General features: G+C 57.2%; 5 protein-coding genes and 1 long non-coding RNA gene across 9 annotated transcripts; 4 read left to right on the top strand and 2 right to left on the bottom strand.

The window, feature by feature from the left end:
- The first annotated feature begins 349 nt into the window (after positions 1–349).
- MFSD4A (major facilitator superfamily domain containing 4A) lies at positions 350–19,767 on the top strand. Of its 3 annotated transcripts, none has more exons than XM_068660323.1 (10): positions 350–528; positions 6,823–7,021; positions 7,153–7,392; positions 11,746–11,914; positions 13,563–13,678; positions 14,709–14,882; positions 16,753–16,900; positions 17,566–17,636; positions 17,853–17,973; positions 18,631–19,767. In XM_068660323.1, exons 1-10 carry the CDS (start codon positions 365–367, stop codon positions 18,693–18,695), a joined length of 1,467 nt encoding a protein of 488 aa, XP_068516424.1. In that variant the 5' UTR covers positions 350–364; the 3' UTR covers positions 18,696–19,767. The 3 variants fall into 3 exon arrangements, with proteins under 3 accessions (XP_068516424.1, XP_068516427.1, XP_068516425.1); XM_068660326.1 differs by lacking the exon at positions 350–528 and adding an exon at positions 670–1,120; XM_068660324.1 differs by lacking the exon at positions 350–528 and adding an exon at positions 3,357–5,437.
- Positions 19,768–23,677: 3,910 nt separating this feature from the next.
- ELK4 (ETS transcription factor ELK4) lies at positions 23,678–42,463 on the bottom strand. 2 transcript variants are annotated; one of them, XM_068660339.1, is made up of 6 exons: positions 42,210–42,463; positions 34,827–35,032; positions 33,897–34,112; positions 31,586–32,509; positions 30,288–30,404; positions 23,678–28,998 (listed from the first exon to the last, which is right to left on the bottom strand). In XM_068660339.1, exons 3-6 carry the CDS (start codon positions 34,101–34,103, stop codon positions 28,900–28,902), a joined length of 1,347 nt encoding a protein of 448 aa, XP_068516440.1. In that variant the 5' UTR covers positions 34,104–34,112; positions 34,827–35,032; positions 42,210–42,463; the 3' UTR covers positions 23,678–28,899. The 2 variants fall into 2 exon arrangements, with proteins under 2 accessions (XP_068516440.1, XP_068516439.1); XM_068660338.1 differs by lacking the exon at positions 34,827–35,032.
- A 10,623-nt stretch (positions 42,464–53,086) lies between these two features.
- On the top strand, positions 53,087–60,374 carry PTPN7 (protein tyrosine phosphatase non-receptor type 7). The gene is made up of 10 exons (XM_068660345.1): positions 53,087–53,245; positions 54,727–54,955; positions 55,076–55,259; positions 55,624–55,708; positions 56,037–56,113; positions 56,926–57,063; positions 57,627–57,737; positions 58,175–58,332; positions 58,845–58,958; positions 59,453–60,374. Exons 2-10 carry the CDS (start codon positions 54,825–54,827, stop codon positions 59,544–59,546), a joined length of 1,092 nt encoding a protein of 363 aa, XP_068516446.1. The 5' UTR covers positions 53,087–53,245; positions 54,727–54,824; the 3' UTR covers positions 59,547–60,374.
- Positions 60,375–64,489: 4,115 nt separating this feature from the next.
- Positions 64,490–76,794, top strand: ARL8A (ARF like GTPase 8A). Its single transcript, XM_068660358.1, has 7 exons — positions 64,490–64,844; positions 71,191–71,271; positions 71,801–71,874; positions 73,398–73,491; positions 74,197–74,264; positions 74,870–74,940; positions 75,062–76,794. Exons 1-7 carry the CDS (start codon positions 64,722–64,724, stop codon positions 75,109–75,111), a joined length of 561 nt encoding a protein of 186 aa, XP_068516459.1. The 5' UTR covers positions 64,490–64,721; the 3' UTR covers positions 75,112–76,794.
- GPR37L1 (G protein-coupled receptor 37 like 1) lies at positions 76,602–82,868 on the bottom strand. The gene is made up of 2 exons (XM_068660327.1): positions 82,094–82,868; positions 76,602–79,722 (listed from the first exon to the last, which is right to left on the bottom strand). The coding sequence occupies exons 1-2, from the start codon at positions 82,718–82,720 to the stop codon at positions 78,907–78,909; spliced, it is 1,443 nt and encodes a 480-aa protein (XP_068516428.1). The 5' UTR covers positions 82,721–82,868; the 3' UTR covers positions 76,602–78,906.
- A 510-nt stretch (positions 82,869–83,378) lies between these two features.
- LOC137844199 (uncharacterized) lies at positions 83,379–85,448 on the top strand. The gene is made up of 2 exons (XR_011089844.1): positions 83,379–84,133; positions 84,438–85,448. It is a non-coding gene; the product is annotated as an uncharacterized lncRNA (long non-coding RNA).
- The last annotated feature ends 25,444 nt before the right edge of the window (positions 85,449–110,892 follow it).

The raw sequence follows: 110,892 nt of genomic DNA, 5'->3' as shown, positions 1-110,892 counted from the left end.
GGCAATCGGGGCTTCACCTCCCACCTGCCCCCTGCCACTGCCCACGGTTTGTTCATTTGTTTGCTGTGCTGGTGGGAGAGGGCCGGATCCTGCCCTCCTTTCACCAGGAAGGCTCCTGCGGATGCCACAGATGGGGAAGAATTAGGACTCAGATGCAATTTGGATTAGCTAAACATTAAGCTATGTCCAGGTGGAAGGCAGCACCCAGGGCCCCGGAGCAGCATTCCTGAGGTCAGGGGATGGGGGAGCAGCCAGGGGGGGTCCCCAGCTCGGGGTGGCACCGAAGGGGCTCAGGGCTGCAGCCAGCCCTCTGCCCTGGCTCGGCTCCAGCGATTCCGGTTTGCCTGGAAAGAGCATTCTAAAAATGGCCAGTCTTCCCCTAAAAGTAGGTGAAATATTTATAAACCCAGCCTCTAGAGGAGACCTTTTGCGTAAGCATCAGCCGCTCCGGCTTCCAAACGCACGCGCTCCCCAAAAGCCAGCGCGCTTGGAGAAGGGGCAGAGGCGACTCGGATCGCGCTGGCCGCGGTGACAAGAGGGTGGCCGAGGGACAGAGGGTGACAGGGGCAGGGGGGACAGCGGGTGACAGCTCCGGGGGCCGGGACGTGGGCTGAGCGCCGAGGGATGCTCTGAGACGCGGCCACCGGGGGGCTCCGGGGGGACCCCGCTGCGCGCTGCTCGCCCGCGGGAGGCTCCGCCCGGCCCCGGGAGGAGGAGGAGGAGGACGACGAGGAGGAGGAAGGAGGAGGAGGAGGAGGAGGAGAGGGAGGAGGCGGCGCCCGACGGGGCTCGGCGGGCTCCGGAGGCAGAGCCGCGAAGGAGGAGCGGGGCCGGGCGGCGCTGGAGCCGCATCGCCGCGGGCCGCCCCGCGCCGCCGCCCCCCCCCCAGGATGTGGTGGGACGAGCGGGTGTCGGCGAGGTTCCGCAGGAACCTGCAGCCCACCCTCACCTACTGGAGCGTTTTCTTCAGCTTCGGCCTCTGCATCGCCTTCCTGGGGCCCACGCTGCTGGACCTGCGCTGCCAGACGCAGAGCTCGCTCTCGCAGATCACCTGGGTCTTCTTCTCGCAGCAGTTCTGCCTCCTGCTCGGCAGCTGCCTCGGAGGGGTCTTCAAGAGGACGTAAGGAGCCGGGAGCCCCCCCCCTCCCTCCCCTCCGCAGCAGCCCCGGGCTAGGGGCGGCCAGCGCCGGGCCCCCCGCGCCCTTCCCCAGGGCTCGCACGGCTCAGCCGGGGCGCGGAGCCCGGCGGCCCCCCTGGAAAATGGGGCTGGGTGCCGGGTGCTGGGTGCCGAGGGGCAGCTGGGGGTATGGGAGGGAGGGAGGGGACCAAGGGAGGGCTGGGGGTGTGGGCTGGGGGCTGCTCGGGGTCCTGCTTGCCCACCCGTTCCCTGCCACCCGCTGCCCGTGCCCCCGAGCTCGGGACAGGGGCAGCCGCGGCACGAAGTTACAGTGAGAACTTCCTGGAGGATGTTTCCCTTACCCGAATCGCTTATCACAAAGATAACATCGAGGGCCTGTTTTAATAACCCCGGGTCAGGAGCTGAGGCACTGCCAGCCCCCTGGCCGCGGGGGCACGGCGCGATGCCAGGGGATGAGGGCAGCAGCGGGCATCAGCGAGGTGCAGCTGAGCAGGGACTCACGCCAAGCTTCTGCCCAGGATGTGTTTAACATAAGTAATGTGCAAAGCTCAACCCTGAAGGGTGCCAAACGGGCACTACATCAGAGGCTTGATGACAGCTCCGCTCTCCGGAGGCTTAGCTGGTTATTTACCTTGCCGCTCATTCTCCAGGTGGTGGGGTAACGTTTCACCTCCGCGTGTGTCTCCAGACACAGGTCACCTGGATAAATTTAATATGTATAGAAAAGAATCTCGCATGAGACCTTCGCTTCCATCGAAAGCCTGTTTAAAAATGTCTTGTTAAACTCTTTTCTCATGACAAGTGGGGAGCGTTGGCTGAGTTCGGTGCCATCAGAGCACCTGTGAAGTCACCATCATGGTGCGGGAGCTGTCCCAGCCGCCGTGCCCAGGCAGAGCCCAGAGGCTTCGTGGAGCAGCCCGGGCTGTGCTAGGAGAGGAGCACGATGTGGGGGGACGGGGACGGTGTGTGGGGACCTCGCCCTGGGTCTGACACAGACCTGAGGCTGCCGGGGGTGGGCAGGCAGCGCTCTGTCAGCCCCGCTCTGCTTCGAGAGTGTTTGAAGCAGTGGCGGAGGAAAAAGCAGAATTGTTTCCTGTCATCAGCTTCCTACCCAAAACCTCCTGCCCCTGGCCAGCACCTCGTAAAAACCAGCTTGAGGTTTCGTGGTTGGAGGCTCCTGAACTTTTAACTCTGCAGCAGCAAGTTGGGGAGGACAGCACGCGCGCTGCTCGCTGGGGCTGCGCACCAGGACGCGCTCGGGGCTCCTTGAGCAAGGGGCTTTGCCGTGCCCACGAGCTCTGGCAGGAGGGCATTTCGGGTGCTTGTGGCTTGTGAACACACCAGGGTTACTCCGAGCAGTGCAGTGGTTTGATGCGTGGGTTTGGACAAGCAAACGTGTGCGGGCTCTGAGCTCCGCTCTCCTTCCCGTGCTGCCCTGCCGTGCGCTCCTGCTCCATGGGCTGGAGGACTGAGTGATCCCAGGGCAGGCAGGAGCACTGGGGTGGGTTTTGCTGGCTGGGAGAGGGTCCCAGAGCCTCACCTGGCAGCAGTGCGGCTGAGCCATGGTCTAGCTCACAATTAATTTCTCATGTTGAGGGACAGAGGCTTGCTTTTGGTTAAAATCCTGTTGGTCTGAGCCCTCTGCTCTGAACGACAAATGCGTGCAAGAAAGCAGCGTTGTGGCTGGGTTTAGTGGCAGAAGGGGGCAGGTGGCACCTGAATGAGGCTCTGGTTCCTCTCCGCAGAGAAGCTGCTGAACACAGGGTCGTGGTCTCTGCTCTCCTGGCCCTGCTGGAGTCCTGGAGCGCTGCGAGGACAGAGCGTAACGATGGCACCATTCACAGAATCACAGAATTTTCTAGGTTGGAAGAGACCTCAAGATCATCGAGTCCAACCTCTGACCTAAAACTAACAGTCCCCACTAAACCATATCCCTAAGCTCTACATCTAAACGTCTTTTGAAGACTTCCAGGGATGGTGACTCCACCACCTCCCTGGGCAGCCCGTTCCAATGCCTCACAACCCTTTCAGTAAAGAAATTCTTCCTAACATCTAACCTAAAACTCCCCTGGCGTAACTTTAGCCCATTCCCCCTCGTCCTGTCACCAGGCACATGGGAGAACAGGCCAAAAAATTCCCTCCACAAAAAATTCCCTCCACAACTCGCTGCGAGCTGGGATTGCCAGGACCAGCTCCAAAACTCCCTCTCCTGCTAGACTTCAAAGAAGAAAGTTTGTCATCACGAGCAGTGCACAGATGTAGCTGTTGCTTCCAGTGCTTGCAGTGGGGCTTTGGCTGTGCCCTGCGGCCCCTTGGCTGGCCGGGGAGCATGGAGCAGCCTCCTGCCTCTCTGCCGTGCACGTTGGGCTCACAGCATGGGCTCTGCTCTCTGCTAGGTTGTGCCTGGGGATCGCTGGGCTCTAACTGCAGCTCTGGCTCAGAAGAATTCAACTTTTTTTTTGTGAGGTACAGTGAAATTGTTTTCTCACATAGGTGGGAATAAGGTTTGGGGGTCCTGGTAGAGGTGCCGTGACCAACACAGCCTTGGGAGCAGCTGATGCCCTTCGTGAGGAGCTCTGTGCACCCACGGGTGAAGAACACCGAAGGCTTTTCTCTCCTGGCCTTCACCTTTTCCTTTTCAAGCCATTTTTACTGGGTTTCATGCTTGCATTGTAAAGCTAAAGCTGTGCTCGCTCTGTGCTGCTGTGCCACGTGTGCTTGGGACAGAAGCAGCAGGTAACCGAGCACCTGTACCCCAGCTGGCTTTTTGTCATGCTGAAACTGCCTTTGTGAAAACCGAGCGTTTTTTGCTCTTGCTCCCAGTGTCAGGTCAGCCTGAGCTGACCCCACTGGCACGAGCAGAGGAGAGGAGGGGGCTGGTGTGGCTGTTGCTGCATTGAGACCTTGTGCAGGCTCTGCCTGAAGTCGTGATCCCCATCAGGACCAGGAGGGTTATGAGATGGGACCCTCTGACCCTGCTTTCTTTCCCCTGATCCCCAGGTGCCCGCTCACACCACAGAGCGTCCTCTGGGAGCAGTGGCCCCGTCCCCTCCCTGCCCTTCAGATGCCCGTCCTCTGAAGGTTTCTGCTCAGACACGTGGCTGGTGCGTGCAGGACGGTTCTCATGGGGAAGGAGAGCAAAGCCTTTTGTTGCTGGGAGAGCACGGAGCATGGTGGCGAGCACGGGCTCCTCGGGGGAGGCTCCTCCACCCCGGCCAGTGCTTCCCGATGGAGACCGGGGTACCTGAAGGCAGGAGGGGGATAATCCATGCCCTCTCCTTCCTCCGTGTCCTCACTTTGTCCTCTTAGAGCTTTGGGGTTTTAATGATCGGTTTTGCCAAATGGAATTAACCTGATTATCGTTTTTCTTCTTGATGTGAGGGACTTAGAAAATGCTTTCTGAGGTAGGGAAAAACATCCTGCAGGTTGGAGAGCGCCCACTGCGACAGGAGCCGTGAGCTGGGGCTCGTGTATGCTGCAAGGGGGGGAGAGGGCGAGCTTTGCTGGCAGTGGTGGAGCGCGGTGCTACATCCCCTGCAGCAGGTCAGCCCGAACCTGCTGGTGCCAGGCTGCAGATCTTCCCCCAAGGGTTGTGATGGAGCCGGGATGCGCGCTGGGTGCTCCAGGAACACAAGAGGCCAGAAGGAACATGAAGCCCCACTTTCGCAGCCTGTATTTGGACTGAAAATCAAGATTAAGCGAGCTTTTGCCCATGGCACCCGAGGACACGGGGACTGGTTCGTGATGGGCAGGGCAGCCACGGCACTGCATTAACGTCAGGGTGGCTCATGAAGCCCTCTGGAAGGGCACGTTGGCTTCACATCAGCAAGGCACGGGGTTCAGACCCGCTCTGAAAAGCTGCTCCCGAAAAGGTTTGTCTCTGAAGGCATCCCCAGCTGGCTGCATGGTGCCTGGCCAGTGTCCCTCAAGTACCCCTGGGTGATGTGGTGTGAGAAGAGGGCAATTCCTTGGTCTCACCACTGATGCCAGAGCCAGAGAAGGAGTGGGGGGCTGTGTGCTGCCCTGGGCTGTGAGCTGCTGCTGTCTGGGGGCAGGCACGATGCTGTGATTAACACCGTACGGCTGCAGGCAGGAATTTCTGCTCTTTGGGGAGTGGCGAGGTTGTCTGCGCAGTGCTTTTTAAGAATGGATTATTTGCAATTAATGTTTAACTCCAGTAATGAACGTGCTCCCCAGCCAGGCAAACGCAGTGCTGGGGCTGCAGAAGAGAGGAGGCGTTTGGGGAGGTCTCGGTGCGCCTTCCTCCATCGCTCCCAGCCTCGGATTCACCAGCTGCTGGTACCTCTGCTGCTCGCCCTCCTGCTGTACCCTGCGGAGCGCTGCCTCCTCTCTCCAGGCTCGAAGCTGCTTCTCGCTCACGTGCTCGCTGTTTTTTTCCTGCCTTGGCTGTGCACACCTCGCTTTGCTCCCTCCCTCCCCCAGAAATCCCCTGCTGGATCCCCGTGTTGCTGCCCGAGGAAGATGGGGAGTCACAGCTTTCCAAAACGTTGGCTCGCCCAGCGTGGTCTCGCTGATGGGTGCGTGAGGTTGGGCTGGGTGAGGTGGGCTCACCGAGCCTCCGGCACCACCCAGCTTGTGCCACCAGGCCTGAGGATAAGGGACAACTGCTCTTGGGCTGTTTTCCTCCTGACGCTGCTGAAGTGCAGGACGTAGGAAGACAGATTACTGAGCGTCTGCAGGTGAGTGAGGGCCACGCAGAAGCACGGGTGTGATGTGTCTGAGGCTGAGCCGTCCTGGACGAGCAGCCAGGGCAGAAGGACGGGCACCGTGGTGCCCAGCTGGCTCTCGTGGCAGCTCTGCCTTGTGCCTCCCCCATGCCTTCTCCTGCCTCTTTGAGCAGAGCGTGAAGTGGCTGCAGCAAGCAGATGGCCTGGGGGAGCGAGCTGGGGGCGTTTCACCTGCTGCAGACCCCAGCTGCCACTGCACCGGGCTTGGGGCAGGGCGTGGGAGCCCAGGCTGGGAGGGACGAGCTATTTACTCGCTGCTGTGACTCTGGAGTCCCATCTTTCTGCTAGCCTCAGTCGTTCCAGTGCTTCGCTGTCTGGTCCCCGTTTCCTTCCTTCCTTCCTGCCTTTGGACTTGGCAGCTCCGGAGCAGCGCGGTGCCAGCCTGGGCGCCGTTCTCTGGCTGGCGCTGGGCTCGCGGTGCAATGCACCAGCCTCCTGCACCGTGCCCGTCCCTGGGGCTTCTCCCGTGGCACGAGCGGGACAGAAAGCAGCCACCTGCAGAGGGAACGGCCGCGGTCCTGAGTTCGGCTGTGGTCCTGAGCTCTGCCCTGCTGTGCTGGGGGACGGGCGATGCTGCCAGAGCAGAGCGCAGGGTGCAGCATGGTGGATCCATGCCATTAACAAGGGAAGGTTCTTGGGTCGTCCGCCTTGAAATGTGCAGAAAAGGTTTGAAGGGATGGTTGCTCTTCTTGGAAGCTGCCCAGAAGATCTGCCTCTGGGGGGCATCACGCTCCAGGCAGGAGATGCTGTGCCCTGGGCTGGTTACGGCTGGATGTGGGGGCACAGAGGAGCAGGGTATCCCCCTGCCAGCCTGTGGGGACATCACCTGAGAATGTCATTGCCACCAACTGATTGGGGCTGAAAACACAAGGCGGTGCCGTGTTGTGGATGCTGCTCAAGGCACTAATTCTCTCCTGTCCCCGTTCCCTCCCTCAGGTTGGCTCAGTCGCTGTTTGCGCTCTTTGCCTCGTCCCTCGCCATCTCCCTGGTCTTCGCCATCATCCCCTTGTGCCACAATGTGGTGGTCCTGGCTGTGGTCATGGCCGTGGCGGGCCTGGCCATGGGCTGCATCGACACCATCTCCAACATGCAGCTGGTGAAGATCTACCAGAAGGACTCGGCCATCTTCCTGCAGGTGAGCGTGGAGCCTGCGTCCCCCCCCCAGGCTGTGCTTCCTCCCCCGAGGAAGAGGAGAGAGGAGCTCAGCCAGGCTCTGCACGGAGGGCCGTAGCCACCAGCTCCACTTGCGTGCCTCACCTCTTGCAGGCCCTTCATTTCTTCGTGGGTTTTGGAGCGCTGCTGAGCCCGCTGATCGCTGACCCCTTCCTCTCGGACACCAACTGCATCCTCTCGAACGCCACGGCCAACGCCTCCAGCAACCTCCCTCACATCCGCAAGTCGCTGGTCCCGCACCACCCGGGCAACCTGTCCCACTACGACCTGCCGATGAAAGGCATGGTGGTCACCCGCGTCTCCTACGCCTTCTGGATCATGGCCCTCATCAATGTGAGTGCTGCGGGGGCTGTTGGTGTGCCGCAGACCATGCCGGTGGTTGGGGGTTCCCCTTGGGTGGTGCCAGCGATGGAGGAGGCGAGTGGGTGGTTGTGGTCAGCGGGTGCCTTGTCTGCTCTCCTTGGAAGCTGCTTGTACCTCCAGCATCCGCGTATCCAGGAGTTAAAGCAGCTCGTGATGCTCAGAGCCACAAAATCTTCCCGTTGTCAGGCTGGGGTCGGGGCTGGTGGTGTGAGGAAGGCACGGCAGCCTCTGTATTTGTAGGAAAATGCCCACCAAAGGACGGGGTTACTGGGGCAGTGGCTTTAGTTTTTAGAGGAAGGCACAGTGGCTGCTCACTGCCCCCAGCTGTGCAGGTTTGCATTTTGGCAGAAGGGTGATGGTTAAAGATGTGCTCTCCCCACTCCAGGCTGCCGAGCAGCCCTGGATCCTCCACTGCTTCATCGGTGCTAGGCAAAGGGCACAGGTTCTGTCTGCTCGTGGTCTGCCCATTAGATGATAAACTAAAACCCCAGTGCACCTATTCCAGCGGTGCTCATCGCTGATGTGAGCAGAGCAGTCAGCCCAAATACCTGGGCGGGTGCTGAAATGAGTTCCTCTGCAGAAGTACCGAGGACGATGTCCTCTGCCTAGGAGAAGGCTGTTGTAATTACCTCTGACTCTGTGTATGCCATGGGAAATGTGCTTTTAATTACACTGGAGCATTATCTATTTTGCCAGTCTATCTTGGGCAAGCTAATTTAGTTTCAAAGGCAGCGCTTAATATCTGCCTTGAATGCAGCACACATCCGACGCCCGGAGCACTGACGGGAGGGCGGTCATCAGAGCCTCTTCCCACCACTGGCCCCTGGACATTTTGCTGCTGTTGCCGCCCGTGGGAGCAGGATGAGACCCCGGGCTGAGTCCCTCTGCACCCAGCAGCTGGTGTGGGCAGGCCACGAGCTGGGTTTGAGCATCGCTGCAAGTTCAAGCGCTGTCGGTGCGGGTTGTGTGCGCACGCAGCGAGCAGGACCCCTGGGGAGGCAGCAGGATGCTGCTGGGCTCCTGAGGATTAGGTAACGAAGACAAGGGGAGCTGGGGAGTCAGACACGTGTGTCTCCTTACCAAGCAGGGCCATTATTGTCTTCTCCAAAGCCTCGCAGAGGGAGCTGCCTTGATTCCTTATTTAAATGGGGTAACCCAGCCCGCTGGCTGGAGGTAGTGCAGGTAGCTGCACTCCAGAACCGACCCTTTAAGGTGTAAATGTCAGAGAAAGGAGATGGAACTGAAAACCCCAGGGAAGGGGATGAAATGAGTAAGCTGTAGAAATGGAAACCAGAACCAGCAACTTTTTTTTTTTTTTAATGGTCAAAACCCCAATTCCGTGCCAGTTCTGAGGGCTGCGTGTATTCTGACAGGACAGCTGAAATGATTCATTTCGATTTCTTGCTTTGTTTAAAGTTGAAATGTCTCAATTTGGCTTTGGCATGAACACAAAGTGTAAAGCCAATGGAATAGTTGGTTCAATGTTCTTGAAGCAAAATGTTTTTGCTTTGGTAGAATTAAATGGTTCAGCATTATCAAAATGAAGTGCTTGGATGACTCACAGCCAAAATTTTTCATTCTAAGAGAAAATTTTGGCTTTTTATCTCGATTTGGAACAAAAACACATTTTAAAATTCAGTTTCCCACAGAACGGAAATTTCATCATCCTGCCCGTTCCAAGGGGCTGGAAATCAGGAAAATGTTCCTCCGAGAGGGACGTGTTTGTCCGGAAGGTGGTTTCCCAGGGGAAGTGCAGGGCGCTCCATTGTGCTTAGGTTGCTTAAAAGTAGCTTGGACACGATGGCAGGGAACAACCCCATGCTCCTGGTGGGAGGGGGGGAGACTGAAATAGAAACTGGAGGGCAGGATCCTGGAGTTATACTCACGCTTAACGAGTTGTTGCATCACGCGGTTGAGTTTATAATGACAGTTAAAAACTGCACGGGGCTGGGGGTGACGTCCCCAGCAGGTCAGAGCTGGGGCTGGAGAGGTGGCTACAGGCAGTGGGGCTCTCCCTGGGTATTTTGCCTTCCACCCCGTGCAGGCTCCCAGCTCGATGTTCCCATGTTCCCTCTGTGACCTGGGCTCATCCTCGCTGCTCCACCTCCCTCCAGCTGGTGCACACGGAGCTGCAGGAGCTGGTGGTGTGGAAGGGACGGTCCTCGAGCTGTCCTGGGGCACGGGGTAGGCTGCACCTGCGGTGTGGGTCTGTTCCTTTGCCGGTTGAAGTGTGCCCTGGCAGGGCTCCGCTGTTTGCCTCTGTTTGCTCCTCTCCACCTGCCTGTGGAACAAGCAAAGTGCTTTTGCGGACGCCCCGTCCCCTGCGCGCACCCTGGATTGATGGCTGGGCTCTCCCGCGGGGCTGCTGGTCACGGGTGACCGTCCCCAGCTGCCCTGCCAGCAGGCTGATGTGTGGGACACAGCCCTGGCTCGGGATGGGGCCCTGGAAACCTGCTTGCTCCCGAGCTTTCCTTTCCTTTCCTTTCTTCCCTGAGCTCATTTTGGCATGGTGGTGGGCAAGGGCTGCGCTTGATGGCAAGCGAGAGTCCAGGTTTGGGGCATTTCCTACCAGGAACAGCCAGCGCTGGTGAGCCATCAGCAACCAGTTCCTGTCTTGATGGAGCTGGGACTTGCGCACCCAAGGCACTGCCAGTTTTGAGGTGGTACTGCCTGGATAAAGAGGAAGGGGACCTGCTTACTTTGGGGTTGCAGGAGCAGGGCCATGCCTGTGGTCCCACTGGGAACCTGCATAGGCACTGAGCACTCCTTAAGTGCCCGGAGCTGTTATCTATCTGGCCAGTCCCTCTGTGTGGTGTGTTTTGTTTTTGTTTTTTTTTGCAAAATCTGCAGTTTAGAAGAATAAAAATCTGGTCCTGACCTCCGGAAGGATTAGAACTATCAAGCAAATGCGTTTTTCTTCCATGGGACCGAACTAACTGTTCCTATTCCCATTGTTCCCAGAACAATGAAGTCCTCATAAATGAATTCATGCAAGAGAGGCGGGTGTGGGGGGGAATTCTCCATACATTTAAATAGTGCCACGAGCCAACAAAAGGCAGGAAATTTGGAGCTAGAGCTCACACTTGCTCACAGACATGTAGAAAACAAGAGCTCAATGGCTGGAGAGTGAGCTGTCACTTAGGATTTCCTGGCTTTCTCCCCCAGTGCGTTGCAGAATAAACACTGCTTGGTTGCAGCAGGAGGAGGAGAAGGGAGGGCTGGCCAGGGGCAGACCCAGCTTCATTTACTTCCCTCTATTTTCTCTCCCCCCCCCCTCCTAAAAAAAAAGATCCAAGTCCCTCTGGGCTTGCAGGCACCATCAAGTCGTGGCTGTGTGCAGGATGCAGGCTCGTCCCTGGGCACAAGGCAGTGAGGGAGCGTGGTGCTGGGGGGTCCTGATGCTGCTGTGTGATGGATCCAGCGGGCAGGTGCAAGCCTGAGGTCCCCCTCTTTTGTCCCCACATGTGCCAGCGCTGGGCAGAAAGCCCTGACTGCAGGGAAAGGTGCTGGTGGGTCCCCAGCACCCATGCAGTGGGGACCCTGGTGTGTGGGCGACTCTTAGGCAGCTGTGGCCAAGAGGGCAGGGGCTGGAGGAGCAGCGTGGTTGCTCTTGGTCCCAGGTCCCTCAGCAGAGGCTGTGCTGAGGGGTTTGTTTGGGGCTGCTGGGCTGCAGCAGGGCCGTGCCTGTTGGCCTGCGAATCACGAGCTCGTCTCTTACGAGATGCTGAGCAACCCCTGCTAATGGCTGGACAAAGCAGGTCGTGGAGCAGCTTGTGCATTCCTCACAAAGCGTTTCAGCCAAAGGTCTCCCGTTCAAACTGCTCGGCTCTCCACAAGGAAAAAAAAAAAAAAGCTACTTTATTATTATTCTTTTTGCAGAAGTAGACGCATGCTTGGAAACCAGAACGTTTTGGTTTCAAAGGGTTGGTACAGGCTTCAGGAGATGTGTATCGGGTGCCTTCTGGTCTAGTGCTCCTGTCCCCCAACCCAGGTGAATGGTCCCAGCCCTACCAGGACCCCCGCACCCAGATTGTCTGGATTGAGAATCTTCTCAGATTGATGCCTTTTTTTTTTTTTTTTAGTGTGTTTCACTAACAAGCCTCAGTCCTTCCTGCAGTGGCTCCTTACCCCTTTGCCAGCTTCTGCCCTTGCCCTGAGGTCAGAGCAGCACGAGGTTGCTCTCAGAGGGAGATTAACTCACCAATATCTATTGTAGGTGCTGAATCCAGCTTCCTAAAAGTCCCTCGTGAGCGGGGAACTGGCCTGTGCTCTGTGTGGGATGTGTGCAGTGCTTACCTGCCCCTCTCTGCTCCCCCTCCACAGCTGCCAGTCCCCATCGCGGTGTTCTTCTTGCTCTACAAGGAGCGGATGGTGCCGTGCTTCAACAGCAGCAGCCATCCGCTGCTGTCAGCAGATGAGCTGGCGATGGAAACACGACCTACGGTGAAGGACGATCTCGCTACCTCCGTGCAGAGACCCCACGCAGCAGGAGGTGAGCTGGAGGCACCTCTCTTAACGGGTCTGGGGGAAGGGTGGTGAGCTGGGGGGAGGAAAAAAAGAAAAAAGATGAATTTCAGAATGTCTCCATTGAGTTTAACAAGTGAGCTTAATTGCTATTGTCTAAGGAGAAAACTTTCCAAAACATACAAGTGAGTGTAATCCAAAAGTACCCAAACAATCCCATTTCGTGCCCAATTGCCCTCAGATTTTTTGGGACCATAACCCCTGACCAGAGGTTAGTATGCTGTCACTGGGATGCCAGGCTGCTTTCCTGCAAGCTCCCCGAAATTAATCCTGGGCTCTCAAGGTTTTTTTAAGCACACGTGAAAGTCGTGCCCCTTTGTTTCCTTCTGGTTTGCAGTCAGGTTTTGAGCTGGCTCCTCTGACGGTTCAGAATAAAAGTGGCGATCATTCTGCAGAAAGCTGATTTTTTTTTTTTTAAGAACTGAAAGGAATAAGGATAGTGCCCTTTTTTGAGGCGAAAAGTTAAATTCCAGCAATAGTTTGAACTTGTGACTACACCCCGTTTTGTGGACAATAGTAGCATTGTTCTTTGCTACCCAAGAGAAACATATCAAAGTCAATTCTCCAGCTAGTGAATCTCGGAAGTAATCACGTTTTAGGGTTATGAGAGGAGCATTGTTACAGAAGAGATGGCTTTACCTTAACAATTAAATTTTAGGGAAAACTTGGAAGCAGATGCAGTTAGAGATGTGGTGAGGTGCTGCAGAGAATGGTTCATAACTGTGCCTAGCGGTGTGGGTTCTCTGGTGTCTAGTAAGGCTGTGTTCATCTAATAGCATTTCCCTTAGCTGAGACACTGAGGGCTTCTTTCCTCAGCCCAGCTGCCCGTTTTCATACAACTGGAGCCTCACGGTCATCAAATCTCCATCCTTCTCTTAAACGCCTTTGGGATGAATCCTTAGAGGAGCTGGGAGGCTATTTGGCTGACTACTGTGATCTTTGGCAGGCACGTCTGTGCTGGCAAAATCCCTCCTTCCCCATAGAAGCAGTGAGAATTTCATCTTTGCCCGTGCAGGAGCAATCATCTCACCTGCTCCGGGCTCCGAGTGCAGTGAGGTTAAGGCTGGTGCTTTGGTTAAGTTGGTTAAGGCTCGAGCACATTCTTGTTCTGCTGTCGACTCAGAGGAAGCGACACCAGCTTGTGTGTTTATCACCCTCTTTCCCAGAGCTGGCTTGTTTGGTTAAATATTGTTTAGCTGGAGAATGTGAGCTGTCCTGGGCAGGGCTCGGCCATGTGGCTGTGAGGGACGCTGAACACGAGTGCTGGGGCTGAATGGGCTTGTTTCTTTTGACTGTACGAGTGGGGCCAGCAAAGTGGAGCTCAGGAATGGGAAGAAGAGCCTAAGCAGCTCCTGAGAGATAAGCAGCAAGTATCTTGGAGAGCTAGGATCCCGGTCTGTGGATAGCAGCCTCAAAGCATGTCTTCCTTCTGAAGTTTTCTAGGTAGGTACAGAAAGCCGTGCTGGCAGAGGTCAGCAGTGTTCCACGTTGTTCACAGTCCTCTCCGTGTCTCTGTCCTGCAGCTGAGCACAAAACAAATCCCCATTGCGGGCTGGCAACCACCCAGCCCCAGGGGGACGTTCCAGCTAAGTTTGCTTTGCATTGTTTTTCACCAGGTCATGATGACTTATTTAGCTGCTGCCAAAGCAAAAACTTCAGAGGGGCTTCTTACACCTACTTCGCAGTCCACATCACTGGGGCTCTTGTTCTCTTCATGACTGATGGGATTGTGGTGAGTTCAGCTGATAGAGGGCTCTTGTCTGACCAAAGCTACATGGCTTTCTTCCTTCCAAATCACTTAAAACAGCCCAAACCTAGAGACAACCACATGTCCCTCATGTGCAGCAGGCTGGACCTGAGGGTCTGCCTGTGCAGCAGTCTGGCTCCCAGGGTAGCTCATTAAAAGCTAATCAGTCTGGCTGATACCTGCCCTGCTTCTTGGGAGGGTTGTGTGATTTCTCTAAGGCTCTGCGGTGCTGCAGCTGGATGGCTACCGCTGCTAACCTGGCCAGTTTAGAGCTGGAGGTGTGGCGTTGTCTGCTTGTGAGCAGTGGAAGTCTTCTCATTTCAGCCAGGGCGCAAGCACAGCTTTGTTTTATGTCCTAAGAAACGGTGGTTCTTTGTTTGACGGGTCTCCTGAGCCCACAAAATCCAAGAGGAGAGCATGCATGGGGTCCCTGTAGCGGCCTGCCGGCATGTCCCTCACCAGCGCAGGCACAGCGGGTTTGCTGTACGTAGCACTTCTGTCCAGAGGAGGAAGACTCACTCTCGGCTGGCTGTTGTTCCTTTTCTTTCAACAGTTTTGTCTCAGTCCACTCAGGGTAAAAACGCTGCTGGGTCTCACTGAGGTGTGAAACAGGAGTGGGGTTACACGAAGCAGCTGTCAGACGCTGGAACTTTTTAGGGCCTCCATCTTCAAGGCTGAGTCTGGGTTCTTACGAGGAGAGGTGTTAAGAATGTGCAGGTCCAAGACAGCCTTTAGGGAAGAAAGCATCTGTATAGATAAGAGCTTAGTAAGTATTTTACCTAGCAGAGCTGTTAAGTCTTGCCCTTTTAGGAGCACTTAAGCCCTGTGTTCTCCTCCTGGTGGAAGCTTGTCTCCAGCTGCCAACTCTTAGGAACGAGGTTCACTGAGGTTCGATAGCAAATCCATAGGTGGGCTCCTGCACGGTCACAAGTGTGAATACTTGAGGGACAGGATGAAGCTGCAAAGCCTGTAAATCACCACGTCGATGTGACATGCTGTTTTGTTTTTCCCACAGGGAGAGTACTCGGGCTTCATTTACAGCTATGCCGTGGAAGAGCCTCTCTCTGTGGTCCATAAAGTGGCTGGCTACTTGCCCAGCCTCTTCTGGGGATTCATCACACTGGGCAGACTCATTTCTATTCCCGTGTCCTACCGAATGAAGCCAGCGACTATGGTCTTCATCAATGTGGTAAGGCTATTTTTACCATGCCTCTGCTCTGCTTGCCTCCAAGGTGCTCCTTTTGGTTTTGGTGTGCGGAGCTGCAGCGATTCTCAGGGCATACCTCGGCCAGATTTGCACCAGGCAGTCTGCCTAGCACACACGAGCTGCGTTCATCTTCCTCTGCAACCCTCTCTGTGTTTGCAGCTGATAGATATAGGAGGTAGCTAGGACTTACAACTTGATTGTACTGCTTTTTCTTGAGCTTGCTCCTCAGTTGATCTAATGCCAGATTTCTGAGAGCACCTAGTAAAGTGTCTGCCAACTTTATTTACTTTGCACAGTATCTTCTCTGGCATCTACACGGAAATTAATGCTTGTGTTAGCCATGGGAAAGGGAAGGAAGTAAATCCACTAGTTCAGTAAATTCTCTGCTTAGACTGTAGCAGCTATGAAATAAATCAAGTTAAGGTTAGTTTGCTTAAATTAAAATATATTCATTTGAAAAAAGGGGAAGGAAGCCTGTAAAGGATATATAACAAAGATGTATAGAAGGATGTGATAGACAACAGCGCAGGTTCCATTTCCCCATCATGTTATTGTTTTGTGTTTGTTTTTTTTTTTAAAGATGGCAATTAATTTACAATTTATTTAAACCAGAATTTATTTTCATAGCAAGTCTTACAGTAATATTGTGAGGTGGTGAGAGAAGAGGGGTGACAGTACACATGGGGATGTTTTGAAGGCCAAGGTCTGTTGCAGACAGGCCACAGGTGAGGAAGCTTGCTTGGCACCTTGTGGCTGGTCACTTTAAAACCGAATTTTAGATACCAACGGCTGCAGCCAAATGAATTGCAATTATTTTAAAAATGAGTATAATTACTTCCTATTTCAGAACACAGTCACTAGTTACATGGGAGCAGGGAAAGCTCAGCCCCAGCAGCTCTAGATCAGATAGCTGGTGTGAGCAGTCCTATGTATCTGCTTAATTACTTTACTTTTCTTAATTGCATGACTGCTCTATTAAACCCAAGGACAGGATTTAGTTCTTTAGCAGCTGCTCATATTTGCAGAGAGGAGGGAAGAGCATCCAACCCTTAACAGAAGCCTTCTCACTTCCCTTTAAAGGCAGCAGTAGTAGTATCATCCAAGGACAAAAATTGGCTTGAGTAACACTCGATGCTGTGCTTGCTGGTAAGTGCTGCTCTGTGTAGTACGACAGAGCAGCTCTTGGCAGTCGTTCCAGCATTATAGCAAACTGCAGTTTGAATTCATTTTCTTTAGAATCCAAATTGCTCTTGTGTATATGTGCACACACCCCTAATTAGGGCCTGAACGATTAAGAAACATAACTTGAGTTGGTATTGCAGAGCTCCCTCTGCTGACTCTTTGCCATGGCTAACTGCATCTTGGATGGTTTTGCTATTACTTGTACACTTAAAGCAAGCCAGAAGTGAGGGCAAGTTTGTTTAAATTTATTTGGCTCTTTGGCTCTGCTTGTGAGGGGTAGGGTTGTGAACAGTTATTGAGAGTGAGCGAATGTTTTAGCCTGCTGAGTAAGACTTAATTAATGATTGAAACATATTTATATTACGGAGGTAGCAGTGCTGTTGTATTTAAAGCCAAAGAAGTATTTTTCAAGACATGATCTTAACTCTCTACCTAATGAAGTCAAGACAGATAAATTACATATATTCAGTTTTAAGTCCCATTAGAAAAAGAACCAAATTCTGCACTGTAAAGATGGATGGATTTTAATTTGACTTGTTACTTCATTATTTTTTTTTTTAGACTGTAAAAATGTAGTTGATGTTGTATTCTGCTGGGGAAAAAGAGAAAAGCTAGAGTTACTGTAACTCAGTATTTACCTTCCTGCTGACTCTGTGTTTGTTGTCCACAGGTTGGAGTCCTGATAACCTTCCTCCTGCTCCTGATTTTCTCCTACAGTGTTGTCTTCTTGTTTGTGGGAACAGCATCTCTGGGTCTGTTTCTCAGCAGCACTTTCCCCAGCATGCTTGCCTACACTGAGGACATCCTGCAGTACAAAGGTAAGCAGGGATTTGGGCACGCCTGGCAGACTCTGAAAGTAGGCAGGTGTTCAAGGCTAGAGCTCAGACACCATCACACCTAGCAAATCCCCTTCCCTCTTCAGGGATGCTTAGGAGGACTGGAAGAAAGATCTGCTACTAAATACAATTTTCATTCGAGCTTGTAATTGGAAAACCTGACTGCACAAATCCCAGATTCACTGTGCTAATAACTTCTACAGGCAGGGATCCAGACTGGTGCTTAGTTTCCTGCAGCTTTAGAGCTCTCAGGGACTGACGAGGGTTTCTGTTCTGACAGCATCATCCAGGTTATCAGTGAACTGAAAATCCTGGTTTGGCCAGCTTTTATAGGAGGTCTCTGCCAAGCTTAGTCTCTGGGACAGCGATACAGAAAAATGAGGTTTTTTCAGCAAGAAGCAGCAGCACCTCTGCTGACAGAGACAAGTTACAGAACAGGAGATGGTTTTTGCCTTAAACTTTTACCTTTCTGTACTACCCACATTTTAGAAGAGTGATTCTCAACATGAGATGGAAACATCCATCGAGTGTTTGTAAATCTTGTACAGAGAGGTCCGTGAAGGAGCAGTTTAAAGAAGTTACCAGCCTGGTCCTGGTGGCTGAATCATCTGTTCTCTGGCAGTATCTCTTGCACTGTTTCTTTGCAGGCTGTGCCACGACTGTGCTAGTGACTGGAGCTGGAATTGGAGAGATGGTACTGCAGTTACTGGTGGGATCGGTAAGTGTTGGCAAAGGAAAAAGACAGGGCATGCCAAAAACTGAGTGGAACTTTTAAATAGAAACCTTAGTCTCAGTTTTGGACAGTAGCTGTGGGGAAAAGCACTGGTTTACATTTGAGTTATCGAAACGTAAAGCTCTCACTAATTGCTAATTAGGTATTTGAGTGCTATGATGACACGTCTGTTCCTTTTTCTTTTTTCCCCTCCAATTGCAGATTATCCATGATCAGGGCAGCTACAGTTTCCTGGTCTGTGGAATGATCTTTGGAGGCTTGGCCTTTACCTTCTACGCTTTCCTCTTGTTTTTCCACAGGATGTACCCCAAGCCCCCGTCAGGTAAGAAAGCGCCAGCACTAAGCCCAGCTTTATAATGAGAGGAAGAGTGGCATATGCATCAATACATAACCAGGGTGCAGCACTTCAGCAAAATGCAAGGAAATGTTTATTTTACTGCTGCTTCCTGCCCCTTCTTCCTGCTTTGACTTGCCCACAAAGCCTTGGCAGCCACAGCTCAGAATTTGCTTTCTTTTCTGTTGGAGAAGCAAGGGAAAAAACTAGGAATGGTCTGTGGATATCACAGAGGAAGCTTAAACCAAATCGGCTGCCAGCTGTACTAGCACTGCATGCTATGGCTGAGCTAGCAGGAGTAAGCCCTGCTAGCACAGGCTTCCCAAGGCTGTTTCTTGGCTAAAATCCAGGGAACGATTGGGTCTGCCCTCCAAAACAGCTGTCAGGCTCGTGAGAAAAGGCTCACCGATGAAAGATTTTTCTTACCTGTTGCGCCAGTCTATGCACACTCTTTTTCTTTTCAAGCACCTCTTACAGAAGGGGCACTGTGTGACAGGCGAGGAACTTGTTCAGGTTACTGGAGATTGAGGCCTTTCTTCTGTGACCAGCAAAGCAAAAACCTAGTGGGGTGGGTGATAGAAGAGCAACATCCAGGCCGAGACCTCATGCATGTTCACTTAAATGTGTCTAATGTCAATTTTGCAGATATGGATGCTGCCTCACCTGACAAACCAGCAGTAATGGATGACACTGGACAGTATCAGCGCTAAAGCAGTGGCCGTGCCCTAGACAAGCAATAAAACAGCACACAATTAAGCAGTACTATTAAGGATGATTTCACACTTAATGACTAAATCACGCAAGTTTTCTGCAATCAAAAGCACATTAGTTTGGGTAAGTCAGAATCAAGAAAACGTCCTAAAACACCATGGGAAGCTAAGCACAAGTTGCCCGTACCACATGTACCAAAAAGACTATAAACATCAGACTTACCCTGTACCTGAAAGGCTGCAGCAGTAGGGGAGGGATGATGGAGAACAATTAGTCCTGCAAATGAGCTTTCCTTACCGATTCAGGATGAAAGGTGGAGGCGAACACTTTGTTCCATGTGTAAGACTTTGAAATTCTTCTGGCTTAAGTCATTGACCTCGACGTTTTTGTTTCTTTTTTTCGGTCTGTAAAGTACAGGAACCCTTACAATTTACAGCACAATACTGGTTTTGAACTATTTTTTGGTGCAACACAGGAGTGTATGTGATCTCCGTGAATACTTCCAAATGGGAAAAATTATGCTATTGGTAGAACCCACCAAGTGCACAGTGGTAGCAGGCTCTATCTATATTTGCACAGTTGATTCTTGTATATTACACAGTATCAGATGTTCACTAAGACAGTGTCTTATTCAGCATGCTAGGGCCTCTTGATTATTAAAATCATTAGCTTTTCTTTTTTAGAGACAAGAATGAGTTGTGATGTTTTGTTTTGCTTTAAGTCATTATGTTAGCTGCTACAGTTGCAGTGTCTTTTAGGGCAGTTTTATTTCTAGCTTCCAGTTGAAGCTTAAACAGAGGTATTTTGGAGCCAGCCTCCAGCTGCTTAATCTGTGCAATACTTATTATAACAGGACAGGTGCCTTCTGTAAGGTACTCTTATAACCCACGCATGGCCTATTACAAGCTACGAAGAAAGGACTGGCTTTAGAATGTAAAGCTCCATGCATCTATTTCTTCAGTGAGTGATTGGACATGTACTTTTTGCTTTAACTGCTGTATGTGGATGTACATATGTACGTGTGTATATAAAGCAGTGTTTAATTAAAGGTGATTGATTGCTAGATTCTCAGCACGACTGGACTCAGGTAACTTAAGCCCTTTGTGGCCAAGACTATCAGCTACTCTATTCAACAGTTCCGACTCTCAAATTTAGATTGAATCTAACAGCTGGTAAATAGAATTTCTGTTTTCCCAAGCAGTAGCCCTTACCTTCCCTAAAATATCTTCACATGTGGCTTCTGTAGAAATCCTCTCAGAGTGTAGTCTTGTTGAGCTACTGCTGTATACATAAACCTGAACGTGCTCTAGGTCAAAGCATGAAGGAGGATAAACACAGTTGAAGTTGGGGCTTTACTCATCCCTACCCTCCAGGAGCCCTCCTGCCTCACATCCAGTGCAGCGCATGCTGTAATTCTTCTCTAGAGCCACAGGATGCCACTGTTACGCTCCTGGAGACAGCTGGGATGAAAAGTAAGTGGTGTACTGCAAAACCCAATCACAGCAAAAATAAATAAATAAGTCTGGTATTAATAGAGACCCTCCCACTATGACAGCATTCTCTCCATGTCTGTACAGAGGAAATGAGCATGAAACAATAAACTGAGGGAGGTTATTTAGAAAGACATCTATGCTGATTACATTTATATCATAACAGGTGCTGTCAGCTATTTAAAAAAAAACAAAACACGTTTTATGATGTCCTTGTAGACGGACAATACCTAGCAAAATGCAATTTCCAGAACAGTATTTCTTTTGATAGAAGTGTACTTGGTAATTCAGATTTCCACTTTGCTGGAAATGGAGAGGATATGGAAAGGAGCTATTCACTGAGGGGAATGGTACCTGCTCTGGCACAAAAACTGCATGGCACCACAAAGCCAGCAGCAGCGCCGTCTCTGTCTCCATTCGAGCAAGCCTGTGCTTCTGCCAACAAGACAGGTTAGCTCGAGGTCTGATGAACTCCCTCACTATCACAGAGCAAGCCGCCCTGCAGCTGCCACTTTCAATTTCCTCCACTGAAAGAAACAGTCAAAAGATCAGGAACTTTGTTAAAAATATTTATTTAAAAAAATACAATTGTTTTGCATGTCTGGTTGCACATAACTATTAACATATGATTGACTTGAATAATTTGCTACAATGCTTTTTTAAAGCCAGCTTGCATTATACAAAGCAAATCCCTCTGTCAGTTCTTACATAAAATAGTTTTCTTTAACTATTCCCACCCCATTTTTAAAAAAAGATTGCAATACATTGATTTTTTTTTTTTTTTTGCACAAAAATTGAAGCAATAGAAAAGTCACCTGATTTCTCAGGAAAGACCTTCATTATGTTTGAATAAAAACTGCCAATACGCCACTCTCGAAAAGTAGTATTAGTTACTTTGAAGTGTCAATACAGTGCACGTCCTCCAAAGTAAGTTTTGCATCATAGAACTTTGCCCTCCAAATTCTAAAGTCAAACCTGAAATGTGTTCAAATAACTGCATATCTGCGATAATCAAGTTGATCGGAGTTTTTTTCAATATGATATCAACATGCTGAAGGTCTTCCTAATATGTTATCTTGGAAGGTTAAATAAAAGCAAATTTAGTTAACACTGAACAATTACTGAAAACTTTGGCTATTTATGTACTTGCATTACATACCAGCATTTTTTTAAAACACAATGGCATTAAGATACTCTTATAAGTTTTTTTTTTCTTTTTTTTTCTTTTCAAAAAAAAGTTCAACTGAGAAGCTACTCTCTCACAGGCAAGTTTACCCAACTGTAAGAAGAGCACCAAAGCGGTGTAAGATTACAGCTGGCTCTAAAAGTCCCTGTCTAGAGTAAGTCTCCACTTTAGGAAGCCAGCAGATGTTTGCTAGAACACAACTTGCTTTGTCTCTCGACTCGGTACTATATATGCATATTAAATGCAATTCTGTTCTGGAAAGAGTAACTGAAAATGTTATTTGCTGACTTCAATACCATTTTTACTTAAAGTAAAGTAAAATCAAATCAATTTCAGAGTTAACGAGTTAACTTACATGATTGTCTCCATAGCCTGCCCCAAGCAGAAATGTCAGAGCTGCTGTAGTATCGAAAATACTGCAGAAATCATCTTGCTGATTTAAAGAGAATCCAGATTAACCTAAAAACTCACTTGAGGAGTAACACTAAAGGCATCAGAAAATCACTTTCCAAAACAGATGTGCACTTTAAACAGAATGACAACTGTCACATACCACCACAGCTGATTGGGTTGCTGAAGTTCTCAAAAATTTAGCTCAACCTTCCCTCCCTGGCTCTCTCTGAGCCACGGACAAAAAGCCGCAAGGACCAGATTCTCAGCTGGTGTAAGTTAGAGCAGTTCTGATGAAGCCAAGGCGTCTTTCCCAATTTACAAGCTGCTGGCATACGACTCAAATCTGCCATCAGCTCACCCAGCAGTTCTCACATTCTCAAGACAAAGTCTTGTGCTGGTGAACTGCCCCTACTCAGAGCCATTTCAGTCTCAGATTAATTCCAGCTGTCCTAACATACATTAGAGGAGACGACCACTATCCTTACCATACATGTCATTTAAATTTTCCCGTTTATGCATCTCTATTATTAAGAATATACTTCTCAGCTATAAAAACAGAGGGGTTTGGGAGAGATAAGCATTAAATGTGCTACTGTACTTATCACAAAACACTGTGACGTACATAAGGCCATCTGGTAACACTGCAACAGAATACAAACAAGATTTTCAAAGGGAGTTTTAGAATACATTTTTTTTTTTAAACTACAATGAATAATCTCAACCCTGTTCACAGAGAATTAACGTTAAAACTAGTACATCATATATATAAAACTCTGTGCAACTGAACAACAGCAGAACAAAAAGTCAACACAATTCTATAAAGCAATTTCAAAGCCTGAAGATTTAAGACATGCTAGCCAAAAAAAACCACAATGCATCTCAAGGAGCCTAGAGCAAACCCAGGTATTGTAAACCCCCCCCCCCCAGCACACAGCACACACTAGGAACCATGCAGAAGCCATCCTCGAAGCCTTCCTGTGTTTAAAAAAAAATAGAGAAAGAAGGAAAACAAAACAAAACAGCTTCCAGTTATTAGTACAGCACTGCTGCATGTACTGCCCAAGGACCGAAACGGGCTCCAAACACAGCTTTCCAACCTCTTGGACTGCACTGCTTACAGTTCTTTCGGTGTCTCCACTAAAAGACCCCCGTTTTCCAAGGGTTACTAATTATACTGTAATCCTCTCACCCTGCCAAAATCCCTACTTTGAGATGAAAACCTTCTGCAATGCATGGTCTCAACAGAGAAGTGTTTTAGGGGAAAAAAAAGCCCAAATTGTCATTCCATGAATATAAAATTATTCAAAGATACAGTTAAGACACTTTTATAGAAGACGTGGCATACAGCAATGTCAAAGATGCATTTAAAAATAACCTTTGGCAAATACTTAGCCCACACCATGGTAAAATTGATTTGAGTTCTTAAAAAAAAAAAAAAAGGAAAGGAAAGAAAAAGCCCTCAAAAGCCTCAACAGCATGTGCAAAACATTTAAAAGTGGCAACTGCATAGTGCAGTATTTGCTCTGAGTGTACACTGTAAGCATCGTTGACACTAATCTGAAAGCCAGATCACACAACGAACACACATCCTCTCGGGCAGTGACTGTGTGCACATGTACATTCAGAAGATGAGAGCTATTCCAGTCTCAGTTAACGCACACAGAAAGCAAGTCTTCAGCTGTAGAAGTGTGCTTTTTAATCAGATGCCTGGAATAGCTCCACAAAGTCTTCACCAACATTCTTTGGAAGGGGAGGGTAAACAGAAATCAATGCTAGTCAGTTCTACTGTTTTCTATAGAATAATTTATACGAAGCTGACATCTCGCTATCTGAAAAGGGAAATACATTAGCTTACACATCCAAGCAGAAATATTGGGCCCTGCCCAGTTCTCTTACCTTACAGGTCACTTGATTTTTATTTTTTTAAAAAAGTATGCTTATGGTCAGAAAAGCTGCATCCTCCAAAAAGAATCAACTTTCTGCAGTGAACATATCCTCCCTTAATTTTGATTGCTCTTTGTACAAAAGCAAGGATAACATACCCCAGTCCCAAATCTGCCAGACACCCAAAACCAACGCTCAGCCTTTCTGCTTTAGGCGGTACCAAGACAGGCAGAAGGTCTGATGATGATACTCAACACAAAGTAGAAATATGGCAGCACTGCCATTCCTGTGGCTTTGTAGTTCCTATATTACATCCTTATGACTAAAAGCGGGCTACAGAGAAAAGATTTGGTTCTATTTTCAGTAATATTTCTGTCCAGAACCAGCTCTACAAAGGGGTCCTACAGAGTCAATGAAATGCCATGAACATGGAATGCCACGTTCACAGATGTCAATCCAAGAAAGTCTATTGCAGTAATAGCCCTGAAGAATTGTGTAAAAACAACTGTCGCTGCATTTCACCTTTTAATCTTCACCTGACAGCCTCTGATTTCAGGAGATCAACTCCAGGATGTCACGTATTAACCACCACTTCTAGATGGCAATAGCCAAAGGCTTCCACATTAAGCAGATTTCCTAACGCTGTTCAGGCTAAACAGCAGCCATTGCCAATTACTGTTTAATTAAATTCAAATCAAACCATAAAAATTCCTGTTTAGGCAAGACATACTATACCTCATTAAAGCACCCCAAATAGCTTCTAAGCAACACGATTACAATTTTCATGTACTTTCAACTTAGCTGCTGAGTGGGAGATCCCGTGGTGCTCGGGCTGTCTGCCTGCAATACCATGCTCTGTCATTTTTAAGACAAAATAAACTCTCCAGACCTAGGACCCGAGAGGCCAGAAGGTAGGTAATATTTCTTACACAGGAGAACTAAGGAACAAAACAGAACAAAATCGTTATGGACACCCAAAACTCAAACATCAAGTTTTAAAATACCTGTCAAATTTGACAATGTTCCTTAACTACTGATGTAGTTTATTTCATAGCTGACAATACCAAGATAGCCTCTTGATACAACACTGAGATGTGTCTTGTAAACAAATATGCGTTAAAAATGGAAGAGGTTAAATTGTATAGTAAAAGTTGAGTACATACAAAAAACGCTATAAAACAGTAGCAAAAAGTAACTAAAAGATAAATGAATAAACCATGGGTAGCCAACAGATTGTCAGCACTGTAGGTTCCAAACTCAGCACTAGAATAATGCTACCGAAGTGGACCAGAACTCTGCTTGTGCTCACCTGAGAAACTGCATCGATGCGCTAGGCTAGCTCTTTTATCCGGTCTCGACCTGCAGAAGCTCTCGCATGGAAGTTGAAGTCATGAGGGAATCTGACATTAAACAGGTCTGCACGTTGAAAAGCTTGTGAAGGAAGATATGCACATAAGCAGCCTTCACTGCGGTTAAAATGAACACCATAAAAACCAAGAAGAATTTATTTGCTGGGTATCTGAGGTTTGAAAACATTTTAGAGGGAGAAACTACCCCAAACAAACTACTGAACAGCCAAAGCCTTTCATATTTTAATTCCCACTCCATTACACCAAAGATGCATGGGATACTGAAGTCTTAGGACACTCTACATAAATACAACAAATTCTCCAATTTGAGGAATTTCATCACTTCCTGACCTATTGCAAAACGCAATGTGAATGTGCCAAAGACAGTGCATAGGAATTACATTCAGCTGTCACTGCTGAAGACCAAGCAATTTCTGAAACAAGGTTCTAGACTTAAGCTGATAAGAAAAAAAAAACCATCTTCCATCGCCCTCATTGCTAGGATCACATTCTCTGAAAATGGGTAAGACGGAACAGGGACGGTTCTCTAAATGTAGGCTGGTATTAAGACGTTTCTGCTTTCCACGGATTGTCTCTGCTAGCAGCACACGTTGCTAGTGGCATCCTGACGGTTCAGGATCTCAACAAAAGACAGACGTAGCACAGACAGCACCAGCAGTGCAAGCTTTGCAACTCTGCAGTACTATTATACAGCAGCAACGACATTTAAAAGAGATTTCCAGAAGTGAGACAGATGTTCAGCTTCCATGCTCATCCAGCCTAATTCTACCACCACCTATGAATTAACCAATGCAAATACTACCAAGCATTCGACGATACCACAGGTACTTCAGCAACATGAATTGTAACGTAATAAAATGTTTCTGTAATGCTGCACTATTTTAAAAATCAACACGGCACTATACCCATACTACAGACTGCTAACGTGATAATTAAAAGAGAGCCTATATTAACCCCCACCTTCCCTCCACTAAACCCAAGTGGCAAACTGCCCCCGCAGTGAGCCAGCAGAGTACCAGCAGTTTACACAACCAAGCTCCGAGGACACTGTGCTGTCAGGAATGTGATCCAAAAAAGCTGGCAGTTATACACTTATTAGTAAATGTCCGTTTAATGAGGCAGCATATATACAAGACACTATTATCTTAAATGACCTGAAAGTTTTAACGGGGAAAACATGAGCGAACTCCTCTCCCACCTCGCCTAGTCTTGCTTTTCCAACTACCTCCTGAGGTTATAATCCTACGTGGGACCTTTATTTTCCAAGGCAGGTGCCCAAGCAAAAGCAGTCACCTTCTCATGTCACCCGTCAGGAAGTTGGACTTCACCGGCTCGAAGCCAACACGTTCAGACTGTGTTTCACACTCTCTGAAGAAGGCATTCCTGAAGGTGAACGCGTATTTCAGCGACCAGCTGTGGCAGTGCAAGCTTGTGCAGCTACTTGGAGAAGAGCACGAAACCAGGCCAAGCAAAACTGACAAGCTACATTAGCATTTGGTTCTCTTGCATACCTATGCTGAAAGTGATACAGTTTACAGAAAAATAAGTGCACGTGTGCACATACACAACTTTTAAACAAAAACTTGGCTTTTCTCCATAGGGGACAAGGAAAGGGAAGCAATTAAATTGCAAGTCTTTAGTGCTCATTAGTTATTTTTAAACTCTAATCCTAGTCGGCAATGTTGCTCTCAAATCCACACACACAGTGGGCATAAAATTGGCCAACCTAAAACAACCATTAAAAGTGCTGCTATTTATATATAGCTATATATATATTCTAGAGCAAACTCAGAAGCGATCATGCAAACCAGAAAATTCCACATGCCTGCTCTTAACTATGATTTGCAGGTTTCTTTCTGCATTTAAAAAACAAAACAAAAAAAAAAGTCAATATTGCACATTGTCATTTTAAGAGCCACTGGCACAGGAACTTGATCCTGCATCTGCTGCTGTGTCAAACGCGAAGCAGTGTCGTGCCTCTGACGTGACGGCCGGGAAGACAGTTGGCTACGTGAGCTCGCGCCCCGCTATCTGCACCCCAAGATAGGCACACTCTTTTCTCCCACCTCCCACCAGGCAGAGGACTTTCTGGAGGAACAATGCCCAAAAAGCAACTCCATTACACCCACCCATGGCTAGGGTGCCCTACCGGGAACATACTAAGTGGTTTACATCATTTCAATGCTAGAATATACAGAGAGAAAATCACTGCAGTAAATTAAGTCTCGGGTATTGTCATACGTACGCTTTAAAGTGAATTCAGAGTCCACAAAAGTGGCAAAAGGAAAACTCTGGGAAGGCAGAGCTCAGCATTCACCCAGCAGACAGGTGCACTAGAGCAGGAAGCACGCTGCCAGCTCCTCTTGCTGTAAAGGTAACTCTTTCTCTGCTCATCAAAACCTCAGAGACGGGCAGTGAGGATACCGAAGGAAAGAGACGGTCTCCATCTGTTTTCTAGTGGGTATTTTATCCTTACGTCACCAACTCACCACGCGTATGTAAGTAGCAAACCGAAGTTGCTGCCTGACAGCAGAGACCCGAAGTGGAAGGGCCCAGAGCTCGGTGCCAGCAGACCAAGACATCCAACCTCTGAGGGGCCGTGCGAGGAGAGTCCCGCTTCTGTCATTCCTCAGTTCTCTTAAAAGGCCTCCTGAGGTTTAAAAATCTAATTACAAATTTCATTTCGTCAGTGTTTCGAATGGCTCTGGAAACTGATCCTGTATTCATCCACACACACGGCCACCAAGGAAAGAAAAGCAAGCACAAATTTACAGTAAGGTTGATACGCCACGGTACCTCCCGCAACTAGCTGTGCGCACTAAGCCTAACGTTTTGGGGGTCTGAGTGCTTCCTCGTATAAAAAAAAAGCTATAGATGTAAAGCAAAACTCGAGATAAGAGCTGGGAGAAGGGGAGCTTCTCCACTTCACCTGTGGGAAAAGAGCAGTAACGTTAACGCTCAGACGTTAGTGTTCCCACCCACGGCTTGGGTCTGAAAATCCCGCATCAGGCAGCAACCTCACGGAACAGATACACCCTCAAACCTCACGGAAATCCAGCACGCTGCTAAGCTAGCAGCGAGATTACAGGCTTTAGAACAGGTCTCTGGCACAAGAAATGTTTGGACTTCAGCATTCAAACTTTCTGAGAACTGAGAGGAACGAATCCCACCATTCGTTTGTCCCCAGGCCTTGCCTCCTCACCGAAGGGAGGGCCGGGAAGCATCCGGAAGGCAGCCAGACCACTTCTCCGAGAGGCTGGGCTGTCTGTGTACAATGCCATTCACAAATTGTTCATATCTGAGTAACACAATCATCGAGTATTCCTTGAAAATTTCTCCCTGCAAAGAGACAAGACGTTTGTACAGCAGATAAGACGCGGGCTGTTTTGTTGCTGCAGAAGTTATCAGGCCCCAAGGCAAAGCCGAGTGCGCACACACCCCTTTCCCGAGCATTTCCTGGAATGCCAGCTTCGATCGCAGTTAGATTTCTTCTTGCCAAGCACAGGAAGCAGAAGAACAGAGGTTTTCCAAGAGTCACAGAGAAAAGACTTCTCTGATACCATTTACTGCCATCAGTGCAGACTCAGTTACTGCATCACCAACTGAAACTCCCTTTAACCATGGTGAAGTCTTCCAAACCAAGGAGGGAAGAGAAGAGACCGGAGCTTCAGCTCCTATTAAGGCGTTTGCATATACATTCCCAATCTGGGTCTTCAAAAAACAGGAATTTTGCAAAAAAGGCATTTTATCTGGGAATGGCAAAAACTATGACTTGATAATCTCTGTGGAATTATAAATTGCTCGTTTAAAAAACATGGTTAAATATAAGTGTCATATCTTTCCCTTGCTTGCCAATACGTCCTTTCCATGAGTTCATGTGCTATGTCTTCTGCAGATCAGGGGAAAATGGGCCAGGGGTAGAGGGTCCATCCAGTCCAGACAGAGTAAATGGGCCATGACTGTTCAGCACTGATGGAAACTGAGAGACAAAACAAAAATGAATAAGGAAGAGGCTATTTTAACTTACTGTTCCTCTCCTATCTCTGCATACAGAAGCTCCCCCAGAAACAAACTAACAAAACCTCGCAAATAATCTTCTTTCTTCCCCAAGTAATTGACTTTTAAAATGCTCCTGCAGCACAGATCGCTGGATTTGTGCAACTGCAACCAGCGTCAGCAGACAGCCCCAGTCTGAAGCCTCTGCGCTGAGCGCTGCCTATCTCCTAAACTAATAAGGTCACAAGACAGGGACTTCGTAGAGGTTGTTGAGAAACCACGTCCTACATTGTTCCTCAATTAATTACCAGCTATTTATAGAGGAAAAGGTCCAACGCATTTTCAGACCTAGCTGTTTATTGCCTATTCTGACAGTACACATAAGGTACTTCCTTCATCTCCATGGAGATGACAGATATAAACCCAAAAGACAAGCACTTAAATTTCACCCCCTGCCTAAGCAGACTCAGGCAACAGATAGAGGTGCTCCAGTTCCTAAGTGGAACGTGGAGGAAAATCAAAGGTAATTACAGCTAAAGACTTCATTTTCTTAATTTAGAGGGCATTTTTAAAAAATTATATAAATAAAAATATTTACCAAAAACAATGAAGCTGAGAATTTCCAAACAATAAAAGATAGCAGAATAATACAGAGCGTACAGAAAATGTGCTACATACTGCCAGAGATCACACACAGAGCCTCCCTTCTTACCAGTGCTGAGATTTAATTAATGTCCTTCAAAGGAAGAGGCTGTTAACAAACTATTAAAAGAACCACGAGAGAATAGCAAAATTCCACTTCCAGGAAACTCTTAACCCGTGAAGTTATGAGGAGGCAAGTTTTACAGGAAAGGCAGACTTAAAAAACATTATTTAACTACAGCAGACTGCTATTAATTTAGACCATTTCTGAAACAACAACATTTACAATATACTTAAACAAAACAGGGTAAACATCCACGAAGATTAAACTTGCTCTCAAAAGCTAACATGGGAATAGAAACCAAAGATGTCCATTTTGTTTCCACTGGCTACAAAATCATTCCTTGAATTCAAGGAAGCTGTCAAGCGACTTTTTAGTACTTAAAACTTGGAATAACTAAGCAGCCAAAGTATGAACTATTCCCTGAAATGCTCACTTGCCTTATTAAGCAGCAAGTATCACTGCCCAAACTTGCCATCGGATTTTTGGGGTAACAGATCCCCGCAGGTCTTCTGAAGAAGGTGGCTTTGGTTAAGCGTAGGTCAAACAGAGAGACTGGCTGAACTTACCTGAAAGAGTGTGTTAGCACCTTGCAACCTTGCAGGACTGAGAGGAGCAACCGGGCTTAGGGTACTCCAGAAATGGATACTGGAGAGCAAGGGACTTGGGGTCAGCAAGATGGGAGTCTGCAAAACACATGGAGACAAGTCAGTTGTTTGAAACCTGCACTGAGTAATAGATAGCAGATGGAAAGCTCGCCACAATAATGAGCTCCTACAGCTGCGGAGGGCTGGATCCAAATTTCAGAAACTCCCCTTCTCTCCTTCCGCTTCCTCCCACCTTCTCCTCCTCCTCCCTTCAAACCCCACAACAGCAGCAGTCATCGGCTCTCCCTCCCCTTTCTAAACAATTGGCCCTCTTCTCCCAGCAGCTGCCAAATCCTGCGCACAGCAAATTGGCCTCTCCTGCAATTCAGTACACAGCACCTGCAAGGACTTGGGAAAACTCAGCCCATGAATTCAATGTGAGCAGGCAGTGGGCATACACATGGTCTGGGTGACACTGGTGACGTAAGCCACAACAAAAGAAATTCACATCCAGCTTCTGAATGCTCTGGATGTTGCAGGTTCACCAGCCAAGCACTTCGAGGGGCGCCAGAAGAGCAGCTACGCTTGATTTCCCCCCCCCCGCCTTCAGCCAGTTCAGTTTTCTATCAGCGGTTTCCCTGCAGTTTCACTCCAATTTATTACAGGAAGGAGATTAAATATATACAGAACAATATAACAGCAGAGTTGGATTCGGTTCTCTTCCAAATTTTCCAGGAGGAATGAAAGCTTTCCTTTCCCACTCAGTGGTAACAGCCAAATTCTGCAGCCATTCTTGTCACCATTAACTCCTATCACTCTGGTCTGAAGTTAAAGGCTGCTCAAGTGAATCAAGTGAAAGCACTCGGCTAAACAAACACCCCAGTGGTTAGCTTTTTTAAAACATTTTCAGAATCAGCCTGAAGAGCAGGGTTTAGGGTTTTTGAAATGATTCAGTGTCACTTTGGGAAGATTTACAAAGGATCTTACAGGTGCTGGGTTTTGCCTTCCCCATGCTAACGCTGTACAGATGTGTTCAGCTGGCTTGCTACTTGGACACACTTTGGAGTGGAAGATAATGGAGATTATGAATAAAATTTCTGTTTTATAAGAAAATGGAAGTAATGTCATGGGCTTCAGAGCTCCCAAACACCATCTACAGGCTTTTAACATTTCATTTGCCCTCCTTTATTGTTTAAAAATATAACCACTACTCTTTAAACAAAAACAAAAACAAAAAAAAGGAAAAAAAAAAAAAGAGGTGGTGGGGGTAATTAAGTTACCTGAGAGAAAAGTGCTGGAGTAAGAGAAGCAGTGGGGAGAGAAGGGCTCAGTATTCCCAACGGACTTGGATCACTGCCTGTAATGACGAGAGTAGGAGCCAACTCCAGCCCTTTGGGTTTTTTAGATCTGGAGAGATGATTGGCAAATTCCTTCTCCAGCACAGATGAATCCTGCTCTTTGGGCTCTGGGGATTGATGCTGAAGGCTCTGAGCCTGCTCCAGCTGCTGCGAAGCCACCGACTCTATGTCCGTGTCAATGTCCAGGTCAGGATTAGAGCTCAGGGGGGGTGACGGGGGCGTGGAAGGAACTTGCAGAGTGGGAGAAACTGAGGATACGGGCGGAGTTGGGGTGAAGCTGGTGGTTAAGTTTGGCAAAGGTGCTGGAGCTTCAGGGACAGTTAACTTGGGTAGGACGAGAGTCTCCAAGGTCTGGAGAGTTTCTTCTGATCCCATGGAGAGGGAAGATGCAGCCGAAGGGGCAGAAACGGTGGAAGTGGCAGAAACCGTTGAAGTGGTAGCGACCAGGGGGACCGAGGACGGCTTTTTGGAGGGCATGGTTACAAACTTGATGACAGACGGTGTCGGATCCTGAGCGGGTTTCTTCTCTGTCAGTTTCTCGGCTGGATTCTCAATCTTGATGGACCTGAAGAGTTTTACACTGGAAGAGTTCAGGGAGTTCAGCGTGAAAGAGGAGTACAAGCCTGAGTGGATATAGTCATTGCGGCTGGAGGACTTAGCACATGACTGAGACTTCTCCTTCCCACAGTTTTCCACATCCTTTGGAGCACTGCTAACTTCCGCAAAACCAGTCATTTCAGGGTCTCCTTCTATACGGCCCACGACAAGTGGATCCATATTTAAAATCTCCGGATAAGAAACAAACTTGTATACAAACTTCTTACCGTTCACTTTTTTAATGATATTCTGTGGGTAAGAAGATAAATATTTTTAGCCCTTCAGATTAATTTTCTTGCTACAAACATTGCCTAAAACAGACCGAGGAATTAAATAGTTGGTAGTCTTTCATTGAAAATTGTTTCTATTTATTTTAAAATACAGGCTGCATTCTTGCAATTTGGTTATCCCACCAAAGCATCACTTCCCGAGCTCCCGGACAGAACACTAGAGCAGGTGAACTTAACCCGACTTTAAATGTACTAACAGCAGCCTTAAAACTGCAAAACAATTGAGTTTATGGTATTTTCAAAGATCAGCTAGGACACAAAAGATAGCCAATACCCCCATCAAAGTTAAGATCATTGGTATGTGTATAGTAAGTGTCATCTATCAAACCACAACACCCTTCTTCTTAATAAGATGATAATAAAAGAAAGAAGCTGGACTGGTCAGAAGAACATAGACTTATCGGCTTTTTCAATAATCAAAGTAGCATTCATCAAACCTGGTTTGTTCCCAACTGCAATGCCACAAACAATTAGGGCCAAAGATTATTATTATTTATCGAACAATTGTTATTACTGAGATCTCTTGGCATAAAGTCAGATTAAGGAAACCGTGTTACCCAATCATAAAGGACAAGCAACAAACCATATCCTACAAACTGACAGGATCCTCAAGAACTGTTTTTATGTTTCAATCCCGGACACCCACACAGCAGCAGTTGCGGGATAAATGGCTTATTGAAAGGTTACTGAAATGAAGATCACAATCCCACACTGTGGTTCTACTTCAGCTTTTTGACACTACACATGCACTAATGAAAGGCTACTGCAAGTTCTTAGAAGACATTAGCTAAAGAAGAGAAGCACCTTCCTCTCCTGGAATAAACTCAATATCCTCCTTAAGGGTGCCATTTCTGAACATAAGGAGGAAAGAAAAAGACTCTGGGCTGCCACACAGGAAATCCTTATTTTGATAGCTCCTTTGTAGAGACAATTACAGAAAAGGTCTCAAGGTAGTGCAATATTCACCATCTAGACCATTATTATTCTGTTGCTTAAATTGGAGTGTTAAGGATTTTAACACGTGCAAGGACACGTATTTTTGGAGAGGGGTTGGAAAGGAGAACATTATTCAAAGAAAGATTCATATTACCAAAGGCATAAATCAAAGACGGTGACGTTTTGCACAAATGGATCTAGAACCTTGTAACATAACCACGGGGAGGAACCAGGTATGAGGATAAACAAAAGGCAAAAAAAAGCACGTCTAAACACAAACTAGTGCACCTCACTTAAGTCTGGGAGACAGAAGTGACACCTATCCCCTTCAAGAGAATGAAAAAGGAAACAAAGCTCATTAGGCGGGTAAGATGGATAAGGATTTCAGGTGGATTTATGGACTTTGTTACCTTCACATAGTAGTATCTGAGAGCACGGCTGAGTTTATCATAGTTCATACTGGGCTTGTTCTTGCGGATTCCCCAGAGTCTGGCCACCTCCTCTGCCTGCAGCAGTTTGAACTCCCCGTCGTTGGAGGTCCAAGAGATGATATTCTTGTTCTGAGGCTCTTGCAGGAGTTGGAGGAGGAACTGCCACAGGGTGATAGCACTGTCCATAGCAGTAAGCTGAAATTCAGAAAGGCAGATAAGAGGCAAGAGATTAGGACCGGTGCGTTTTCTGCATCTCCCTAGAAGGGGGTAAGGGTGCAGAGATGTTATTTCCAAAGGCAGCAAGAGTAAAAATTATTAGTCACCAGTCGTGAAAGATGTTCCCTGCAGAACAGAGAGGCTGAGAGCCAACTGCTATCGTCTCCTCCCACATGTCAGTCCTTTTCACATGGGTTATATTTAGCCTCATTTAACTAAATCAGGTCACTTTGGGTAAGTTGCAATGAGTCATTATCCAAAAAAAAGAAAAAAAACACGCCAAAAAACCCACAGTTTCTAAGTTGTTCCATGTTCACCCATTCTGACTTGTACTGCTTTATATATATGTATAAAAAAAAAAAAGCTCAGGTGCTCTCAGGTAAAATCAAACACCCACACTCACCGCCTCCGTTTCTTGCCTGCACCCACCTCCAGCCTCCAGGTCCTTAACAAGGCAGAGGGTGGATCAACTGCTTAAACTAGCAGGGGATGCCATCGTGCAGCACAACTCTATTTTCCCTCATTTGTATTGCCGCTGTCCCTCCCAATCGACCCCCGGTCTCCTCTCAAGCCTCCTTTCTTTCCCAAATTTCATCCCCGTGTTTTACAAGGAAGTAAGCTAAAAAAAAAAAAGTAAATGAAACGGTTTCAGACGCTGCTTTGGCTTTTCTCTTGATTCCTCTCGTGTCTTACCTACGTCAGTCTTCTAGGCTGAGACTTTCTAGCACTAGCCAGTTGCTTCACCCACTGCCAGCACGGTTTTCCCACACTGAGCAGTGGCTGGACAAAGTCATCGGGGGCAGACGAGGCGGCAGAGATGCCATCTTTCCCTGACCATATCTGACCGCGTGGAGCAGCACTTCCACAGACGTTCTGGAGCAGAACACAAATAACCCCGCCTGCACAGAGGAAGCATTAGGATAAGCTCCGCTGCGAATTAACAGATCAAATTATACTCATGCAGTGTCCCACACGGATTCCCTTTAGTCCAGAACCGATTCGAGAACGGATTCCTTCTGGCAGAATGGCAGAGCGGTGGAGGTTGGAGGGAGCTCTGCGGATCGGCTGCCCCAACCTCCCCGCTCGGGCAGGGTCTCCGACAGCCCCGTACCCAGGATTGTGTCTGGGTGGCTTGTGAATATCCCCAGGGGAGACTCCCCAGGCTCTCCGGGCAGCCCGTGCCAGCCCTTGCCACCCTCCCAGCGAGGAAGCTGTTCCTCACACAGACGGCTTCACCTTCTTCCACTGCAATATCAAGAAACCCAGCCACCGTGCACCGAGAGCCTTCACGGTGAATTGTAGGGATGGTGTTCTGATGTGTGTAACTGCTCCATTCCCCCCGACAAATCTCAGTAAAAAAAAACCTATAGAGCAGGGGGTTTCTCCAGGGGGAGCCTGCAGCACCCAGACCCCAGGCTCAGCACCAGCATCGTGCCCAGCCCTGCAAGCAGGACCCACGCATCCGTGGGGCTGGGTTTAAGATCCAGGCGGGACTGCCAGCCAGTTCATCTGTTACCAAGGGTTTTTATTCCAACCTCCTCACTGCCCAGCACTCACCCAGCCCTATATAAGGAAGAGAACCGGCTTCGTGTCAGAGCCTCCCGCCTCACTCAGCCCTGTAAAAGGATTACTGCTGACAGCTCACACAGGACTCTGCATTCTTATTTAAATAAGGTGCCCTAGGGCAGGTGGTTTTTTGGGCAGAGCCCATCTCGGTGAGCCTATTTTTAAGACTACCTGCCTCATGGCACGCTTGCACGACTCCAGAGGGATGTTACATTGATCAAGCCAGCTAAATTGCTGCAATTACACGCGCAATCTCAAAATGAAGGACACCCACACCACCTTGTTATGCTGGCCTAAGGTGCTTTCCTCCTTAATTACCGCACGCGTACAACTCCACGCTTGCCCAAATTAATTGCTGAGTGCTCTAAGAAAACATCAGCTGCTGAGCCCGGTGCTTTGAGACTTCCCGCAGCGTGCTGGGGAGCCGAAAGGTCCAGACCTCTGGAGCAGGGAACCCAATTCAATCCCTTCCAGGGCTTCGACTTACGCTCACCAGGAACCTTGAATCTCGTTTAATATCTGCCTGCTGGCACAGCACCACGAGCAGAGCCCCGTTACCCTGTTAGGATGATGCACACGCCCGGCTGTTGTGCAGGCACAAGGACTTGGTTCCACCGTTCTGCAGAGCTGTCAATGCCCGCGTTAAGTGCTAACAGCGAGAGAGCAGGCAAACGAAGTTGAGTGATTATTCCCACGCTACATTTATCCGCAGCAGCTCCAAAGCCCGTACCAGCACTGCACCAGCTAGCGCTGCCTGATGCAACGGGAGGTAATCACACAGAAATTAGATTAGCAGCAGAATTTCAGAGCGGCAGAGGCTTTTCTTCGCCTAAAAACCTGCATGGATTTCATCCCCCAATTTAAACGCCGTAATCCCACCGGTGTGCTTCCCTTCAGGAAGAAGTACTTCGCTGTTGTCAGCTCAAAGCTCACCAAGTGCTGTCAAATGATTGCTAGGCGAAGGCTGGTTTGGGATAAGGATACACAGTTCTGAGCAAATTGTATGTGCACAGCACTGAGTTCAGCAACACGGCCTGTGCCTGGAGTGACTGAAATGATAGAAGATAAAGGATTTAAATAAATCACTTTTCATGGTGACGTGTTACATTGTTCTAAGGAGCACTGACCAAAATAATAACATGCATGCTCTCTGCAGAGCTCACAGTGCCTGGGTCCCAACCACCGCCCCTTTCTGGCTGGCAGAATCCTTCCCCAGGCAGGGCCATGGTATTTGCATGGTCATCAGCTAAGTTTCTAGCGACATTTCTGGCATTTACAGGCTTTAGTGTTGTCTTGATTCCTCCCATTGCTTATAGGATATGCTGCGTGTGGCCATCGCCCTCTACTTTATCCAGTCTCCATTATAATAGGGCAGTTTTTCTGACTCCCCAGCTGCCAGGGAACACACACACAGAGCAGTGTGTTAACGGGCAGGTTGTATTGCAGACGAGAAGCATGAACGTCCCTCTTATTAAATATTTATTGTGCACGTGTACAGGAACCAACAGAGGTACCTCGACGTCACTGGGAGCTTTTCCTGACAACTAAATCCAGCAGAGACGGCCAGCAAATAGGCCTCCCAGCTGGTTAAATCAATGGGCTCGCTGGTAGGACTCGCCCCTTCCGTGGCCAGGAGTAAGCTGCAACTGGCAGAGGGTGACACACGTACAGGAGACAACGCTGCACGACGAATAAAGGCTCCTCTCATTTGACTTTATTACACTTACTTTGATACCGCCTAAGAACACATCAAAGAATTGTTGCTTCTTTAAGAAAAAACAGGATCAGGGAAAAAAAAAAACACACTAAACGTAAAAATAAAACCAGTAGAGCAGAGCTGAGCACCGTCGCTTTGTCTGATTTATGAAAACCCAGGTACTGTGTTAAGAAGTTCTTCCTTCTCCAGCAGCGGGGGCAGACGGCGGCCGTCCTGTCCCTTCCATGAGCCCTGAGGCCTCCCGAGCGGTGCCAGCGTCCCGTCTGACCCCAGCTGCCAAGCCCAGCTTCTGTCCATACCCCAGCCCTTTTTAGGGCCACGTGCTCAAAACTGTCCCCCTCCTTCTGCCCCAAGAGGGGCAGGAATTTGGCGGAACCTCTCGTCCTTTTTATTCAGCAAACCCCACACCCCAGAAATGTTACAGGCCCGTTGATTTTGGGAACTAAAAGGCACAGGGATGAGGACAGGAACCCAGCAGCCCACCCGTATCCACGCTAACAATGGCAAGACGTTGCTTCGTGCGTGATTTGTACGTCACGTTTCAGCCTCTTCCACATCTACGGCTCCTTTCATCAAAAGGCATCCATCTCCCAGCACAGCTCCCTGTCAGCACAACAAGCCTCCTCGTTTGATTGCTTCTTCTTCGAGATGAATACACCAATAATTACAAGCACACCACGGCACGCTGCCTCTCTGCTGAAGGTTATTTTCCTTCGGAGAGTCCACGGAGAAAGAAAAAGGTCTCGTTTGAGAAGACAATGAGGGAATTAGGCAGCGAGGCAACGGCGCTGTTTATGACAACAGCCTTCCCACTCCTGCACCAGTTGAGTACGAGGAAAAAATAGTTGCTAGAGGCAGAGGGCAGTTAGACTTTGTAATGAGCATGCTAAAATAGAGCACTATTATTGTCTTGAGATCTTCTCTGCCGCCTACGGCTGACCCTTGCAGCACACCGAGTAGCTGACGGGGTTTGGCTGCAGTTTGCTGAGCTGCAGACCTGAGTGTGCTGGGGTGGCTGCAGCCTCTCGGAGGTTGCTGCAGCTCTGTCTGAGCCCTGCCTTCACACAGCTTCACGTTTACAAGAGCCAGGCCACGAGATAGGCATCTTCTCGAGCGCCTTCTCACCCATCTCCGCCACAAGCCGCCCCGCGCGCTCCCTGTGATCACAGAGCCTCCAGGCTCTGCCTCGCCGGGGGAAGGAGGGCGTGCGAGCACGGCGTGGCATGAGCTTAGGAAGCAGCACACGGTTTTACCACGGCCAGCAGCTGTACTCAGCGCTGCAAAACAAACCAAAGGGTTCAGTGCCCCCAGCTCGGTGGGGAGAAGGGCACTCGATGAGCCCCAGTAGGCAGCAGCCAGCCGGGACGGGGCAGGTAGCAGGGGGAGCACCGGAGGGGCTGTGCCCCAGCCCCCCCCCCTTTCAACGCCTGCTGGCAGATTTCCTGTGCTTTGACTCAACACCGAGAGCAGCTCAGTAATCCCGCGCCTCGGTTTGTTCCCTTATCAGCATCTGCAGGCTGATGACTTTTCCAGATGGGCTGATTACAGCAGGCAGCTCCACAGCCCTGCCAGAATCCCCCCTCCCTCCCCCCCCCCGAAGCCGAGGCTGGTGCAAAGGAGAGGGGAAGAAAAAGTGTCACGGGGAAGAAAAAGTGTCCTTACGAGGACAAAAATCCCTCCCAGGCATGTCAGGGGCACGTTCCTAGCTGTCCAGACATTGACACAGAAGGGACACCTCACAAGCTGACTGCGAGCAGCACAAAGCAGAAGACACGGCGTGACGGTGCCACAGAGGATGCTGAAGGCTGCCCGAACCCAATCAGCACCACCAACGTGCACAGCACCCCAACAGCACCAAAACCCACCAGGAGAGAACAAAACCTCTCCCGAACTCTTCCGTTTAATAAATAAAGTCAAACAGCAACGATAATTCCGGGATGGTCTCAGGGTCCTCATGTTTAGTGGTGCAAATCAGCCGTGCAGCGGGCCAGCAGGTGAGCAAATGAAACCCTTACACAATCCCGGGAAGCCGGGCTCGCTGTGCACACTCCACATGGGCACCCTGCTCCTGGACGCCAAACCCGAGCCGTTAGGGCTTTGCTGGACAAAACCCTCCCAATGTTGTTTTTTTTTTTTTTTGTTTTTTTGTTTTTTTTTAATAGCTGAAGATGGCCACGGTGCGTGAACAGAAGGAATCTGTAGACAACGAGCCCTGTTGTGTTGTGCAATATTCCTGCAGAGACGAGGCTCGAGACGGTTGTTCCAGGAAATTAAAAAAAAAAAAAAAAAGGCAACAGTTTAGATTAAAGGAGGTTTTTGGAGGTCACAGGCCCAAGGCCTGGTTCACAACAGGGTTAACTTCAAAGGACCATCAGGCTGTTGTTCAGCGTCTCTGGCCAGCCAACAAAGCAAGCCTAAAGCTGCCCTATTCCCTCTGTTCCTTTTATTTTACTAACGGGACGAGGAGTGGGAACAGCACTAATGAACTCCGCAATTAAGTGGTCATCAGCACACAATCAAGCAACAATTTCATTAGCCCAGCACTCCAAACGTCCCTGCACCAACACACCTCTCATAAAACACTCTCAAGCCCCTGGGAAGGTGAATCACCTGAGCTATTCGTGTCAGGGTTTTACCGATTTTGACTCTGGCCAAAAATCCGCCTCTTTGGAGCGCTAGGAGCGGGACACAGCCTGCTCCTGGGACACATGGAGCAGTGTAAGGACACCTGAACTACTGCTGCTTGCTTGCTTCCTTCCTGAAGACAGGTGAACTACCTGTTAAGGGACTGCTGTGCGTGTAAATCCAAGTTCCCATTTGCAAGGAATTAAATCAGAGGCAGATTTTCCCATCTGCAGCACCATCATTAAGGTTTCCAAACCCTGGTAGCTTTCCAAGAGGCACTCAAACTGTACCTTCTCCACTAAATAACAAAATCAGGTAAATAAGATTAAAAAAAATCCCAGCCCCCAGTAAATTCCAGCCTTCCCCTTGGCCCTGGCATTCACGGCGCTGTTGTTTCCCAGGCAGTCAGGAAAATCAGCTCGTTCTGAAGGAGAAGCCGTGGTTATCAGGGCAGGAAGCTCCTTGGAAGGAAACGCTGGAGGATGTCCTCATGATAAGAGCTGCTCCACAGTTTTCATTGCCTAATCCCTCTCCAAGTCTGACAGGCATATTTACTTTAAACAAACGCTGCAATAAATTCTCCGCTCTTGGCTCGAAAATCAAGCTGCAAGTTTATACGAAATTGAGGTATTAGCAAATATTTTGGGGTTTAGGAGCAGTTTGTTTCATCTTTTTAACTCCTGTCTGAGAAAGGAGCACTGTGTGTCCCGAGTTAGCATTTTCTAGCCTTCCCCACCTTTTGGTAGCATGGGAACGGTCAGGGAAAGAAAAGAATGGCAAACTTCAAAGACACTCCATTTTTTTTTATCTGGCACTTGGTTTGTTTCTAACGCTGATGTGACTGCCTCTAATAAGCCATGAAGTAATTGTATGAGAGCTCCTCTTTCGGTGGATTACACTTTGCTTTTCCTCCTCCTCTGCCATCGCAGAGGCTGCGGGGAACGTTTACCAGCAGCAGATGGAACCGGCTGAGGGTAAAAGCATCCGCGGTGAGGAACAAGAGGCCGTGTCCCTGCACCACGAGCAACAGGCTCGGCGTTTCACATCGATCCTAACCTCGTTACGGAAAGGAAGCCTCGATCGAGCTGGAAAAGGTTCCCTCGAATAATGTTTATGAGACACGCAGCCGGGTTGCCATGACGATGGAACAACTCCTCTCCGCAAACAGGCGCTAAAGCCCCTAAAAATAAACAGGCCGGGCGAAAGCACGGAGGCGCAGCTCCGCCGGGAAGCCTGCGCCTGGCGCAGGGAGCACGCTCGCCCTGCGGACGAGGAGGAGAAAGCGAAGAGAAAGCAACGCCAGGGACTGCACCCCGCGGGCACCCAGCACGGCTCGCCCACGGGGTGCTTGCTGCCTCGTCCAGGAGCCACTGCTGAAAAATAAAATCCACCAGGGTGGGAACAACGCCGGGTTCCCCCCCTCTGTGAGGGGAAGCAGGGGGATTGCTGGCAGCAGGCCCGGCCGGCAGGTGAGGTTGTGTAACAGGCAGGTAGGAGCTGAGCCGAGCCCAGCTGCCTGCCTGCGTGCAGCTCGGCGCCCATTTGCATGCCTTCCCCACGGATTCCCCCCCCTCTTGATGTGGGGAGGCGCCCACCCACCCCGCAAAGCGCTCGAGAGGCGCTCCAGAAAATCAGGGACGAAATCACAGAAGGCAGGGAAAAGAAAAAACAAACAAAAAAAAAACACACACACAAAAAAAAAAAACAAAACACACACACATAAAAGAAAAACAACAAAACCCAACCACCCGACCCAGGGCGCGATCGCTGCCTCCTGCTCAGCTCAGCAAAGAAACGGGGACAGGGGGAAAAGAGGGGGCTGGGGGGGCACCTGAGGGACCCCCCCCGTGCCCCACGGAGCCGGCCGGGGTCGTTTCCCCGTTCCCCGGTTAACGGTGAGCAGAGGGGGCCCGGGACAGCCCCCAGGGCCTCCTCCACCCCCCAAAACCAAGCCCCCACCCGTGGGTGCCCCCCAGGACCCATTTTATCCCCAACCCCCCCTCACGACCCCCCCAAACCCCTCAGAGCCCCCCTCACGACCCCCTCCCGGCGCTGACCGAGCCCCCCCGGTACCCCCCACCCCCCCAGACCCCCCTCATCCCCCCCCAGCCCCCTCAGGGCTCCCCTCAGGCCCCTCTCAGCGCCCCCCCCCCTCGCTCCCCACTCACCGAGGAGGAGCCCCGCCGGTCCCCGGGCTTCGCGGTGCTCCCCTGGCGGCGGGCAGAAGGTGGGAACGGGTCCCCCCGCCGCCCTTCATGGCCGGGCCGGGCTCCAGGCCCCCATGGCGGGCGGCAGGAGGCGGCCGGGGGTGAGGGGGGGGGGCTCGGGGAAGCGGCGCTGAGGCGGCGCTGAGGCGGGGAGCGGCGGGCGCGTTACATGGCGGCCCCCAGCCTCCGCGGCCGCCGTACGCCACGCTTCCGCCCACGGCCCCCCAAGGGACGCGTGGGGCGGCCAATCGGCGAGCGGAGCGGGGGAGAGGATAGCCAATGGGAGGGAAGGTGCACGCCCACCCCGCCGCTAAGGATGCTGGGGGTTGTAGTCCGCGGGGTGCAGCCATGTGCCCGGGGCCAGGCCCGGCTCTCGGCCCGGCCCCGCTGTTGGGGGCTGTGGGGTGGGGGCATGGGGGGGAGGGAGAGGGAGGGGGGGGGGAGGGGGGGGGGGAGAGGGTCCTGAGGGGAAAAGCCAAGAGGGACAGGAAAAGGGGAGTGAGAAGAGAAAGTGAAACGAAACAAGGGGAAAATGAAGTGAAGTGAAGCGAAGTGAAGCGGAGCGAGGAGGGAAAGCGGAGCAGGATCCCCTGAGGGGGGTTCCCAGCATTTAGGGTGCTCGTTTGGGAGCCGGGTTGGGGCAGCCCGGCCACCCCTCGCCCTCAGCACCACGCCAAGTTTTGGGGGATTTGTATCTCAATGAAGCCGGTAGAGAAAGAATAAAAAAGTCAATGGTTTCCAAGGGATAACACAGAACTGCATTCGCCTCGACAAAAAGCATCCAGGCGTCACTTGAGCAGGGGACGAGCCAACATTTGTACCCTTCAGACACCAGCGCAGACATCCCTCCCTCCACATCCCTGCAGAGAGCTCCCTGCTTCTGCCTCTGCTGGAGGACAAACCCGCACCCAGATGGCTCCTTCTGGGGGAAAGGCACAGCCCTGCGCTGGGGCAGGGCAATGGGGGCACCAGGCCATGGTCAAGAAGCTCGCCTTCCTCACAGAAGGTTCCCAGCTTGGGTCGAGGCTTCTCTATCCCTGCATCTTTTCCACATCTCACTTGATCCTAACGCTCTGGCAGCAAAGACACAATCCCTGGGCACTCCCGAGGCTGAGGGAGGTGATCCCAGGCTTGCAGATAGGGACCGCACACACAGCGGGAGCCTTCATCACGCCAAAGCTCGTTAAAGCAGCCCAGGCATGCGCTCGAGTCCCCAAGAAACGGCTCTCCCATGGTCACCTATCTGCTTGTTGCCAACAGGCACTGCCTCGGCCTGCAGCAGCACACAAATGGGCAATTTGGGTCCTGAGATAGGTACTAAAACCAGGCTCCACGCCAGTTTGAGAGCAGTTATTTTCCAGTTATTCTCCAGTTGTTTTCCCATCGGATCAGGCCTGAGGAGCAGCAGGTGAAGGGCCAAGCAGGCAGCGTGCTCCCCGCTTCCCTCTGATGCACAGCCACCCGTCTTTGCCTCGCCCTAAGATTCCCATCCACTGGCAGGGAAAAATAAAAAAAAAAAAACACAAAGAACTAAGCAGCGCTTCACTGTCGAACACCGCACATGCCAAAACATGCAGCCTTGGGTTTTCTAGACACATGCCGGTGAGAGGTTAGATGTGTTAGCACAAAGTCTCCTGTGCACGTTTCAACTAGTTGCCTTCCTACAAACTTGACTCCCGCTCGAGACGTGGGTACAGGCCAAAGCACTGCTCAGCCAGGTACGTTTGTGTTCGGGAAGTACCACCATTCCCAAGCACATGAGAAAGCGTAACTGAGATCACTGCTAAGCCCGAGCAGCTCCAGCTACAACTAATGCTGATTCTGTGAAGGCAAATTCTGTATTTTTACCAGCTCATCTCTCCTTGAGCTGGTCCCATTTCACATAGGCAAACGACTTCCACCAAGTGACAGGATTTATACTCAGGAGCAAGATGGGAAACACAAACACAACCTTCCAAGTCATAATCCCTTAAAAATACCCTTTATCAGCATTTACTGCCCAAGATACAGGAGATGGGAAGGGAGATGAAAGCATGGAAAGTAAGGAAGTTTAGGGAATCCTGGCACAACAGAATGTGAGAAGATGCCATTCAAGATGCTATTCATCTGACTATAGTGAAAGGGAAGAAGCACAGGGCCCTTCTACAAAATGTGCTTTCACTAAAGGGAGAGGGGAAGTTTTTAAGCCAAGCTGACCATTACTTATTTATGAAAGTTAAATTTATGTCTAAAAAGTTGCGTGAGAGAGAGTGGACAGGGAAGGGAAGAAAAGAAAAAGGTACAGAAAAGAGACAAGCAAATAACTCCACAAGAGTCCAGAGTCAATAACGAGTTTCTTCAGCTTTCAAAATAATTAAAGCCCCTGGAAAGGTAAGCATGTGTCACTTTCCTTTTCTTTTTCCCTGTGGAAAGCATTGGTCATTATTTCAACAGAGCCCTTCATGCCGTCTGTAGTGACCCAAGCCAGGAATCGCTGACCCAGGAATCACTGACCCCAGGCAAAGGGGCTCCGTGCACGTTTTCTGGGGTCCTATTTAAAATTCGTCCCAGTGTTCCTGTTAGGGTTACGTTTAGGGTTGTTTGGAAAGAGCAAAGACACAGTATGGGAGCTCAGTTTGGAAGCCGGTGGAATCTGCTAGACACAGAAATAGCTAGCAGAAAAATGCAAGATAAGGTAGAAGACAAGTAGCACAAGGTTGAAGAAGAAGTAACAATTGAGGAGTTGGGAAAACAACCAGCACGAGCAGTCTGCATGACAACAAATCAATGAGTAGAATAAGAGTGTGATAGTTGCAAGTTCTCCTGGTAGCATAACTGGCACATGCAGAGATGCTAAGGGTAGAAATACAAGAATTTATACTCAATAAACACTTCAGTTGCACACCAGCCCGGAGTCGTGTGATAAATTCCCTTCAAATGGTGACCCCGACGTGATGGGTGATTCGGGATGAGCAACACAGGCATAGCGTCCGCAGGGAGCCCCGCTGAATGAATTGAGCTGACAGCAGGACTGCAGCTTCCACCCCGGGACCACACCTAACCCCAGGCGAGCAGCGGGCAGAAGTATTGGGGTGAAGCTATGGGCCGAGGAGGAGGCAATAGTGAAACTGTTGAGCAAACTCTTAGAGAAAAGAAGGAGAAAGTATATCCATATAAACTGAAACTACTGCTAAAGTTTTTGAAAAAAAAAAAAAATAGCACCCCATCGACTGTATCGGTGGTGTTTGATGTAGGCAGAAGCAAGCCCTAGCCCATTTCCTCCACCTTTGTCACCATCGGTGCCCCTGATAGGGGATGTTTCTATGCCCCCCATCTCTCCCCAAAGTGATCAAGTAAAGATTTTGACCCTTGCAAGTGTTGGGATGATACATGCCGAGAGGCATTGAGAGATGGGGACCTGATAGGCACGGCCTTTCCAGTAACAGTACGGAATAATGGGCCAAGTGAGTATAATGCTTTCCAGTGGAACTTGATAAAGGAACTGAGAAAAACAGTCACGACCTACGCATTGCATGCACCTTGCACCCAATCATTATTAGAAAATGTGGCCACAGGTCAGCTGCTGGTTCCGTATGATTGTCGCCAAATAGCCGCTCGGATCCTCACCCCGACTCACAAATTGTTATGGGAACAGAAATGGAGAGAGCTGTGTGAGACAGCGGCACTGCTGGTTAGGGTTAGGGTTTCGGTTTGGGTTTGGGTTCGGGTTCGGGTTAGGGTTAGGGTTAGGGTTAGGGTTAGGGTTAGGGTTAGGTTTCGAGTTAGGGTTAGGGTTAGGGTTTGATCCGCCATAAGGAAGAACATTAGGGGACCCTCTTATGGGTGCAGGGCTTCCTCAGCTCATGGGGACGGAGCTGTTAATAGACCCAGGACTACAAGCTCGGCTCAACGATGCCATCTGGCGCCAGTCAGCCCAAGCAGCACTACAAACCCTGCTGGAACTGCCAGGAGCAAGAAGGAGCCAGCCTGCTTTTACCGGCATACGACAAGGAGTCAACATATAGACAAATTGAGGGATTCGCTGGGCAAGCAGATAGATAATCATGAAGCTAAAGAGGCTCTCATGCTGAAACTGGCGGTTGGAAATGCTAACCCAGATTGTAAAAAGATTCTGCAATCCGTGCCTAATGGGACAACCTTGGTACAAATTATAGAGGTTTGCAATCGTGTGGGGTCTGTTGAACACCATATGAGTATGAGCGAGCTTGCCTGGTAGCATAACTGGCACGGGCAGAGATGCTCAGGGTATAAATGCAGGAATGGATACTCAATAAATGCTTCAGTTGCACACCAGCCTGGAGCTGTGTGATAAATTCCCTTCAACACAGAGTCTGGTTGCATGTGGAGTTGCGTAAAGGCTCCCCTGGGGAGTTCAGGTGTACCCAAAGGCTTCCGTTGGGAGCATGTTTTGATGGGAGAAAGTGTCGCTGTACACATTTTCTAGGGTCCCACTTGGGGTTCGGCTCAGTGTTCTGGTTACAGTTATGTTTAGGGTTGTTTGGAAAGTGCGAACCCAGAGATACAGTTGAATGTGGGGCTGTGTAAAGGCTCCCCTGAGGAGTAAGGTGTACCCAAAGGCTTCTGTTGGGAGCATTTTTGGGGTTAGGATTAAGGTTAGGGTTAGGGTTAGGGTTAGTTTTAGGGTTAGGGTTAGGGATAGCATTTATTGTTAGGGTTAGGGCCCCTTGCTCAAGCCTTGGGCTCCAGCTTTTTGGCAGCTCTGAGCGATGGAGAGTCCTTTTGGCTGCTGCTGAAGCTCATCCAGCAGCATCAGGGCAAAGCTTTCAGGGGCAAAACACCTGGGCTGCCCCAGGGGCTCTCGTGCCACCAGCAGCAGCCTTGATTTCTCATCCAGGGCTGAAATACCCGCGGCTCCATCCTCTGCTACCTGCCTGTCCCATGTCTCCTGCAGCTGGGAACCCACCTTGGTCCTGACAGCGTAAGAAAAGATCCTAAAAACCTTGCATTTTTGTTTGTTTGTTTGTTTTTCCCTCCAGATCCAAGCATTTGTGGCTTCCACCCACAGCGAGCTGGATCCCCCGACTCCTCCAGCCGTGCTCCAGGTGCTCCCATGGCCGCGTGGGTGCAGCGAGTCTGAGGGGACTGGGGGTGCCTGCAGGGCACCCTGACATCCTGAGGCCATAAAACACCTCACAGAGCAGCTTTCGGGAGCAGGCAGGCCCACGGACTGCGCCTTCTCTGCATTGCTGCCCTCTGCCTGCACCAGCACACCCTCGGCGAGCCGGGAGAGCAAAGCTGCTGCTGCCAGCACGGGGCTGAGCTCCTGCAGGGACTCGGGGACCTCTTCTGGGAGCAGGTCGATGCGTTTCAGGGCACCACCAGCCCGGCTTGGGTGCTGGCACCCCAGTGCCAAAGTGCGGGATTGAGGACTGGAATTTAGGGAGTTGGTTTTGCTTGCATGTGCTCCTTTATCTCGCGTGGTCCTGGCTGTCTGGATGCAGGTCCTGCCTGTAGGATGTGCCCTACAAGATCAGAGTGTCTCAGCGGGATTTGGGGCACAGAGGGGAGCTCCAGGCTGTGCCCAGCTCCTCTGGACCTGGCCCTGGGCACTGCTGCAAAGAGCCTGGCTCCGTCCCCTCATCCCCTCCCTGCAGGAACGTGCAGGCCTTGGGGAGCTGCCCCTGAGCCTCCTCTTCTCCAGGCTGAGCAGCTCCAGCTCTCTGAGTCGTTCCTCCGAGCAAAGATGCTCCTCCAGCACCTTCATGGCTCGCTCCTGTGCCCATGTCCCTGCTGTACTGGGGAGCCCAGAACTGGATCCAGCACCCCAGGTGCAGCCTCACCAGCGCTGACCTCCCCACACCCAAAAAGAGAACAAGAAAACAGCATGGGAAGATGTGGAAAACGCGGGTTTTTAATTAAAAATAAATAAATAAATCCAACAAACCCTGGTGTTAAGGTTCGACCGAGAAAAGAGGAAGAGGCCACTGGGGTGAGCTGTGCAAACATCTGCGTGGAGGAGAGGTGCCTCCTGCCCAGCAGGAGCAGCTGGGAGCTGGAGGATCCCTGCTCTTGGCTCAGCCTCACCCCACGGCACCGGATTTTGGGATGAGCCCAGCTCAGGGCCAGGACAACGCGACAGAGGCGGCGTCTGCTGGACGCGCTGCGCCCATTTCTGCACCGCACGTTGGCTGCCGGGAGGATATTTTTAACTGCCCCTGGTTTACTCTCTCCTCTCTTAGCTGTTATCACAGGCTGGGAGAGGATCTGTGAGCTCTTTGTGAAAAGCTCGCTGCCGATCCCAGGCCAGATAAAGCCGTGGAAAGCCAGCTCTGCTCCCCCCCCGAGCCCAGCGGCGCGTGGGCGCGGGCTGTCTCGCAGCAAAAAATGGAAGTGACTGCTTTCTAACCGCTTCCTTTCTTTCTGGGTCTCTCTCTCCCTCCTGCCCCTCCTGACAAGTTCGTTTCCTGTTATTGATAACGGCCCCAGCACCCAGAGAGAGGTCACCACGCTCCGTGCCCTCCCCCAGCAGCAGAAACCCGCAGCCCGGGGCAGGAGGAGCAGCGTGGGGAGCAGCCCCTGGCTTGGGCTCGTGCCGAGGTCCCCGAGGGGTGCAGGTGGCCAGATCCGAACTTTCCTGGAATTTTAGGTTGCTCTGTGCCTTCCTGCAAGGGGCACTGCTTTGTCCCACGTGCTCTGGGGATGGAGAGCCATGTTTTGATGTTTTGTTGGTGTTTTTTTTTTTCTTGCTTTGGGAGTTTTCTTCCTTCCCACGCACCTCGCGGTGTTTTGCAGGCTGCTGCTGTGGGCTGGAGCCTCCCGAGGAGATGTGTGGGCATCGCGGCCTCGGGCAAGCTGCTGTTGGTTGCCTCTGGGCCAAGTTTCCCTAGGGGAAACTGAGGCACGGGAAGGCGTCCAGGCCACCTCTCCAAAATCACTGGGAGGCAACGGGAGGAGCGCAGCCCGAGCTCGTGCACCAGGCACAAGCCCAAGGACACGGGGATGAGCACGGTGCTGCTGCCCCCCCTGGGTCCCCCCCATCTTGTGGCTCTGTGTTTTGGGTGACCGAGCAGCCCCGTGGCTCTTGCTGTACCCCTCTGGGTGTTGTTGTGTAAGGAGCCGATGTCTCAGCACCTCGGGGACCTGGCCCCCCGGGCTGGCTGGGATCCCCTCTCCCCTCACCACAACCCGCTGTGCGTAAAGCTAAAAAGAGCGGTGAGAGCTTGGGGAGGGGAATAAAGTATGATGCTCTAAGGCTCCTTCACACCAGGAGGGCACCTTCCTGGGGGCTGCTCCTGTGCCCACGCAGCCCCCAGTGGCACCAGTTCTGGGTCTGCTGGGGCTCATGGTCCGCCAGTTTTGCCTCTGCCTGCATGAGCTGGAGCCAAGCTCGGCTCGTTCGCAAGAGATGTAGGACAGCAGCTAACTCCACAAACAGAAAGTGGCTCTGCTCAGCAGTCATTCAGAGAAAAAAACCCCAGCTAGGCAATCAATCCAGGCGACAAACCATCTTCCTTCTCCTTGAGGAGACTCAGCGGGCAGGGGCTGGCAAGTCCAGCAGCAGATGCCTTGAAAAAAAAAAAAAAAAACACACAAAAAAAAAAGGAGCAGCGACAGCTGAAGTGCTTCCAGCAGGAGCCGGGCAGCGGCAGGAGCAAACTCTGCACTGGCTGGCAGCGGAGCAAGGTCGCGTCCGCGCCTCCAGCCCTCCAGCCCCAGGAGCATCTCCCTGGCGGGGGGATGCTGAGGGTCCCGGGCAGGGTTTGGGGCAGCTCCGTGCCCCCCAGCCCCACCGGCAGCGAGAGGTTGGCACGCCGCGGTGCTGGGTGCCCGGGGCTGTCCTTGGGAATGCGCTCAGGCAGAGGGAGCTGGAGCAGAGGGATTTTTTTTTATTTTTTTTTTTCTCCAGGAAAAGCGAGCTGCAGAGGTGCTTCGGTCGGCTGCTGGGTGCTGCCCGGCCCAGGGGCAGGGGGTGCGTGATGCTGAGCCCCCCGAGGATGGGCTCTGAGCGGGATGTTTGCAGCTCCCGTGCTGGCGCTGCGGGGTGCTGGGGCTGATCGCGCAGCCCTTCTCCTCACCCCTGCTGGGAGCGGATCAGCCGCTGCTATCCGAGTCTGCTCCCAGGAGGCCGCTTCACCTTCAAGCCCGTGAGCCCTGTTTAGGCGGTGAAGGAGCTGGGCAAATTTCCAGAGCCCTGCAGGACATCCTGAGCTCCCCGCAGCGTCAGCAGGAGCAGGACCAGCCCTGCCCAGGCCCTGGACCCAAAGATGCTGGAGGCGCGGTGAGACGAGCCCCCGATGCGGTAGGGCAGTGCTGGGGGGGCACCAGATGAATTTTGGTGCTGTGCCTGCTCCAGTGGTTTTGGGGTCACGCTGCTGCTTGGGGTGTGGGAGGAGAGGTGCTGGGGTGTGCAGGTCGGGGTGAGGAGGCTGGGGGAGGTTTGTGCTGGGGTTTGGAGGGCAGGAAGGGGAGCGAGGACTGGCTGGGCTCTTTGGGGGAGAACGACCCCCAGCCCGAAGCTGGGAGCTGCTCTCTTTATGGTGGATGAGGATGGGGCCAGAGGATGCTCAGGGTGCAAAATGACCCCATGGGAGCGGAGTTTGAACATGCAAGTGAAGTCAGCAAGTGCCACTCAGGGATAAATCTGGGCATCCCTTCCCAAAGCGCCAGCTCTGGAGATCTCCCATTTCCTGCTGGGCATGCTGAAAATAAAACCACTGCCATACAGCCCCTTGGAGCTCTGCCACGGACCTCTCCCTTCCTTAACCCCTAGCTTGTGACCAAAATCCTTTGGCACGGGTGTGCACAGACAGGGGACACGCAGGGTCCCATGCCTGGCACGCTGAGCACCCTGGACCCCTTGGGTCTGCGCCTCCATCACCGGTCCCCATCACAGGTCCCCATCTCCTGTCCTCCATCAGTGGTCCCGGGGAAGAAGCAGGATGGGCTCCCCATCACCAGATGGGAAGCAGCAGGGCTGTCACCCTGTGTTGCCCCCCCCCAGACCCATTTCCTTCGGCACCGCTCCCTCTCGGCCCCTTGCCAGCTTTGCCCTCTGGGGACATCGCTTCCTGCGATGGAGGAGGCTGTGCTGCCTCCCCGTCCTACCCTGAGCAAACAGACCCTGGGCTGGGGTCTTCCTCCAGCCCGGAGACCCTCGTCCCTTGACACCAGCCCCCAGCAGCCCCCTTTTGAGGGCTGGGAGGTGCACATTTTTCTGCCCCTGGGTTTCTGGGACTTGGCACATCCCTGCACCACCTGGAGGCGCAGGACGTGCCTTGGGATCTCCATTTCGAAATCCTTTAAAATTACGACCTTTTATCACACGGGGCCACAGATCCTCCTGCCCATCATTAGCAGCAGTCAGGGAGCCAAATCTTCATGGCTGTATTCCCATATGGTGTGTGGGGTCAAGCACGGCCCGAACCCAGGTGCTGGGAACCTCAAAACTAGATTTGCTGGGGCAAGGAGGGATCGCTAAAACTGACAGCATGCGGGGAGCTCTTGGCCTCCACAGCAGATTCTTTCCACACCACTTGTTTTTGGAAAAGACGCATTTTGGTGAAAGGCTCCCATCCCCTTTTGGGAAGAAGGTTTAAAATCCGGGGGGGGGGTTGGGGGCCAGGGAAAGGCAGGAGGGGCAGCCCCAGGGGTTTGCCTCTTGGCTGCGTCCCCAGGGACCCTTTGAGCTCGAAGGCACCTCATTGGCAGGGGTGTTAACCACACTCAGGGGGCAGATACAGTCCTGACAGCCTTCCTAGGAAGGAATCCTCTGCCTGATAGGTCAGGGGAGAACTCTGTTTACTCTGGTCCCTACTGAAGGCGTGCACGTGCAGCCTCCTGTTCATACTGAGCTGTGGGTCGTCTTAGGAAAGCTTCTTAGTCGAAAGACAGAGGGTGGGAGGGAAAGGCAGTGCTGGAGCTTGTTTGGCCACGGTGGGGCCGTCTCTGAACCCCTCCAGCCAGGTTCCTGCATCCCACACGGGGCAGGGAGCGACTCCTCGGGCCTGACTCAGGGTCCAGCCCCGGCCTGCTGGGCTCCTGGGTCCTGCTCACAAGACCCTTGGTGGCCTTGTCTGCAGGGCTGCTGGCCAGGCAAGTGGCGAAGGCATTTGGGCCACGGTGCCCGGAGCAATTGGTGGGGAGCAGCGGGGCCGCTGCAGCGGGGTGGGGGCAGAGAAGAGGAAGGAAACGGGGCCGAGCAGCGCCTGTGCGCAAAGCCTGGGCCACGACAAACAGGAAGAGTGGCAGGGCTGCGGGGAGGCAGCGAGTGCCTGAGGGCATCGCAGGAAGGATGTGCAGCGGCCCGAGGGCAGGCAGAGCTGTCCTACCTGAGCCCGACCCTCCCGGGACCTGCCTGCCCCTGTTCCCTGCCCCCTGTTGGGGTGGTCCCAGCTGTAAGGGGGGTGATGGTGGCACCCCCCGGGTGGATCCTGGGCACCTCACCCCATGGCTGGGCACGGTGGGTGCAAGGTGCTGCGCCCTGGCTGGGAAGGGCAGCGGGTGAGGGGATGCAGGCAGTGTGGCACAGGTTGGGGACCCGTCCTCGGTCCCCACGGGGTGGCACGTGGCAGTGCCACCATGCCACGTGAAGCCACGCTCAAAACACTGCCAGCATCCCCATCCCCATGGCCAGGCTCCCACCCGTCTCTCCGTGTCCCCGCAGTTGTCCCAGGCCATGGCTGGGCACAGAGGGCACCGCGCACCCCATGGACCCTGGCGGAGACACCCCTGGGTGCACCCCAGGATTTTTTTGGGGGGGAAAAGACTGCACCCACGGGCACACGACGGGGGGTTCGCCAGCGGGGAGCGGGGCTGGGGCTGCAGGCAGCCCGGCGGAGCCGAGCTGCGGCGATGTGGCCGGTATGTGTGTGGGCGGCAGGCAGGGTGGGGGAGAAGGAGGGAGAGGAAGCGGCAGAGGCAGCAGCTCCTTTGATAAGCAGCTTCCTGAACACTTTCAAACCCTGGTGTTAGACCGACACGCGCGGCACCCGCGGCCCTGTGCCGGCCCGGACGGAGCCCATGCCTCGGGGCAGCAGGTAGGCAGCCCCCGGCCCGCGGGCGCAGTGCCGATGGTCCCGTGCCACCCTTCGGAGAGGGGACCCCCACGGGCAGCTCCAGGCCCTGGTGACTACGTGCCCTGGGCATGTGCTCGCCCGCAGGCAGCGCAGGTGCCCGGGGCAGGGTTGGGATGCTGGCGGGGAGGTGGGGATGCTCTCCGTGCAGGTGCAGGGAGCCGAGGCTCTTCCCAAGGTCCTGCTGCGTGCCAGGGGCTTGCTGAGGCATCTCCCTGGTGTTTCGTGGCTGGTGTGCAAGGGGCGGTGTTGGGGTCGCAGCCTGCTGCTCCTGGCACCGGGGGCTCGTGCAGGATCTGCTGGGATCAGCTCATGGTGCCTCGGTTCTCGGGGAGCTCCTGCCCTGCCCGAACGGGGAGCACCCCACAGCACAGGGCACGGGGACGGTGCATGTGGCGGTGGTGGCACTGCCACCATGTGAACGCTCATCCCTCCAGGCCAGGAATGCTGCTGGGCAGCGGGGAGTCCTGGGGAACAGCTCCTGCCCCAGCCACATTCCCAAAATTCACGGTCGTGGCCACGCTGGGGTCCTCCCTGACCTCATACACCCGCTGGGACCCCGGGGTCTGGCTCTCCACAGGGACCCCCGTGAGCTGCTGGGGTATTTGGGACCCAGCTCTGTGCCCACTGCTCTGACCCTGCAGCATCCCCCGTCCCGCTGGGGACATCTCCCCTCATGGGGGAAGCCGGGGATGGCAGGAGGACCTCTGCCCGCTGCTGCCCGGCCGTGACCCAACATCGCCCAAACCTCCCTGCCCGGGGATGGTGCTGGTGGAGCCCTGGCAACCTCCTCCAGCCTGGCCACCCCAAAGCCTCTTGCTCAACCACCCGGATAAAACAGTTTCCTCTTGACAGCAGCCGAGCCCTGCGGGATGGAGGAGGCTGTCCCGGGGCCATTCCCTCCCTCAGCAGAGCAGTGAGGCTGCGCAGGGAGCCTGGCCCTGCACCCTGCGTCTCCGAGCACCCTCACCATGCCTCCTGCATCCCCTGGGGGCTTCTACCCCCCTGAGGGCAGCCCAGGAGCCCCCAGCCCTTCCCCATCTCACCGTGCGCCCCAGCTCTCCTGCCTCCTCGCTGTGTCCCCAGGGCAAAGCAGGCGTGCTGGGGAGGTGCGAGCTCCTTGGGGACGTGGAGGGCGATCCGGGCTCCCCCAGAACCAGCCCATGCTGCAGAGCACAGTGTGGGCGTCCTCCTCTCGGTGCAAGCAGAGCTTGTGCCATGCCCGGGCTCATCAGTGGGCACCTGCAGAGCCCGCAGTGACCGTGCCAGGAGCTGTCCCCATGCCACCCGCCTGTCCCCAGGGGTGCTGGCAGCGGTGCCCATGGTTCCAGGGCAGCTGAGCACCCAAACCCCATCCTTTGCTCGGGCACAACCCCATTCTGGACACCCCACCGAGGGGTTTGGCAGCCTCGCTGCATCCCTCTCACCCGCCTTGTGTTCTCCAGCCGCTTCTCCTCTGATGGCTCCTTGACCCCTCGGCAGCTGAGGGCCGCCCGCCGCCACCCGCTGTGCTTCAGGCCGAGGGCTCCGTGGCTGCCGCAGCATGGTACAGACCTGCTCGGTGTGCTCCGGAGCTCATAAGGGCAGCCTGACCCCGCGGGCAGCCAGGGGGGACATGGAGAGGACGGAGAAACCCAGCCCGTCCGCTAAGAAGCACGTGAGGCTCCAGGAGAGGTGAGCACGGCCAGGCAGGATGTGCCAAAAATGCCCAAAACCCCAACCCCGCACTGGGGCTCCCCAAAACCCCCATGGCCTGTGCCATGGGGGGTCAGCTGGGGACCCTTTGCCTCTCAGGAGGGGCTCCAACGTGTCGCTGATGCTGGACATGAGCTCGCTGGGCAGCGTGGAGCCCATCCAGCCCGTCTGCACGCCGCGGGACATCACGCTGCAGTTCCTGCGGACGTCCAGCCGCGTGCTGAGCAAGGAGGAGCTGCAGCAGCGCGCCCAGAGCCTGGCCCAGCTCCAGGAGGAGTTTTCGGTGAGATATCCCCAGCCCCTCAACCTCCTCGCACGAGGATGCTCGCACTCTGGGGGCTGGTGGGGTTTGGGAGCTTTCCCATGGGAGATGAAGGCTCCGAGCCCGGCAGCACCAGGGGCAGGGGATGTGGGAGGACAGGGTGGGGGGGACACGGTGCCAAGCTCTTCTCCCAGCATGGGCTGTCTGTGAGGTGTCCCACCACGGCTGGGGTGAGGATGGGGCTCATCCCAGCAGCTGGGGTCTCTGGTGGTGCCAACAGGTCCCGGGGCAGCGTCCCGTTGCCTGTGGGGCCAGCCCCGCCACGCCGAGGGGACGCAAGCAGCATCGAGAGGGTTTTCCTCAAAATTGTTCTCCCCCCCTGCAGAAAATCCCACCCAACTTCGTCAGTCCGGAGGAGCTGGAGATCCCTGGACATGCCTCCAAGGACAGATACAAAACCATCCTCCCCAGTACGTGCTCCCCTGTGCCCCACATCCACCCAGGTGCCCTGAGCAGGGCGCACGTGGCTGCGCTCCCGGGTGGCCCCGGTGGCCCTGCTGTGCTTGTGCCCACCTCGGCTGTGCTGCAGGGGTCTGTGCCGTGCTGGGGGATGGTTTTTGGGGATGCTTTGGGGTGTGCACCACGAGACAGCCCAGCCTGGGCTGCTCCCTGATTCCGTGGGGCCTTACGCATCCCGAGGGCGCATCGCTGGGGGTGTAAGGGCTGAGGAGGTCACTGGAGGTGGTGTCAGCGGGAGGGAGCTCACCGTCTGGGGGGAATTCCTGCCTTGTCTTCCAGATCCCGAGAGCCGGGTCTGCCTCAGGAGGGCAGGGAACCAGGAGGAAGACAGCTACATAAATGCCAACTACATCACAGTGAGTGTCCTGCCTGCCTGGTCTCCCACACCCAGCTGGGGACCGGGGTGCGACCTCCCCAGCACCTCGCTCTCACCCCAAAACTGGCTCATGTTGGGCAGGTGCCGGCTTTGCCTGGCTCCTTGGCTTCCTTCTGAGCAGTTCTCACATCAGCATCCTTCTCCCTGCGGCCAGCCGGGGTGCTGAGAGGCAGAGGAGGGTGTGTGGGTGGTGAGAATGGCACGGGAAGGGGGGACTCGGGAAGGCAGCCCACAAACCTGCCCTCTGGCAGGACCGGCAGACCCGCTGGAGGTGGTTTGGGGGCACACGATGGACCTGGAGGGCCTCCAGGACTCAAAACACCTCCGAGCTTTTCTATTTTCTTTGGCTATTTCACACTGCTGGGGGTGCCTGGAGCAGGGGCAGGGCAGGAGCCTTTGCCAGCCTCCCCTCGAGGTGCCCCCAGAGCCTTGGGGGGGAGGCAGCTCCAGTGGGGCCCATCTGGGAGCACCCCATCCCAGGCAAAACACCTTCACATGCTTCTCACTGAGCGAGCTCTGCCTCACCAAGCGTCCGTCACACTGGGTGCTGTCACCCCAAAACATGGGGACGCTTGGAAGGAGCGCGGGTGCACGTGGCTTGCTGCCAGGCTTGGAGGATGGAGAGGATGCCCAGCAGCTCCCATTCGGGTCCATAAAAGGATTTCAAGGGCAGGTTTAGGAGGAAATATCCAGCGTAACTCAGCCTGTAGGGGAATTCCAGCACCACTGGCAGGGGTGGGACCCCCTTGCACCCTAGGGCCCCTCGTCCCTGACGGCCCCTGTGCTCGGCAGGGCTACGCGGGGCGCCCCCGGGAGTACATCGCCACCCAGGGACCCATGCCAAACACCGTGACCGACTTCTGGGAGATGGTGTGGCAGGAGGAGGCGCCCCTCATCGTCATGATAACCAAGCTTGAGGAGCGCAAAGAGGTACCACTGCCCCTCCCCTGGCCTCGGCACAGCACCCCGGCCCGGGGCAAAGGGTTGGGTGGGGGGATAACAACAGCCACAGGGCAGTGGGAGACCAAAGGAGGCTCTGAGCACCCACCTGATTCCCTGCTTTGCTCCCAGAGGCTACCTCCTTGGAGGAGGAGATCCTCTGGGATGCCACCTTGGCCCCATGCAGCAAAGCCTCTCCCGCTCTGGTGGCCTCTCTTTCTCTGAGCACGCTTTGCCAGCTGGATAATAGGATGGAGAGAATTAGGGGAACCCCTGGGAGCTCCCAGCTGTGGCTCCAGGTGGGGATGGCATCCTTTATGGTGGCAGGACGTGCATGGATGGGGATTGCCATGGTCTGAAAGCCATAGGGAATGGCACAAGGAAGGGAGCAGAGGGAGAGGGCTCTGTCCTATCCGTCCACCTCCACCTTCCCTGTGCCCCCACACCTCCCCAGGTGATGCCCCTTCCCAAAAGCACCAGGCAAAGAGCAGCTTAGACACCCAGTGGGTGCCCTGAGCACCTCTGCAGCCCCCAACCCTGCCGTATCCCTGCAGAAATGCTTCCACTACTGGCCTGAGAAGGAGGGCACCTACGGCCCCTTCACCATCCGTGTGCAGGGGGTGAGCGAGTGCGCGGAGTACCTGGTCCGGGACCTCTCCATCCAGGTGGGTCCGAGCCCTGTCCTGGGGCCAGCGGGGGACCCCGGCAATGTCCCCACACCCCCAGGCTCTCTAGCTTCTCTATCAGCCCCGTCGCTCTTTGCACCGTGCCATAAAGCCCTTCGGTGCTCCGTGGCCACCCTGGGCTGGCTTCACGGGGGCTGTGGGGACGGCACGGGGACGTGCTGCTGCTGCTCCCTGCTGGGGCCATGCCACATTTGGGATGGAGGAGGGGTCCTGGGGCACGGCTGGCTCTCCCCAGCAGGGCATTTGGACACCCTAAAGTGTCCCTGACCCCAGGGTTGCTCCCAGAGGCTGAGGAGAGGTGAGGTGGGCACAGGCTGCCCAGCCCTGCTTGAGCACAGCTCCGCACCTCCCTCTGGCCCTGCACGGTGAGTCTGTGCTCCCACATCCTTATTTCTCTTCCTTCTGTGCTGGAAAAGCTGCAAGGTGAACGCCGCCAGGTCAAACACATCCTCTTCCCTTCCTGGCCGGACCAGCAGACACCCGAGTCAGCCAAGCCCCTGCTGCACTTGGTGTCCAAGGTGGAGGAGACGCTGCAGGCTGCGGCCAGCCCGGGGCCCATCGTTGTGCACTGCAGGTAACGCGTCCCCCTCGCCCCCGTGTGGGGTCACCCTCACCCACGAGCTGGTCCCATTGGGGTGCAGAAATCCCTGGCATTGCCCCAGGAGATGCGTTCAAACTTCCTCCTGCCCTGGCACTGGGATGGCAGCACTGGCACGGTGCCATAAAGAGACCTGGTTTGTTCCCAGCTCTGTGGACACCGCACAGGGAGCAGGGGAGTTTTGCAGGGCCAGGACCTAGCCACAAAACCCATGGCATCCCCCCTGGAGGAGGTGGCCTCTGAGCATTTTCCACAGTCCCCGCACCATGCAGGGACAGAGGCACAGGCTGGGCACCATGCCGAGACCCCCTTGCAATGGTGCCAGCCTGAATCTGGCGGTGCCTGGCTAAGAAAGCTGGTCCTACAGCTGGAACTGGGACCCCAAATCCCTCTAGGAGTAAATCAGGGCAGCACACCAGCCAGGGGTTACATCCAGCTTGGGCAGAGCAGTGCTGTGGGTGCTCAGCACAGCCGTGTCCGTCCTGCAGCGCAGGCATCGGCCGGACAGGGTGCTTCATCGCCACCAGGATCGGGTGCCAGCAGCTGAAGGACACGGGAGAGGTGGACATCCTGGGCATCGTGTGCCACCTCCGCATCGACAGGTCGGTGCTCGGGGCACGCTGCCCCTCGCGGAGTGCTGCTGGGTGCTGAGCCTGGGAGGGGAGATAGGGGGGAGCGCGGGGACAGGGAAAACAAAGAGGTGTGGAGGATGAATTTTGATGGAAACTGGAGTTCTGAAAGATGGAGATGTGGCAGCAGCAGAGTGCCCACGGGCTGGTTCTGCTGTCAGGGTTACGGTGGCTCTGGGGACACGAGGGGGAGCGGCCCCAAACCTGGCAGCTGGCGCGCTCCTTCCAGCCCAGCCACAGCTCAGAACCACGCTGATCTTCTGCCTTTAAAGAGAAGCAGCAGTAGGATTACCTCCCAAACCACTGCTGATCTGCATTTTGAACAGCCCAGCAGCGCTGCTGAGCCCAGGCACCCTTTGGGGAGCCCCGGGGCTGTTTTGGGTGCACCCAGGCAGGGTGGGTGATGCAGGAACATCCGTGTGCCAGGAGTTTTGTTGATGTCAGCGGCTCCTGCCCTTCCCTTGCAGGGGTGGGATGATCCAGACGAGCGAGCAGTACCAGTTCCTCCATCACACGCTAGCTCTGTACGCTTCCCAGCTGCCGGAGGAGGGAGGCCACTAGCGCCGGGCTCCGCCGCTGCCCGGCCTCGCTCCGACCTCCCCGGCACCAGCCTCGGGGCTGCCTCCACTGAGCCCTCTCCTCCTCTGCCCAGCCACGCAGCACGGCATGGGGAAGCCTCCCTGGAGAAGCACAGCCGAGAAAACCCACCGGGATCATGGCATCACGACCCCAGGGACAATAAAAACTTCGGGAGGGGGTTGCCCAGGGGCTGCAGGGGGTGCTCAGGGTGCCTGCTGCTGGCACAAGGCGGATCCCAGCCGTGGAAAGAAGCTTTGCCTTTTTACATTGTTTTCTCCTCAACCAGAAGAACAAGCCGTGCGGAGGATCTGAAGGCTCTGGTTTGCCTTGTAGCCACCCAAAAAGCTGCGTCCTGCTCTACTTGGGGCCGGCACCGCTACAGGGACAGAACCGGAGCCTCTCCGGCTTGCTCCAACCACCCCGCGATGCTTTTCTGGCTAAAGATCCACCCTGACAAATCAGACACACCTCGGTACGGAAAAGCTGTCCTCCTAAAGACCCACTTTGACAATTTGGTGCCAAAGGAGCTCTGGCGGTCGCCGCTTGCTTCCTCTTTGCCTTCAGCCATCGCCTTCCCTCCAGCCTTAACGCAGAGGAGACCCCCGAGCGTGCTGCAGTCCTGCCAGCAACCCATTCCCCATGGCCACCCAGCCTTCTGTTACATGAGGGTTGGGGCTTTCTGTTCTCATTTTTTTTGTTGTTGTTTTGTTGGAATCAGAGCAAAATAATACACGGGGTTTGGTTTTGTTCTTTTTTTTTGTTGTTGCTGGAATCAGAGCAAAATAATACACAGGTTTTGTTTTTATTTTATTTTTGTTTTTCACTGATAAATTCAGTGAAACCTTTTAGCACAAAGCATGGGAATGGAAATATTCCATAAAATATTTTAAACCTATTCCATACTGGTTTTCAGCTGGTGAGCTTCACGCACCCTTCTGAGGATGGACGAGGAGCTGGGATCACCCCATGCTGGATGGGTGCTGCGGGGGTACCCCACTCTGCGGGGCTCCCACCCTCTGCCAGGCTCTTGGAGAGCCCGCAAAGCCCCCAGGAGTCTCTGGGAGAGCAAAGCTCAAAATCCCAGCTCAGGATTTTGCCTTCTCAGTTAATTGGGGAATCCTTTAAGATCACGCTGCTGCCCCCATGGAGCTGCAGTGGAAATTTTGAGCTCGGCTGATCCAGGCTTTACCCGGGTGGCCCACAGCATCCTCCTTTCAAGTCTTTCATCCCCATGCTGTGTCCGGCAGGGGAGCTTGAGCAGCCTGCAAGCTGCTCCATGGCAGGGGCTCTCCCTGTGCTCCCACACAGCACCTTTCCTCTGCACCTTTCCTCTCTACTTTTTCTCTGCACCTTTCCTCACGCTTGCAGAAGGATTTCAGGAGGAGAGCCGCCAGGGCAGGCGTGCAGCAGGGGCTGGGGGTGGGGGGATGCTGCCAGCCCCTCTTGCATCTCCTATCGGTGCTGGGAGTTTTGCCAGCTGAGCTCTCTGATGCAGATTAGAATCAGTCACGCAGTTTTCCTGCCTTCCAATCTCAATTCTACCAGATCTATCTGTTCAGGGCACTTATCAGGCTGTTACCACGTGCTATCTGGGTATCTCCCCATCCTCCCTGTATTTATTCCCCGAGGCTCATTGTTCCTGGGGGCCATGCGGGCTATTGCCTGCGTTATTGCCAAACCCTGTCCCAGGGCTCCTGCAACAGCAGGGGCAAAGCGAGGGGCTCGCTCTGGCCTGGCTGTTATTCGTCTCCCTTAAATCATAGACACAGACCCAGCTGCCTTTTTCCTTCACACGTGTGCCTTGTTTTGCTGTGTGACCGGGCAGGGAGCTGCGGTGCTGGGGGCTCTGGGGTGCAGACTCCCACACACCACATCCCAAAAAGGCCAGGTGCCCAGCAGGGCTCAGGAAAGGTCCTTCCACCACGTGTCTGTCCTTTGAACCTGGGATTTCCCAGGCTGGTAAAGCCGTTTCCTACCCTTGTGGAAATAAACCCTGCTGGAGGCTGCCTGGGAAGGCAGAAAAAAATGTGGTCATGCACACCACCAGGGTGGCACACACGGGCGGTGTCTTGGAAGAAGAAGACATCGGTGTAGGATGAGCCAAAATCAAGTGTTTTGCGTGCTCAGTAACAAGTCTCCTGCCAGATGAGCAATGGAACTGCGGAGAAGTCTCCCATCGGCATCCCTGTGGGCTCCAAGTGGTCAGCGACCAAATCCCTGGCCAGGAAGGAGAAATGTTGAGGCAGGCTTTGACACCGCAGGCTTTGACACCCCTAGGGCAGCTCTGGGGCTCCAGGAGCTCACAGAGGCCCCGGGATCTCAGACAGGGCCAGCAGCGGTGGCACCAAAGGGGACGAGGCCTAGCAGCAGCACCACCAGAGGGATGGGTTGACCTGGTGGCTGGGAGCACTGGGGACACTGGTGTAGGGGTGACATCTGCTCCTGCTCCTCTTCGTTAACCCAGTGGTTAATCAACGTGGTGGGGGATGTGGAGAACCCTCCAGCACCCCACATTTACAGGGGCACAGCCCTGACATCCCATCCCCACTCCCGGCACACTGAGCATGTGGTGGCACCAGGGGACAGCGCTGTGGGGTTGGGGTCTGGTTTGTGCAGGACATGGTGCTCAGCCCACGGCCCCTCCACAAGGGGAGGAGCTGGGATCCCCAAATTTTGCCAGCTGGAAATCCCTGGCATCCCCAATATTGTTGGTGCTGCCTCAAGGCCCTGCCCTTACACCAGGGATAAAGGAAACGGGGGTGGGTGGAGGGGGTCAGTGCATGAAAAGGGTTTTTTTTTTCTCAATTTCTCGTGTTTCTCCTGGTGTGGGGACGGACTCGCCCAGGTCCTGTCTGTGCTGTGAGCTCTGTTTTAAGCAAAACACGGGTTTGATGGTGTTTCTCTGTCAGGGAGTAAAGCACAGGGCCTGCTATCGGGAGGCAATCTGGTAACAGCCGAGTGCTGCAGGTGCTTTGGGTGGGAAGCCCCAAACCGGCAGAGGGACATTCCCCGGGCTGAAATCTGTTAAAAAACATCTTCAGGCAGAAATGACGCACCAAAACTGGGGGACGTTGAATTTTTCACCGGCATGAGGAGCTGCACTGGAATAACTACAGAAAGCAGAGCTACTGCGGGGCACGGGGATCTTCAGCAGGCCGCAGCATCCCCGGAAACAAAATGGTTTCTGTCTGAAAACCTAAAAAAAAAAAAAAAAAAAAGCTGAAAAAAAGCAGCTGCCCAGTGACTTACAGCATAATGGAAACTGCTCCCCACCCTCGGTAGTCACGGGCTCCGGGGTGCCCGCTGTGAGGCAGGTCCCACCACAGCTCAGTTTTGCATTTTATGGCCAAGGAGCCACACATGGGGGTCCCACGGGGTCCCTGTCGGGGTGGGCTCGGTCTGGAGCTCTCCTCGCCCACACAACCCCCTTAGTAAAATGTTTGTGGTGTTGATTGATTCACCTTATCCCTGAAATTCGCCTGGGAGGGGCTGCTCGTTGCTTCTGAGCCTGCTGGCAACGCCTCGGTAAGGCCTTTCCCCCTGCAGTGGGGGAAAAATGCCTTTTGGGGTTAGGGCTAAATGTGGGAAGGGGCTGAAGGCCTTGTCCTTCAGGTCTGGTTCAAGCCCAGCCTGGGTGAAACGGAGCCTCACAGTCAGCATGCTGCCCCGGCCCTTGGCAAAAAGGCAAAGCCAAGCAGAACCTCACCATCCCGGGTACCTGGGGCACGGGAGCAGCCAAATATCCCCTTGCAGACCCCCAGAGCACAGCTGGGTGAAAACCAGGGGGGCTCCAGGCTGCAGGGCCCAGCCTGAGCTCTGGCATTGCATCAGGCTGCGTAGGTGTCTTTTAAAAAGATCCCTCGAGTCTGGTGGCAGTGGGATATCTCATGTCTCCTGCTCCACCTCTGCCCCTTGGCCAGGCTCGATTTGTCCCGCTGTGGCCGTATCGATTTGTCCCGCTGTGGCCGTATCCAGAGGGGACATCTGGAGGTGCAGGATAGGTGCCGGCAGTGTGGGTGGTGTGGGGGGCACTGGGGTGCTGGGGGGTGCTGAGCGAAGGGGTGTTGGGGTGCTGGGTGCTGGGTGGTGGTGGTGCAGGGTGCTGGGGTGTTGGGCTGGTGGTTCTGGAGTGTCGGGGATGCTGGGGGCTTGTGGTGCAGGGTGTTGCTGCTGGTGGTACTGGGTGCTGTGGTGCTGGGTTCTGGGGTGCTGATGGTGCTGAGTGCTGGGATGTTGGTGATACTGGGTGCTGGGTGCTGGGGTGTTGGTGGTGCTGGGTGCTGGGGTGCTGGCGGTGCTGGGTGCTGGGATGTTGATGGTGCAGGGTGAAGGGTGCTGGGGTGTTTCTGGTGCTGGGTGCTGGTGATGCAGGGTGCTTGTTGCTGGGGTGCTGGTGGTGCTGGGTGCTGCTGATGCAGATTGGTGTTGGTGCAGGGTGCTGGTTGCTGGGTGCGGGTAGTGCTGGGTTCTGGGTGCTGATGGTGTTGGGTGCAGGGGTGTTGGTGGTGCTGGGTGCTGGGTGCTGGTAGTGCCAGGTGCTGGGTGCTGATGGTGCTGAGCTGTTGATGCTGCAGGGTGCAGGGTGCTGGGCTATTGCTGCTACTGGTGCTGGTGGTTCTGGGGTGTTAGTGCTGCAGGGTGCCGGGTGCTGATGGTGCTGGGTGGTGCAGGATGCAGGGTGCTGGGTGCTGCTGATGCAGGGTGCTGGATGCCGGTGCTGCTGGCTCCCGGTGGTGCAGGACACCGGGTGCTGAGTCCCGGTAATGCAATGTGCAGGATGCACGGTGCCGGTGCAGGATGCACCCCCCGGACCCCCCGGACCCCCCTCACCCTCCTGGACCCCTCTCACCCCCCGCAGCCCCTCCCCGCCTCTCCCCTCCCCGTTGTCCTCCGCTCCGCCAGGGGGCGCCGTTGCCGGCGCTGCGCGGTGCGGGCCCCACCCGGCGGGCGGCGGCGGGCGGCGGGGCGCGGGGACAATACCGGGGCGGCGCGGCCGGGCCCGGCACGGCGCGGAGCGGACCCGTTCGGCCCCGATCGGCCCCGTTCGGCCCGGATCGGTTCAGTCCGGCCCGGATCGGTTCAGCCCGGTTCAACCCGGCCCGGTTTATCCCGGTTCGGCTCGGTTGGTCCCGGTTGTTCCCGGTAGGGCCCGGCAGCATGCTGGCCCTCTTCAACAAGCTCCTGGACTGGTTCCGGGCCCTGTTCTGGAAGGAGGAGATGGAGCTCACCCTGGTGGGGCTGCAGTACTCGGGCAAGACCACCTTCGTCAACGTCATCGCGGTGAGCACCGGGACCCCCCCCCACAAGCACCCCCCCGGTACCCCCCCCGTACCCCCCCCTTATCCCGGGACAGCCCCGGGCCGGCTCCGAGCCGTGCCCCGGGGCCACCGGGACCGGGAAGGGGCGGCCCCGAGGAGCCCGGGCCCGGCTGGGCCCTGCCAGCGCTGGGTGCCCCCGGGACCCCCCGGGGCTCCTCTCCCGGTCCCGTTCCCGGTCTCGACCCCGGTCCCGGTCCTGGTCCTGCTTCTGGTCCTGGTCCCGGTCCCGGTGCCCGTCCCGGTCCCGTCCCCATCCCCAGCCCGTGCTTTGTCACGGGTGCCCCCAGCCAGCCCCAGGCCTCGCCGCCACCGCGGCCTCGTCCTGCAGGGTGCCGCTCCGCAGCCTCCCCCCTTAGCACCAAACCCGGCCTTTTTTCCTTTTTTTTCCCATTATTTCCATTATTTTTATTATTATTTTTTAATATCTTCCCGCTGCGGCACCGAGGAGCCCCATCCAGGCCGTGCCACCTGGCTGGTGCTGCCCCGGTGCGTCCCCACGCTGGGGACATCTCCGCTCCCCATGGCACCGAGCCCCGCAGCCGGGGGGCTCCGCACCCCCCCGGGGCCAGCTTTGTTCTCGGGGGGTCCCCACGAAGCCCCCCTCACCCCCAAATTTTTGGGGCCCTGCTGTGTTACCACCACCCTCCCCAAAATCACCCTCTCCAAGCGCGCCTGCCCTGCCCGCGGCGCACCCCAAAGGGACGGTGCCAGCGCCGTTTTTTGGGGTCTCAGAAGGAATTTTGGGATCTTGGGGGGCTCGCTGGGGGAGGCAGACCCGGCACACATCTCCAGGGCTGTCCCAGTTCCCAGCCCTGACCCTTTTTCTTTGTGGGTTGTCCCTCTGCTCCGCAGCGGGGTGCTGGCGGAGGGGGTTCTGCAGAGGATTTGGGAGCTTGGCTGCGCCGCAGCTGTGCGCCGGGGGAGGGTTTCTGTCTGTGCTGGGCACGGCCGGGATGGAAAATGTCCTTCCTGAGGAGCCTGGAGGCCCAGGGGCGATGCCCACGAGCGCAGCGATGCACTTCGAGCCCCAGAGGCCTGGGTGTCCTGGTCCCTGCCCTGTCCCTGGTGGTTGCTTCTTTTTTGGGAGCGCTCAGTGCTCGGGTCCTGGGCTCCTTCTCCAAGCAAACCCACACCAGCCTCGGGTGGCGGGGAGCTTTGTGGTCCTGGGATGCTGACCCTAAGAACCAGTCCTTTAGGGGGCTGCCTCATCCCCGCCGTGGTTTGTTCTGTGGTCTGGCGTCGGGGTGGGATGAGCTCCAGCGCCTGGGCTTGGTTTCATTTTTGGGGACGTTTGGGGAGCTGGGAGCTCCGCGAGGGGTTGTGGCACCCTCGCGCTTGGTTTGGCTCCGATCACCGAGCGAGGTGCTCAGCCCCTGCCACGCGTCTGCCCCTGTGGGAAGTTATCTGGAAAGTTCAGATTTTGTGGCAGACGCAGACTTAAAAAAATAATAAAATAAGCGGTGACCTTTGAGGTAACGCCCTGGCAGCGTGGAGTTGGCGGAGGCAGCTGGAAAAAAAAAAAAAAACAACCCCAAAAACTCCCAGCCCGACAGGATCCGCGTGAGAAGCGCCTGAACCATCCCGCCTGCCCTGAAGGTGGTGGAGCAGAAGTGCTCGGAGGGGAACTAGCTGTGATTCAGGCTTCTGGGTGAAAAAAACGAAGCAAACCAAGCTCTGGAAAAGCGTCAGATTTCGGCACAGAGAAGTGCCCGGGGTCTGGGTGAGGTTCCCCAGGCTGCGGAGCCGTCCTGGCCTCGGGGCCGGAGCTGCCCCGGGAGGAGGAGGCTTTGTGTCCTCACCGTGCAGGGCTCGTGGCCGCTGTTCTTCACCCAAAAATTGAATCCAGGTTGCTGGAAGTCTGGGTACAGCCACGTCGGGTGGAGCACGGGGACTTTTCCTGGGTGGCCTTTGTGCTGTTTCCCTCTCAGGCTCCTTTTTTCTTTCCCTGGCTGAAGGGAAGTGAAGCTCCAGAGGCTGAAAGGCTGTAAAATGCCTCCGCTCTTGGCTTTCACCTCGGCTTTAACCAGGAGCTTTCAGCTGCCCCTTCCCCAGGGGAGTGTGGGGCCGACGAGGGGCACAAAGGAGGGTCAAGAGTTTTGGGATCCCCTCGGTGGCGCAGTCAGGAGCCTTTCGCTGTGGGATGTGCTCAGAAAAAAGACAGCTTCGTGTGATCCAGCATCGCGCACGCACCGAGGAGCCTCTCTGCTGTGCTTTCCCCTCGGGGCAGCTCAGCTCCCACCTCCCCCAGCGGCATGGGGAGAGGATGGGAAAGGTGGAATCGAGGAAAAACGGGGTGAGATAAAAGCAGTGCCCCGGGTGGAGGAGAAGCTGAGCGAGAGGAGGACCCCGCTCGGTGCTCGGCGCCGGCAGGCAGCTGTTCAGCCATTTCCAGGAGCTCGTCGCGCGTGGTGCTTTGTGGGGAAGACAAACGCCATCGCTCTGAACGTGCCCCCCCCGCCTTCCCTCCCCTTTTTCACTGCCGGGCACATCCCCGCTGCGTGCCCCCGCTGGGAGCAGCAGGGAAGGAAGCGGTGCCCGCATTTGGGGTGCCACCAACGTTATTCCCGTCCTAAACCCGCGGCGCGGCACCGGGCCGGCTGCTGGGAAGGAAATTAACTCTCTCCCAGCCAGAAGCAGGCTGCAGGAGCTCGGGGCTGTGACCACCCCTCTGGTGGTGCTGCGCCCTGTGCCCCTTCCCTGCTGCTCCTCCTGCACCCGAGCTCCTCACCCAGGAGGAGGTGGGGTTGGGGGGCGAATTTCTCCGCGTTCCCGGAGGAGAAGGAGCCTTGCTGCTGCGAGCTCGTGCAGCGTGAGCCGAGGAAAACGGGCAGCAGGATTCCAGCGAAATGGCACAGAGCAGGGCTTCAACAGCTTTAATCTACCTGGAGAGGGTCGGGGGGCAGGCAGCAGCAGGACAGAGCAGGACCGGGCACCCTGCGCTCCCCTTTCTGCTGGGCACCGGCTCTGTTCCACCCAGCAGGAACCCACAGCAGCTTGCCCCGAGGAGCAGAGCGTGGCAGGGCCGTGAGCCAGCCCCAATGCTGCAGGATCCAGCCCACGGGTGGGTGTGGGTGCCCTGGGGTGCGCGTCCCCACCCCGTGCCCACCCCAACCCGCACAGCTGGAGCCCCCTGGGCACCGAGGGCAGTGAGGATGCTGAGGGGGAGCAGCCCGGGTGAGGTCCTGGAGTTACCCCTCGGCACAACCCGAGGTCTGGATGCGGCTCCTTAAGGTGTGCTGCAATTCTTCTTTTATTTATTTGTTTATTTTTTTAAATTTAAGAGCTCAGACTTGAAAGGAAGCCCCAGCAGAAGGTGAACATTTGCGGGGTGTGAAGTTAGGAGCGGCCGGGGCTGGAGCTCTGCGCTCCAAACCCCACGGAGCTGGATCCAGGTGGAAGAGCTGAGCACCACCAGCAGTGGGGAGCCTGCTGGGGGCTTTATTTCCCTGCCTGGTCAGGAGCAGCCCACTGGGATTCCCCTGCCCTGGTGGTGTAAATCCCCCCCCCTCCAGCCTTACCGGAGGATTTTTGCCACGTCCCCGTCTCCCCCCTCGGCTTTCACGGCCTGCGCCCGCCACCGGGTTCCCCATTTGCCATGTTCTGGTTTTATTTTTTTTCCCCTTTCAATGCAAAAAATAAACGCAGTCCTCAGTTCCTCTAAACGTGGTGAATGTTTCAGCACCGGCCTAGCTCTGGGCTTCGTCTCTCCGGCTTTTTAATTATCGCCATTATGCGCGTTTGCTCCGCTAATTGACTCGGCTCCTCGGGAGCAGCAGCTTCCAGCAGGCAGAACGGTTTCTGTGGGCCCTGCTTAAATATTTACCCTGGTCTCCTCCTCGCTGCCTCGGAGAAAGTCAGGGGGTTTGTTAAAAATTCAGTTTTTCCTCTGGGGGCAGGCGACGCACCCCGGAATTTCAAGGAAATGGAAGGCACGAGCTCGGGGAGGCTTTGCAGCCTGGCCCTGCTCCTCTCCTGCTGTGCTGTGGGGATTTATCCTTTGGGATCGATGGGTTTGGGGCCGTGTTTCCAGTCTCTTGGAGGACCTTCGGAGCCCACGGTGGCTCCAGCACCTCCTGGTCCCTCCGGCAGCCTCCTGCCCGGGGGTTTGGAGCCCAGCTGCTGGTGCTGGGCCCCCGTGGCACAAAGTCCTTCCCCCAGGAGCACAGCGAGTGATGCCTCGGGACACGAAGCAGGGACAGGGCACGGCCAGGTGGGTGCTGAGCAGCAGACTTTACTCACACCAGACCCTTTTTATTCCCTTACCCTACTGCTGCCACCTTTGTTCCCGTACGCAGCCTCTCCGCTCTCCCCTGGGTGACTTTTTACCCCAGAGCTCAATAACCACCTCTGTCCTGCTTATCTAGGGGATCCCCTGCAGCTTCCCTTTGGCGATGGAGGGACACGGAGCAACCTCAGAAAGCCCCAGGGCTTGGAGGGGGGCCGCTGGGTGTCCCTGTCCTGTGGCTGTGCCAGGTCCATGCCATGGTTCAGGGGGGTTTCGGGGTTTGGGGGCTGTGATGCGGTGCCGAAGAAGCGAAAGCAGCCCAAGGGTTTTCTCTTCCATCCGAGCAGCCTCGTTTTCCTGAAAGAACCAGAGCTTCTGTTTTACCACCTTCTTTATCTTAAGTATCATAAAAAAAAAAAAAAAAAGGAAAGGAAAGAAAAAAAAATCCACACAGCTGCATTGCAGGGAGGAGGATGAGTCTGTCCTGGAGAGCACCGGCGTGCCTGGGGCTGAGCCTGGGCTCTGCTGACACCTCCTGGGCTCCCGGGCCAGCCTGGTGGCCACCCAAAGATGTGTCCCCAGGGCATTTTTTGCTCCTGAGGTCCCTGGGGAGGGTACCACAGCCCCTCGGCCAGCCCGAGCTGTTTGGCTTTTGTGAAGTGGTGGCGTGGGAGCTGAGAAATGGCTCAGAAAAATCTGCCTGAGCTGGCCTGGCCTGGATGCCCAGGGGGGATTTCCTTTGGCTCTGTGCCTCGGGATGCTCAGCTGGACTTTTGGGGGGGCCAAAAATCTACTCCTGACCTGGCAGGGTCGAATTTGGGGCCGGTAGGAAGGGTTGGAGAGGGTTGCTATACTGCAGGGTTGCACCAGCTTGTGGAGAGACCTGGTCCCCATGGTGTAGCCCCAAAATTGACCTTTTCTGGCAGGATTTGTGCGCCCGCTGAGGGAATCCCTCCTGGTGCTGCTTCCTTTCACAAGCAGTCGATGCATCTGGGGGGGGGTCAGCACGGGTGCTGTGACCTCAAACCTGGGGACAAGACGTACCCAGTGGCCTTATCACAGCTCTGCAGGGGGCACCCATGGGTGCCAGGACAGCGCGGGGACCGCGTGCGATCTGTCCTGCACCGGCGCTGTCACCTTCCCAGCCCGGCCTTTGTGGGGAAGGTTGGGGTCGGCCCCATCCCTTGGTGGGATCCCTGGGGGACCCTGCAGCTCCCAGGAGCTCCCTAGCAATCCTATTTTCCAGTCCAAGCCCGGCGACACCCCAAAACCTGCCTGCTGAAGCCACATTTTGGGTCGAATTCGGGTACATGAGCGCCATCCCCACTGTCAGCCTGTGCTGGAGGAATTCCTGTCCGCTCCCCCGGCTCCTAACCCAGCTGCTGGTCCCTGGGGTGGTTTGGGAGCACTCGCAGCGACCTCCTGGCTGCTGTTCTTTGCTGCCAGGAGGCAGGAAGGAAAGGAGAAGCAGAAGCAGCGAGAGCTGCGGGGTGCTGGAGGGGGGTAGGAGAGTCCCAAGGACTTGCTAACACCATGGGTTTGGGCTTGCAGGTCGCCCCCCAGGCACTACACTGTGCTTAGCAGAAAATGGCACAGATTTCCCTTTCTGAGGGCTGTGGGAATTAAATAAACCCCCCCAGGAGCCCTAGGGGAACAGATTTTGAGCTAGTAAAGGGTGGCCAGGGGGAGCTGTGCTGTCCCCGGTGCCTCCTGCAGGATTTGCACGTCCCTGGTGGGGCCGGGTGGCCTCCTGCTGGGCTCAGTGTGTTCTCTGCTCCCCTTCGAGGGGAAGATCTCAGGGTTTCATCCTGCTTTTATGAGGATTTTGTGAGCGGGACCTCAGTGTATGCCCGAAAATACCTTGGAGGGCTCCAAGGGCCAGAGCTGGTGCGGGGCAGGCAGCGGCAGCGTGTCCCTGGGCTGCCTCTGTCCCCTCTGCTCTGGTTTTGTTCCCTTTAGGAGGGACCTGGCGGAGGGTTTGGGGACATCAGAAGCCAGGCTGTCACCTGTGGTCCCGCTGAGCTGCTCGGGGCAGGCTGGGGGGGTTTCTGAGCCTCCTGACACGATTTTCTTTGCCTTGCAGTCCGGCCAGTTCAACGAAGACATGATCCCGACCGTGGGCTTCAACATGAGGAAGATCACCAAGGGCAACGTCACCATCAAGGTGGGGCAGAGAAAAGAAACTCGGGGGGGCGATTTTGGGATGGGGCAGGGGCAAAGGCAGGTTTATGGGCTCTGCTGGGGGCTGAAGGAGGCTGCAATTCGGGGGATCTGCCCCTTGGGGTGCGCAGATACCCCCCGGAGGAGACACAGGAGGAGGTGGCTGTGGGCCGGGTGTCTGCTGCTGCAGCTCAGTCTGAAGCTGGGAGGGCATCTCTGCCTGCTCTGAGTGCTCTGCCAAATGCATCCTCTGGGCTCCTGGGGCGGTGGGCACGGGGAAGAGACCCCAAGCTTCGGCCAGGGGTGCTCTCCACGCGACCGGAGGCTCGTTGCACCTGGTTTGAGTCGCTCTCCAGCTCCCCGTGGGGATTTCTTCTGTCTTTATCAAACCTGGAGCCTCCCGCTTGGGTCTGAGAGCAGGCGCTGGTGGGCGAGGAGGAGGGCATGGGGCTGGTTTGGGGCATGTTGGGGGGCTCCCTGCGGAGCGGGGCAGGGCAGCGGGTGATGCCACCTCCTTCTTCTCCCTGTCACAGCTCTGGGACATCGGCGGCCAGCCCCGCTTTCGCAGCATGTGGGAGCGGTACTGCCGTGGAGTCAGTGCCATCGTGTGAGTATCCGTGAGCCTGCGCACCAAAGCAGAGCTCGGCCAGGTAGGGGGGGACCGTCCCTTTGTCCCCATCACCCTGCCCAAGGCACAGGCAGCAAAAGGACCTCGAGTTCCTGCAGCATCACAGCCGGGGGGGCCCTTCCCTTGTGCTCAGCATCCCTCAGCCCAGCTCTGTTCCCTGCTTTTCCCCTTTCCCCTTGTCCTCGGGGGGTGCTGAGCAAAGGTCCCTGCGTGGCGTGGCCCTTTCCAAGAGGGTAACGGGCAGCAGCACGGCCAGCAGCACGTCCCCAGCTCAGTGTTTGTGTGCTGCCGGGTGAACTTTGTGCCCAGAGGAGCCTGCAACGCTCGCTGCTGCCTGTCTGCAGCCTCCCAGCGCCTCTGCGTGTCCCCTGCTGGCAAATAACTGCAGCAAGATCTGTCCCAAAGAGGCCGGGGTGGGGATGAGGCTGGCAAGACACGCATAGGAAGCAGGCTGCGTGCTCCTAGGAATAAATATTTCCCTGGGAGATGAGGTTGGCGGTGTTTAAACCCAGGTAGAAAATCAGATTTTGGTGTTCTTCACCAACTGACCGTGCCCTGGGATTTGGGGAGGGCTGGTTTTCTGTACAGCCCCTCTGAATTACAGGGCTGGTGAGTGGGGAGGGATGGGGGTGTCCTAAAAACGAGCCCTGCACGTGGCAGAGCCCTCAGCTCGCTCCTGGGTTGCAGCTCAGGGGCGTTTCTGCAGCTCTTGCACGGTGCTTGGGCTGGGTTCTTGGCATGCGAGGGTGCTGCGGGGTCCTGTCCTGCACGGGAAACCCACACAGAACCGATGGGGCCATGAAACGAGCACATCCACGTGCAGGCTGGCACTGCCCAGCTCCCTGCTGAGCCTCCTGCCCTGCTGCTGGGGGGCTTCCCGGTGGGACTGGGAGCCTCCTGTGCCGAGCACCCCCTGTGGGACCCCAGCAGCTCCTGCTCTTGCTGGTGGTCACCAGGCTGGGACATTTCCTTGCCACTTTTTTATTTTTTTATTTTTATTTATTTTTTTTTTCAATGGTGAGCTAGGAATGACAAAGCCCTGGGCTTTCCATTCCTTTCCATTCCTCAGGCTTTGTCACGTCCCTTTTCTCCTGCCTTCAGCCCCCCCCAGTTTGCCGTTCCCCATCCTCTCAGCACAGCAGTGCGTCGTACGCCTTACGAAGGAGCTGAAGCCTCTTTTCCTATTTTTAATGAACTCTGCAAGGCGTGAGGATCTTGGTGGTGTTTCTCACTTCTCTCTCAGCTTCTTGATCTGTAAAATAAAGCCTGCGTCCATCAGTTCCTCTCCTCTCTTTTGGCTTCACTTTCATGCTTTGCAGGGTGGGTTTAAACCCCTAAGAGCTCAACTCCTTCGCTGAATCTCCCCTCGTTTACCCGGAGCAAGCCCTGCTGGCTGCTGCCTTCCCCAGCCCCTTCCCTGGGCATCCCGGCTCATTTTGGCACGGGGAGCGGGCACCGCTACGTCGGTGGGTGTTTGTGCTCAGCCTGTCCTTCCCGTGCAGGTACATGGTGGATGCCGCCGACCAGGAGAAGATCGAGGCCTCCAAGAATGAGCTTCACAACCTGCTGGATAAGCCGCAGCTCCAGGGCATCCCGGTGAGCTGCTGCCTGGGCAGGGCGCCCTGCGGGGGGGGGGATCCACGCGTCCTAGCCCAGGGCTGGGCTGCAGAGCTCATTCACAGCTCGGAGGGAGGTTTAGAAAAGACCAAAATAAACCCCTTCTGGCTGAGGTTGTCCTCCTGCAGGAATCCACACCTGGTTTAGGGGAGGCTCCTCGCCCAGGAGTGCAGCTGAGGGCTGGGATGTTTGGGGTGGGTGCAGGGCACGCCGAGCGTGCCGGGGTGGGACACCAAGAGAGCATCCCGAGCGGGCATCCCTTGGGAAGAGCTGCTCCAGGACCTCGCAGAGCATCCCAGGAGTTGGCTGCCAGCTGATTTAAGCTTCTGACATAACGCTGCGTTTGCAGCACTTCTGGGTGCTTTTATTTATTTAATTTTTTTTTAGTACAAATCTACCCCAAGTGTAAGCTTGGGGGTGCGGTGCTGCTCGCAGAAACCCGAATTCCCCCGGGGAATTGAAAGGCCAAAACCTCTCACTGGGAATGGAAAGTACCCAGGAGATGCTGCACGTGAGCTCATTTAGGCTGTTAATTGAAGGGCTCTGCCTTCCCTTTGCCTGCTGAGGGGGTTTTCTCTACCCAGGTGCCCCCCAGAGAAGTGCCCAGGGCTGGTCCTGGGTGCCGGCAGCAAATCCTTTACCTGCCGACCAGGATCTTCACGTGTCCCCTCTCCCCCTCTGCAGGTCCTAGTCCTGGGGAACAAGCGAGACCTCCCCGGTGCCTTGGATGAGAAGGAGCTCATCGAGAAGATGTGAGTGTGCTGGTGGCTGCTCTGTCCCCAGCAGGGACACGTCGTGTCCCCAAACCCCGGCTGCAGGAGCCTGGGCTCCCTGTGCCACAGGGGGGCGTGGGGGCCTGGCCACGCTCAGGGCTTGGTGCTCGGGGCTCGGTGATGGTGTGGGGTCCCGCAGGGTCCTGCCCCTTCCCTGCTGCCCTCCCGCTCCAGCCCCGAGGCCTCTCGCCACCCCAGGGACCCCACAGCGTGGCTCTGGGCACTTCTGCACCACCCCTGTCCTGTAGGCACCCCGCGCAGTCCCAAGTCCTTGGTGCCCCATCTCCCGGCAGTGTTTTGGGATGCTCTGAGGGAAGCTGCGTGGTTTCTTGGCCAGGCTGTCCCTGGGGCCAGGTTCCCCCTGCCCCTCACGTAGCCCCTGCAGGGCGCTGAGCACAAAGGAGCCATGCACCAGTGTCCTCACCTGCCCTGCCCGGAGCCCCCCAGGGGTTTGGGGTGATGTTGCCCTGGCTGGGGTGCCCCTTCTCAGAGCCTGGCTCCAAGGGGACCCTTTGAAAGGCTCCCTGGGGACTCTGGGGAGGCTCCCATGGGTGCAGCCCTCCTGAACTCGCCCTCTCCTGCAGGAACCTCTCCGCCATCCAGGACCGAGAGATCTGCTGCTACTCCATCTCCTGCAAAGAAAAGGACAACATCGGTGAGTGCCGGCACCTCGGGGTGCCACGGGGGGGAGCAGGGGTGCTGCAGCGCACCCAGGCTGTGCCCCACGTCCAGGACGAGGGGAGGGGAGAGGCCGTAACCACCCCTTCCCTTCGCAGACATCACCCTACAGTGGCTTATCCAGCACTCGAAGTCCAGGAGAAGCTGAGATCCCGCAGGCTGCAGCTCGGGTCGGGAAGATGCCATTGTACAAGCCCATGTCCCCCCCTCTCCCCCCATCCTTCTCCTGCTCTGTCCCTCCAGCTCTCTCTCTAGATGGGTATTTTTAGGGGACCCCAAACTCCGCTCGCCTTGAGGCGGAGCCCTTGTTTTTATTGTAAAGAACATGTCCGACTCTGCCCTCCTCTCTCCTCTCTCTGTCTCTTCCTCCCGTTTTGGCACTGTTCTGTTGTTGTCTGTGTATACAGTATATATATATATGTATATATATTTTAATTTTTTAATTTAAGAGCTAGCGCTGTTACTAAACTGGGCCCCGGGAGCTGTAGGAAGGCTGCGGGCCCCCCCCACACACACCCCAAGGCCGGCTGAGGGTCAGCAGTAGGAGGAAGAGGAGGGTGGTGGCAGGAGGAAGGTGAGGGGGGTGGCAGAAAGCAGCCCCCAGGAAGGAGCCGGGCAGGTCCCCAGGGGCTCCCTCCCCCCGACCCCCCCAGGGGTGCAGCATCCTGGGGGTGCGGGGAGCCCACCTGCCCTGCCTCCCCCCCCAAACTCCACCTCCCACGGGCAGGGTTTTTTTTTGGGGGGGGGCAATGCCATCTCCACCCCCTCCCCAAGCCTCCTTGCCCCCCTGTGAGGCTGGGGTCAGGTCAGGGACCCACCACGACCCCATTGCCTCCCCCTGTCCCAGTCTCTCCTCGCTGCCCTCAGCACCTCGCCCCCCCATCCCTGTGTCCCCCCCCCCAGTTTGGGGCCTGATCCTGCCCCAGCCGGGGGCTGGTGCTGACACAAAGGGAGCCCAGCAGCCCCCCAGCAGGGAGCAGGGGCTGGCCCCCGTCCCCTTTCTGCCCCAGCTGCCCCCGGAGCCACCTCTTCCCCACGTCCCGGGGAGGCTGGGGCGGCCCCGCATGCTCCAAAGGGCTTTTTTTGGGGGGGACACAGGGGCTGCTGGCCTCGGCCAAGGACATCATGGGGGGGACACACACGGAGTCACTTTGCCCTGGGATGATGACACCTTCCCCAGTGTCACCTGCAGCGAGGGGGTGCCCTGGGATGTGCCCCCCTCCTGCAGCAGCCCCGGCTCTGTTCCCCAGCCGGGGGGGGGCCTGGGGTTGGCAGGGTCGGGGAGGGGGGTAAGAGGAGATCTGGGGGGGGTACAGGTAGGGTTTTTGTGCCCACTGCTGAGTTGTGGGGTCTCTGTGCAGCCTTGGGGCCGGGCCAGCTTGCTCTGGGCCAGTTTGGGGGGGTGGGATATTGTTGGGGGGGGTACAAGGGGGGATGCTGGCAGCAGCAGGGGGGGCGCATGGCGGGGCGGCACAGCGGGGAGGCACCGGCCTGTCCCCAGCCCCAGGCTGGGGGGGACAGGGTGGGGGTGGCCTGGGGTGGGGGCTCTCACAGCCCCCGCGCAGCTCCAGGGGGGGCGGCGAGGCCGGGGGGGGGTCCTCTTCTGTTCTCGTTTTTGCAGAATTGCACAAAAAGAGGTTTCCTTTTTTTTTTTTTTTTTAATTTAATGAATTGTAAAGTGTCGTCGTTCCTCCCCCCGCCCCCTTATTATTATTAATTTTTTTTTTTTTAAGAGATATTTTGGCTCAGACTTGACCTCTGTCGGGAAATGATTCTTGTAACTGTACAATTTTTTTGCCTCCTAATGATAATAAATTAACAATTTTGCGTTGCTGGGGGTGGTTGCAGTCCTTGCTTGCTCTCCGCCGCTGCCACCCCTCCGCCCTGGGGGCTGTGCCCGTGCAGCACCCGGTGCTGGAACCCGGCTGATGGCCCCCACTGCTTCATTTTCTTCTCCTGGACGTGCAGAGGGACTCGGAAACCCCCGGCTGTGACCATCGCTGCTGCCAGGCCCTCACCCACACCCGCCCCGGGGCTGTTGCGGGATGGTGATGCTGGTTTTGGTGCGGGATCTTGTGGGATGGTGATGCTGGTTTTGGTGAGGGATGTTATGGGATGGTGACGCTGGTTTTGGTGCGGGGTTGCTGGGGGGCTCCTGCCCCATCTCCCTGCCCCCTTTACCTGTGCCAGCTCCTCCCCAAGGCTTTTGGCCGGTGCTGGTGGGGGGCACCCCTGCCCTGCACCCCTTGGGACTGTCCCATTGCACCCAGGGCTGCGCTTGGTGCTCCTGAGCCCCCCGCCCGGGGTACCTGGACTCAGGGTCCGAAGCAGGGCCGGGGTCCAGCCTGGCACTGGGGCCGTGCATCACCCGCAACCCCCCCCCCCCCCTTTGCTCCTTCCCTGCCCCCAGCCTGGCTCCCTCCTCCCCACGCACCCAGCAGCAACAAGCCGCCCATTGTTCGCCCTTGGCCGGGGCTCAGGACGGAGCGGCACGGAGCGAGCGCATGAGAGCGGCCACCTCTCCCTGCCTCCCGCCGCCCCCGCGGGGCTGGACCCCAACCCAGACCCTGCTTGCCCCCCCCCAGCCAGCCTGCCATCCACCCACACCCCATTTTTTATGCCTGCACCCCAATCTGGGACCCCCATCTCCCCATTTCTTCTCCCCCAAACCCGCTGTGGCCCCATAGCACCGCCAACACCAGCCCGGGGAGTGTGTGTGTGTGTGGAGGGGGGGGGGGTGGGTTTTGGCGGTGGAAAAGAAAAACCCGATTTTGTGCTTTGGGAGGAAAACTGGGCCTTTTGTCTCCTTGGTAACGGGGCTGAGAAAGCCAAGCTCGGTGGGTGCCGGCGGCGCACAAAGCCCGCAGTGAGCCCCCCGCATTCACCCGGCCGTAGCAACCCGTCTCCCTCGCCCCGGCATCCCGCGGGCTGGGGCGGGTGCCAGGCGCACACAAGGAGCTTTCACAGCCCCCAGCACGGAGAGGGGGGGCTCCCAGCACGGCCAGCCTGCCCCCGACCCGCTCCCACCTCCGGGGTGCTCCCAGTGGCCCCAAAAAGGGAGCAGGAACCCAGGGCGAGGAGGCGGCTGTGGGGTTTGGGGGAGCTGGTGGTGTGAAATCAGCGTTTGGGGAGCGCTTTGTGCTCCCCCCCCCCTCCCCATGGGGATGTGTGGGGTTGGGGGGGGTGAAAGCTCAGCACTGGGCTTTACTGGGACCAGTTCAAAGCTCTGAGACCAGTGCTTATAGGGCTCAGTAACACCCCAGAGGGACTGGGATGGGGGCGCTGGGTACCTTCCCCCGTCTCCTTTAGGTGCTGCCTGCCCCAATGGGGCCACTTTCCTGCCCCCTGTGTGTGTCCCCCATGTCCCCCCCAAGCTGCCCGTGCCCACCCGGAGCCCCCCAGCCCGGGGGAGGAGCGGGGTGCCACGCAGACCCCCCCCAGGCGCTGCTGGACGTGCAGGCACGACGTGCTCTAGCTTACTGCTTTATTGAGCTCTTACAGGGCGCTGCTGGGACCCGCTGGGACCTGGTGGCTGGGACCTTCCCCTACAGTGGAATTGGGGGGGGGGCGGCAGGAGGGGACGGGGGGCAGGACGAGGGCAGGGTGCGTTTGCTAAAAGTCCTCTGCGAACCCTCCTTGGCGTGGGAGGGGACCTTTCCTGCGCAGCTCCATCACCGGAGCAGCACCCCCTGAGCCCGGCCGGGCAGCGGGGATGGAGGGTGGGGGCCGGAGGGTGCTGCTGTCCTCCCGACGTAGCCACGAGGCCAGGACCCCCCTCCCCAGCCCAACACGGGCTCGGAAGCCCCCCCCCTTTCCCCGGCGCAGCCCCTGAGCTGCTGCTTCTTGCTTTGCTCCACGTCCAGACACTAAAACGACGACGTTTGGTCTCGGGGGGGGTTGAGGAGGTGGCGAAACGAAATCTCTACAGCCCCCCGGGCGGCGCTTAGCACGGCGTGCCCAGGGCCAGCAGGGGCGGAGGGGACTCCCGGGGCTTGTCGAAGAAGATGGAGGAGGACATCTCCGTTTTCAGCTTGCTGTCGGCGCTGCCCTCGCTGGAGGCGGCGTCGGGGCCGCAGCCCTCGCAGCAGCAGCAGCAGCAGTCCATGAAGGCCTGGCCCAGGGGCCTGCAGAGGCAGAGGAGCAGGACGGGCGTCACCGAGCACTTGAAGAAGAGGAAGAACTGGTTGATGAGGCCGAGCAGGTCCAAGGTCTGCTTGGACATGTCGGGGGACATGTAGGCCACCACGATGTTGCAGACGTTCTCCGGGATGGCGCAGAGCCCGTAGACCACGGCCAGCCCGATGATGGTGCAGTTGAGGTGCTTCTCGCACTGCCCGTGCTTCGTCCCTCGGCTCTCGGCCTTCTTCTTCTCCCCGCCGCCCACCCGGCGGGTCACCAGCTGGCAGCTGACGGTGAAGAGGACGGGCAGGCAGAAATAGCAGCCGAAATACCACCACATCCGCGCGTTCTGGTAGGTGAGCACCAAGGAGTAGACGGACTCGGGCAGCGTGGCCGAAGGCCTCATGGTGCAGTACTCCGACACCGCCCCCGACACGGGCGACGTGTCCTGCGCCAGCTGCCAGAGGAGGATCTCGGGCACCGAGAGCGTCATGGAGCCCACCCAGATGACGGCCAGCTTGGCGATGATGGACTGGCAGCGCTCAATGGGCCGGGCGCTGGCCTGCGGGCTGGTGGCCGCGTGGAACCGGTCGATGCCCAGGGCGCAGAGGCTGAAGGTGGTGACTCCCAGCGACGACACCTGGCGAGGGGGGAGGCAGGAGAAGAGGGTTTCACTACAGGGACACCTCAGGGGGTTGGATTTTATCACCTCAGGGGGTTTGGTTTTATCACCTCGGTGGCAACCCCCGAATACCCAAGCCCACAGCCCTCGAGCCTTCCTCCTTGGTTTTACGGAGGGCATGGCCTGTGGCTGCATCCCAGGTTTGGGGCCGATTTCCTGTGAGTCCTGGAAGGGCAGGGGATGAAAATGTCCCTTTTTGCCCTGTCTGTCCCTGCTGAAAGGGCACGGGATGAAAATGTCCCTTTTGTGTCCTGTCCCTGCCCCGCTCCCCGTCCTACAGCAGGGAAAGGCCTCGGTGGACGGCTGTCCGTCCATCCAGCCAGGATGGGGGTGGCAGGACTGTCCCTCAGGCTCTTCCTCCTTTCTGAATGGGTTTAGGGGAGGAAAAGCAGGGAACGTCACCCCCAGCAGAGCCTTCCCAGGGCCCTCCAACTGCTTCGTCCCTGCCCTGCCTCCTGCTGCCCCCGGCAGCCCAAAGGAGCTGGAGCTGCCCTTGTCACAAACCAGCTCGGGGCAATTTCCGCTGCATTGAAAATGGCAGGAAAAACATCCCCGGCTGCCAAGGGGAAGAGGCCAGAGGAGGCAAAGGGAGGGCTGGCAAGGCGCTGAGGGTCACAATCAGCATTCATCGTCCCGGCCCCGGGGCCGCAGCATCGCTCGGCGCCAAGCCCCAGGAGCACGGCGCAGTCACATGCTGGTGCCCCCCGGCCCCGCGGCCGTTCCTGGCCTCACGAAGCCACCCCCCCAATAGGTTTGGCAAGAAACAGGGCCGGCACCCCGACCCCAAACCAGGTCAGCCATCCCCGCCCAGCCTTTTGCAGCGGCCCTGGCTCGGCCTCGTGAGCGTTGCAGAGCACAGCCGCTCGTGCCCAACACCCAGCATCTCCATCCAGCTACGCTCAGCAGCATCTCCCCCGACTCAGCATCATGCCCCCGGCCCAGAATTGCCTCCCTGACCCCAGCCCCACCACCCAGGGCTGCTTCTTGTGTCCCAGCACCTCTGCCCCATACCCAGAGCCACCCCGAGCATCCAGCACGGGCACTGTGTCCCACCACGGTGCCACCGCCTTTCCTCCACCCTGTGCTGTCCCCCAGCCTCTCCCCTCTCCCTCCTGGTCCCCCAGCGTGCAGCTCGGGCTCAGCACAGCACCTTCCCCTGCGACGCAGCAGATTTGCTCCTGGTGGGGCCATCCTACAGCCTGAGATGTTTGCACCATGCCGGGCCCGTGCCTCTCTGGGGCTGTGCTGTCAGCAGCCCCCATGTCTCAGCAGCCCTCCTGGGGGCACCCCACTGTCCCCAGGGCACCCTGGTGCTGCTGGGTCACTGCACCCGGAGGTGCCACCTCCAGGAGAAACCCCCCCCATGGACACGGCCAGGGAGCTCCTGGGGTTCAGGCCATGGCAGACACTCCTCAAGAAGGGGACTGGTTTGGGGATTGCCCCCTTCCCTCTCCATATTCCTGCCCCTCTCCGAGTCCTCTGTCTGCATGACCGTGACATGGGAAGCCTGAAGTGGAGGAGAGGGATGGGACTGCCCCGTGTTTCCACCACCTTGTCACTGCCAGGGCAGATTTAGGGCAAATTTAGGGCCGTGCCTGGCAGCTGGCACACGGCAGTGGGCACCATCGCCCAGGCCTGCAGCCAAAGGACCCAGCAGCAGCACCGGGTGCCACCCTGCCCCTGCAGCACCCCCCTGCAATGGCACCCAAGAACCCTGCGGGTCCCAACCCCCAGCAGAAGCAGGACAGCTCAGGGGGATTTTGGGGAGGGGGCGCGATGGGACGTGTGCCATTGGGTGGGCCTGGTGCTTGGGGACGGGGTTCAGTGGTGGACTTGGTGGGGTCAGGCTGATGGTTCTGCTTTACAATTTAGGGGTCTTCTCCGACCTAAATGGTGCTGGGATTCTTTGAGTATACATCTTCGGGCCATTTTTTGGCTGTCTGACGGGTGTGGGCATGGAGGGGGGCAGCGGGGATAACTAAAAATCTCAGGTTCCTGACCCTAATCCTGCCCCAGCACTGCTCCCCAGTGCCCCACCTGCAGCCCTCTGCCCTCAGTCCCCCCCAGCAGCCCCCACAGCCAGCACTGGGGGTGTTGGGCTGGGACAGGGATGGACAAATGGACGGATCCCACGGACAGAAGGCTGGACAAAGGAGGGTTTCATGGGCCCTCAGTCCTGGGGGCACCGGTGCTGGCTGCAGAGCCCAGGGCAGAGGCAGCAGGAGTGAAAACATTGGGAACGTCCCTGGGCTCCTTGTGGAGCCCCATGCCAGACCCCAAAATGAGGGGGCAGAGAGGAGCCCCCGGAGGGCCCCACGCAGCCCCTTACCTCCATGAAGGGCACGATGCGGCACGAGATGTCCCCCAGCAGCCTCTTCTTGGTGATCTCGTTGAAGATGACCACGGGCAGGCAGAAGAAGAGGATGAGGAAATCCCAGAAGGCCAGGCTGGCCAGGATGGAGTTCCAGGCGCTCTTCATGTAGTAGTTGTGCCACACGATGCACATCACGGAGAGGTTCCCGATGATGCCCACGGCGAAGACGATGAGGGACAGGAACATGACGGCGTAGGCGCTGTACGAGCTCTCCGTCACCGGGTACAGCGGGTTCTGGATTTGCAGCCTCCTGTCGGACACCGTGGTGAGGTTGGCTCGGGGCTCGACCCCCTGCCCGTCCGTGGGGACCCCTCGCTGCTGCTCCGCGGGGTCGGTGCTGGAGGGCACCAAGGCCTTGGTGGGGTGCAGGCTGGCGGAGTTGATGGGCCGGGGGAACTCCACGCGCACCCCCGGCACGTATTGCTGCACCGATTTCGAGTCCTCCACCGTGCCCCGGCGCAGCCGCACCTCCGGGGCCATGCGGGGCAGCGTCCTACCCCCAGGCTGCCCGGCCGTGCCTCGCATCGCCGTGGTCCCCAGCAGTGCCAGCAGCAGGAGGACGGGTGAGGGAGGTGAAGGCATGGTCCCCAAGGCACCCGCTGCACGAAGAGGTGGCGGGAGATGCGGCAGCCCCGAGCGCAGCAACCCCGGGGCTGCGGGGAGCGAGGGAGGCGTCCGGAGGAGCACCCGCTCTGTCCGGCTCCGGCCGCTGCTCTGGGCTCTCCGGAGAGCTCTGGGCAGAATAAAAGCTGCTGGGGAGAGGCAGAGCCAGGCCCTCTGCTGGTCACCCACCCGCTCCCGGGGAGGCTGCCAAGCGCTGCAAAACCACGCCAGAGCCTGGGCCAGGCAGCCCGGCACATCCCCAAGGCACCCCAAATCCCCCCTGATGCCCCCCAGAGCAGCCCAGGCTGAGGATGCCGAGGGCTGAGCACTGGGGAGAGCTCAGAGCTCAGCACTTCTCACCTGCCAGCCCCCCAACACGGGCACTGCGTGTCTCCTGTCCCCTTCCCTGCTACTCTCAGCCTGCACCCAGGACGTCCTCGAGCAGCCGGGCCACTTGGCCAGCTCCTGGGGCAGGAGTGGGATGTGGGTGCAAGGAAGGACAGGCTGCCCTCCGGCACAGCTCCTTGCTGCTCTGGGCTGTCAGATCTGCTGGCCCTGCTCTCACAAGATTTATTGCTGCTTCCCCTGCTGATTTCCCCCTGGGACAGGGGTTTGGACAGGACTGAGGGTCCCCAATCCCCTGTAGCCTGCTCTCCCCATTCCCATCACCTGTCCTGTCACGGGCCATTTGGACCTCTCAGATTTACAGGACAACAAATTTTGTAAATTCAACTTTATTTTATGAGCTCCATTTGGATCTTTCAAATTTGCAGGACAACATATTTTGTAAATTAATCTTTATTTTATGAGCTCCAGCAGTGAAAAGAAACAAAAGCACCAAGCAGGGGGCTCCATCCCCTTCGCACTGCCTAGCCTAGCAGGTGAATTCAGGAATTCATCACTTTAATTCACCAGGTTCCTAACTCACAAGTTCTCTGATGCAATTTGTGCCTTGTAAGCCACACCTGAGTTAATTTCGAAGCAGTTCCCCAGCCAGCAGTGGGAGCGCTCGCCCTTTCTCCTCCATCCTGGTGGCGCAGGCGTCCCCGCGGCACACGGGGAAGCACAAACCCTCGGCAGCCTGGCTGCAAAAGCTTCCTGGGGAGGCTGCCCTGTGCCATTTCCCCCAGGTGGTGGATGGCGAGGGGGCTCTTGTCTCTTCTCTCCCCTTACTGTCACCTCCTCCTCGTGACTGCAGGACCCCAGAGACCGAGGTCCAGCTGGGAACAAGCCCGGTGGCACAGAGGCAGCCCACGGGGATGCAAACCAGGCTGGAGGTAGTGGGGTTACCCCAGATCTGGGGGGCTCAGGTCTGTCCCTTTTCTGCGTGGGGAGGTGTTGGAGCCCAGAGGGTGATGGCAGCTGGCAGGAAGCAGGACATGCGCTGACGAGGTGGGTTTCAGCTGTGGGATGCTCCTGCTGTTCTCAAAATCACATCGTGGGCAGCCGGCCCTTGGTGCTCGGTCACCTCAGCTGGTGGCAGAGACCCCCACAGCCCCCCAGCCCTCCAGGGGAGGCAGGAGGAGGCTCTGCTCCCCCATCATTTGGCACAGTGCAAGCCCTTCCTCCCTCATGGGCTCTCCCCACTGCCTGTGATGCTGCCAGGCAGCAGCAGCCCCCCAAATTCTGGGCTCACCAGCAGCCCGGGGCTGTGCCTGGCTTCTTGCCTCTCTCATGTGGCTTCTCCCACCCCCAGGTGCTGCTCCTGGTCTCCTGGGAGCGCTGCGCTTTGTGAGCATCCTTTGGATCCTGCTGGGCTCTGCAGGGGCAGGCGGTGGAAATGGCTGAGGTCTGTCCTGGGAGCAGGGGGTGCACAGGGACACGAACCTCAAGGGGATTTCTGGTCCAGTGCTCCCCTTGAAGTGATTTCTGGTCTGATTCTCCAAGATCCCAGCTGCAGAAGGGGAAGAACAGCTCAGTCAGAGCTTGGTGATGCCCAAGGGTCATGAAGGATCGGGCTGCAGGTGGCTGCAGCCGGGGGGGGACCTGGGAAGGATCAGGAGAGCAGCCCCAGGGGTTGTGACCGCTCTAGCCTGAGCCCAGTAAACCATATCTCAAATGAACCAAATGTTCTCATTAGCAGGGAACAAACCCCTACAACGTGTGAGCTGTGCAAGCTGAAAACGAGTGCAGAGGGGCACGGCGCTGTGCTCAGGTGTGGGGATGTGAGCGCAGCCAGGGCACGGCAACTTGGGCTGTAATTAGGTAGGAGATGGGGAGCTGCTCCCTGCTGTGGTGGTGGAGGAGGAGGAGAGGGAGGAGAAGAAGGAGGAGGAAGAGGAGGAGGAGGAGCAGAGCCTTCCCCAGTGCCCGCACCAGCTCGGAGGAGGGAGCCCTCGGTGCGCTCCTCGGCTGCTGGCAGGGTGCTGGCAGCTGGCACCCTCAGCCCGCTGTTTTTTTTCTGGAAGGAGAGGGAGCTATTTTTAGTTTCATTTCATTGCTGTTGCACAACGGCCAGGTGTGTCAGGGAACTGCCTGAAGACAACAGCAGAGTTCACTGGGGCAAGGTGACACCCGGGTGCCACGGTGGTGACCCCGGCGGGCTGCCCGAGCCACCGCCCCGAGCTCCTCGCCCCTCGTCCAGGAGCTCCCCCAGCAGAGGGTCCTGGCTGCCCCCAAACTGGGGGCCAGACAGCAGCCCCAGACGCTGTTTGGGAACCACACTTTTATCTCCCCCAGCCCAGATTCACAGACAGGCTGAGGCTGTTTCTCGGGAGATGGGTGTGTGCAGACGTCTCCGGGGAGGAGCTGCATCAGGCAGAGCTCCCAAGTGTGACCCGGGAGAGGTTTCTTCCCAAATCCCCTCTTCCAGATGCTGCATCCAACCTAAGAATTGCAGGTCCCCGCTCCGGGCCCATGGGGACAGCACCCCACGGGAACAAATCCAGAATTATCTGATAGAAAAGGGGCAAAGCCAGGAGAGTTTCAGAGCCACACCAAACGCCCTCCCCATCCGGGGGCCGCTGGGGCTTTCTGAAGCTGCTGCTTTCTGACAAGAGCTCTTTGTCACAGCCAAGGGCAGTCACGAAGCCTCTCAGCTTCACCTCCCAACCACCGTGTCCATGCATGGCTGGGATGGAGGAGGCTGGAATAGAAAATCTGGCAGAGATGTGCCCACAGTGCCCACAGGTGCGCTGATGAGGAGCAGGGTGGGTGCCCGTCCATGGGGATGGGGCTGTCTGTGCACAGAGCCAGGAGCTCGTCCTCTTGGAGGTGACAGCACCAGCGATGCTGAGCTGCTTGCAGAGAGATTAGCAGCAGGGACGAGCTCCTTGTGGCGTGCATCAGACGGAGCCCTGGGGGTCTCCTTCATGTGGCCATGTGCTTCCCGAGGGGAGGCGAAGGGCTCCCTGGTGTTTGCACCTCCAGCCTCCACGGGAGCAAAGCAGCAGCAGGGGGTTGGGCACGTCTGCCCTGTGCCCTCCCGGTGATGTGCTTGCTTCTCAGGAAAGTGAGCAGAGGGCAGGGAAGGGACACGGCAAACACAAACGGGGCTGGGGCGGGCGCAGCTGCCAAGCATGGACATGGGGCTGTGGGTGTGGGGCTGCTGGAGGTGGGCACGGGCGAGGACGCCCTGCGGTGGGCACCAGCACCACTACAGCCCCCATTGCCCCCAGTCTCACTGCTGGTGGCCAAGACCCCGCTCTGTGTGTCCAGATTAACCCCACATGTGCTGAGCCCACCTCGCTGCGGGATGCTTGGTGTTCCTATTAGGGTCCTGGTGGCGCCCACTCTGCACACTGGTGGCTCAGCCCAGAAACTGGGTGATTTTGGGGGGGGGGGAAGCAGCGATGTTGGAGCAGCTTCTCCAGCTGCTCAGGAGCCGTGGAAAGCTTCCACGAGCTGCCCACAGCTCCCCCAGCTCCTCCCCAGGAGCTCATGCAGAGCGAACCCATGGGGCCTCCGGCTCTCCTCCTCCCCCCTGCAAGCAGCATTCCCACCAGGAGCTGCATTAAAGCATGATGTGAGGGCTCAGCCTGGCTCCGCAGTGGGGAAACCAGGAGGATGAGGGGCATTTCTTTGAGCAGGAGCTGCCGGGGCTGTCTGTGGGGCTGGGGTTGTGCTGCCTGCACCAGGAGGTGTTTTATCGGGCTCTCTGTTGGCAGCGGGGCGGTCGCTTTGTGTCCAGGGGGAGGAACTGAACACCCAGGGCGAGTTCAGCTTAGGGAAAAGACAATATTTGCCAGGGCAATAAAACGAGCCGTGTCCTGGAAGCAGTGAGAGGCTGCTCGGGGAGGCGCCGAGCTCGGCACCTTTGTCCGAGCCCACCGGGCTCCTCGCCCTGCGATCCCCTCCACGGGCAGGAGGGCTCACAAGTGCACAGCTGCAGCTGGGAGCAAAACCGAGGTCCTTGCAGAAAATAGGCCATCTTCAAACCCTCTACCTTCAGTTTTTTGGGGAAAGGTGGTACCTGGTCTCTCCGTTTGCTTCAGCTTGGTGCCTCTGACTCTTCTGGTGACCCCTCGTTTTCCCTACTTTGGGTAAAAAAAACCAAAAACCTCAGGCTCCCGAGCTGCTGCGTCCCCTGCTCAGGCTGTGCCACGCTGCAGCTGGGGGCTTCCGAGCTGCACAGAGCTGGGATTCGGGGAACTGTCACAGCATCCCCTCCTAAGTCCTCGGGGACATCACTGGTGAAGTCCTGGCTCCTTCTGCATCTTGAGGGCTAAAACCCCATGGGGCGCAGGGCTCAGCCGGGGCCGTGGGGCTCCCAAAAGGGCAAGGGGACAGAGCAAGGCCACTGCTGCCATCGGTGTTGGCAGAGGGAGAGGCAGCGAGGGTGCCCTGCAATTGCAACCCCAGTGCTGGGAAGCCCGGGTGGAAAATCACCCCCCCGCAGGAGGACGGGAGCTGAGCAGCCCTCGGTGCTGTGCGAGCACGGCGTCGGGTGCCCCCGGCCAAGGTCGGGGAGCAAAAGTGAGCGACAAGTGATAGGATATGGGGAAACAGCCTGAAGTGGTGCCAGGGGAGGGTTAGCTTGGATACAGGGCAGAATTTCTTCACTCAGAGGGTGGTTGGGCATCGGAACGGGCTGACAGGGAGGTGCTGGAGTCCCCGTCCCTGGAGGTATTTAGCAGACGTGGACGTGGCACCGAGGGACGTGGGTTAGTGATGGGACTCGGTAGGTCAGGTTGGTGGTGGGATTTGGTGATCCTGAACTTTTCCACCCGAAAGAATTCGATGATCCCATGGTGTGTGCGTACCGGGAACACTGTGGTTTGGTGCCTGAGTGCCACGGGGGGCTGGCAGGGGGGGCCTGGCACTGTCCCTGCAGGATGGGGCCATGCCCAGCGTTGGGCACAGACAGGTCTGGAGCTGTGTGAGGGGCCGTGGTGCACCTGGGAGGACCTGGCAGTGAGCAGCGTGTGGGGGGCACACAGGTCTCCACGCTGCCGTTCAGAGCCCACACCCCAAATCAAAGCTCAATCTCCTGAGAAGCCTCTCCTGGTTGCCCCCCATTTCCCTTCAAACCGGGTGGCTCCTCACCACGGCGCTGGGGGCCTGATGCTGCGAGGTGCTGAGCATCCCCAGAGCTGCCCGTCCTCACTGGTGGCCGCCACCAGGCCCCACAGAGCCAGCACCACCGTGCGCCCCTGCCTGCGGGGTGCTGCCAGCCAGGGGACCCTGGGGACACGCAGGGCTGGGGGGGGGTCTGCCTGCTTGCCCCGCACCAAACCAGTGCTGCGAGGGTGCTGGGGAGGGTCCTGGCCATGCCCTGGGCTGCCCAAGGCCCTGCTGAGCCCCAGGCAGGGGGATTTGTCCCCAGAGTGCTGGCGGGGAGCAGAGCACTGCGGTGACATTTGGCAGCTGCTGCGGTCGCCCCACCCTGGGTGGGGACGAAGGTCACCCTGCAGAAAGTTCGGCTGCTTGCTGACGGAAAAAAATGGGGAAATTCCCTGCTCTGTGCGCATGCAAATGAGGGCTGGGGCTGGGGACCCTCTGCCCAAGAAGCCCTCCCCTTCTCCAAGCCCTCCCCCGATGCTGGGGGGCTCTCCATGCTGCCACCTCCCAGGCCACCAGCTCAGCGCAGTGGCCTCGGGAACCTGTCCTCCACCTGGAGATGTCCCGGCCACAGGGGCATGGCTGCGTCCCCAGGGCAGCCCATAGGTGAATCAGGGTGGGAATAAGCCAGAAACCCCCCTCCCGGCCCCAACGGACCCAGAGGAGCCTTTGCTGGATGGGGCAGGGGCACTGCTAGACCTCAGGTGCCACGGGTGTCCCCTGGAGCTGGTGCTGTTCTCATCGCTGGCACCAAAGAAGTGGGGAGAGGATCGTCCTGGGGGGCAGGAGCTCAGGGTGGGGGGCACAGCCATCATCTGTCCGTGCCCTGCCCCACAGGATTGGTGCCTGTGGGCAGCACATTACTGGGGCTGTGCTGGTGCTGTGTGGCCACACGCAGGTGTTGGGGTGCGCAGGACCCCTCCGAGGTGCCGGAGACGCACAGGATCGGCACCGTGTGCTTAGAGGTGCCTCCAGACCTGGCTCAGGATGGAAAACCCCCAAGCTCTCACCCCAGAAGCCCTGTTCCCCAGGAACATGGTGCTGAGCAGCAACTCAGAGGATGCTGGATGCTACAGGTGAGGGGAAGTCAAAGCCTCTCTCCCAGACGGAGAAACCCCCCCGGCGCCTCGCTCTCTCGTGACTCAGCCCCGCGCCGCGAGCTGCTCAGCACCCAGACACCGACCCAGGGTGCCTCCAGCCAGCAGCCCACGTCGTGCCGGGGTTTCTCAAGGCTGCAGCGAGGCAGCAGCTGGCGAGATGCTCTCTCCCTGAGATCCAGGTCAGTGCCTGCGGCGCTGGTGGCCCTGAGTCAGCGGGTGCCGGCCCCATCCCGCCGGTATCTGCCAGGTGTGGCAGCGCGCTGCGTGACGCCAGCCCAGCTGGCCCACGGGTGATGCAGCACTAATTGCAGCGTGGGGCTGATAGCCTGCCCCTGCTCCTGCCCAGCACTCGTGACTGTAGGCGGGGGATATCTTAAGGTTACTCACACCTCGCCGAGGCAGCTGCCAAAAGGCTTAACAGCTCGGCTGATAGGAGTCCCCGCCCCGCCAGGGTTTGGGCCATTGCCCCCAGGAGTTGTCTAATTCCAAGGAAAGCTTCTGGGGCTGGTGGCTGACTCCTCGCCCCTCTGACCCCGTCCCCTGGCAGCAAGGTGCTCGTGGCCATGGGCACGGGCTGCTGCCTGCCGTGCCCTGCTCGCCTCGCCAGGAGCTGCTCCGCTGGCTCATGGAGTCCCAGAGTCATTAGGGATGGAAAATCCCTCCAAGATCACCTGGTCCAACCATCCCCTACACCGATGTCACCACTGAACCATGTCCCCAAGCACCAGGTGCTGGGACCAGAGCAGAGCTGGGCTCCCCCCGGCCACACAGCCCCAGCCCATGGGGTCCTGGAGCCCCATGGTGGGGACGCACGAAACGCAGCAGGGGGATGCTGCCAGCACATCCAGGACACCCCTGGGGTCTTTGGGATGTGCTTTGACTTCTGCTGCCTGCTGGGGGTCAAATACAGAGCGGGTGGCTCCCCTGAGGTGCTGGGCAGACAGGACAGTGTGCCATGGGCATGTCACCCACAGGGACCCGGAGCACCCTGCCATGGGAGGGGTGAAAGGCTGGATGACAGGATGGAGAGCAGAGATCCAGGACCAGCCGCAGTCCCAGGGCTCTCTCCCCCTGGAGCTCTTTGTGCTTGGAGAGATGGTCCCACATCCTACAAGGGCATCTGAATCCTGTTGTCCTAAGCATGGGCACAAAGTGAGCTTGGTGGGGCTCAAAGTGAGCTCGTGGGGCACAAAGGGAGTTCATGGGGCACAAAGTCCTGCCCATCCTGGAGGGTTTCTCCCTCCTTGCGGGGTCATACAAAAACACAAGCACTTTCCCTGAGTTCATTGTGTGGGAGCAAACCTGGGGCTGCCAGCACAGAGCAAAGGCAGAGGGGACGTGGGACAGAGACACAGCGGGGTCCAAGTGGTGACATCCCACCAGCACCACCCGTGGCACAGCACCGCGTTGTCTGCAGGATGCTGTGTGAGGGCAGAGAGGGGAGGAAGGCGCAGAGCCACCCTTGCCCTGTGTGCCCAGGCTGCTGCAAGCTCCGGGTCATGGCCACAAAAAAAAAAACACACCATGAAATGTGGGAACAGCTGTGGCTGCCTGGCAGATAAGGTGCTGCGGGAAGGAAGGTGTGTGAGCCAGCGCCGTGCCAGGCTCGGGGCGGGCAGAGGGCAGGGTGCCAGCCCGGCAGCGGCGCTGCCAGCGGTGCCAGGACGCAGCGGGGACGGACACTGTGGGAAAAGTGCTGGGGAGGAAATCCCTCCCACCACCTGAGCCACTCGGTGGCACGGCACAGCTGCAGGTTGCACCAAACGCGCTGGGTTTGGAAGTAACAAAGTGAGGAAATCAGCTCCGGATTTTAATAGGATGTTTTCCAAATGATGCTAGGATGGAGATCATTCGAAGTACATCTTAGCCTAGAACTGCCCTGAAAAAGTTCTTAAAACCCCTCCTTGGTCAAAGCAGCTCCCATCCTCTGCAACCCAAACTGCCAAACCTTACTCGGAGATTTTTTTGCGTTGGACAGACCCTCGGGCCAGCCCTAGCACCATTGAACGTGCCCCTTGTGCGGTGGCTTTCTGAGGCACCACAAATGTTCCTTAGCAAGCAGCCAAACTGCTCGGCTGGATCTCAGTGGCCCAACCTGCAGATTGCACGTTGCACCCAGAAGACTGTAAATAAAATGTTAAAATTGGTCTGAAACGTGGATGGGACATCCCAACGTGACAGCACCAGGAAAAGCACCAGGGCAGGGGGTATGTGAGCGGCCTTTGTCGATAACCAGGGGGACCAAAGACCCCAGCAGGCTGATAAGCACTGAGAAATGCCGTGACCCCACTAACTCCAGGAGCTCTGAGTGCTCAGGGCAGGACGATGGTGCCAACACATGCCCTGTGCCTCCCCCCATCCCAACCCTACAGCAGCCAAAAAGACACCCAAAATGAGGAGGCGAAAAGCAGCTGCCCTGCCTGAGTCTTACGGAGGGTAAAGTGAGCAAGGTTTGGAGATAAAAGAGGGTCTGAATTCCTGCCTGAATAACCACTGATGCCTGCCCAAGTGCTGCCCCCGACCAGCCTGGAGGATCCTGCGGGACACAGTGGGGCTGCGGGCACCCTGTGGGCACCCTGTGGGCACCCTGCAGGCACCCTGCTCCCTGCGAGCCGCAGCGCAGAGCTGGCCGTGCCCCTTGGGCAAACACCCTGCGAGGGAGGGAGGTCGGGAGGGAAGGGTGAGAGACTGAGTCGGCATTGTTTAAAAGAGAAATCCCCTGCCACCAGGGCCTGGCTCGGGCTCTGCCGCACGCTCGGAGGGCAATCGTGGCTTCTCCGGCAGCACCGCGGTTCTGCTCCGCTCCCACCAGCCCCAGCAATCAGTGCCACAGGGGTTGGGAGCTCCCTGGGGGCAATTCCTGCTTCGGTTTCAGTCCCAAATGGTCCCTGGCACTTGGGGACAGGGCTGCTATTTCCAAGCTCCAGCGCGGTTTTTGGTCTCCGATGCCTTTAGCTGCCCGCTGGCATACAGGCACGCCTCCGGCCCCCAACCCAAACACACCTCTGGGCACCTATTTTTATGTGCTTTTTTTTAAAAAAAAATAGCTGTTTGCTGAAATTACTTTTCTCGATCACTATTTTATTTTTATTCCTGTCTGTTCAAGGATGTAAGACGGGGTCCTGCAGGGGGGGTCTGTGCCCAGCATCCCCCTGGGAGAGGAGCCCCGGGGGAGCTGCGAGAGGGCAGACCCCGAGGGGGACCCTCCTCCTCCTCCTCCTGGCGGAACAAGGAGCCCTGCAGGATGGTCCGAGCTTGAAGCCAGGACCGTACCCAGCGTCCCAAACAACTTCGTGGCCTCGGATGGCCGAATCCTGCCCCTGCTGTGCCCCGAGGAGGAGCAGCACCCTCCCGCACTGCGGGGCAGGGTGGGTGGTGTCTGCACGCCCCTGAGTCAGCCCGCAGGAATGCAGGCGGATGGGGTGGCAGGGGAAGGACACCAACCTGTCACCACGCTGCTGGGGTTGGGGACACCAGGGTTTTTTGGGGACCTTTTCCCCTGCAGGGTGTCCGTCACGGGCACCTCCGCCCCGCTGCGGGCACGCACCCCTCGGGCACCCCTTTCCTACCGACCCCCAGGGGACCCTCCAAGGCCACGCCAGCAGGCGGGGGCACCTCTTTGCTGCTGGCCATAACGGTGAGGACAGGTTTTGATGCCCTATAAGAATTAAACCTTTTCCACAACGGCTGCTTTGGCCTCTGAGCCTTGCTCACGTCCCCCTACCAGAGGGATGCCCGGTGGTGATGGTGGCTGGTTATCAGCGTAGGACACTGTCACAATTTCCTCTTTAGGGTTTCTCGTGGTGCTTTCACACCCGGCCATTCCCACACACACATTGCATCCATCCCAGTTTCAGCCCATCTGTTACCAGGCTCTCCAAGCAGGCATTGAGCCCAGCCCAAAATGTGGCTCCGATGATCACGATCATGTCCTAGGACAGAAAAAACAGCGCTGTAAAATCTGCAGAAACATTTACGTGCAAGATGGACTCAATTAAAATCAAGAAACCGAGAAAACGGGGAAATTAAGCAATTAGAGAGGCCACCAGAAGAGTAAAATATCTGCTGATAGCACGGAATTACGCAGAGGTGGTACTGGAGGCACTCCGTAAATGCACACTGTTTGTCCAAAGAGATTCCAGCAGTATTATAGCAAATGTTTTTCTAAAAGCAAGCGCAGGAGCCTGCTGGAAGTAAAGTGATATCTTTGATTAAGTTATAACCGTGTCCAAACACGGCGAGCAGCACCGAGCAGAAAATGGGGGCAAGTGAAATGTGAAACCACAGGAAGACGAGCCAAAAGGGTTTTTTTTTTTAAGAAAATGACTTGCTAAAGGCATGAAAACGTACGTTCGGAGTAACATTTGAACATTTTTTTAAGCACACAGGAGGTGGTTGGCTGCCAAAAGGGCCGGAGCCAAGGAGCGGTGGGGTTCAGCGGGAGGGGAGGTGAAAGGTGCCGGCGGGGAGCCCCGGTGCTGCAGGGGAGCCGGGGAACTTCCCGGGCTGGGCTCTGCACGGCGAGGTCAGGAGAGGTGCCTCCAATGGGAAAAATGAAACTTTGAACATGTCAGTTTGTGTGAAAGGAGGAGAAAAAAAAAAAAAGCAGGAGCTTTACCCAGAGAAACGACCTCACCCGGAGGTGAGGGGAGCGCACGGGATCCCAGGGGAGCCTCATGGGGGGGCTCAGCGCTGGGTTATGGGGACGAGCCGGGGTGATTTTGGTTCTGGGGGGCTCTCTGGAGGTGGAGGGCACCGGCTGAGCCCCCCGGGGATCCTCAACCAGAGCACCGAGAGCCCCAGGAGGCCCCTGTGGTGCCAGAGGGGTCCCCCCAGCACCCATGGGTGTCCCTCCATCACCCCACAGGGGTCCCAGCAGCACCCCATGAGTGTCCCAGCAGCACCCATGGGTGTCCCACCAGCTACTATGGGTTCCACCAGCACCCCTTTTGGTGTCACACCAGCACCCATGGGGGTCCTACCAGCTCCCATGGGGGTCCCAGCAGCACCCATGGGTGTCCCCCCATCACCCCACAGGTGCCCCACCAGCACCCATGGGTGCCCCACCCCATGCCTGGATTCGCCCCTGTCCCAACCCATGCCTGTAGGGCAAGGCAGGGGTGGGTTCCCTCGCTGCCCCATGGGACCCCCACCCCACGGGACCCCCACCCCATGGGACCCCAGCCCCCCAGGTGCTCCCCCCCCGCCCCATTCGCCACCCATGGGTGCTGCCCCCAGCAGCCGCCAGCAGCAGGATCCAAGCTCCACCAATGAGCGCTCAGGAGGGACCAGAGCGACCAATCAGAGCCCAGCTCTCACCATCAGCACTCAGGAGAGCCCCAAGCAGCCAATCAGATCCCACCTCTCACCCCCCAGGCTGCATTCTGATTGGACCTGGCTGGGAGCCTCCAGGTTACCCAAGGGCTGGCCCGGTGAGCACCATCCCTGCCGGGACAGCAAATAAATGAATTAATTAATGAAGAATGACGTCAGAGCAGCCGAGATGGGAATTAATTAATGGGGTCACGTGACCATGGGGGGCCTCCTGCGGGGAGGCCGAGGCCGGACAAGGAGCCCGCGGGGGCTGCTGGAGGCTGGGGATGGAGAAGGGCTGGGGCTGGAGGCTGCTGGAGGCTGAACCTGGACAAGGGTTGGGGCTGGGGGCTCCTCCTGGGGTTCCCCCCGTGTCCCCCCAGCCGTGGTCTGAGTAGGGTCAGCCCGAGCCCGTGTCCCAGCGGAGCCTCCACAACCTCTGTGGTGACCTCTTCCTGGGGCTGGAGTCACTGGAAAAGACCCCGGAGGCTCCTGGAGGCTGAGGCTGGAGAAGGGTTGAGGCTGGGGGCTCCTCCTGGGGTCGATGTGTGCCACCTGCCCGAGCTCTCGTCCCGATGGAGCCTCCAGGGCTGAGGCTTGGCGATGGGCACAGCAGCTTCGTGCGGTGCCCCGGGCACCTGGCCTCCCTCCAGCTGCTCTGGGGATGGGTGTGGGACCCCCCAGTGCAGCCCCACGGGTGGTTATCCCATGGAGCACACCTCACCTTCCCCCAGAGATCACGGGCTCCCCCAGTGAGCTCCCCATTTGGGACCCCCATCCCTGCCCCAGTGCGGCCGGCTGAGCAGTGCTGGCGAGAGCGCAGGATCAGGGCTTTGTTTGTTTTGTTTTTTTTTGTTGGTTTATTATTTTTTCTTCCACTCATCCGTGGCAAAATGCTGCAGGTGGTGCAGGCTGGGCGGTGACTCACGAGCCGAGAGAGGGCAGGTCCCTGTCCTGCTCCTCCAGCTGCCAAACTGCTGAAATTCCTCCCGGCTCTGCTGCCTGTGAGCCCCACGGGACGGCACCGAGCTGGGGAGGGAAGGTGCTGGGAGGCTGGCAGGGCTCGCAGGGGAGGGATCCTGCTCGTGGCAGCCTCTGCTCCACACCACCCGGGTCCTTTCACATCCTTTTTGTGCCCAACACCCCCCCTATGCGTCCTCTGTCACGGACCTGCGGTGTCACCAGGCTGGGGACCGATGGGGACGGCGCTCTCTCCAAGGAGACGATTCCACCCGATTCCTGGTTGCCATAGAAACTGGCTATTTTTGCTGTGCCTGCTCTGTCCCTCGCCGTAACGGATACAATAATTAAATAAAACTTAATTTCAGTCCCAGAGACAGCTGGAGAGCTGGGGGTACCTCGGGGGGTGCCATCTGGAGCCCCCCAGGCTGCTGCTGGCCGGATGATTTTGGGGGGGAGAGCAGGTACCAAACGGGGAGGGCATCATTAAACAAGGATGGAGAGAGAAGAGACTCGAGTCTGGGGGTCTCAGGGTGAGCCCCCAGCCCCAGTTTTCCCACCATGACCATTTTCTGGCCCAGGGGGGAGCGCAGCCCTCCCCACCCCGCCTCGCGCCCCGCTCCCTGCGCGTCCCCGTGCCACTGCGGGGCGGTGGCAGCCCGGGGCAGGTGGCAGCCACCCATCGTGTCGTCACCCTCTCCTGCCCGCCAGCCCCGGGGAGAGGCCGCAGCGGGGGGGGGGGGGGAAAGTCACACGAGTGAGAAAACAGGAGCAGCAGAGGAGCTGCGTCACCGCTTTACAGCCCTGGGATGTGCTGCGCGGCTCCTCCCTGGGCACCCTCTGACCCCATCGATTTGGGCACGGTTTGTAACCCACAGGAGCCAAAAGCTGCCCAGCCTCGCTGCACTGGGGAGGCTGCGGGTCCTCCCGTGCCAAGGCAGGGCAGCCACGGGCACAGCACCAGGAGGGGAAGGGGCTGGGGACAGGGCTGGATGGGGCCCCCATCCGTGCCGGGGCCCCATCTCCGCGCAGCAGCTGATGTAGGAGCAGCCGTGCCCACGGAGCACACACCCTGCGGGCAGATATTCCTGGCATGGGGTGGGTGCAGACGTTTCTCTTTCATCTGCGGGCCCTGCCCTCCCCGACGTTCCTGCCGCAGCGCTGGGGCAGCGAAGGAGCCGGGGTGAAAGCGCGGGCACCGGCGGGGAGGAGCGGGTGCCCGCGGGGCAGCGGAGGTGCTGAGCCCTCCCCGGGCACCGTCTCCAGCAGCACCAAGCAGTGCCCAGCTGAATATCTGCCCTCGCTGCTGCTGTGCCAGGCTGGGAACGCCGATTTGTGCCCACAGCGTGAGCTGCTGCCAGCCAGGACCTCAGCTGGTGGGCAATAAATGCCAATAAATGCCCCAAAAAACAAAGCAGTGGCACAGGTCCCTTCCAAGCCGCCGGTGCTGGAGCTGGCACGAGTCACGCGATGGAAAGCTGCCAGCAAGAGGCCGGCAGAACAGGAGCGCACACGGGGTTTTCTTTAGGGAGCCATTCCCAGAGCCCAGCTGGGTTAACTGGGAGCTGCGATTTGAGGCCAAGTGCTGAAAAATCGTTATTTTGGCAGCGTGACAAAGGGGCCTCACTGGTCAGGTGTGACCTGCAAGCGGCATCGCTCTGCGGTGCCCCACATCCAGCAGGGATCGACATGGCCCTGCCAGAAGTGCCTGGGGTCTCCAGGATGCCCCCAAAACCCTTTTTCCCTGGTTGACCCCATGTGCCAGGAGCTCCAGCCCTGGGGCTGGCATTCCCAGGCTCTGGGGTTTTCAGGAGTGCTGTGGCCAACCCTTGCTGTTGTGCGTTCATCCCCGGCGGTGCTGCAACAGCGCAGCCAAATTCGGCAGCTGGGGACTGCCAGGACGTGGCCCCCACCAGACGCCGCCCATCCCAGCTCACCGCAGAACAAAACATTGGTGCTCGCTGCCTCTGACCAGCATTTCCCGTCCCAAGCTCCACAAAATGTTGAAACGGAGCAAAACATTACTTGGACCTGTTGTCCTTGGCTTTGCTCCGCGGAGTTTCCAAGCAGGGAGCTTTGCTCCAAACCCTTCTGTGAGCCAGGACGTGCCCGGCCCTCTCCGTGCCTGCCCACCTGGGACACGTACAGGGGGGGCTGGCAGGGGGTGGCCACGCAGTTGGGACACTGGTTAGCCAACGGGGAAGGGAAAGCAGGGAAATTTCTGCCCGTCTCCCCAGGGTGACCTCATGCGGGTACAAATACGCCGATGCGCCACCACCTCCCCGTGGGCTGCGTTGGGAAGCTCTGGGGTATTTTTTGGCTGCTTTGGGAGCTCGTTTCCCGACCTCAGCACGGCGTGCATCACTTCCCCGCGTGCAGGGGCAGAGGCTGAGCCCCCACAGCCCCGTCAGGAGGCTGCTGGAGAGGCTCCGTGCCTCGAGCCAGCGAGGCCGGGGTGGGGACCCGGCCCCTCCTGTGCCTGGCTGAGCCCGGCGAGCAGGTTTGGGGCTGCGGCCGGGCTGCCCCTCCTGGAAGTCGCAGGCTGCCTGCGTCCTGGTAAACACATTGCGAAAGGCTGGCTTTGGTGAAGCCCGGACCTCTCGCCCCACCCGTGGAGGCTGAGTCACCCGCTGTGTGCCCCAGGCTGCTCCGTTTGCTCTGTCCCCACATGGCCAGGCTGCCTCCCCCTGCGCGTGGTGGCACCCATGGGCAGCACAGCCCCGTGTAGGGTCCTTATTTTGGGGGCACAGCTCCCCAGAGGGGTGTCAGAGCTGCAGACCCTGGGAAGGTCAGCAATCGTCCCCCCCAGGCACCCCAAGGTGTGCAGAGGGGCTGGCCCAGCTGCTGGGTGATGGAAACGCCTCGTACCAAAGCACAGAGCAAACAGCTCACAAAAGGAGGAGCGGAGAGGAAAATGCAGGCCCCTCTCCCCTCTCCTCCATCACCGGGGGGGCTGGTCTCACTGGGACACCCCCAGCCCCTCTCTGTGCTTTCACCACCTCCCAAAAGATCCGGTTGGCTGAGCAAGATGCCTTCCTCTCCTCTCCTCTTGCTCCAAAGTGATGCAGGTCCCTGGCACGGAAACAAGGCACGATGGCAGCGTGCTGGGACGGTGCTGCCACCCACCTGGGGCACGGTGACACCAGGATGGAGGGGACAGGGCACTGGGCAGGCTGCAGGCGAGGTCCCCGGAGCTGTCACCGCCTGGGCTGCTCCATGGCCCTGCCCGTGGCTGCGCACCCCTGGGCAGGAGGGGACACAGGGGCCGTGGGGACGGGGCTGGGTCCCCCCAGGGCTGGCAGCCGTGGAGCAGGTGCCGGGGCTGGGCCCTGGCGTTGTGCAACTCCCCGGCAGCCCCAGGCTCATGGGGCAGGGTGTGAGCAGCCTTTGGACGCGGTGCCTGGGCTCAGATCTTGGTTTTCTGGCCAGGTGGGGAGGCTCGTGGCTCCTCAGGGGATCCCAGAGCTGCCCTGGGCACAGCACCCAGGGCTGCCAGGTGGTCTTGGCTCAGCCATATAAGCCCCAGAGCCCTGTCACTTTTTCCCTTACTGGTTTGCTTGCTGGGGGATGCCCCAGAGCCATGTCCCCTTCCACATTACCAGTTCTGCTTGCTGGGGGATGCCGGGCACCCTGCAGTGTGGTCTTGCACCCTGGTGTGCATCACCCCAGGCACACTCAGCCACCACTTTCCCCAGCGTGGGGCTGCCCCAGGACTGCAGGCAGCCTCGGTGAGCATGAGGCACGCTGCCTGGACCTGAGCAGGGCTCCCGGCAGCTTGGAAACCCGCTCCAGGCGGGGTGCAAGGTGCTGGAAGATGCCCCGGAGCGGGCTTCCTGAGGCAGCCACAAGATCTAAATCTGGTCTCAGCACCGAGCTGCGGTTTCCTTCAGCTCCTCTCTCTCCGGAGCTGGCAATACAGGAACAGCAACAGCACCTGGGGAGATGGAAACCCAGCGGAGGTGCCAGACTGCGCTCTGCTCCCGGCGCCCTGAGCGCCCTGCCGTGCTGCCCCTGCTCGTCCCCCGGGGCTCAGCACCAGGTGTGGAGCAGGGCTCTGCCACTCACATCTCCAGCTCGAGCCAACCCAGCTTGCCCTCGGGGACCGGTGCCAGCCTTGTCACCTGGGCACTTGCCATTAGTCACCCGAAAAGTAACCGCCAGCCCCGGGGTGCCAGTGGCACCGCGCCGTGCCCGGGCTGGAGCAGCTTGGGGCAGGCAGCGCCTGGCAGAGCCTCTGGGGTTACGGGGCCAGCAGGTGGGACCCAGCAGCAGTGTGAGGCTTGGCTGGCAGCCCCTGATGTCTCCTGGGACCCATTCCTTCAGGGAACAGCCCCAAATCTCCTCGTGCCTCCCGTTAGCACAGGCTCCATCCCACCCTTCTGCCCAGCAAGGGGCTGGGAACACTGCGTACACCCAGCACTGCCTGGACCCAAAATTCACTTTCGGTGTCCTCCAAAGGCACCTGCATGTCCTCAAGGTGTCCCTCAGGTCTGGCATCCCCTTTTGCTCCTCTGGACCATTTGCTGGGGTTTCGAAGTGGCTTTCAAATGGCTCTGCTCCGAGTGCAACCCCCAGCAGCTGCTTGAGCTGCCCATGCCTCTAAAGCCTTGCTCAAGCCTTGGGACTGCACAGGCACAAACTCCTCTGGCACAAAACGTCCTGCTGAGGGTTTTGCCCCATTCTGCAGCCCTCCTGCTCCACCACAGGCTGTGAGGGTCCCTGAGGAGCTGGAGCAGCAGTCTAGAGGCTGGGCAGCCTGCATGGCTGAGGGTACCCCAGTTCCCTCCCCGTCAATTTGGCATTTGGATGGAGGGGGCTTGGGAGCTTGGATGTGGGCTCTGTGTGTCTGGACACGGCCAGGACAGGAGGGTTGGCTCGGGGGATTTGCTCCAGCCAGGTCTCACGCCCTGGCAGGCAGCAGGGTGAGGAAGGGCACAGGAGGGGCAAAAAGCTGCTGCCAAGCCCCCACCTCCTGCACCGGAGCCTTTTTACGCACCGTGCCTTCTGCTTTGCTGGAGCATCCTCGCCTCGGGGGCTGCCGGAGGGAGGTGCAAGGGAAGGGAAAGAGGAGGTGTGAGGCAGCCTCTGGGCAGCAGGGCTCAAACCCTGCGAGCTGCCCTCTGGGCTGCTGGTGGAGCGAAGCGGCTCGCACGCAGCAGAGGTGGAGAAGCACAGATTTTGGCACCACCTCTGCTCCCTCGGCTCCGTGCCCGTGTCGGTGCCTGGATCCTTTGGGGGGCTGGGTCAGGAGGCTGTCGGCAGCCGGGGGAGGCCAGGGCCGGGCGGGAGTTGCTGTAGGAGAGTAGGAAAGGGTTAGCAGGGCTGGTGATGCCTGCAGCCAGGTATGCGAGGTATGTGCCAGCCCTGGCACCAGCTCGGCAGGGGAGGGACGCTCCTTGCTCTGGCTGGGTTACCTGGAGGTGGATCTGACTGAGAAGGGAGCGAGCAGCAGCCTCTGGGCTGCCAGGGGGTGGCGTGGAGCCGGGTACCCCCCAAACCTCACCAGCAGCTCGGTGGGGCCAGGAGGGGAAGGGTGCCCAGCTCTGCGTCCTCTGCTCCCCAGGGAATTTACCTGGCAAATGAGCAGGTGCCCCACACCAACACCACCACCACCCCTGCACAGCCACCCCAAAGCGATATTTGCTTTGCAAAACTAGAAGGTGACAGCCAGTGCAAGGAGAGGGCAAAAAAAAAAGCCCAGAGAGCACCCACGGGGACACTGCTGGCTCTGTCAGTGTTATCTATCGGCCGATCGGCACCGTGACCGCAGGGCAGCTGCAGGTTGTAGGACCTGGGTTTGGGCCTCTGCACGGCCTCGGTGGGCACAGGAGAGAGGAATTTGGTGAGAGATGGAGCTGCTGGAGGATGGAAACAGTGGCTGGTGCTGCTGCTTTCCCCAGGGCTCGTCTCCTGCCTCTGGCTGGTTTACAGCCAGCTCCGTATGGGAATGGCAATCATCGCCCAAACAACCCCCAAGGGGTCGGGCTGGCCCCAGATGGGTCTCAGATAGGTGCCCTAGAGCACTCGTGGGGTCACCACATTCCCCAGGGAGCAGATCTCAGAGGTCATCTACTCAAAGCCTTGCCTCAAACCCCAGGAAAAGCTGTCGCAGCCAAGGCAACTTGCACGACTGGTCCCCCTGATTGCTGCTGCAGCGCAATGTGGTGTTGGACACAGGCAGGTGCAAATCGCAGCCTCCAGCAGCCCCATGCCATGCTGGGGCCCATGGAGCAGTGGAGGCAACACCAAAGACGAGACAAAAGTGTCCTTGCCACCTCCATGGGGCACAGAGCCAGACCTCAGAGCCGAGCACAGGGGCTTTGGTGAGGCAGGGGGGGATGCTGGGGCTGGGCGAGTTCCCCTCTGGGTGTGCCTCCCCCCCTGCTTTTCCCCCTGACGCAGATTTACGGCAGGGTTTTGGGTCAGGAGGGGATGTTTTAGGGGAAGTGCCGCAGCACCTCGCCCCTTGGGAAAGCACAGAAACCATGGGTGTGCAGAAACCAGCCCTGCGCCCGCTTGGCACCCCAGGCACTGAGCACTGAGTCAGCCTCAGGGGCTGGGGACAGGCAGGGTTTGTCCCCAGGGGAACAGGAGGATCTCACGGTGCATCCTGGGGGTGTGATGTCCTCTCCAAGGGGCTCCACATGGGGGAAATTTGGCCTCCTGGCGCTAAAACCCGCAGGGCACGTGGTGGGGATGCTGAGAGTGCTGTGATGGCCAGGCTTGTCCCCAGGGAGCCGGGGACTCGGGGCTGCTCCCGCTGCCATCCCCAGGCTCCTGCACCCCACCGTGGTGCAGGGACGGGGCCTCGAGGTGCGCCAACCCCGCTGGGCACGGGGAGGGCACGGGGAGGGCCCGGCTCGCAGGGCGGCACAAAGAGCTCATTGTCCTGCATGGAAATGATCATCCCGGAGAGCCGGGAACACAGAGCAGCTCTGTCAGCACGGCCGTGGGCTTCCAAGGGCTGAGATCAAAGGGCCCCCCGGATCCTGACTCCGCCAGGCCCTTGGAGACACCTGTAATAAAAGACACCTCCTAATTGTCCTCATTTTGCTTCTGAGAGCCACCGGGGCCACGGGGCTCCGGCGCTGGCTCGGGGAGCAGCGGCAGGGACGTGGGGCACGGACAAAAGGCTCTTGTGCAGCCAGGAGCTTTTTCTGGAGCAGTGTTCGCCCCCACTGCCCACACCAGCCTGGCCAGCCACCCCACAGCCCCCAAATCCTGCGGGGACATCCCCTTGCCCCTCCGCCAGGTCCGACCCAGGGGGACCTGCCCTGTCCCAGCACCAGGAGCCTGCTTCTCCCGCAAAACCCTGACGTCTCTCCTGGCAACGTCTCCCCTCGGCTGCTTTTCCCAGCCTCTTATCTCCCGGACTTCAGACCCGGCTGTCATTATCTGCAGACACACCTCTGCGTGGCTATCAGCCCGCGAAGGCTGCACTTCTCTGGTCTGCTCCCACTTGGCAGCGGTGGCCCTGGAGATGCCGGGGCTCTGATGCAACCAGGACACGCTCCCGGGGCCACAGCCCTCCCGTCCGGATCAGTGCTGGCATGGCAGGGGCTCCCGAGCCTCCTGGGTCGGGGGGGGATGAGGAGATATTTGGGGGTTCCTCTCGAGAGGTGTGAATGGATCCAAGGGTGCAAGTGGAGGGGATGGGTGCGGAGGGTCCCCAGAAGGTGCCAGGAGGAAAACTGGGGGTGCTCAGCCCTGGGAGGCCATACAGGGAACCTGCACAGCTCCACAGCAAACCGTGGTGCTGGCCACAGTGAGAGGAGGTGATTTCTGCTGGCTCAGGGGCTCCCACAGCCAGGGGTCAGCCAGGACTGGGGTCAGCCCTGACACGGGCTGCGACCCGCAGAGCAGCGATGCGCAGGGTCCCAGCACGATCCTTGTCAGCTCACACGGGCACCTCGAGGCACCCTGGGGTGCTCAGCCCTGCCAGGCAGGGTCCCCCCGAGCCCACCTGCAGGGTCAGGCCAGCAGGGGACATTTAAAACCTTCACCTCTGGGTGCTGCTTGGCACCGAGCACTCTGGGTGCTGCTGGGGCTTCCCACGTCCAGGGACCAGCCACAACCCTCCTGGGACAGGGGATCACGGGGGTCCATGCAGGCTGTGCTCTGAGCTGTGCTCCTTCATCCCGAGGCTGCTGGGACCCTGGGAAGCCCCAAACTCTGCTCGTCGGGGCTGCACCAACCTCTGTTTGCCCTGGTTTTGCTCCGTCCTGCACGGCCGTGTTTGCCTTCCCATGGCACGCGGCGCTGAGCAAACAGCGCGTGGGGACAGACGAGCAGCTGGCAGGGAGGGCCCGCGCTCCCCGTGTCCCCGCGGCCACCTCCCCGTGTTCCCTGGGTCTGCAATAAAAACCTGGATCCAGTTTGAGCCAGGAGGCTGTGGGGTGGGGAGAGCTGGGGCTGCCAGAGCCAGGCAGCCTGTGGGGATGGCGAGAGGTGCACCCCCATGGGTGCCAGTGCGCCTATTTCGTGGTGATGCTGATGGCACGGAATTTATCCAAGCCACACTGGGGGGGGATGCCAGGGAGCACCTGTGGGAGCACCCACAGGCACCCCCAGCTTGGGGACAGGCTCGTCAGGCTGCTCCCACGCACGTCTCAGTCGAATGCCTGGCTTGGTTTGGTCTGATTTCTCCAGGTCCGCCGGGATCCGTGTGGCGGTGACGGCACCGGGGCAGCGCCCTGCTCTCGGCGCGGGGCGAAGCGGGGGCAGTAAATCTGTACTGGTTGGTGCTGGCAGAGCGCCTTCGCCCAGCAGGACCGGGACGGTTGGTGTGCTCCTTGATGTCACCCGGGAGCTGCTCGGAGCCAAGCTGGCAGGAGGCCAGTGCACCATCAGCAGAAGGTCGGGCGGCCTCGGGCTGCGCTTGGAACCATCCACGCGGTGACGTGGGCTCAGCAGCCCCACGCCGGAGGGGTCCCCATCAATGCACACGTGGCCACAAGCACTCTTGGGGTGTCCCAGGGGGTCACCAAGCTCCTGTGGCCACCTCCCGGCCAGCTGGGGCTAGCAGTGGGTGTGTGGAGGTGGCCGGGGTTGGCACATGGTGACCGGCACGAATTGCGCTCGGGGAAGCAGCTGCAGGAGGTCGGGGGGCTCCTACAGCTCTCCCCAAACCCACCATGAAGCCCTGCTGGTGGTCATCTCCTCCTGGCGACTGGCTTAAATCCCTCCTGCAGCTCTGGGGCTTGTCCCAACCTTGCCCACACAAAGGACCAGCTCCCTCGAGCAAACTTTCCACTTTCTGTCCCCTCAAAACACACGGCCGCTGCTGTTTGCAGCCAGGCTTTGCAGGCGAGCAGGAGGAAGCTGAGGGCAGGGTGGGGAGCGTGGGGACGGCCACGTGTGGTGTGAGCTCTGCTGCTGCCCCGGCGCTGGGAGCGAAGCCTGACAGCCAAGCTCAGGCTTTAGGTGGACACGAAGCTCCTGTGCCTCTAGGATAACCCAAAGCTGGCCGATGAGCTTCCTTTTCCTAACCCTGGCCTCATTTATTTTGGCTCCCGTTTGCCTTCCTGCCACTGACCGCAGTCCCAGGCGAGGAGGGATGCTGGGGACACGTGGCACCATGCTGTCCCCTGGACATTTTGCTGCAGCTCTGCTATCGGGGTGCCCCAAAGGCAGGCAGGAGCTGCCCACCCTGGGCACAGCACCCCACGGGCTGCTCCGGGTCAGATCCTGGCCCTGGACACGGCTTCGTTAGAGATAATTTCCTCGTGGAGGGTGGTTAAGCACTTCAAGGGGCTGCCCATGGGGCAGCTCTGCATGGGGACCATCCTGGTCCAGCACCGCAGGGACACTGGGCTCGGGGCTTTTGCTCCCCTTTCCTTCCCCTTGCTGCAACCTCATCCTTGCTGCTCAGCCCTCAGGAAGCCAGGTCGGGACCCCCGCTGGGGGGCTGGGTGAGGTGGGGGTGCTCGGAGCCCTCCCACCCCCCCAGGGATCGCACCCAGCCCCAGCCAGGAGCCGCGCACCCGGCATCGGCCGCAGCAGGTCAAGGGCGCGCGGGGCCCCGAGGTGCTCGCCTTGTTTCCAAACAAGCTGCCAGCGTTCACCTCCGTAAATAAACAAAGAGCAGGAGCCTGGCACTCACCTGCAGCCGGCCTCCTCCTGCCAGGATTTTTTTTTGGCAGGGCACGAGGTCGGCTGGGGGCCAGCCGGGGCAGAGCCCCCGGGTTTGTGGGTGCCGCGCTGGGGCAGGTCCTGGGGACGGAGAGGTGGGGAAATTCCACGGCCGAGCCCTCTCCTCGGGAAGCCCGATGACACAGGGAGGTGACGAGGTGGCCAGCCCCAGGTCACGCCGTGAGTCAGCGGCACACGGGTAGCAAAGGGCTGGGGATGGAGCTGCAAACGCCACGGCACGCGCTGCTGCTTCAGCTGGAGCTCGGCTGTGCCCGTAAATATGGGGCAGATTGGGTAGGATAGGGTGAGATAGGATAGGATGGGATGGGATAGGACAGGACAGGATGGTTCACTTGGAAGAGGTGCTGGGGACCCAGGGCTTTCGGGCTCGGTGCTGGGGGCTGAGCAGAGCTAAATCCTGCCCCCCCCTCAGCACCCTGGGGAGATGTGGCACGCTGGGGGCTGCAGGGGGGCTCCTGGCTCCCCCGTTTCCACCCTGCTGGTGCTGGGGTGACCTGGCCACGGGCAGCACGGCGCTGGCAGGGCCCACGGGTGCCGTTGTGCCGTCCGTGACCCAGCGCCAAATGTTTGCCAAACCCACGTCTGGGCGGCGCCGCGCCCCAGGCTGGCGTCACGTCCCCAACTCGGCTCCGTGCTGGGACCCTGCCCACGCGTGTGCACGCTCACACACACACACACACACACATCCCACAGCACAAACACTGGGCCCATTGCACCGCCCGTGGTCCCCAAAGGGGTCCCCAGGGGGCTGCAGGGGGTCCCCAGGGGGCTGCGCCTGCAGGAGGAGAGCGAAGGGGAGCTGGTGGGGAAGGTTTGCAGCAGTCTCAAATCCTCCCTGCTTCGCTCCGGGCTGCTGCCCCGGGAGCTGTCTGCGTGGGGACCCTGTCCCAAGGGGGTCCGGGCATCCCCCTGGGGTACAGAGGTCTTGGGGCTGGGTTTGGCCCCGTCTGATGGACCCACACGGGTTCATAGGAGAGGGGGGGGAGCTCTCCGGGCTATGGACAAAGGTTGCAGGAGAAGTGCACGGGAGTGTCTGTGGCCTTATTTCAGCTGGGAAAGAGAAAGTTCCCAAGCAGCGAGGCAGGGAGGAGCTGTGTGTTTCCCAGGCTGGAGCAAGGGCACTGTGGGGCAGCCGTGGGGCAGCACGGCATCGGCAGACCCCCAGGGCGTCCTCACCTCTCCATGTGCCCCACTCCCTGGGCACTCCGGAGGGCTGAGGCTCTGGTTACCGAAGGCTTTGACCTTTCCAGCCCAAACCCCTCCAAGGGGACCCTCTGGGGCAGGTCCAAGACCCCTTCCAACACCCGAGCCACCAGCCCAAGGGGCAGAGCCAGGGGGGGGAATTTGTGGGGGGAACTGTGGTAACCGGGGTGCTCCCTCCCTCTTTTTCCCTTATTTATATGAATTTTGTTTCAGAGAAGGTGCTCGGGCTTGCAGAAACCCACAGGGAGCTGCTTCGAGCTGCCCTGCCTAGGGCTGGACCCCCACCCATGGACCCTGAGGGGGGGAAGTGGGTGCCCAGGGGTGTTTTTGTGGGGCTTTGTGCTGTTCCCACTCTCCAGATCTGTTCAGCTCTCCAGATCTGACCCGAATGTGACCCGTCCTGACCCCAACCTGCTTTTTCCGGCCCGGGACAATAATTACACCCCGCAAAACTGCTCAGCTCGGCCACACCTCACAGGTGGGGGCCGCATCCTGCTCCCCCCATCCTCACCCCACGGCTGTGCCGCGCTGCCCGGGCTGGGGGTCCCGAGCAGAGCCGGAGAGGGTGGGGGTCTCTATGGGGCAGAGCCCTGGGGGTCCGCACGCTGCCTGCCTGCCCTGCACCCTCAGCTCGCCCTGGGCCAGGCAGACCCAGCACAACCTGTTCCCACTCCTCCTGCCTCGTGACGGAGCAGCTGGCAGCGAGCAGGGAACCGCAGCACGCTGAGCTCAGCCCGGGGACAGCGGGGACAGCCCTGGGGGCAGGGGAGCCGCGGCCACCGGCCCCTCCGCCTCGCCCCGTCCCCACCGTGCTTTTGGTGCCTCTTTCCTCGGGATGAAATGGGGGTCGCTCTCGGTGTTTGGGGACGGTCAGGGTAGAGGCTGCTGTGGGGTCTACACCAGGATTCCCAAAGAGTGCCTGGCCTCCCTGCTCCTTGCACCACGCTTCATCCTAAAACTGCAGAATCGCAGGACGGGTGGGTGGGAAAGGACCTCGAGGACCATCTGAGGTTGGGTTGGAAGGGACCCTGAGGTCTCCATCTAATTCCAACCCCTGCCACGGGCACAACACCTCCCGCTGGAGCAGGCTGCCCAGGTGCATCCAGCCCGATTTCAGATTCCAGAATTTTGGATTTCAGACCGCTTCGCCCTTTGCTGCACCCCCAGCTCTCCTCAACTCCCCGCTGCAACCACTTGCACCACGATGTAGAGCTGCTCGTGTCCACTCCAGCTCCATCACCGTGCTCCAGGACCCCCGTGTCCCACAGGACCCCCGTGTCCCATGGGACCCCCATGTCACCATGTGGCTTCAGGAGCCTTCAGGCTGCTGGGGTGCCCAGTGACCCCAAAAACAAGGCTTCCATGCTCCTAGCATGCAGCTCTGCAAGTGTGTCCGTGCACACTTGCAACTCGCTCCAAACCCGTGTGCCTGCACCGTGCTGCGCGTGCACCTGCTGAGCATCTGTGTTTGGGACTGTTCAGCAGCACAACACCCCGTGCACGTCCCTGCCTGCACCTCTACCCATTCATGTGCACTTATATCAGTGCAACACGCAGTGGGTAACACCCACATGTGCAGGGGATCCGTGCCCCACAGCCCCCAGGCTTCCCCCCCGGTGCCTTTTGGGGTGGCAGTGCTGTTTGGGGGCCCTGCTCCTCACGTCCCGGTGCTGGAACAGTGCCTGGCAGGGCGCAATGGGGCAGGGCAGAGCCCGTTGGGTGCCAGCAGCCTGCCCCCACCCCTGCTCTACCTGTCGGGCAGGTGGGGCTGGCCGCCTGCCACCGTCACTTCTGGGAAGGGAGGATGCGAGAGGGATGGGTCCCTGCGCCGGCAGGCAACGGCTGGGCTTGGAGCGACCCTTGGGCTCTCCGCTCCCTCGGGGCTGAGGCCGCTGCGGGGTGCACCAAGGACAGCTTGGGAAGGGGTCCCGGCACCCAGGAGCTCCCTGGAGAGCTTCAGGGCTTGGAGGGGGCTCAAGGAAAGGGGGCTGCAGCCCACAGACAGCCCCTCCGTGAGCACCTCTCTTCTCCTGCTGTGCCCCAAACTGAGCCACATCGCCAGCCCCTGGGGTGGCCCAGGAGTGGGGTCTCCCATGGGGAACCCCCCTGCACTCGGCACCCAGCACCCTGTTGGGGTGGGGAGGGTGAAGGGCTGCAGGGTCAGCGCCTGTCCACCCCTGCAGGCCCTCTCCTGACCGTCCCAGCCACCAGCAGAGGCTGACTCAGGACCAGACACCTTCTGTCCATCCCGCTGGACCCCGTGCCCGCTCTGACCCTGCTCCCTTCAACGGGGGCAGCACCTCAGGAAGGACCCAGCAGGAGCCTGGCGCCAGGCAGGGCCAGGTCTGGTGCCCAGTGGGGACACTGGGATTTGTAGAGGAGGGAACTGGGACACCCAGCAGCTGGAAGCTGGTGAAGATCTGCCAGGCTGTGGCCTTTTTGCTGTGCCAGGCTGCTCGTGCTTGGAGCCTCCAGCACGGATTTTGCCCTCGGTGTGGGTGCAGGGTGCCCCACCTGGGGCAGCGCGGCTCCAGGGTCTCACCCCGCAGGTCCTAGCCCCCAAATCCTCATCTCCCCTGCAAGCTCAGCAGCACATCCCCAAGGCTCGGGCCGATGCCACCTCCAGCCCGCTGGCCCCGAAGCTGCGCCATGCCTGGTGGCTCCCTCAACCCGTGCTCTGAAACCTGGCTGATTTCAGAAAGCCCTGGAGCGATGAGATCCTCTTGTGGGACCCACCCTTTGCCCGAAAACAGGCTCAGGTCTGGACTTGCTCTCCTGCAGTCCTGAAAGCAGAAACCAGAGGAGCGCCCGCTGCCTGGGGAACCTGCAGATCCCACCGGGGGTGCCACCAGCGTGACCCCACTGTGACGGCACCAGGGCCAGCTGGGTGCGTCCCCGCTGGGACTGGGCACAGGAAAGCACCACGGCCACCCGAGCATGCCAGCAGGAAGGCCCCCCCTGCCCCGTTGTGTGCCCTGCCACCTTGGGGACCCAAATACCCCAGAGGAGAAAGCCTCTGCGAGGGGATTTGCCCCCACAGGCAAGCTCAAAGTGGAGGGGCACCACAAAGGTTTGGTATTGGGATGACCGAGACTGAACCCACAGCTCGTCTCGGCCAGAACCTCCATCACCCCATGTCACCCCAGCCTTTGGAGGCTGAGGGAGCTGTGCCACCCCCACCCCGTCAGACCTTTGCTCTGGGGCTCGGCTGCCGCCGGCGCACACCAGGAGCTGGAGGTGTGCCGTGCTCGGCAGGGCACCACCAGCCCCGACCCCGAGGCACATAGGACACCCCATGTGCAGCAGGTTGGGCACTTCACTGTACGTCTGCCATCCTTCAGCAGCCCCCTGAGCCCTCCCAGAAGCAGCCAACGGGGGGTGGTGGGTGATGTCCCCTTCCATCCCCTGTCCTGACCACCCTGGCCCGCTGCAGCTGACAGTTTCCACCTCCATCCTGTGGACCCTTGCACCATCACTGGCCACCAGCTGCCCCCAAGCCACATCTGGCTGGTGGTGAGGAGCTGGTGCTAGAGTCCAGAGCTCCCCAGAGCAGTTTTGGGGTCTCGCAGAGAGATATTGCGCTCTTCTTCCAGGTACAGTGGCCAAGACAAAACGCTCAGCAAATCATCCCGTTTGGCTTCTGTAGACACCCAAGAATATGGCATTGCACTGGGGCAGCCAGCTTCTGCCCCACAGTCATCTTCTGCCCCCCACTCCCATCTTCTCTCCCTCTCCAACATCTCCTTCTCCTCCTCCTTCCCCTCTGACTGCACGTGGTCGGGGCGCAGGGAGCGGGGACGGCAGCAAGGCAAGGCCAGTCTGGGAGAAGAGGGGCTCAATGACCAGCACCTTGCTGAACAGGGGACCAGGACACAGCCAAAATAATTTTGTGAGCTCAAAAACCTTAATTTACTACTTGGGTTC

This window comes from Anas acuta, chromosome 24 (assembly GCF_963932015.1).
Source record: "Anas acuta chromosome 24, bAnaAcu1.1, whole genome shotgun sequence".
In the NCBI taxonomy this organism is placed as follows: domain Eukaryota; kingdom Metazoa; phylum Chordata; class Aves; order Anseriformes; family Anatidae; genus Anas; species Anas acuta.
Note: the sequence above shows the minus strand (reverse complement) of the source record. Positions and strands in the feature narration are given on the sequence as shown.

Coding starts and splice junctions, on each gene's coding strand:
- ARL8A (XM_068660358.1), top strand. CDS start 64,722: ATGCTGGCCCTCTTCAACAAGCTCCTGGACTGGTTCCGGGCCCTGTTC. Junction 71,272..71,800: donor AGGGCAACGTCACCATCAAG/GTGGGGCAGAGA, acceptor TCCCTGTCACAG/CTCTGGGACATCGGCGGCCA. Junction 74,941..75,061: donor CAAAGAAAAGGACAACATCG/GTGAGTGCCGGC, acceptor TTCCCTTCGCAG/ACATCACCCTACAGTGGCTT.
- GPR37L1 (XM_068660327.1), bottom strand. CDS start 82,720: ATGCCTTCACCTCCCTCACCCGTCCTCCTGCTGCTGGCACTGCTGGGG. Junction 79,723..82,093: donor GCATCGTGCCCTTCATGGAG/GTAAGGGGCTGC, acceptor CCCCCTCGCCAG/GTGTCGTCGCTGGGAGTCAC.
- MFSD4A (XM_068660326.1), top strand. CDS start 891: ATGTGGTGGGACGAGCGGGTGTCGGCGAGGTTCCGCAGGAACCTGCAG. Junction 7,022..7,152: donor ACTCGGCCATCTTCCTGCAG/GTGAGCGTGGAG, acceptor CACCTCTTGCAG/GCCCTTCATTTCTTCGTGGG. Junction 17,637..17,852: donor TGCAGTTACTGGTGGGATCG/GTAAGTGTTGGC, acceptor CTCCAATTGCAG/ATTATCCATGATCAGGGCAG.
- PTPN7 (XM_068660345.1), top strand. CDS start 54,825: ATGGTACAGACCTGCTCGGTGTGCTCCGGAGCTCATAAGGGCAGCCTG. Junction 57,064..57,626: donor AGCTTGAGGAGCGCAAAGAG/GTACCACTGCCC, acceptor GTATCCCTGCAG/AAATGCTTCCACTACTGGCC. Junction 58,333..58,844: donor CCCATCGTTGTGCACTGCAG/GTAACGCGTCCC, acceptor TCCGTCCTGCAG/CGCAGGCATCGGCCGGACAG.
- ELK4 (XM_068660339.1), bottom strand. CDS start 34,103: ATGGACAGTGCTATCACCCTGTGGCAGTTCCTCCTCCAACTCCTGCAA. Junction 32,510..33,896: donor TCAGATACTACTATGTGAAG/GTAACAAAGTCC, acceptor TCTTACCCACAG/AATATCATTAAAAAAGTGAA. Junction 30,405..31,585: donor CTCCAGCACTTTTCTCTCAG/GTAACTTAATTA, acceptor TGTGTTTTGCAG/ACTCCCATCTTGCTGACCCC.